The following is a 143927-nucleotide window of genomic DNA, read 5'->3' as shown; positions in this document are numbered from 1 at the left end:
GAGCCTGCTCTCCAAGACATCAGTGTCTGACTTTACAAATGCTGTTCTGGATGAATGGGCAAAAATTCCCACAGATACTACCAAAATCTTGTGGAAAGCCCCATAAGAATGGAAGCTTTCATAACTGCAAAGAGAGAACCAATTCCATAATATTGGCTATGAAATTTAAATGGTATGTCGTAAAAGCTTCTGTAGGCAGACCCAGACTGGCCCACTGGCCAATCCCCAAATGGACCCCTGAGCCGAGGCGTACTGATGACAGCTGCAAATGGTTACTACTTTGAAATTCATCCTTGGATGCACATCCAATTGAAAAGTATTGTGGAGCAGAGCAGAGAGCCACTGGCTCCCTGCCCCACCCTATCTATACATTTCACCACCCTATCCAATGGCCAACAGCAGCAGATGATGTCACAGATAACATGATGGTTTTGCATTGTGTCTCTTGCTGCATGTGATAAAGAGTCACCTTTCCTTTTACAGTTTCAGTATTTACAGTGTTGACTCTTATTTTTCAAGACTTCTGGCGTTTTGCCTATTTAGATGGATATCCGCTTATGTGCCATATCCTAACTGATGATCCATTCCTGTATTGTAGTCAGTGTTTGGTGCTTATCACAATTTGTGTTTTTGTTTATCCACCCTTTTTTTTTGAGGAGTGACTATAGGTTCTCAGTGGGATTTAGATCTGGGGAGTTTCCTGACCATGGATCCAAAATTTCAATGTGTTGTTCACTGAGCCACTTACATATCAGTGTTCCCTTGTAACTTGGTCTCCGTCATGTTATAAAAAAAAAATCATTGTTCATCACCAGATTGCTTTTGGATGGTCGGGAGAAGTTGCTCTTGGAAGATGTTTTAGATTTCATTCATTGTTTATGGCCTTGTTCTTAGGCAAAATTCTGAATAGGCCCACTCCGTAGATAAGAATGGTCTCCGGAGACTTTACTCTTGGCAAATACAGGACTCGTGGTAGTGTCCACCTTTTTCTTCTCTGGACAATTATTCTTCCAGATGTCCCAAAAAGTCTGAAGGGGGCTTCATCTGAGAAAATAACCTTGCAAGAAGTAACACGATAGCACTAAAGAGGACTGGGGTACAGTGGTTTTCTCTAATGAAGCCCCCTTCAGACTGTTTGGGGCAACTGGAAGAATAATTGTCCGGAGAAGAAAAGTTAAGCGCTACCATGAGTCCTGTGTGTAAAGGAGTAAACAGTAAAGGCTCCTGAGTTCATTCACGTGTGGGGTCTTCTAATCTTCGGAGGGAGCTTACTCACTAGTTTCCTAAGAACACTGCCATGAATGTAGAATGAGATCTTAACCTCCTCCAAGACCAACTTCTGCCGACATTCCAGAAGAAATTTGGTGATGAAGACTGCTTATTCCAGCATGAAGGAGACAGTCACAAGGCAAAAGTAATAACTACGGTAAGTCGATTGGTCATCAAAGCTTTGAGATTTTGGGTCTATGTCCTGGAAACTCTTCAAATCTCAAACCCTTTGAGAACCTGAGGTCAATTCTCAAAAACCAAATGGACAAACACACAAAAATTGTGATTAAATACAAAGATTTATACTGCTCTTGTCGGTTTAAGAAGTATTTGAAGAAGTGGTCAGAATGTTATGCAAATAAGTTTAAAGTAGTCGCAATTCATAAATCTGGTTTAGAATTGCACAAAAAGTACTCAATCCAGTATAGGAAAGGCAGCTCAAAAAGAGGGGTCTTCAATCTAAAGATGCTCCAAATTTAGGATAACTTCCCAACCTATGCAGTGTAAGGCTATGTGCGCACGTTGCGTACTAGCCCTGCAGATATTTCTGCAGCGATCTGAAGAGCACATGTGCGCTTTAGATCGCTGCAGAAATGTCCGTAGTGAGCGCCGATTCCATGCGCTCTGCCTGCAGCTCCTCCCATAGACAGAGCAGGAGCTGCCGGCAAAGCGCAGGAAAGAAGTGACATGTCACTTCTTTTTGCGCAGCGCTTCGGCAGTAGCCGAAGCGCTGCGCTCTTAGACGCCACGTGCGCACGGCCCCTGCACAATCTCCATAGATTATGCAGGGGACGCTGGACGCATGCAGTTACGCTGCGCTACAAAGCGCAGCGTAACTGCATGTTTTTACGCAACGTGCGCACATAGCCTAAAGATGCCGTGTCATGGCATTACTATGGGCTCAGAAGATTCACCCAAACACCGTAGAAAAATCATTCAGATCTTGATAGTAATGGATCTTTTAAGGACAAGGATTCATGTGGCTTCTCTCGTTCTTTTGTGCCTAAAGCCTCACGGGCTAAAGATGTGGGGAATTTGGCAGAATTATAATGTGACAGATGGAGCAAGAAAGCAACTGGAGTGATGGGCAGCAGCATATGCCTGCATATATATTTCAGTGTGGCCATTGCTCAGATGATCGGGGAGGAGCAGGACACCATCTGACTGATAGGGCTCCACTACTGGAGGCTCAATACAACAGAATGGTATTGTGTGAAGCAGCTGCACCGTAGCTGTTGTAACACGCCAATTATAACCTTATCGATGGATGCTTATATCTGGAAATTATGTAGATATCCACTTAGTAGGGGAGGGTGCTGTAAAATGTTGTGCAATCTGGTTATTCACTAAGCTAATCTCTTTCCGTCTGAATGAGGAGGTTGCGGTCATCATTTGGCACTCCCTACCGGATGTTGATACCTGCTGTGTGGTGGGGGATACAGTTGCGAAAATGGAGGAACAGCACCTCTCATAGAGGAGAATAAAGGTGTTTGGGTTTTTGTTTTTTTTATTAATACAGCCCCTGAGCCAAATGAGTGTTTATTAAAATCTAGTGGAAATCCCCTTTTAATGAATAAGAGAGGAGAAGAATGCTTCATGGCCATAAACCACATCTTCCTAGCGTTGCTCTGTAGGCAGATGACTGGTATTCGGGATCAAAGAACTATGTCTCCATAGGCAAAATTTCCTGTAAAAATGGAACGTACACAGGTAATGTGAGATCAACGATAGATCTGATATAGGAGCAAGGGCAGGAGATTTGCTAGCATTGCCAGGAGGCCACTCATCTTCAAAAATCATAAAGGAGCTTTTGGTTTTCTGTAACTAAATGTTAGAATATTAGAAAGTTGCAGAACAGGGCGGCACGGTGGCTCAGTGGTTAGCACTACAGCCTTGCAGCGCTGGGGTCCTGGGTTCAATCCCACCAAGGACACTATCTGCAAGGAGTTTGTATGTTCTCCCCGTGTTTGCGTGGGTTTCCTCCGGGTACTCCGGTTTCCTCCCACACTCCAAAGACATACTGATAGGGACTCTAGATTGTGAGCCCCAATGGGGACAGTGTTACCAATGTATGTAAAGCACTGTGGAATTAACAGCGCTATATAAATGAATAAAATTATTATTATAATTATTATTATTATAACTTTTTAGCGTAATGTTCGTTATTTCATTTCTTAAGTGTTCAAAATTTCCGTTACTACAACTGTTTCCAGTCCTGTCAATGATTTCTGAGATAATAATAACAAATAATCTTTATTTCTATAGCGCCAACATATGCCGCAGCGCTTTACAATTCAGGAGGTTCATATGCAAACAAATAACAGTTATAGAAAATACAATAATTGGAGTATGGAAAAAAGACAACCCTGCTCGTGAGAGCTTGCAATCTACAATGCGATGGGTGGGGGGGGACAAGGTACAAGTGCTTATTTACAATGACAATCCAGCTATCTCAAGGAAATAGGGGCTTCCTGGACCAGTTAGCCAGAACCTTGAGATGCATTTGGGTGCCATGGAGTTTGACGTGGGATTATGTTCTGACAAGTTGTGGAGTGACTATGTGAATTTAATTCGGCTAGGGAGTGTGATAGACCGCCCTAAAAAGATGCGTTTGTTTTTAGGAAGCGTCTGAAGCTGAGTAATTTGTGATTCATCCTAGCTTCTTGGGGTAGAGCGTTCCAGAGGATTGGTGCAGCTCGTTAGAAGTCTTGGATCCGGGAGTGGGAGGTTCAGATTAGTGAGGACGTTAGTCGAAAGTCTTTTGCAGAGCGTAGAGAACGGGTGGGGTGATAGACAGAAAGGAGGGTGGAGATGTAGGGGGGTGCCGCACTGTGGAGAGCTTTGTGGGTGAGAACAAGCAATTCGAATTGGATCCTGTGATATATGGGCAGCCAGTGCAATGACTGGCACAGAGCAGAGGCATTCGAGTAGCGGTTAGCCAGGTAGGTGACCCTGGCTGCTGCATTAAGGATGGACTGTAGAGGAGAGAGTCTAATTAGGTGGAGACCAATTAATAGAGAGTTACAGTAGTCAAGGCGAGGGTAGATCAGGGCCACAGTGAGGGTTTTTGTCGTTTCCATTGTGAGAAAGGGGCGGATTCTAGAGCTACAATACAGCCGCACAAAGCTCTCTCCTGTTCTGATAGTTTGTTACAATTAGTGATGGGCAAATAGTAACTATTCATGCGGATTATTCGTAACGAATCCCAAAGTACTATTCCGGTAGTTGTCATGAATAATGAACCTAATGCAAGTCAGTGGGGAATGCCGAACATTTTTCTTGTCTTGATGAATACTGGAATAGTACTCGGTATTCGGTAAGCATTATCTGAACACTTATAGATACTATTTGCCCATCACGTGTTACAATGTATCAGTTTGCAGACCTCACAGTTTAGCGCACTACTGCAATTACAGGTTTTATACACACTATGGAGGTGATTTAGACCTCTTTCAGAAGTACGATTTTTGCGTACAAGTGCTGTCTGTGTTTTTTTTTCATGGTCTGTGCGGTACGCAGATAATTACGTCCAATTTTGATCCAAGAGTTTAGATCAAAATCAGAAAAGCAAGTCCATGGGTTCATGAAAAAAATCAGACCGCACTTGGATGACATCTAAGTGCAATCCCATTTTCACGGACTGTCGGAATGGAGAAACTTTTTTTCTTTTTTCTGTCTTTATCCGAGAAAAACTGCTGACATTCTGAGCACACTGTGATCAAAGTCTGATCCAAAAAATTGGTTCATTTTCCTTATATGTGGGAAAAATCAGATACTGAATGAGACTTTACATTTGTGAAGAAAAGTTTACTGGTTTAAAGGGGTTATCCGGTCTAAAATGACAAGTCTGCAGTCCCCCTATGTGTCACTCTGTGACTACAGACTTGTGAGTCCTCACATTACACACTGCAAGGATTCTTGGGTGTCAGAGTCGGGAACGGCGGTCCTGTTGCCATTTCTGACCACCGATCTAGAATGACTGCAGACTTGCTATTTTAGTCCGGACATCCCCTTTTAACATTCATCAAAATGATTAAATTGCTGAAAGTCAGCAGGTTTTTGCTAAGTAAGCTGAAGCCAGCATGCTGCAAGGGTTAACACAGAAAGTTCAGGTAAGCCTGTTTTGTCACAGTCCAATCTTTTGTTTATTTGCTATGTTTGTTTAAGCAGCAGGACTCTTATCATTATAGAACTAGAAAATCAGGTGCAGACAAGTCTGACACGCCGCCTCCTGTGATTGAAACCTCACCGTCAATGTACAATCTGTATACAGAAATTGGTGTGGGTGGGGGCAGCGCTCTGCACTCTACTACATGACTAAAATGAAAAATTCAGATTGTGTTAGAACGGCTGCAACCAGTAATCTAAGTTATACATTGTTGGATTCAGAATCTCCTTGCCTACATGCTACTGCTCTCAGATGAGGTAGCAAAAACCTGCTGACAGATTCTCTTTAATGCTATATTCGTTCAAAACAAGTATTGGTTGCTTTTTTTTCTTTTTTATAATGCAGATTGTTCTGTATTTATTCAGCACCTATTATGTAAATTAATTAACTTACATTTTTTAACTGTATTTTTATTGTGTTTTTGACTTATGTTTTTTGTCTTTTTTTAGTATGTCATGTTTTAACTAAAGCTGCTTTGTTTTGTTTTAGATACTTCCTGGTATTTGGCTTTGACAAATCTTTATTGATTCATTCACGCCTCTTAAAGGGGTTGTTCACTACTTGGACAACCCCCTTCTCATTCTTTATGTTCACCCTGTAAAAATAAAGCCTATACTCACCTCCAGTGCAGCCGTGGTTCCAGCAATGTCTCAAGTCGCGTTCCCAGGGCACTTGTGACATTGGTCGAGTGGCCCCCGTGTCACAACAATCAGTGTTTCCTTCTCCCAGCCTTCTGACATTTCAGCAGGAAGTCAGCGCTGCGCTCACATCCTGCTCATATGTCTGAAGGCGTGGAGACTGACCCTGAGTGCTGATTGGTTGTGGGGCTCGCAAGTCGTAATGTCATATAGGCCCCGGGAACGTGACTTCAGACATCGCTGGAACCGCGGCCGCAGCGGAGTTGAGTATAGGCCTATTTATTTTTATGGGCACGAACAAGGGGAATGAGTGAGTGGTGGACAACCCCTTTAATGAATAAGACGAGATGTGAAGTGGCATGTGTCTTGCCACCAATTTTACATCAGTGCCTGCTGGAGTTAAATTGTGGTGTGGAATGCCTCTGCCAATCGTCATGAATTTGACAAGAGGCGGTCACCACACTCCTATCTCTGCTCCAACCACCTTGTCGGAGCTGAGCACAAATGGCGTGAGAATGCTAAATGTTGGAAAGGTTCCAAAATTTCACAACCTTTCAAACTTTTTGTAAAAGCTGCGATGAATCAGCAGGCCCTAAGTATACCATATAAGGAAGAATTTTCCCTCATACTTTGATTTATAATATATATATATATATGTATATATGTATGTATGTATATATATATGTATATAGTATATATATATATATATGTGTGTGTATATATATATATATATATATATATATATATATATATATATATATATATATATATCTATATATATATATATATAGATATATATATATATATATATATATATATATATACACTGCTCAAAAAAATAAAGGGTACACTAAAAACTAAAATACCATTTTGTTTTGGTGTGTGTGTGTATATGTATATGTGTGTGTGTGTGTATATATATATATATATATATATATATATATATATATATATATATATATATATATATATATATATATATTTACATTTACACACACACAGTAGGGACACACCTTCTCATTCAAAGAGTTTTCTTTATTTTAATGACTAAAAATTGTAGATTCACATTGAAGGCATCAAAACTATGAATGAAAACATGTGGAATGAAATACTTAGTGTGAAACTGAAAATATGTCTTATATTCTAGGTTCTTCAAAGTAGCCACCTTTTGCTTTGATTACTTTGATTACTGCTTTGCGCCATCTTGGCATTCTCTTGATGAGCTTCAAGAGGGAGACACCGGAAATGGTTTTCCAACAGTCTTGAAGGAGTTCCCAGAGATGCTTAGCACTTGTTGGCCCTTTTGCCTTCACTCTGCTCACCCCAAACCATCTCGATTGGGTTCAGGTCTGGTGACTGTGGAGGCCAGGTCATCTGGTGTAGCCCCCCATCACTCTCCTTCTTAGTCAAATAGCCCTTACACAGCCTGGAGGTGTGTCTCGGGTCATTGTCCTGTTGAAAAATAAATGATGGTCCAACTAAACGCAAACCGGATGTTATAGCACGCCGCTACAAGATGCTGTGGTAGCCATGCTGGTTCTGTATGCCTTCAATTTTGAATAAATCCCCAACAGTGTCACCAGCAAAGCACCCCCACACCATCACACCTCCTCCTCCATGCTTCACAGTGGGAACCCGCCATGTAGAGTCCATCCGTTCACCTTTTCTACAAAGACACGGTGGTTGGATCCAAAGATCTCAAATTTGGAATCATCAGACCAAAGCACAGATTTCCACTGGTCCATTCCTTGTGTTCTTTAGCCCAAACAAGTCTCTTCTGCTTGTTGCCTGTCCTTAGCAGTGGTTTCCTAGCAGCTATTTTACCATGAAGGCTGCTGCACTAAGTCTCCTCTTAACAGTTGTTCTAGAGATGAGGTGTGTCCAAACTTTTGGTCTTTACTGTGTATATGTGTGTGTATATAATATATATATATATATATATATATATATATATATTTATTTATTTATTTATTTATTTTTTTACAAAAGTGAAAGTTGCAGAGTGGATTGGAACAAATGTAAAAATTTCAGATTTAACAATTGCAAATGTCGCGGTATTGATTTTATTTATTTATTTTTTTACAGAAAAATTCCAAACCACAAAGCACCTATGAGTTACCAGCGCTGTACAGGACAGAGGATTACTTCTCTGCAAGCAACAAATATAAGAGGAACATGGAGTGACTCCTACCAGATGCAGTCAGTCCCTGGTGGAGCGCACCCAGGACTGTAAGGTCGACGCTGCTGCTCCGCCCCGGCCGTGGTCACACATGGAGCGGATGCAGTCGTGCACTGAGTGCTCAGATATTTATTTTGCCTGCAATGTGTTCATTAAAGTGATTTATAGAAATAAAATTTAAAGGGCTTTCTTTTTCATCTGCCTAATTCACATTTGGCTCACTAAGTGCAATTCTCACCATTCAGGTCAAAGCAGCATGTAGGACGCTGCAGTTTTCTAGTCCTCAGAGAAGTGCATTGTGGGAGCTCCTTTTGCAATAACTCAAAGCTAAGCTCTAAGGTGACCTCTCTGACAACAGGGTGAAGGAAACCCTTGTCTGTTTCCAAGAGCAATCTTTAAAGAAAATATAACTGCTTAGCAGTAATGTTAAAGGGAATCTGTCAGCAAGTTTTTGGTTTTATTTATTTATTATATATATATATATATATATATATATATATATATATATATATATATATATATATATATATATAAAATACAGCAGCATAATATAGGGGCAGAGATTCTGATTCCAGTGATGCATCACTTATTTTACTGGGTGCAGCAGTTATGGTAGAATCACAGTTTTCTCTGCTGCAGATCTAGCAGAGCTCAGTTTTTTTAGCTGTTTATAACCCCGCCCACACCACAGCTTTCTTTGTACATTGTATAGTAAGAGAGAGCTGCAATTCAGTTTTGGGGATGGGGGAAGGACTAGGATGCATGAGGAAAGGGACCCCAAAGTAGAGAAATACTTTGGCATAGTGTTGGGGCTCTGTTGCATTGATCAATTCAATAGCTAAATTTCTCTTGATTCATATATTCATGGCAGTAATGCAGATTCCATTTTTCATATATTCACTCTTACATATAGCTATTGGATTTTTCATGTCAGTATTCACACAGCAGTTTCTGCTTTTCATATATTCCCCTTACATAGTCACTGGTGTGCATACCTTCTTTCCATATAGGATGCATGAGGAAACTTATAGTGATAATCTACAACTGATAAAACACTGATTGTATTGAAATAGTAAAAACACAGGCCAGTAATTGACACATCGCTGGAATTGGGGTCTCTGTCCCTACTTCTTGCTGCTTTCAGATTACATAGTAAAAAGCTGCTGACAGATTCCTTTTAATGGCAACAGGTGCAGAGTTTATAGGTCCAGAACAAAAAAAGATGCATTCTCCATCGCTAGATAATAACCCACAATACCATTTCAGAAATGCGTCCAATTTTTTTTTGTTTTACCATTCCAAAACCTTACAATTTTTCATTTTCTCCCTCGCCTTCTTTCAAGAACCATAACTTTCCTTTTCTCTGTGTATTACATTTTTATGGAGGGGATGATTGTAAAAACAGTAAAATGGCAATATTGGTTTTTTTTCCCCTATGTTTACCAGATGGTTTAAATTTAATATTTTGAAAGATCAGAATAGTATAGATACAGTGGTAGCAAATAGAGGTACATTTTTGTAATTTTTTTATTTGCCTACTACCTCTTGCAGTAACTGTAAAGAACCCTTTCCTACTTGGACCGGTTTCACATTACATCGGGGCTTCCATCTGAAACCCTGTAAAATAGGATTTGGAGGAAACTACCAACTTTGCAATGTTCAACATTTTGATTGCCCACACTTTTGTGGTGCCTCAAAAGGGCAGAGACTGCCAAAACCGAGGCCAAAAAGAAAAAGTGACTCTGTCTGCCTCACAAGTGAGTAACTCAGTCTGAAGCCCATGTCAGAGAAAAGCACCAACAGTGCCACAAAGGAGTAACCCCAACCCCAAACTTGATAGGAACCTGGCTTTAGATGATGGAGTCTCCTTTCCTCCAAAACGAAAATCATGTGCTGTCCTGTGTGTTTATACGCAGATCATTTGAGGCTTTATTTTATCTTCCTAAGCTAAACAAGCCCAAATATCCTAATCTTCCATTCAACATGACATAATGCCACATTAAAATGGCCATATCCCAGCATCTGCACTGGTGACACGAGTCCGGCCTGACTGCAGGTGTAATCACCCAAATCAACAATATCATCGATACCTATTTGGCTGCTCCTGTAGAGGATAGGAGAGGTGATACATTATGCTGACTGAACTCAATGACCAGCGTTTTCTCGGGTGTGAAGATGATGGAGGGGAAGGGGGGGGAGACCTTTCTCCATTTTCAAAATCTGATTGCATTCCGATGTCATCAGAGTGAGGTTGATTCTTTTTTTTCTTTTTTCTTCATAAACCCATTGACTCGAATGGCCTTTTGGCAACACAATTTACGGACGCAAATCTTGTATACCGCCATTTTGTTCCACGGACAAACTCTGTCCACGGAAAAAAATATCAGACCTGCACAGCCCCAAGGAATAACATTAGTCCGAGTGCAATCTGGTGTTTTGTCGGCTCACACTCGGGCCGAAAATACGGTTGTCTGCACAAGGCCTTGGACTGTGGGTCCAAAAGTCCCATGTGTGACAGTAGTAGTGTGTATGCTCGAGCACCACATTTACTCATATGGGATGGAGTTCTGTGACTCCCATGGAAGTTTATGAAGCAGAAGTGCGCATGCTCGACCCTTGCGCCATTCACGCTTACCCGGCTCATACAGCTGTGAATGGAGCAGGGGTTACTTACCGTATTTGCTTTAGCACTTTAGAGCCATTTCCCATCTACGGATCAGTGGCAATCCCAGGTTTGTGAATGTGATAAATATATTTGGTGGAACATCACTTTTTAAGTCTATTTATAAAAAAAGGGGTAAATTATTCATCCACACTTTTACACCAGAAAATTGTTGTAAAATCATTTGCAGTCACGACAATTTTGCACCTTTTGGTGTTTTCACGCTTGTTTTAGTTCTGCTGAAATGGGGGGAGCTGAGGGAGAAGCCCCTCATTAAATTCAATGTGCCAGTGTTTTGTACCCCAGAAATGCTACTTCAGTCCCCCTGAAGAGTAGCAATCCTGGTGCGGCGGACGCAACTCAGAATAGGGGTTGAATTCATTAATTGGCCATGTACTCCAGCAAGACTGATGTAGTGTGAGTGTGCGTTATGCCAGCCTTGATCAATTGGCTCCAGTGTATTTAGTATGTATGTGTTTTAGCTATTTTTTTTTATCTTTTTCTCCCCCAAAAGAACCTTTTATATTGGAGAGACTAACATGATTCCGGTAAAGAAGGGGCAGCCGGGGTGGGTGTGTGTGTGTGTGTGTGTGTGTGTGTGTGTGTGTGCACACACACACACGCTTGTTCTAGCTGGCTGGGTGTGTGTGCGTTATAGCCGGGGGTGTGTGTGCGCGCATACGCTCATTCTAGCTGGGTGGGTGTATGCGCACACACGCTCGTTCCAGCTGGGTACATGCGTGTGTGTGCGCTCATTACAGCTGGGTGTGTGTGTGCGCAATGGGGGAAATGACAGACTGAGGGATCGTTCACATTAGACAATCTGTCACCCCAATGCCTACATGTTAGCCAATATTAAGCGTGTTTATACAGCCCATCGCACTCACACTGCCACTCTGTAATAAGATCAGGCCATGCACATAAGCCGCCATTGCTTTTTCTGCGTTGTCTACACGAGACTGCATAATGAAGGTCATGCATGTCACCGATATGCAACAATTAATCTGTTAAGTTTTTCCGTTTTGTATGCCGAAATTGAGGCAGATCCACTGAAATATACATATCATAATCTGCTTTTCCTATGATTTTTCAGGACATTAACATTATGGTTTATACACTGTTCCCCCCCCTCCCCCGTCAAAGTTTTGGAAAATGTGCTTTCATATGGACTCCAAACAAAAAAAAAAGCTTGCAATGAATTCTCCTGCAGTAATTACATCAACTATTTTCTATTAAATCAGTATCCAGACCTGTTCACTCCTTCACATGCAAGAAACCTAGCCCTCTAATTGGTCGCATACGAGTCACGTGACCAGTCTGCTTCCCATTACCCCATTGTAAGGTTGCCATATGAAAATTCTGTTGCCATGGAAACCTTCCACTTGCTGGTGCGGCCAGTGCAAATCATAACTACTTCAAGAACTATGAAAAATAATATATATACACACATGTAAAGAACTATGGAATTGAGAAATAAATATTATATTCTGTAAGGACAAAAGATTATGATACATCTTAAAAGGCAACCTGACAGGTCCCTCGTCCACCAGCAGTTGTATCTTCCGATCTAAATTCCCTGCCTAACAGTCCCTTTATTACATTGGATCAGATCTTTAGACAAAGTATTTCTAAAGTCCCTTTATTATATGCAAATGACCCCTTTGACTAGTCAGGGTGTTAGTTTCCCCAGACTAGTCAGCCCACTTAGTTTGTTATCATGAAGGGCGTGATAACATGATTTATAGAAGCCGGCCTCAACAAATATTGTGCATGCGCACTCCGCACAATGGAAAGTCCAGAAGAGGGCTGTTCTTTGGCTCTTCTGTGTATGTGAGCCGTCTTCTGCGCTCCGCTCCGCTCATGCACAGTGCGCCTCTCTAGAGCTCAATGGTGTGAAGGAACAAAGCCGCGCGCATACACATAATCTGTAGAGTACTAGCGGTGACGCTGGTTCTTATAAATTAAGTTATCATGATAGCATGCTAACTAGTCTGGGGAAACTAACCCCATCGACTTGTCAAAGGGGTCATTTGCATATCATAAAGGAACTTTAGAAATACTTTTTTTTATAAAAATCTGGTTTGTGTCCAATGTAATAAAATGTCTGTTGGGGGGAGGGAATTTAGACAGGAAGATACAACTGCTGGTGATTCTGGAGACCTGTCAAGTTCTTTTTAATTATTTAAGTTTTTCATTCAGTCCCGTTATCCCTCAGTATATAACGCTGGGCCTCTCACCATGCCGTCTGCCTTTACTAACGTGACACAATGGCTGGAGTTGAAGAGCTCCTTGATACCAGTGCGGCCTGTAATAGGAGCCACTGGTATAACAAGTCCATTCATGACATTTCTTTCTCCCAAATATTCACTATCACCCGTGAGTGATATTACTGAGAAGAGGAAGGCACCGCAGCAGATCAGCCATGAAGGATAGACCGCATGTTATAGAGTGGGGGGCCGAGTGCTGAGAAGTCACCAACGCTCTGCTGACTCCATAACTCGAGTCCAGACCTCCTATGGTATTAATCAGCCTACACACTGCGCCTGCCAGGAGCTTCAGATTATACAGACCAGGGTGCACTCTGCCATTACTTTCAGGTGTTAGTGGATGGGAGTGGAGTCCCTAAGAATGAGATTTCCAGTGCATTGTTTTACATGTAAGAGTGTAGACTTCACTTAGGCTGGTGTCATACTTGCGAAAGACTTGCGTAAGAATTGAGTCACATCACCCGGAAGGGCCTGCCGCTCTCCAGAGAGCAGTGTGTAGCTGCATGTGTTTCTATGTTGCTGCACGCTCGTGTCCAGAGAGTGGCAGGCCATGCTGGTGATGCGACTCGATTCTCACGAGAGTCACTTCCACGTGTGACACCGGCCTTATAGTTACAAACAAGACGCACTGTTTGAAACTCTATTAAAACAATCAGTACATTTATAAAGTCTACACAATTGCATGAAAAACACAGTGTAGTGGAAATCCTCGTAGAGCTGTAGCTCGGGAGCCACATGTGGCTTGCACGCCCATAATGTATGGCTCGTGGCTGTCTGCCAGATTGGTGCCCTAACACCACCTCTAGCAAATAACTGTGAAGAGCAGGTCTTCAGGTAGAGACTTTTGTGAGTAGCAGAGGTGGATGGGGGTAAGGCAGGAACCCCTGGATCTCTGTATACCACCTCATGATTTATATGGAAAAGCTGTGGCTGATATACCGGTAAATCGGGGCTCTGGGTGTCATGACTGTGAAGGGAACAGGAGTAGGATGTGGTTTTCGACTCTCTCAGAGCTGAATGTGGTACTCAAGGGTTGAAAGGTTAGGGACCTCTGCCCTATAGCTTCACGGCCGGACCGCTGCACGCAGCCTTACGTCACCAAGCACAATGATGAGCACCAGATAGATGTAACCAGAGTGATGCAAGGCCAAGACCACCAGATTCTGTAGTGGAAACCTGTTCTGTGCAGTGATGGATCATGCTTCTCTAATTGGGGTCCAATCAATGATTCTGGGTTTGGTGAATGACAGGAGAACGTTATCAACCTGACTGCATTGTGCTCACTGTATATTGTGGTGGAGGAGGGATAATGGTATGGGCTTGTTTTGCAACTTTATGGGAACAGTTTGATTAAGACCCTTTACTGTTCCCCATGACTGTGCCCAGTGGACAAGATCCATGAAGACATGGTTGGAGGACGTTTGGTGATGGAGAACATAACCGGCCACACAGAGCCCCAACCTCAACCCCATCCAACACCTTTCATAATTATAACAGAGATTAAAATCCCAGCCTCTCGTAAACCAGTATTTGACCTTATATATCTCTTCTGTATGAAAGGGCAAATATTCCCACAGAGACCTCTTTGTAGAAACCCTTCCCAGGAGAGTGGAAGCTGTTAGAGCTGCAGAGGACAACTCCATATAGAGGTTTTAAAATCTCTCACTGGATGTATCTGTAGGTGTCAATACTTTTGTCCATATAGAGTATATCCATCCCATGGAACCTGGACCACATTTAGTGTGGAGGAGATTGTAAGCATCTTGGGTAGCATTTTGCCTCAGTAAGTAACCTGGATTGATGTATTATAACAGGATCGTTTTATAAGTACAGACGCGCCAAAAGGGGAGTGAATTTCAATACCTTATTTTTTTTGTTTCTGCACAAGATAAAGTGCTGCTCAAGGATGCAGAATACATGCACACTCAGCAGAACTGAGCACGCATGTATGATGGTTGTTGTCACTGACATATTGAAGCAGCATGGTCTCCTGCAGAGTAGTACGAATACATCAGGAGATTGTACATAATGTAATTCACCAAGAGGTGGCACTTCTCCCTCATTACCAGGCTGAGAAGGGAAAAACATGATCGCAAATGTCGCAGAGAAAAAAAACAAAATCCAAAGGTTCCCATGAACAACTGATTGGCATTTATAGACAAGGCCCACCAGAGAAATAACCAGCTATATCGATCTCCACCTGCAGCTCTTAACAGTCGTATATAAAGGGAGTCTGTCCGGACAGAATGACTGTTCAACCCAACAGAAGCCCGGTGCATCATGACGGGGCAAAATATTTAACTACACGTTCCCATCTTCTTGTTTTTCCTCCACCCCATCCCCCTCTTTGACTGACAGCTCTGGATTCATAGAGCCAGAGAAGGGCAGAGCTAGAGGGGAAAACCAGCAGGTGGGAAGGTGCACAAGCGCCTGAACATGGTGTGAACAGTCATTCTGCAGTGACAGATTCCCTTCAAGAGAATTTTTTAAAACCCCATTGTGTTCATGAAATTTCAGGTTTTGCGGCTATTGTAAAAATCAGCTTTTAAAACTAGAAGTCCCAGGAATTTCGAGCTCCATAGGGTTTCAATGGTAGAAATGTTATATGACCCCTCTCTGGGACTTCTAGTGTTAACTTGCATAAAACACACGTGAACACAACCTTACTGTGCTCTACTGGCACTTGAATGACGGACCCCGCATACACCTTATCCCACCTGCAGAAGAGATTAGGAATAACCAGTAACGGCATGTAGGATAATCTCTTCTGCAATAGCAGCTCATAAAGGCCACGTGCACATGTTGGGTACTTGGAAGGTTTTTTTTATGTCAGCCATAACCAGGAGTGGAACAAGCAGAGGAAAAGTAAAATAGAAACATGGGCACCACTTCTGTATTTGTTAGCCCAAAAAAAGAAATGGGTAAAAAAAAAAACCTCATCCAATACTCAATGTGTGCACAAGGCCTAATATATCTCAGATCCTGCACGTTTCTTTTTAAAAAAAACAAACAAAAAAACCCAATGTGCATTAATGGTAGATCAGAAATCTCAGATCTAGCATTCACCATACAGGGAGGTCTAGATTAGCTCCCAATGAGTTGGGGTCAGGAGACCGATGGCTGCTCTGCTTACACTAGAAAGCATTTCTGCAGCACCTATGTTGTATACTATGTGCCTCCTCCGATAGGATGCCGCCTGCGAGCTCCAGTCCTATAGTCCCATTATGTATACACCTTTAATGACTGTGCTGACTCGTGCAGCTAAATGACTTAATATTCTTCTATACAGAAGAATGCAGCAGATAACACTGACCTCTGCTGAGCATCCTCACTAATACAAGCTGATGACTTCTTTCTCCAGTTTTTATGTAGTGCAAAGGCCTATTATAAGCTGCAGGCGTCAGAGACCACACTCCACCATCATTGCAGATACTAAACTGGCAGGACGTGTTCGATACAGATAAGGGAAAGGGGAAAAACAAAAATATCCCAGCAGTAGACACAGTAAGGCCATATTCACACATTAGATTATTTTTGCAAAAATACAGCATTTCACTGTCCCAATATAATGAAGTTTCTGAAGTTACAGGCTGTTTATTTTTTTGTGTACTTGATTTGTATTTTCAGATCTGCAGCATGGCAAGTCAGGATTATTCATTTTAATGAATAAGGAAAAAAAAATGCAATATGTATTTTAAAGAGGTTTCTTCACTACTCACGATTAGTGGCCACATCACTGTAAAGCTTATAGGGAAGGCTTTTATCAAATACCTTGTGTAGTACATTCTGCCTCTGAGCGGTGCTATTAAAATACACTCATCCCTAGCAAGTGATCCCCGGGCTCCGTGACCGCTGAGATCCGGTGATGTCACGTCAACGTGCAGTTGACCTGACATCACCGCAGCCAGCCCCAGTCTCCATGAGTGACTGGGCTGTGCGTGGCGTTTCACCACACATTACAGCCCAGCATCTTGCGCTCTCGTTCACTACAGAGCGATGCTGGGCTTTGATGGGCAGTGAAACTGCGCCCACATCACCGAGTCTCAGAGGTCACAGAGCCCAGTGGTCACTTGACAGGGATGAGCAGCCCGCAATAGTGCCGCCGCTCAGAGGCAGAATGTACTACAAGGTATTTGACAACAGCCTTCCCTATGAGGTTTACAGTGATGTGGCCAGTAATGGTAAGTAGTGAGCCATCCTTTAATGCAGTAAATTCTCAATGTGCACATACCCTTCTAGGCTCCAGCGCAGAATAAAACTTTGAATGATTCCCGCAAAACTCAGCATCGCTGTTCTAATGCCAACCAAAATGTTCTAGCCACAGCCAATTCTGGGCCTTACATAGCTTATCCCCTACTCTAACAGCCCCTTCTCAGCTCCCAGTTTGCTTCCATTAAAATAAAAAGCTCATACTACTCATCTGTGTCGGCACTTGTGTTTCCACAGCTCACGTGAGGTTACATCACACAAGCTACACGCCCAGTCACCACCGGCTTCTCGCTCTCCGCCTTCACACAATTAATAATTCAACAGGAATGGAGTGGCTGGTGCTTGAGCGCAACAACCTACGAGGCCCAGGAATGTGAGTGCCAACACCACTGGACCCGCACCATCAGAGGAGGCAAGTAGAGATGAGCGGATTGGAAGTTCAGTACAAACACAGACTTTCCAAGAAAACAGCGATTGAGTGCTTTATGTAGGCAAAACCACTCGCTCAAGCAGCGCTGTGCTCGGCCGAGTGTGATCCATGTGCAGCGTTTGAATGTCTTGCACTGGGGTAACAAGTGCGTGATCAGATGTAGTGTAATAATAATTTTATTCATTTATATAGCGCTATTAATTCCACAGCGCTTTACATACATTGGCAACACTGTCCCCATTGGGGCTCACAATCTATAGTCCCTATCTGTATGTGTGCAACACACACACACTTAATAATATGGAGGAGAAAAAAAAATCCTGCTCCCGCTCCCCGGAAGTGTTCTGTTTATGGCTGGCTGAATGTGGGCGGAGACCGGAACTGCCAATCAGTGACTAAATAAAGTCTGGGTCCAAAACTAAACTTTAAAAAAGTTCAGCCGAACCCAAACCTCCACTCGCCTCTAGATGCAAGTATAAGCTATTTGTTTTATTATTATATTTTAAGGGGCGCAAACATGGGGAATGATAGGATTATCCTAATAGTGGGGAAAACCCCTTTAAAAAGTTGAGGAGAAATTAACTCCCCAATGAGATCTGCTGCATGAAATCTCAAATCCAGGCCAATGCTTAGTAGCAAGAGTGAACGTGAAATGTCATGTTTTTTTTACCCCAGTAAAAGTACAAGCTAACAGTGTCTGTAATCCATTACTAAAGAGCATGAGAATTTAGATACCTCAAAAGAAAAGGTTTTGCTGTAACGTAGTCTTTAACGTCTGTAACTATAGAAACAAGATGGACTAGTTTCTATGGTTACAGATGCTAGCGAGACAAGACTAGGGGTATGTTCACACAGTTGATTCCAAAATTTGCACCGTAAAACCACACACAACCGCTCTTTCCACCCTTTGCAGGGCTCAGTGCACTTTCCATCCATACTTGTTTACCAGAGCAATAGAGAGGATGGAGATGGGAAAGTCAGAGGTGTTAAAGAGGAAGGGAGGTATATGCAAAACTAAGTAGGCAAAGCCACTGGACTGTTTGGCCAAGTGAGCGACTGTGCTTTGTTTGCAAAGTCATTCTGTGGTAAGACTGCCTTTTAAAAGAAATCCAAATTACATGGTTCATTGACATGGGGGCAGAGATATTATATTATATTATATATATATATATATATATATATCTGCTGAGGGATTGGAATGCGCACCGTGGAGAGAAGAGGACAAGTCTCATGTTATTTATTAAAACCGTGGTGCATCAAACTGTAGATTCAATATGGAAATCTGACAAGTTGGCCTCAGGTAGATGGCAAGAACAGTGTAATTATAGGGAATTATCAAGTTTCAAGAACAGAAGATGACTTTTGGCAAGTTCAAGTAACCAAGAATATTTGTATTTGATTTGGGGTGATTCTGCCCAAAACATGAACCACTTGACCCCGGAACCTATAGAAAAGTAAGTGTGTGTGTGATAGATAGCTCTTTTTTTTTTTTTTTTTTTTTTGGAGGTAGTGAACACAATACAAACTTTATCCAATGGAAACATTTCAGTGTTCCCTCCAAATACATCAAGCCAAGGGAATATTACTTGCTGAAACTTCCCTGTACATCTACTGCTCCAGAAATCATTTTCCAGGTAGTATAAGAATGTATATATGTAAGAGGTGTACCAATTCCATCACAACAGTAGATCGGGCATCCAAACATGCAGCAAACATATGTAAAGCACCCTCCCTGCAGCCAGTCCTACAAGAGCAGTCTGATAGATACCAAGTTTAAGGCTATGCGTCAAAAGGACAATGTACGGCAGATATATCCGCAGGTTTCCTGCAGCTGCTCCCCGGAATCCGCAGCTATCCATTGCTGCGATATATGTGCGGAGTTGTTGCGGTAAACCTGAGGGACAAGTGCGGAAATACCTGTGGAATTCCCGTCCTGTATCTTCATAGTGGAGGGCCAGGAATTCTGCATGAATAATTGACATGCAGTTACGTGCGGCTGCGGGACATCCACAGCCGCACATGCCACACCATTGATACAACACTCCCCAAATCCCATAGGATAACATGGGGAGTGTCTGTACTTGCTTAAACCTGCGGATTTATCTTGAAAATCCAGATAAATCCGCAGGTTTTCCATGGCAAAATCCACAGGTACATAGTCCTGTGGGCACACAGCCTAAGGCAGAAGCTTGTAAATTACAAAGGTGGTGAACGCTGGTTTCATAATAATCTTGCAGTGGAAATAGGATGCTGATAAACCGATGATCGAAAACACTTGTTTTTTTTGGAAAATCTTTTTTTGCAGCACAAAAGAAATTTGTTCTCGACAGCACATGGCAGACTATACAATCTATTACAGACCATTCATTGAGCAACAGGAGTGCAAAGAAATTGCTAATCAGAGATCATTTAACGCCACTGGTTACATTTAAACACCTTTAGGGTATGTTCACACATTGGGGTTTTTTTGTGAGTTTTACATATGATTTGTCTACAGTAAAAGAAAACCTGTCATGATAAAACATGTTAAACTCATGGCCATAATAGTGCTGTTCTCCAGATTCAATAGATGCCTTCAAGGTAGAAATCCGCATCCTGGTTCTTTAATCAGCATTTCAAGTCTGTGTGTAATAAGCTGCCGGTTCTGTAGGGTGGGAGTAGGGTTTCTGGCTCTGCCCTGGGCTCTCTGCTGTCTATGTGCCTCCTTTATCAAAAGATCACACCCTCACTACATGCAGCACTTGACCAGATTCATAGCCAAGTGGTCTTCAGTAGTGGTCAGCAGTGATGAGTGAGCATTACAATGCACAGGTGCTTGGTACTCCTGACGAGAAGCTGGGACGCTTGGTTGGGCTCGACTCGTGTAAAGAATATCCAATATAGAGAGAATGAAACAACCGCACAATCCAGCTCAGATCCAGTAAAAAACATCTTTATTTTAGGGTGGAACTGTGGAAGCGCGATTATACGCGAAACGGCTATCGTCCTGGTAGGACCTGCACCCAGTCTTCAACCTGCTTTTAATATGCACCTATTCGGAAAATAAAGAAGTTTTTTACCGGATCTGAGCTGGATTGTGCTGTTTCATTCTCCCTACATTGGCTACTGAGGCTCCTTATCTTTTCAAGACGCACCCAGGATCGGTGAGTGAAATGGGATTTCCGTGAGATGTCTATTTTCCCCAGGACTATTGTCAGGCTGGTTGCGGCGGTGCAGAACAGTCTTTTTTTCTTTTCTAACTCGTGTAAAGAATATATTGAAAGCCAAAGGGCAATGCTCAAGGTCCCCATTGACTTCCATTATACTCGGTACATAAATCAAGCCCATCTGAGTGTCAGACTGCTCGTTACGAGAACGCAATCATGGTAGTGCTGGCTCTTCACTAGTCTTACCTAGAGCACGCACAGATTCAGATCTCTGGTCAATCTGCGAATGCGCAATCACCAATGTCATTTTACTGAAGAATGCAAGGAGATAAATCTGCGCAAACACCACCCACAGTGAGGATATCACAAACCTTAAGGGTATGTGCATGTGATCAGGACCCGCTGCATCCTGGACGTAACGGGTACTGTCCTGCAGGGCCGCAAATCTCCTCAGCTGCTCTTGCCCAAGATCCGGCCTTGGGCAGTTACTGTCTCTTGCTGTGTTCTCCCTGTGGAGAACACGCGTGTCTGCGCAGCAAAGAATTGACATGCTGCGGCTCAGGAAGCCACACCGCAGGTCAGTTTTAACTGCTGGAAAAACAAGCACAGTGGGCATAGGATTTCTAGAAATCCCATCCACTGTGCTTGTACTGTACAACGCAGCGAAAAACACGTGTCCAAAACGCTGTGGGCAAACAACCTTGAAAAGGAGGCACATACAGACATCAGAGGCAGGTGGAGGGCCCAGGACAGAGCCCCTGCCCACAGTCCCGCCAAATGTACTGAAAACTTATTACGCCCAGCACTGTGAAACCTTTGCAGAGTGTCAAGGCTCGTAACGACCGCCCCCCAATACAACCTTCAGATCGGCAGGCATAAATGCAATACTGTAAAGATTAAGCTCACGATGTAATTTACATATCTCTATCTGTGGAGGTATAGAGTGCTAATCTAACACATTCCTCACATATCCATAGAACCGAGCCAAAGATTGACATTAAGCACAATACAGCTTTTTATTTAGATGCTTAAATGAATACAAAGGGAAAGAAAGATCACAAAATACTACTACAACAGTGTGCCAAATATTAGATGGAATAAATGAACATCACTAGGTGGGCAACTAAATATACTAATAACGAAAATACGGCATTGTGTTTTCTGGTTTGATACTTTAAACACAATACATATTATACAGACCTATACCTTAGAAAGGTATCAGAATATGTCGACTAGCAAACGTGTGTTTTATTTATTTTTTTTTCCTCTTTGCAATGGAGCTCCCTAGTTTAAAGCGTGCCGGCCACTTACAGACAGGGGAAGTGTGATCCACCACCCAGCCGATATCATTAGGGTTCATTTATCATCACCCTCACCATCACGCTTGGGCTTCAATCCTTCCCAAATGTTCACTCCGCCGAATGGTCACCGCGGCAGGAGGCTAGCACCGCGCACGCTTTATTATACTGTTACCTCTCTTCCAGGATACTAGGTTTTCCATCAGCTCAATTTTTTCAGGGTTTGGGGCAGCAAACTAAGTTATCGATTACAATAGTCCAGATATATTTATATGACCGTCTCCGTCTTCAGATTGTACAGATTATGTGCAAAAACCCAAGTTCTTCAAAAATTCATAAGTGTGTTTTTTTTCATATTTTTCTTTTTTTTTTGTTTAACTATAGCATTTTCAAGCCTTTCGCTAAGTAAACTAGATACAGCGTTAATTACACAGCAGGCCATCACTAAATTAAAAAAAAAAAAAGAAAAAAATCTATAGTGGGTACACAAGAACAGTTTGATAAGTCACTTTGAAGAAGTCTAAAATACTGTACAAATATACATTTTACCTATTCAGAATGAATTCATGACGAGGGTAGCAAGAGGGGAAAAAAAAAAAAAATAATGGAGTATCCCAAAAATCTGTACAGTGAGCCAGAAAATTCTGAATAACCTGCAGAGGGGAGTCTTGTAGTTCAGAGGGTGGAAACCTGGCGCTCTGTGAGGTTTGCTGGGGTTTCTCTGCATGAAGTCTTTTGCTTTTTTATTTTATTTTTATTTTTTTGTTTTAATTTTTTTGTAAGAGAAAAAAATAGAAAAATAACATGATTAACTAATAATGATGAACATCATGGGAAAAAACTCAAAAGGGAAGGAAAAAAAAAAAAAAAAAAGATAAAAACACATCTGTGCATTTTGTATCATCCAATGTTACGCATCACATCGGTATGTGCCAAATGCAGGAGGACAGAAAGCCATCGAAACCGAATGGTGGATATCCAAGCGTCCGACGTAGTCACCGTGCAGGAGGCCCACCACAAGGAACAGTTCGCTGGGGTATATAGCTCATCAGTCCTGTTGTAATGAAAACATCAGCTACGAGGCTGTACACACAAGTGGTATCTAAAAAGTTTCACCTATACGTGTTGGCTACTGAGTCCTACTCCTTGTAGACTGTTGTGCATTTTGTCTGTAACAGTCACGTTAAAGTGATCGTCGTCTTCTCGGTCGTTTGTGCTAGTCTGCCATTCCATTGGTTTCTCCGGCAAGTTTTCCTCTTTCACGGACATGTTGGGTAATGAGAGAGACTTCTCTTTGGACCAGAATTCATCGGCTTTGTCGTGAGAGTTTGTTTTGCATTTGACTTCCTCCTCGTTGCTCTCTACCAACTGATCTTTTTCGATTTCTTGGCCGTTTTCAGTATCTTTACTGTGGTTGGAATCGTTGATCTGAATTCCCTGCTTCACTTCCGGATTGCTGTCCTCCAAGTCCAACTCGGGCTTGGACTTTAGAGGCTCCCTCTCCGAGATCTTGTTCTTCGGCACAGGGGAATCTTCCACCTCTCCGTCATTGTCAGAGCTGTCCAAAACAATTGCATTAGAATGGTCGTTTACCTTTGACGGAGTTTCAGCATTTGGGTTTCCTAGCGCTTCCACGGCTTGCTCTGAAAGACTTGTGTTGGGTTCCGAAGTTGTGGATTTAACTTCCTTCTCCGTGGTTTGCTGAATGACACCTTCACCCGAATCTTCTGCTGCAATTTCAGAGATATCGGATGAGCTCGACTCGTTTAATTTCTTCTTGTCCATTGTTTTACTCGCATTGGGTGCAGATTGACTTTCATCGATGTTCTCAAACTTCCATTCGTCTGCAAAGTCCATCTCGTGTTTGACTTTATTTAGCTCCCTCATGTTGAAGCCCAGCAGAACATTGAGCTTGTATCTCTCACAATCTCTAGTGCACTTTTTCCTTTTGTTACTGAAATGGGAAGCTATGTCGTTCTTCCATAACCACAAACTGGCTGCCAACTTCTCAATTTCTCGCCTGCCTGCATAGGGCTGCATGTTGAAGTATTTTGTAAGGAATGTCTTTCTGGATTCATAGGAGTCATCTTCATGGCCCCTGGGGTCCAGAGCCAAGACCACTGGATCTTCAGGTTTATCATCTAAAATAATTGGGGCATCAGGGTCATCGTCTGGCCTTCTCCTTTTGGCAAGCGATAAATCGATAAAGTCATTGGAACGTTTCATTGAAGGTATTGGTTGACCAGGATTTATTTTAATGGTACCACCCATCTTCTCTTGCCCATTCTGGGTCTTGCCTACCCCTCTGCAATGTACGAGGTGCAGCGTAATAGTCGAAGCAGTCATGTTACTCGTGTACACGCCTAGACAATGGATGCATTTGTAGGTGAGCTTTTTCTCAACAGGATGGACGGTCTGGATGACTTGATGTCTTTCCCTCAAATGATGTGCAAGGGCATCAGAAATGGGACCCTTCAAGATAGAAAAGCAAAGAGGACAAAGGGTTTTGCCTACATCTTTCTTGTACGGCACAGCAGTTTGTGGGATGTTTTTGGCAGGTGGTTCTACCTTCTCTACAGTCTTTGCTTGAGTTTTTGGAGGAGGAGGCGGAGCAGCAGGTTGGTTTTGCGCGTGGTAAGCTACAGATTCGGCCGGGGCGTCCCGCAGGTTGTACGTTGTGACCAATAAATGGATATTGGTGTGGCTTCCTTGCTGTAATGTAAGATCGAATGTCAAAGTGGAATCCGTTTTTGGAGCCATTTCTTCATCTGCATGAACCATTCTCATATGGGCTGCCATTTTCTCGACGTCGTTGAAAGTTGATCGACAGTAAGGACAGGAGAGGCCATGGATCAGCATGTGGTTTAGCAATGTGTCAGTTGGCAAGTATCTGTTACAGTATAAGCATTTGCTTGTGAAGTTATGTATTTTCATTATGTAGTTAGCCACTGCTGGAACCTTTTCCGCCTTGTGCTCCTTTTCAAAGTGAATGCTGTACACATTTTCTGGAAATAACTCGTTGCAAATTGTACATATCTTCCACTTTTGGGTGGAGGAAGATGAATTGGCGGCTGCCGCTGCGGCAGCAGCTGCTGCGGCAGCAGCCGTGCTGGGTTTTGCACCAGCTTGAATCAGGCCACGAGACGCCACATGGGTTGGAGTCATGGAGGCCGGTTTAAGATGACCACCTGAAAGGCCAGAGTTGCCAGACTGAAGAGAGTACCTTAAAGGAGCTTGCGATCTTTGCTCATTACTAAGAGAGTAAGATCTCATGTTTCCACCAGGGAGCATCTGCTTCATTGACTGGGATTGCTGGGGCATAGACACAGTGGCATTGCCACCCATTCCTAATCTCATCTGTTGCCCGACAGGGTACCCTGAAGACATGCCTTTCACCCCATAACTATTCTGCTGCATGTGTACATTGGACATCATGTTAGAATTCATTGAAGGCTTTGGTATTGAAAGTCTGTTCACCATTTGTTGAGAAGGAAGAGTTCTGACATTTCCTGGGGACATTGGACCCATTCTTTGTGGAATGCCCATGGGTTTTTTATCTTGTGGCTTTGGAGCTATCAGCATCAATGGCTTGGATCTAGGAACGACCACATTTGTATGTCCTATCATTGCCGTCACTTGGTAGCCAATTCGCTCGTGGTCTTCAATTACATGCTGAACTAAGGTTTCATATGTGTTCGGCATAAACAGGCATCGCTTGCAATGAATGCCGCAGTCATTTGGGTTTGCCCCTTTCGGCACGGCACCATTCAGCGATTTGTCACCACCCTTTGCAACGTATGGTGCTGCGACATGCTGGAAGTGCTCCCTGTAGATGTGTTTTCTCACCACTTCATAGAGAGGATCTCTGTAAGTGCACTTTTTACAATAGTAAACCGCTTGCTCCACACTGTCGGCAGTCTGCTTAGGTTTAAGGCTGTCGAGCTTGTTTTTATCTTTGAAAGAGCTGAGGACTGGGCTGGGCTGAGGGTTGGGTGCGTGGAACACCTTAATGTGCATTTCCAAAGTCTTTCTATCTCCATTGTAGGTACAGTACGGACAGTTCAGTAGTATCCGGTTCTCAAAGTCTTCATTGTGGACGTTTCGAAAGTGACTTTTGTAAGCAGAAAAGAACTTTGATGAGAAAGGACACTGGCTGCAGCAGAACTGTTTGTTTCTGTAGTCCTATAACAAAAAGGGAAAAGAAAAAAAATAAAATTTAGCAACAGCACACTCACATCCGGCTCTATATACAGTACATACACATAGGCAACATCAACTGCTGAAAATACCAGAGCACTGTCAAAATTTAAGAGATTATCCACTACTCAGACAATCCCTTTTCAATGAATGTTTCCTCCGCCCCCCCACAAACACTTATACTCACCTACGGTGCTGTTCCAGCAGTGTGGTCATCACCTCATTTGGATGTCTGATTTGTCCGTAGGACGGGACAATGAAGTGGCCACTGATTAGCCACAGGGATCACATGAAGTAACAGTGTTACATGAGCCCTGGGAGAGGCAGTGTTGACACTGCTGGAACATTGGAGAGTATAAGTTATTTTACTGGTGACGTGACATGGATTAAGAAGGGTCTGTGAGTTTTGGTCAACCCCTTAAAGTCAAGGAAAGTGTGTTTGGGGTCATTTGCCTATTCACATCCTTACAGCCAATTCCCTCTGCCCTGTGTTTGAAAATACAGATGTCAAATCATATCCCATTGGTTTTAAAAGGGAATGTGTCAGCAGGTTTTTGCTATGTAATCTGAAGACAACATGCTGGAAGGGTAAATACAGGGATTTCACCCATGTGTCTTATCACCAAGTGTGTTTTTGTTTACCTACGATATTAGTTTAAGCTTCAGTAGCTTTCTCATTAGTTGGACTGAGGAGCTCAAGTCAGACTCTGCCGCCCTCTGTGATTAGCAGCTTCTGTCTATAGAAATATGCACTTAAATATGGGTGCGGGCAGCTCTCCGCTGTGCTGCTTTGCTAAAACGGAAATCTGTGTGTCAGAACGGCTGCACCCAGTAATTAAGTAATACATCATTGGATTCAGGGTCTCTTTCACTACATCTTGCTGCTTAGATGAGGTAGCAAACACCTGCTGACAGATTCCCTTTAATAAAAACAGTAATAAAAAATACTTCTATACCTCAAGATCTAAAGCAGAGAATTAAATTATATATACACATTACAACACTAACGTTTTTTCAGTTCTCGGGATATTTATGACCTAGCCACAAATATTGCGTAAGTGAAGGTCAAACTCTCCCACCAAGCAGATGTTTGGTGTTTGGTTTTTTTTGCCCCAACTGAATGGAGGAGGAAGCACAGCTCCTTTCACTGTGTGGTGACTGTTGTAGAGAACTGCAGCTCAGTTAGATCCCTGGCTAGTTGGCCCACTTAGCATGTTATCACACCTATGGGAGCGTGTGAACATGCTTTACAACAGCCAGCATCAAAGCAGCGCAATACAAAACCACGCATGTGCATGGCTTTGTACCAATGGGCTTGTAGCACTTCTGGTCATGCGCACTACTCAGTAGCCAGGTGTATGTGTCCCGGCTTCAGAGAGGAGTAGTGCACATGACCGGAGGTGCGGGCAACTTCCGATCATTGGCAAGTGAGCTTCTTTGAAACTGGAACGCATACACCCGGAATCAAAGCAGCTCAAAGTTGACATGTACAAAGCCGCGGGCATGCACGGCTTTGTATTACACTGCCATGACACTGGCTGTTGTAAAGCATAAAAAACAAAAAAGCTAGCAATGAATGTGCACTACAGCACTGAAAATTCCAACTGTACTTATTATAAATTTGAGATTTTTGGCAAAAAATTGCAATTTCTTGAGCCACCCTGCCACTCCACGGCAAATCTCATTTGGGGCAGTCCTACACTAAAATATTTTTATAAAGTGTGCCAAACGGCCTCACATATGAATAGTAGAACTGCTCTTAGCAGCACTCACCTGGTCTATTTCAATCCCGTACCCATGACTGAGTCATGGCTGTGGGCGGGACAGGTCCAAGCAAATGCTGCATGAAGTAAATAGCCTGTGGACAGGGCCTGATGACTGAATGTGAACAGTCACCAACCGCCAAAATCTAGACAGGTGGAACACATCCCAAATTGGGGTGCATAGCAAGGTGGGTGTCAGCCACCGACCAGTTCAATTTTATAAAAATATTTTAGTGTAGGACTGACCCAAATGAGATTTGCCGTGACGTGGCGGCTCAAGAAATTGCAATTTTTTTGCCAAAAATCTCAAAATTTTTATAATTACAGTTTGGAATTTTTAGTGCTGGCTTTTTTGTTTTTTCTTCATTGAATTGGTTGGTGGCTGACCACCTTGCTATGCACCCCAATTTGGGATGTGTTCCACCTGTCTAGATTTTGGCGGTTGGCAACTGTTCACATTCAGTCATCAGGCCCTGTCCACAGGCTATTTACTTCATGCAGCATTTGCTTGGACATGTCCCGCCCACAGCCATGACTCAGTCATGGATACGGGATTGAAACAGACCAGGTGAGTGCTGCTAAGAGCAGTTCTACTATTCATATGTGAGGCCGTATGGCACATTTTATAAAAATATTTTAGTGTAGGACTGCCTCAAATGAGATTTGCCGTGACGTGGCGGCTCAAGAAATTGCAATTTTTTGCCAAAAATCTCAACATTTTTATAATAAGAACAGTTTGGAATTTTTAGTGCTTAAGTGCACATTTAGTGCTGGCTTTTTGTTTTTTTTCTGTTGTAAAGCATGTTATCACGCCCACTGGGGAATGATAACATTCTAAGTGGCCGACTAGCCAAGGAACTAACGTCCCTGCGACTAGTCACAGCACTTATTAGCATCTCATAAACGATCTTTAGAAACACTTTTTTTAAAGATCGGTTTATGTATGTTACTAGATGCGGTGACTGTTAGGCAGGGATTCTAGATATGAACCAGAACCTGCCCATGGATCTGGGTGCACAGGGGCCCCGACAGGTCCCCTTTAATATGTAACCAGCTTCAAGGGAATCCGTCTCCTCCAAAAACACCAGTTACCTGCAGACATAATGGTAATCTACAGAAAGTGTTTTACATCATGTGGGAGAGTCATTTTTCCTTGCATCCGGTCATTTCTAGTCACTGGGGTGGGGCAGGAAGCTGCTACAGTCACTGCTCAGTACACAGTGTAAAACCAGTGCACTGCACATTCACCGCTTGATATGCGGCCTGTGTGTGCAGTGCAGGCTGTAAATGTGCTGGGAGTGGTAACAGCCACGCTCATTCTGTAATAAGTGGGGACTGAAGCCACGCCCTGCACCGCCCTGATCACTGGAAGAGAGTGGCTACAGGGAGAATAAAAACTCACTTTTCCCCTCCAGACGCTGCTCCAGTAAGGCAGCCAGACATGATATAAATGCTATTACCAGCAGATATCCCCTATATCTGCATGGAAATAGCATTTCTGGAGTTTACAGGTTTTCTTTAAGCACAAACTCAAGGAACAGATTGTGAATGTAGTAATTCAGCATGTGTGTACATTGGGGAAAAGCAGACCAATTAAAACAAGTACAATGCAGCGCCACCATTATGCATTGGAGCAGACTGAAAGATATTTTTGCATTTCTGTAGTAAAAACAAAAAAATATGGACTTATTCCTATAAATATTCGTCTTGCATCCCCATCATAGGTGTTTGAGAAGTTTGGCTGAGACACAGCTGGTAAGGCAAATTTTCATAGACGTGATCATGTGCTGTACAGTGCTTTCTAGGACTACAGCAATACTTAATTTAGCAAAATACTTACTGTATTTTTCAGACTATAAGACGCACTTTTTTCCCACAAATGCAGTGAATAAGTACGGTATACTCACCGGTCACCGTTCATTGCAGCATCGCAATGTCCTCCTGTCTGCTGATCTGTGAGGAGAGCGATGCACACAGAGATGACATCACTGTGTGCATGGCTCCACACACACACACATCAGCGGGCCGGCAGACAGGAGGACATCGCGATGCTGCAGGGAACGGTGACCGGCTCCACACAGAGAGGAAGACTAGCGATGCTGCTGGAGTGAGGAAAGGGGAGTATAAAACGTATATATATATCTATATCTAAGGATGGGGATCATATACAAGGCAGGAGGATCATTGCCAGGATGGGGTACCTTAGTAGAGAATTTGGGGACATTACCCCCATAACAGTGTCAGCAGCAGATCCTCACCCCATAATAGTGTGTCATGACCACATTTTTTGCTTAAAATCTTATTTTCCTATTTTCATCATCTAAAACCAGGGTGCATCTTATAGTCCGAAAAATACGGTATTTGTTTACGCATTTTATTTTGGGTTTAGGAAACATCAAAATAAAAAAAAAACAAAAAAAAAAAACACAGGCTCCACTTCATTAAGATGTGTTTTTCCTGCCAGTCTTATTGAATTTGGATCACCGCTCATTAAGCGGCACATGTGTCTTCTAACTGGGACATGCCACCAGAAAGATTACAGGGGCCAGAGTGTAATATTTTTTATTTTAGCATGGAACTTTTACTACAAATGTGTCTGATGATGCCCATGTATTTATCTGACCGCTGACACCAGTAGAAAACAATTGAATCCTGATACACAGATTATTCAAGGTTTCGATAACTGAAAATTATTCACTTTTCCCAAGATCTCTAGCTAAGACACAAACCTAACCTGATCCCGTACAACTGACCCAGAGTATATTAAATGGGAACCACTAAACCAGCAATACGTCAGCTGGACAGCCAGGATATAAAGACTACTCCCTTCTCACTGACAGCAAGCTGAAAGATCAATTAAGACACTTTTTAAAGAACTTCATCATTTATTAAAAATCTATTTAAGCAGAGAGGTGCCATTTTTCCCCACAAGTACCTGATTTTTAGTGAGTGAGGGGTCCCACAGTCCTACATCATCCCATGATGTGTTCTTCAGGTAGAAGTCATTGGGTTCAAATTGTTTAAATTCCTGCAAACAAAAAACAGTGTATAAGATGTGTATTTTTAAGAAAGAAGAAAACTTTCAAGAACTGCAGTTGCACTAAAGCCCTTCATTGTGTGTGTGTTTTGGTGCAACAGGTGCCAAAAGTACAGTTTTAACACTGATTTTTTTTCTATTACAATCATACTTTTTTCTGGAGCATTTAATAAATTCTGATGATCCAGTGTCTTGATACATCTACTTTCTTCCTCTAACAGGCTTTGAATCTGAAAGAACCACCACTTTTCAATGGACCATACATTGGGGCTAAGTAAATTTCCCTGAAGTCACACACAGCATTGTGATATAGATTACACACATAAAAAATATATATATATATATATGTGTGTATGTGTGTATGTATGTGTGTGTGTGTGTGTGTGTGTGTGTGTGTGTGTGTGTGTGTGTATGTATGTATGTATGTATGTATGTATGTATGTATGTGTGTGTGTGTGTGTGTGTGTAAACTTTTTTTTTTTTAATTAAAAGAGAATTAAATCATTATTTCTACAATACTACTATATTACTAATTCACAAATAATTTTCTATCAGACTTTGTAAATGAAAACCAGTAATGGAGCAAACAAGGGTAGTATAATGGAAACCCACTTTGTTTTGCCTCACAAACCCTGAATATACTGCGAGTGATCGTGGCCTTTCTGCAGGCGATGGCCCATACAGTGGGGCTATATACACCAAGAGGTTCATTATCTGAGAAAGCCAACACATTAACACTCACGTCGACATGGTCTTTACAGTACTCCAGGCCAATATCACCCAAGATCTTCTTCACCATCTTCCTGGCTTTTCGCAAACTGCTCAGATTATTTACCGGAAGTTGGAACATTGTTGCTACCTGGAGGAATAGAGCGAAGAGCTACATTTAATAAAAAATGGATAAAATACAGAAGGCATACGCTGGTGTAGGATGGACAACATGCCCCGTATTAACATCTATTGGAATATGCCTCCAATAATATACACATTTTGAGTAAGGATCTCAATTGAAGCCAAACATTGGGGGTGGGAGACGCAATTTTCTGAGAAAACATATCAATTCTGCATTGCATAACGAAGACAATCAATACATTAAATGTAATTTTTAAAGGGGGTCTTTTAGTACTGGAAATCCTGGCCAATGGATGCGGATTGTTGGGGGGGGGGGGGGGGGGAACAAAAAACAAAACCCCAACAAAATCTGTATTAAAAAGGGAACCTTTCCCCAGGTCCGTGCCATGTAATCTGAGAGCAGCTTAATGCTTAATGTAAGGGCCAAGACAGATTCCTGACATGTGTCACTTACTGGTCTGCTTGCCGATATTTTTGAAACAATTGCAGTTTTCTCTGCTGCAGATATAGCAGAGCTCAGAATGGTAAGCTGTGTATAACCCAGTCCACGCCACTAATATACAGTGTAGACAGAGCTGCTAATCAGTGGTGGGGGAGGGGTTGGAACAGGAGGAACTTTTATAGTCCTGTAGTGATAAAACGCAGATTTTATTAAAACAGCAAAGCACAGCCAAGTAAGTGACATCTCTGGAATAAGGCTCTCAGCCCCTACATCGTTCATGATGCTTATAAATTACGTGCCAGACAGCTGCTGACAAAAAAAAAAAAAAAAAAAAAAAAGTGACTCATTTTCAGATGTATTGTTGATTCATGAAAAATGAACAACATTGTAATTAATGATGAGTGAGCACGCTCGACACTCGGCCAACCATTGGGGTGCTCAGCTGAGTATCGCAGTGTTCTCATATGTCGTTCTAGAAACATCCCAACACAAAGAGCCGGCGTCTCTCTTCAGTGAGTGAAGGGAGCCGGCATCCCAGCGAGAGCCGCATGCAGTCTCTCAATAGCTCTCACTGGGGGTAAAATCAATGTTTTTTGGATGGTGAGTGGAAATGCTCTGGTTATGGCTGGCTGTATGTGGGCGGAAAGAAACTGCGCAATCATTGACTTCCATTATACTTGTTACTGGAGTCCAGCGCGTTCCAGTGTTCAACCTGCTTGACTCCAGTAAAGAGCACTTTAGCGCCATAGTGTTCGCTCATCATTAATTGTAATATATCTTCGTAAACAAATCTGCTTCTGCTTTCTGGACTGATCATTCATTGTCAATTCACAGGTACAATGTGTCTTCAGATGTTCTCATTGCTGGGATAGGAGAGAACAGTTGGTGCTTATAAAGTTCTATGGAGAACCGTAACTGGAGAACTTGCAGCAGAATGTCTCAGCCTCTAGCTCCTCCATAGAATTTTAAAAGAACCAACTGTCTTATCTAAGTAATAAAGCCTTTCGGCTCAGATAACCACACATTTGCAAAATAACGTGCTATGAATTTAAACAAAAAAAAAACAAAAAAAAAAACCCTCTTACAAATGACACTTTCTAAAATCTAAAAAATGTGGGTAGTTCAGACAACACTGGAAGAATTACTATCGACAACATTAGGTCTTTATTAGCAGCTGTCCAGGGGCATGGGCTGCAGATGCACAGAGGTTTTAGTGTATAAAGGGGCACCAAGGTCTTACATGTAAGAGCACAGCAGTGCTGTAAATGGCAGGTGATAGTACAGAGACTGATTGCAGAATTGGGATTGGGGCTCTGAAGCTTCAAGCTGTGCCTTTGTTTCAAAGCATAACCATATACACTACAGCACTGCCGAAGCATGTAACCGTATCAACATGCCAACAGCATCTGCTCACAGGAGCCAAAACGGCACGCAGCCGTCAGATTGTGCATATCTGTCACTATACCATAGGTCAGTGGTGTTACATCAACTACTGGATACTGTTACAGTCTGTAAAAATCCCAGAGTATCCTGAGGGGTGAGGGATATAGGAAGGCAAAAAATAACTAAGTATTCAGGTAGATTAACCAGCCTAGCAATAGTTAATTGAAATTGATCTAATGATTCTTTGGGCACCATTTCTGTAGGCTACATGATGCACATTCTTGACATTAGCAAATATAGTAGGACCCAAACGATTGAGAAATACAGCGGCACCAAAGTCCACCTGTGCATTCGTTCAGTCCAAACACATGGAAGAACTAGCAGCCTAAGCAGAGACAGGTCTGAAAAGCTTAAAACACAAGCCATAATTATCACATAAATGGGTTCTCCGCTCTGAAAAGGCAGCCAGTCTGCATCAGCTCAGACACAGTATATGGTGGTGTTATACATCTCTACATGAACCATTTCCAATCAGCAAATAAAACAATCCTCCACCATAAGACGTCCAAGTGAAATGGGCAAATGTGTTGGGCTGAAAACTAGTTACATAGCAAAAAACAAAAAAAAAAAACAAAAACTTCTGAGCCCCATTGACTACAAACCAAGTGTGAAGAATAAAACAAATCCAACGCTGACTAGAACAGTCACCTTCTTACTAGAGATGGAAAACGACAAGTCAAGTGGTTGATGTACCTAGAAATTTGATGCTTTTTTTAGGCTGTTTTCTATAAGATTAGGAAGGAAATGTTAATTACGCACCACACTTGGGTCTGATCCGCCTTTATTTATGGAAGCTGGTCTGGCACTGAAGGTCAGTTCTGGCATAGTCCTGGCGTGTGTGGTGTCTGCTGCGCACGCTGGGACCTGGGCTGCCTTTATTCGCAGTTGCCTCTTTTTGCGACATGGAAGCGGATATATACAGGTTACAGGTATGTGTGCTGCAATATGGTTCCGCTTTTAATTTATCTAGGAGGCCGCATGGCACATGAAATACATAATATAGAGTAGGACCCCCCCCCCTATTGTGATTTGCTGTGAAGTGACAGGGGTGGCTCAAAGAATTGATCAATCTCACTTCGTATTATAGTACAGCTGGAATAAATCTGTGAATTTGCACTTTTTATATGATGCATGCCACTTCTCAGATCGTGCGGTTGATGTACCTAGAAATTTGCTCATTTTTAGGTTTTCTATAAGATTAGGAAGGATCATTTATCAAGCTAAATATGGCAAAATTCTCGTGAAATTAGCATCTAAAGAACATAAAAGATATTACGACTTCCACCCCATTTACTATGTAAGCCATGTCTGACAAGGGTGAGTGACCTGAGTGAGGGGAAGTGTGTTTTTTGGAACAAAGTAAAAAAAAAAAAAAAAAAAATTAATGGACAGTAACCTTACAGTAGACAATCTGGCAAAAACAGTTAAGAGAGAGGAGCCAGCACAATCTGAAATTGGCGTGCATCATATAAAAAGTGCAAATGCACAGATTTATTCCAACTGTACTATAATACAAAATGATATTTTTAGCAAACAACTGATCAATTCTTTGAGCCACCCCTGCCACGTCACAGCAAATCTCAATAGGAGGGGGTCTTACTCTATATTATGTATTTCATGTGCAATGCGGCCTCCTAGATAATGTTAAAAGCAGAACCATAATGGAGCACACATACCTGTAACCTGTATATAGCCGCTTCCATGTTGCAAAAGAGGCAATTGTGGATAAGGAGCAGCCCAGGTCCCAGCATGTGGAGCAAGCTTCTACACATACCAGGACTATCTCAGAACTGACCCTAAAGTTAAAAAATAATCCTTTATTTCATAACCATGCCAAGATAAAGAACTTGGTGTCCGAAACGCGTAGGTAAATCTCCTGGGATTGTTTTCCAGGTTAACGGGGGGGGGGGGGTCTATATAATTTTTTTTCACGTTATATGTGCGGCAGGACAAAAAGATTTTTGGAGATCCCCTGTTCTGTAAACATGGAGATATTCCCCATGCACCATCTAAAACGTGAAGTCTGGGGTGGTTCACATTGACGCAGAGATAAAAATGCTCTTTTTTTTTATATTCTTACGCTATATTAAAACAAAAAAAAAAAAAAAGTGAAAACTAGGATAAAAGTGTCTCTTAAGTCGAATTTTACATGGTCAAGGAACCAGACCGCACTGATAAAGATGCCCCAAGAAGTCTACATTTACAGAATAACTACTTATACTAGACTTGCTGTCATACAGAAGTGGATAGTTTTAGTAAATGGTGGAGGTCTCAGCTCTTGGACCCCTACAGATCACAGGCGAAGAACTAACACTAAAGGACACTATAGACGTCTGTGCAGTCCCCTTCAGTGACAGAAGTAAGCAGCTTGGCTTTTGGACCTCCACCGATCAAATACTACCATAGTGACACATTTCAAAGACAAGTCAAGCTTTTCTCATCTGCGCACTCAGCTTTTACATACCAGTCATTTGGCTGGTCAAGGTTACATGGTTGATTCAAACATGTCTTCATCCATAGGAATGGAGTCACACAATGCGTGCAACTCCCTTTGACAGCTACAACTGGTCAGTACTGACCTAAAAGACTGCAGCAAATCAGTGGTCACAACCAGGACTAAAGGCTAAACTGCGACATGGATAGCGCAACTCAAGTCCGGTGCCTACGGCCACCATGTTATCACAGAGCCATATAATCCTGGACTATGTTTTAGCTGTTTTCCTGTAAGCATTGTGTACATCAGTGTAATGAAGGACTAAAAATTAGGCTGGCCTAAGACATTAAAAGCCAGGAAGAGAGCAATGATACTGGCCAAAGTGACAAAAAAAACCAAAACAAACACATCCTATTGTGAGAACCCAAATGGCTAATCTGGCAATTACACAGTGGTGGATAAAGTCCTCCTTTTAGAAGCAAAAAAGACAAGAGAGACAGGACTGACTGCTGAAGTGTGATTATGTATGATCTGCTGCTACATGTGAAAAGGGAATGAGCAACAGGAACAAATGTTCATCACTGGGGCGCAGAGCAATAAAGAGAAGGAACAGAAGTGGAGAATCCTCAGGAATCTGACGTCCTGAATGACATTCAAGATCTTGGCTTTATGGTCAAGCCCCATGAACAACAAACACCCCAAATTTAGAGATCTCAGGTGTCTTCAAAATTAACTCATGTGTATGTACGAGAAAAAGTGCCATTACAAGGCCTATAACCTGCATTTCTTTTTTAAATCACTCAATTTCTAATTTTCAGCTGTCTGAGCTACTGGGCAGAGATTAGCTGCAATGTCCTGTCCTATACACAGCCATGAGGGATTGTTCTCTCCCGTCTCCGTGCAGCCCATGTTCAAAAGCAGCAGCAGCATGGAGGACCTTAACCAGCAGTCTGAATTTTTCAGGATCATGCAGGAAATACTGTAAACCAACAGAGGGGTTAATATCCTGTTGACCAGTTTAGCTCTCCGTCCACCGAAGAGGAAAGTCAGAGCCGATGGGCAAGACTAAGCAATTCTTTGTCGTACTGAACAGGACAAAGGGGAGAAGCTTCTGCTGCAGCCAGTTGTATTAGGCTATGTGCGCACATTGCATCATTGTGGTGACCACAAAGATTCACGTTTTTGGTCCAAAAAACGCTCCCTCGGAATGCATTTCTTACCGCGTTCTACTGGGTATTTACAGCGTTTTTGCCCAGTGCGTTTTTTAAGTCAAATCTAATGAATGGAAGGGCTCAAAAACATAGAAAGAATTGACATGCTGCCTCTTAGTGGTCACCACAAAGACGCAGCCAAAGAGAAGCTGCACTGTGCGGACAGTAAAAATGAAATCTCAGACTTTTCTGAGGAAGGAAATGCATGCAATTTTGGGACCAAAACTGCACAAAAATAAAACAAAACACAAAAACGCAGCATATAATGCAGCGTGTGCACAAGGCCTTACAGTCACACACCACAGGGCAGGGATACATGGCCAGTATGGTCACAAACTGTTTTGTGTAAACGCCGCTATATTTCCGTCGGTCTATATGAAACCTTCAATATAAAGCCTTGTTCTCTAACAGCCAATGTGTAGCAGAGACCGGGGCTGGCTAAGATATTGTAAAGAACCAAACAGACAGCACCCTACATATCTATGATGACGAACTGACACAGGAGAAGATTTACTAGTGTCAATCACAGGGCAAAGACATGGCCAAAACCAGAATGTAATACAGAATCGGTTTACACTGCTGGGTGCATTAGAGGGAATTCACCAGCACAAACAAAGCACAGGCATTCAGAGCACCCAGGGCCAAATAGTTCAATGCATCTTTCCACCTACTTGTTTTCCATCTATTTCTGACCTGCTTTGTCTCCCGTAGGGCAAGGACTCAATCAAGGAGAGTAGGGCAGGCACAGGAAGAAAACAAGTAGGTGAGAAGGTGCACTGAAATGCCCGGCCATGCCAGCTCTATTGCTTGGTTTCAACAGATATATTTTGTGTTGACAAATTACCTTGAAGAAAATTGCAAAATTCAGAATCTCTAAGATACAATAACGCACCATCCATCAAAAAAAACCAAACAGAACTGCCTCCATCTCTGCCGACTACTACATACAATGCTACAACTGAGCAACAATGCAGTGATACAGAACTTCACATTCAGATCAGTGGCATACTGTAACCATGGTAACCACCTCACTTTCTGGCGTCAAAAATTAGGCAGAATCCTGCACACGTCCATAACTAGAGTCAGGCAGGTGCTGTACACCTGGAAAAACCAATAATGTGTTAGTGTTTCATCTAATGGCATAAACAGTCAAAGTGGCCTCAAGTTATGCCAAATTCATCACAGCCAACAAAACGTGCAATAGATTTGGGGCCTTTGGAAAGGAGTCCCTTTTACCCTTACAAATCTTGTAACTTATTTATAGGGCAGCACGGTGGCCCAGTGGTTAGCTCTGCCTGGAGTTTTATGTGTCTCCCTCCTCTGGTTTCTTCCTACACTCCACAGACCATACTGATAGGGAACGTAAGCCCCAATGGGGATAGTGATAATGTCTGTTAAGCACTGCAGAATATGTTGGCACTATAAAAGCAAATATGTTAATCTGCTCTAAACATCTGGCATAAACCAATATTAATTTTGGAGCCATTATTCTCCCAGACTGCGAGGAAAAGATTGCGCATTTTTTTCATATGAAAAGTTAATCTAAAACAATACTTTGAGCCAGAAGTATGAGAGGAAACCGTTGTGCCAGCCTTTAAATGTAAGTCATTGCATGCAGCATGAGAGGTGTCTTTGAAGACGCATTCTTAAGGCCACATTACACGCAACGACATCGCTAACGAGATGTCGTTGGGGTCACGGAATTCGTGACGCACATCCATCCTCGTTAGCGACGTCACTGCGTGTGAAACATAGGAACGACCACTATCAAAAATACCATATCGTTGATACGTCGTTTTAATCTCAAATATCGTTGCTGCTGCAGGTACAATGATGTTCGTTGTTCCTGCGGCAGCACACATCGCTATGTTTGACACCGCAGGAACGACGAACAACATCGTACCTGCGGCCGCCGCCAATGAGGAAGGAAGGAGGTGGGCGGGATGTTACGACCGCTCATCCCCGCCCCTCCGCTTCTATTGGGTGGCCACTTAGTGACGCCACACGAACCGCACCCTTAGGCTATGTGCCCACGCTGCGGAAAATTAGCAGAATTTGCCGCGATTTTTTGCGGAAATTCCGAGGATTTTTCAAAAATCCGCAGTACAGCGAGTCCCCAGCCATTTCTATGGCATTTGGGGAGTGCTGTGCCCATGCTGCGTTTTTTTCCGCAGCGGAAATAATGCGAATTTCCCTGCGGAAAAATCTGCAGCATGTCAATTATTCCTGCGGATTTCTCCGCAGCGTCCTATACTTACCTGCCTTGATAGAAGACACCGGAGTCACTTCTTCCGGTGCAGACTGGAGCGCAGTGAAGCCAAGAGCAGCAAGCAGGAGGTGGGCGGGGCCTGCACGATCTCCGGTCATGTGACAGCCGGTTAGTTCAGGCCCGCCCACCTTCTCCTGCAACGTGCAAATGCCGACAGACACAGCCAGAGAGGGAAGTGCTGCGTGGTGGAGGTAAGTATGAACTCACTGATCACTGCAGCACTTGTTCTGCATTGAGGATGCAGTGCCCAAGCCATGGTACTGTATCCTCAATGCAGAATGACCGCAGCTTATCCGCAGCACATTCTGCAATACAACCGCAGCATTGAAACAGACAAAGTTGTGCTACGGTTTTCTGCAAACTCCTGCGGATATAACCGCAGGACACTCTCCCCGTGGGCACATAGCCTTAGAAAGGAGACAGTTCGCCGGCCACAGCGATGTCACAGGGAAGGCAAGCCCGTGTGACGGGTGTTAGGGTATGTGCGCACGTGTGCGTAATTCATGCAGTTACACTGCGCTTTGTAGCGCAGCGTAACTGCATGCGTCCTGCGTCCCCTGCACAATCTATGGAGATTGTGCAGGGGACGTGCGCACGTAGCGTCTTAGAGCGCAGCGCTTCGGCTGCTGCCCGAAGTTCGTGTTCTAAGAAGTGACATGTCACTTCTTCCGTGCGCTTTGCCGGCAGCTCCTGCTCTGTCTATGGCAGGAGCTGCATGCAGAGCGCACGTTCTCTGCCGGCACCATGCGCTTCAGAACGGAGCTTTTCAGCTGCGCTCTGAAGCGCACCTTTTAGGTGCAGTGCAGAGCGAACACGTGCGCACATAGCCTTAGCGATGTTGTGCGCCACAGGCAGCGATTTGCCCGTGACGCACAACCGACGGGGGCAGGTGCTTTCACCAGCGACATCGCTAGCGATGTTGCTGTGTGTAAAGTGCCCTTTATTTAGGAAAATTATATTGCAATATTAGGCCGTTTAATGCACGAGACCCTGATAAGACAGTAAACGTGACCAAAACAAGTCCAAGACAAACTTTGGCCACTCAGTAGAATTTTTTTTTATTACCAACTCCAACATTTAATCATCCCTTCTAGTCCAGTAGCTTAAGCAGCATTTCCACTGCAAGACAATCATGAACGAGCCTTGTTAAAAAAATTTGTTTCACGATTGTGTAAACAAGCTTACGATCTTCAGATCAACAAGCAAAATACTTGTTCATTAAGTGAAATGATCTTGTGTAGCACCAAAATTAAAAAAATATCTCTCTCGGCACTGCCTCGTTCAGTGTAATCCAGATTTGCACTGCAGAGAACTATGGCCGCCTATGTGCACCGAGCCGTGTTACATAGATCGTTTACTTTGGTCCGCCTGTGTAATAGGCATTTAAACGACCGCCAATCAGTAAGTTTACAGATTAGTGATGGAATTGTGCCACCGGTCAGTCCGTGTAAACAGACCTTTACACGCTCGTTATCTCACTGTATCTGAACAATGGCACAATGCCGTATAATAATAGTAATCAAATTATAGAAGATTCAGACCCACCAACTCCTTCCCAAAAAAGAACACTTTCCACCAGAGTTTTCCATTGTAATTATTCTACAGGGAGGTCTTCAGACTCCCTGCTGTATAATCCTGTGATGCTTGTTGCTAAGCAGAACCCAACACAAGGGCTGCTGCCTGGCAAACAATGCGGCCTGTAGGTGCCACCGCCAGATAATCCTAGGCCAACAGGTGGTCTCCGCACATCGGTAGCTCGGCTTCTGTAACCAGATGGTACCAGGTGTCAGTGGTGAATCATGCAAATACCACAAAGTAGACGCTATACCTAATGAGTCTTACCACTATATATGTCAGGATGATGGCCGTGCCTGGAAAGCACCTAGATACTGATCAGCAAGCGGCCAACAGTCAAAAAGAATCGGTAACAGCCCAGGCTAAGTGATCGGCCACCCAAAAAACGAAAAATCAGTATACAGTCTCCATAACACTTCCCAAAACTCTACTGATCTCTGGTGGCAGGAAGGGACAACTATGGCGGCATAGCGGCTGCATGCAGAATAGAGACCGTCTGTCACCTATGACAATGAAAAGTCCAGCCAAACTTATAGATTTATCATACATAAATCTGAATAGGATCAGCAAGGACCAATAAACCCCAGTGATTCAGAGACAAGAATCTGGTAAGATGGCTGTGCAAGCTGGGCATGTCCCACTGAAATATGGAAGATATGTGGCTGCACGTGTAAGTTTAGGAACTAGTGCTATGGTCGACTATTGGAGAGTTCACCAATAAAAAGGATACATTCTAGATTCAAGGAGCCAATCATGATAAATCCAGTATAGAAGCCATATGCAAATCAGGCTGGATGTGCACTGGGGGTGTCAGTGCACATAGAAGCTGCTGCCCGATATACACATGGCTTCCACCCTGGATTGATCATGACTGGCACATTTGGTCGTAACAAATTATAAACAAAAAAGAAAAAAAAAGAAAAAAATATAAATATATACAAATATTTATTACACTTACACACACACTCTTTACTGACGGGCAAATGCCAAAACACAACAATATCACTACTTCCATATGGATTAAGTGTGGACAGGCTAACAGGTTAATGTTAAACATGACAAGGCTAAAAAAATAACAAAAAAAAGACAAAGAAAACTGTCAATAGCATTATCCTGCTCCAATTCCAGAACTGCCCCACTTGTTTTTGCCATTTGGGTTTTGCACTGCAAAGCTGAGTTTTTGACCAAAGTTCTGCAACAAAAAGGCTGCAGTTTGAACTGCATAGTGCGGACAAGAAACCCAAATTCCCATAGACTATGCTTGAAAAGCAGAACACAACCATTTTGGCATTAAACGCTGCAGTTGAAAAAGCAGCAAAAAAGCAGGTAAAAAGCAGGTAAAAAGCAACGTGCGGACATAGCCTAACTGCTCGGATCCCTGCTGCTCCAGTCTGAAAGGCGTGGGACGTCGAGCACCTGTAAGGCTCAGTTAACATGTCCAGTAATCATTCATTAGAAGGGATCCTGCAGAGATCTGTTGGCAAAAAAAGTTCTGACCATTGGAGTCTATGGAGAACAGATCAGTTAACAGATTGCCATTTATCTTCCACTTTAAATGGATCCTTTACAAATAAAGAAAAACAGATGACTGAATAGCAATTTGTTTACCCCTTCAGCCCCCGGGCACTTTCCGTTTTTGCGTTTTTTGCTCCCCTTCTTCCGAGAGACGTAACATTTTTATTTTTCCATCAATCTTGCCATATAAGGGCTTGTTTTTTGCGGGACGAGTTGTACTTTTAAATTAAACCATAAGTTTTACCATATAGTGTACTGGAAAAAGGCAAAAAAAATTCCAAGTGCGGAAAAATTGCAAAACAAGTGTGATCATACAATAGTTTTTGGGATATTTTATTCACTGTGTTCACTATATGGTAAAACTGATGTATGTGTGTGATGCCTGAGGTCAGTGCGAGTTTGTAGATACCAAACATGTATAGGTTTACTTGCATCTAAGGCTAAGTTCACATTTCCGTTGTTTTGTATCAGTCACATGCGTCGCTTGACGCATGTGACTGATGCGCTGTACAACGCTGTACAACGGATGACAAAGAACAGAATTCTTTGTCGGATTCAGTTGTGTGCGGGGAGCGGAGTTCGGGGGGGGGGGGGCGGCGAGCGGGGCCGTGGCACTGAGGACGTCAGTGCCGCAGGGACTGCAGGACAGGTGAGTGTGTGTACATGCGGAGTGCGGGAGGGGGCGGAGCCGAGCGGGGGCGGGGCCAGGCGCTGAGGATATCAGTGGCAGTGCTGCGGTCTGCATGGCTGGGGACAGGTGAGTATGTGTGAGTGAGTGTGTGTGTGTGTACATGCGGAGTGCGGAAGGGGGCGGAGCAGAGCGGGGGGCAGGGCCAGACGAGGGTGTCAGTGGCAGTGCTTGTCTGCATGGCTGGGGACAGGTGTGTGTGTGTGTACATACATGTGCGGAGTGCGGGAGGGGACGGGGCCGAGCGGGGAAGTGTCGGCCTCCCTGCACACGTAACCAGACTAAATATCGGGTAACAGCAAAGCACCCGATGTTTACCTTGGTTACCCGATATTTACCTTGGTTACAGGCCTATACCACTTAGCGCTGGGTCCTTGCACCGTAACCAGGGTAAATATCGGGTAACCAACCAAAGCTGGTGACGTGTGCAGGGAGCCAGAGAGCATGCGCAGCGAAATCCGACGGATCGCGCTGCTCAAAAAACGTTACATGCTGCGTTCCTCCCGCCCGGCGGTCAGTCGTTCCACGACTGATCAGTCGGGCGGAGGGTGCAACGCAGCATCATCAGTCACAATCCGCTGCTCATACAAGTCTATGGGAGCAACGGAATCCGCTAAACGGTTTCCGTTGTTTACAAGAGCAGCATATTGTGACTGATACATTTTAGCGGAAATGTGAACTTAGCCGAAGGGGTTAAAAAAAATTCACAAGCTTGTCCAAAAAAAGTGGCGCACGGTTTGCGCCATTTTCCAAAACCCGTAGCGTTCTCATTTTTCGGGATCTGAGACTCAGTGACTGCTTATTTTTTGTGTCTCGACCTGACGTTTTTAACGGTACCATTTTTGCGCAGAGGCTACGTTTTGATCGCCTGTTATTGTATTTTGCGCAAAATTTGCGGTGACCAAAAAACGTAATTTTGGCGTTTGGAATTTTTTTTGCCGCTACACCATTTCATTTACTGATCAGATTGATTTTATATTTTGATAGATCGGGCATTTCTGAACGCGGCGATACCAAATATGTGTATATTTTTTAGTTATTTAACCCTTTAATTTTCAATGGGGTGAAGGGGGGGCGATTTGAACTTTTAGATTTTTTTTTAAACTTTTTTTATTTTACTAGTCCCCCTATGGGGCTATAGCGATCAGCAATCCGATCGCTCTTATCTATCTGCTGATCACAGCTATACAGCTGTAAACAGCAGATTCAGTCACTTTCTGTTTCACCCTGCTCCGAGCCGGGTGAAAATGAAAGTGAAACTTCGTAGCTGCAGGCGTCATCACAAGACCCTGTGCTACGATGGCAACCACCGAAAGTCACGTGATCATGTCACGTGACTTCCGGTGGGGGCGGGGTAAGTAGCTGTCATGGCGGCGCCCATATACATATCGCTGCCAGATTTTGGCAGCGAAATGTAAGGGGTTAATGGCCGCGGGTGGAAGCGAATCCACCCGCGGCTAGCAGGCACACGTCAGCTGTTGAAAACAGCTGATATGTGCGCGGATCGCCGCCTGCCCACGGCAGGGGGCGGGGATTAACGGCACACGATCCATGACGTACCCAGTACGTCATGGGTCGTTAAGGGGTTAACAGATCCATTCTCCATAAACTTCAATGTTAAAATCAAGGAGAAATCAGTTATTTACCAATGGACAAAAAAAAAAAAAAAATGGTTGTGTTTCTACAACGTTTTTGCCAATGGATCTGTGCAGGATCCGCTCTAACAGATATTACCGCACATGTGAACTCAGTCTATTCCAATCACTATTCTCATCCTTCTGCTGCTTTGAATGGATTGGAGGAGCTCTGTGTCCCAGTCCTGGATCCGGAGCAGTCAGACCCGCAGCCTTGCTAAACTGCTGACGTTTTTCTTATTCTAAAGAATAACTTCTACAATTGGTATAAACCCTTTAAAACACAAAAAAAAGCACAAAATACACCAAAACTCTGTCACCAAAAGTGGAAAGGTTTTTGCTATTTTATTCCCACTGCTTCAGATAAAAAAAAAAAACAAACAAAAACAAAACAAACAAACAATCTGCCATGTGGTCCCAGAAATGAGGCTTTATTTAGTACTAATTTTTATGGTCTTTGCCAAGGAGGCGGAGCTCATATGACTCTCGGGGTGGGTCTTTAGACTGCCCTATATTATTACCCTGTGAGCACCAACCCCTTGGTAAAAGACCATAAAAAGTAGTATTAAATTAGAAGAATATTTTGGGAACCATGTGGCAGGATAACAAAACAAAAAAAAAAAAAAAAAGCCACTAACCAGGTGCCTGGTACTAAAGGAAACTTTCACCAGGTTTCTGCATACTAATTTAATAGCAGCATGATGACCAGAGAGAGACCCCGATTCCAGCAATGTGTCACTTACTGGGCTCTTTCTGTACTTTTGATAAAATCACTCAGCAGATTATCACTAGAGGAAAACCTGCAGCCATATAGTCTTCCAAGTTCATGCTCTCTTTATAACTGGGCCACAACCACTGATTAGCCTCTGTCTATGCACAGAACACTTCCAATCAGAGGTGTGGGTGGAGTTTTACAGAGCTCCACATTCAGAGAACTGCCAGATCTGCAGCAGATAGCCTAATGATTTATCATAACTGCAGCAAGCAGCCAATTAAATTACATCGCTGGAATCAGGATCTCTGCCCCCTTGTCATGCTGCAGTCAGATAGGATAGCAAAAAAAAACTAAAAAAAAAACTGGAGATAGATTCCCTTTAAACATTTATTGAAAATGCAAACTAAAAAGACTCAAGGCCTAAAATGAACAATTTCTCCTGGTTGTGCTGCACAGAAGCCTACTATATCACATAAGAGGAGCAGTGGTAGATGTGAAAGTTTCTTACGATATCCTAGAAAGCTGTGCTCCTGGAGGAGCTTCCTGCTGCGATGGCTGATAATAGGGGGCTCACCTTTCCACCCAAATTGGGCAATTTAACTATAGCACTCCCAGACATGATTTTAAGGGAGGGGGGGGGGGGGGGGGGGGGTTTGGACAATGCTCATTTGATGTACAAGTGGGTCTTCCCCGTCAACCTCAGACAGGCGTTGCTCACAGTATCATTGTAGGGTGTGTAATGGAAGCCACAATGCTCTGTCAGAGCAGATCAATCTTGCAAAAGGTAATGTTGGTGCTCATATTGAGGTCAAGCCAGTTTACGTCATTGTTTTAGTGAAAATGATCTTTGACGGCAATGTTAAAGTTTTATTCACAAAACTTCCATATTGGCAAATGTATAGACATGATGTCATCCGTATCACTTATCTCCAAAGTGGCACCGAATATGTCACGTAACCTATGTATCTGGGTACCATCGCCACAAGCTGTTATTCTCTTTTGACCTAACCATTGAAGTAGAAACATAAGCAGCTTATGGACCACTCAAGGACACTGATCAATGCTTCCCCTGGCAGAAGCCCCTCTACTTAGAAACAACAGTAACCCAATGGCTATGGGTAACTCTCGATTGCTGATCCCCTTTCTTGAGAGCCCAACTATAGTAGTAAATGCGCTAAAGTTAAAACCACTTTGGAATTTCCACAACAAAAAACGGTTACGGCAGCGGCAACAAAAGCTGAACATTTCACTGTCGAAAAGAACTGCCGCACTAAGCACTGGAAAGAAACCCTACAATCCATACATAAATTAACCAGTCACTGTGTATAGAGGGCTTGGCCAAGAAAAATGAACGAGAGTATTGGGGGTTATGAAATAGTGTATGGGAACACCAAGGCTCAGGGAAGTGGCTCCCGAAATACAGCCACAGAATCAGCTTGATGCCATCACAATGTGGTTTGAGACAAAGCAAAACCCCAGCAGCTCAGGAGACCACGACCATCATCATCATCCCGGAAGAACAGACAATATAAGGAAAGAAACCAAAAAGCATCCAGCCACAACAATTGTGAGATCCCCACATACCACCGAGATCTGCTCACACGTGAAGCCCCATCTGGGACATCTGACCATTACAACATACCCAGGGCAGACTGAAGGCAGGAATCTATGCCACAAGTCTATGGTGCTCTCAGATATCTATGTGATTCCAGCCAAAACCTGACCATTAGATACTCAGCCATACACATGTCTTGTGTGTGAATAGACCCCTGTGGCACGACTCCAGAATTCTCCAAATGGAAATCTGACAATATTACCAGTAAACGGCCATTGATGTGAATGATCCTATGCTTAAAATGTTTCCAGTAAGAATAGTCTTCGGGTAGTGCCAAAAAAGTTTAACCACTTGAGAGCCTTGGCATTCTTGAAATCAGCCGTGACCCGACTCCACAAATGCCATCTCGCATGCGTCTGAGCTCTCCAATGAATTTAAGCTTTACGTCTGAATGGAAACACGGCACCCAAAACCATGTCCATCATACTGAGCACCTACTTCACCCGCAGATATGCCATATTTGTTATACATTCATCTTGAAGGGTCATTTCCTTCTTCATAGATTGGTATTGTTGGATAGTGTTGGTAAAAAGAAGCACATTTGCAATTTTATGTTTATGAAAATTTTATCTGTACGAGATTTTTTTTTTATTAAAGCTGGTTGCCTAGGAGACTGACCACTAACACCAGCAGTGGCAGAAGAACATGCACATTTACAGGCCTTCTAGTGAGCCAATAAGCAATGCTTTTACACTGATGGGTCACCATCGAAGTTCGCCATTACCTCCTGATCACTTACAAGACATCAGTTGTGGTTGGTCTCCTAGGCAGCGAGCTGTAAACAAAAGTTAATATCCAAAAACAACTACTGCAAACTTTAACCCCTTAACGACCGCGGGCGGTAATATAACGTCCTAGCGGTCAGTGTTAATCCTTGCGGGCTACTGCACGCAGCCTGCGGCGATCAGCGCATGTCAGCTGATTTGTACAGCTGACATGTGTGCCTGCCAGGCAAAAGTGGAATCGCGTTCCCCACCATGCCTTTTAATCCCTTAAATGGCGAATGTTAACAATGATCGCGGTAAATCTGTAATCACAGGCAGATACCGGAAATCACGTGGATCCGGTGGTTGTCACGGTAGCAAAGGGTCATGTGACGACTCCTGTAGCTCACATTACTCAGGTCCTGTAGGAGACAGCTGAGTACTGGCTGTTACATGAGAGGATCATTTCTGGCAGTCTGAGCGGTGCTGCTCTGATCGGGAGAAATGAATGAGCGATCAGACAGCTGATCCTTATAGCACCCTGGGGGGGGACTAGTATGAAACATAAAAAAAAAAAAAAAAAAAAAAAAGTTCAAAATCACCCCCTTTTCACCCAATTGAAAATTAAAAAGGTTTAAAAAAAAAAAAACCCAAACAATACAAACATTTGGTATCGCCACATCAAAATATAAAATCAATGAATCTGACCGGTAAATGGCGTAGCGGCAAAAAATTCCAACTGCAAAAATTACATTTTTTGGTCGCCACAAATTTTGCGCAAAATGCAATAACAGGCGATCAAAATGTAGCATCTGTGCGGAAATTGTACAGTTAAAAATGTCAGATCAAGACAAAAAAAAAAAAAGCTGAGCCCCAGATCCCGAAAAATGACCGCTACAGGTTCATGGAAAATGGTGCAAAACGTACGCCACTTTTTTTCGGACAAACTTGTGATATTTTTTTTTTTTAACTCCTTAGATAAAAGTAAACCTATACATGTTTGTTATCAACAAACTCGCACCGACCTGAGGCATCACAGTGACACATCAGTTTTACCACATAGGGATCACAGTGAATAAAATATCTCAAAAACGATTATTTTTTTTTTGCAATTTTTCCGCATCTGGAATTTTCAGACGAACTATATTACATTGGAGGGATTTGCTAATATTATTACTACACCTACTACATATTGGTTTAGGATCTTGGAGATTGGAATACCCCTTTAATGTGACCTCCTCTAATCTTTTGGGTGCTCATGTTCAATGCTTCAGTATTTTTCTTTTTACACAACTTGCTGTTATCTAACAAGGAGCTTAAATGGTAAAATTCACAACAGGTGTTTGAGTCCCGAATCCCCAAATAATTTTTGGGCTTCAATTAGACTTGGTATTAAATAGTCCTCCTCATCATGTTGTTCACATTTTGACATGAGACCAAGACAACAACTAACAACTGATTAACAGTACCTCGCCATTGTGAGGCGTCAAGCAGGATGTTCTCAGATGGAAGTGGCCACAGAGCTTAGAGTCACAGTGTCATCAGAAGGTTGCAACAACGATACAGAGAGACTGGAAGAGTCAAAGAAAGGCAAAGTAGTGGACGTCCTATGGACATATCACACACTGATGGTCGCTTCATTGTGAACAATGCCCTCCGGAACCGAATGATGAATGCCCCACAACTCCAGGCACATTTAAAGGAGGCGAGAGGCACCCAAGTGTCATGTTACACCTGAAAAAGGTACCAGATCACACTACCAGGCACAAGTGTCATCTACACTGGATGAGAAACCTGTGAGCCTCAATGCTGTTCACTGATGAAAGTCAATTCACGGTAAGCAGAATGGCCGTCAAGGGGGGAGCTGTGCATCAGCCACTGTGGTCACCAAATGAGCCTTTGGAGGTGGTGTTACAGTGTGGGCAGTTGTGTGTAGTATACTGTGTGAATGGTGCAGTGACAAGCCCCTACTACTGGAATAACATTAATCCAGTCATTGTGCCGCTGTATGAACAACACAGGCCTAATTTCATCTTCATGGATGACAATGCTCTAGCTCATTGAGGTTACATCATTAGGGTGCAGCTGCTGGAGACTTCAAGTGGCACAGCCTGCACTTTCTCCAGACATAAATTCCACAGAAAACCTATGGGATCAGCTGCGTCATGTAGAGGATCATAACTCTATACCCCAGAACCTCAGTGACCTGAGGGCAGCCCTTCAGGAAGAGTGGGATGCCATGTCTCAACAGACAAATAACTCCACTTGTGACCAGCAGGAGACGTCATCAGCTGTAATTGATGCTCAAGGTCACATGACAAGTGATTGAGACTTTTTTTTTTGGGTGGGGTGTATACCCACCACTGCTGTTTGCTTTTGTTTCTGTACACTGTTTGCGATGAGAAAAATCACCATTGCACTCTTCTACTTACATACCCTACTTTCATGATAAAATATCACTGTAGCGTGAACTTTTGGTTTTACATAAATTTCACCGGGAAGTCAATTATCCAAAAAATTTGTAAGTAGTTTATATAGTATAATGAGGCAGCTATTCAGATGAATAGACAGTCATATAAATACAGAGGCGCAAGCCTGTGATTCCCTTTATGTCATTCATATAAGGTGGGCTAAGGTAAAAAAAAAACAACAAAAAACAAAATCTAAGTTTACTTTCCCTCACAGGGTTCAATGCTGAGTCTCCGCCACCGTCCCTGATGTCACGTCAGTGCTGCAACCAGTGAGATAACACTGAACAGCTCATGCTGTCAAGCCGGACCCAGCTGCTGAGCTCAGCTATTGGCATCAGTGTCTTACTGTCGGCAGCACTTGAGACTCTGTGAAGGACCCAGGGAGGGCAAGTAAGGGACAGGGTGGGTTTTGGTTTTTTTCTTTAACCTCTTGAGACCACCAATACATCTTTTTACTGAGCAGCATTCCCCCCCCCCTTACGGGTGAAAATGCAGCCATCAGCTGTACACTGTAGCCCACACCCTGCTGCATCAGTGTTGACACCAACCATGGCCATTTTAACCCCCTTAGATGCTGCAGTGACAATGGCACCTAGATGGTTAGCAGTGTGGGGTCTCCCGTTTTATCCCAGTCATCCTGATTGTGTGGCCCTGATGGCTGCCATGGCAATTCATAGCCAAACAACAGCTTTAGAGTCTACCAGATATAATAACCTGTTCGGAAGTTAGCAACATTTAGGTGGTAAAAATAACTTTTCTTTCTGGTCATGCCACTTTGCATTAATTCCAGAAAGACCGCTGAAGGTTTAATAAACCACATGACAACAGTTCTGAATATGTTGGGGGGCGCTGTCTTGAAATGACATCACTTTAGTTTTTTTTCATCAATATATAGGTCCCCCAAGGTCACCTAACTGAACAGGTCCAGAAAAAGGTAAGTTTTATCAATTATCATGGGAAAAAAAAAATTTTTACTTCTATAATTTTAAACCCAACAACATAAAAACATTTTCCAAACGGTACAAATATAAAGCAGACTTGAGCTAAAAAAATATTAAAGGGGTTGCCCACTGCTTGGATAGCCTCTTTTCATTTGCCATGTTCAACCCCATAAAGTTAAAAGCCCATGCTCCCGCTCCTCTACTGGCGCAGTTCCAGTGGTGTCGGCACTTGTGTTCCTGGGGCTTAGGTGACATTGTTATGACACACGAGCCTCGCGCCCAGTCACCAACAGATTCTTTCTGCCCGTCTTCGGACATGTAAGTAACAGGAAGTGTGCGGAAGATCTCACTTCCTGTTACTTAACCGTCTGAAGGCCGGGACAGAGAAGGTGGGACTGAGGCTCTCTGGAGAACATGGGGGGATGAGAAGGGGCTGTCCAAGTAGTGGACAACCCCTTTAATTTGTGTGGTGTAGCTATATGGATTAAAAGGGATAATTAAAGTTTTAAAATTGCTAAATGACATTTTCTTTGTAAGTATTTAGAAAAAATATCAGAAATGTATCAACCTAAATTTACCATAAGCATAAAAGGATAATGTATCATTTAAAAAAAAAAAAAGCAAAAAAAAAAAAAAACCCACCACCACAATCAAAATCACTGGGATATGTTGCAGCATTCCAGAATTATTGTCATATAAAGTGACACGTCACATTTGAAAAGTTTGACCTGGCCACTACAGGTTTAAAGAAAAATCTCCATTACATCGGGAAGACCAGAGTTTACTAAAAACGGAAAACTCTTAATAGGATAGGGTAACCTCTAATGTAGACATGACACCCTTAAAACACCCGGCTGCAACATTACCAGCAAAGCATTACACTGGATTAACAAATCATGAGCCAACATGTCAGATCGGCAAAAGAAAACAGATGCTCCACAAAACGAGTACAAACCTAGCAACACCCTCACAAATGTAATCGGCATACAGACAAAAGCGGTAGATGTCAGGAAGCGCTGCCCGATCTCTGATCTGCAAAGGGGCTTTCTGCATGGACAGTCACGGCAAATCTGCTCGGTCATAAATCAGGACCACTTACATACGCAGCATCACACGGGCATCTCTGGACACTAATCAGTCTTGCTAGTCTAAGAACAATGGCATCTGAACTAGGGGGGAATTTATTAAGGGTTGCAAGCCAGTTATTTAGCAAGGTCCTAAATTATGGCACACATCACATTTGGCAATTAGCTGTCTCTGCCATTCTTACAATTTTGTTTTTTGCAAAAGTAGTCCATGTATAGTATTGTCTAATTATTTAAGACAGAAACTGGTGTAAATGATGATCTAGACAAGCCGTGGCATACACACGACTAGAGATGAGAGTCTTAACATTTTCAGTGCTAACTCATATTCTGCTATATCGGTGATAGTAGGCGCTATAAAACAGGAAGAGCTCTAACAAAGGGAAGAAAAACTTCACTAAACCGAGTTTTTAAGAACACACAAATATGTATCCATGTTCAAAAATGCTTTATTCTCTAAACTGAAGAAGAGACGTAGATTGAAGCAACCTCCAGACATTGAGGGTGTTTGCCTGCGATTACATGACCGAAGCTGCTTTGTTCTGGATATCAGTGAAGACTCCAGCGTACACTACCACATGAAAGTACTTCCTGCCTTGTAACTAAAGGTGGAAATCCCCTGTAAATCCTTTTGACCAAGGTGTGGACAGTATCCAGTATGTGCCATTCAAAGAAATGTTTGTGTGCAATTTGCACTGGTGCATAGAGAAGGCCTCCATACCACTGCCCTCGGCAATACGCAACCTATATACAGCCGTGGACAAAAGTTTTGAGCCAAAACTTGGTATTCAAAGTTTGCCTCTTTTTTAGCCAGACGTTTCTATGGTTACCGAAGTGCAATTATTAGCATTTCATAAATTTTAATTGTCTGGCAGATACATCAAATTTATGTTAAGTCTTGGTATTTCTAGCGTTGTCCCTTACTTTTCAAGACTTCTGCTCTTCACCTGGATATCAGTGTCTGGACCAAGTCCTGAGATTCTTGTCTCATCAGTGCTTTGAGTTCACCACAATTTCTTTGTTTTTGTTAGTCTGCTTTTTGGGGATTTAGATCTGGGATGTTTACTGGCCGTGGACCCAAAATTGTGATGCTTTTGCATTGAGACTTGGTTTACATCATGCTGGAACAACACTGTAAGGCTATGTGCCCACGCCGCGGAAAAGCCGCGGATTTTCCAGAAATCTGCAGCACAGCTACTCCCCAGCCATTTCTATGGCATTTGGGAAAAGCTGTGCCCACGCTGCGGATTTTTCCGCAGCGGAAATCGTGCTGATTTTCGTGCAGAAAAATCTGCAGCATGTCAATTATTGTTGCGGATTTGTCCGCAGGGTCAGATATACTTACCTGCCTTTATAGAGACCCGAGTCACTTTCTCCGTCCGGTGTAGCGGCAGCAGCGCGGTAGATCCAGCCAGGTACAAAAAGGAAGAGGTGGGCGGGGCCTGCACGAGCTCCGGTCATGTGACAGCCGGAGCTAGTTCAGGCCCGCCCACCTCCAGCACAGTGAACCAGACGCTGCCTGACAGTGACCCGGCCGCCGGAAAGCGAGGTGCTGCATGATGGAGGCAAGTATGAGCACCCCGATCACTGCAGCACTTGTTCTGCATTGAGGATGCAGTGCTGAAGCCATGGTACTGTATCCTCAATGCAGAATGCCCGCACCATATCCGCACGACATTCCGCTGTATATCCGCAGCATTGAAACAGAGAACGTTCTGTTGTGGATTTCTGGGAGCACCTGCGGAATGTCTTGCGGATATATCCGCAGGACAATGTCCCCGTGGGCACATAGCCTTAGTCACCAAATTACTCCTGGATGGTCGAGAGAAGTTACCCTTGGAGGCTTTTTAGACCCCATTCTTCATGCATGGCCATGTTCTTAGATGAAACTGAGTTAGCCCCCTCCGTGGATGAGAAGCCACCACGCATGAATAATCTCAGGATCCTGTACTATTAGCAGACACAGGACTCTCAATAGCGCTCACCTTTTCTTGCCCGACAATCATTCTTCTAAAATCGGCTTCATCAGAGAAAATCAAAAACCTCAAAGAGAAACTTCTCACCATCAAGAAGAAATCTGGAGATTAGCAATGCTTATTCCAGTATGATGGAGACCATGTCACAAAAATGTGACAAGTGGCTCTAAACAAATTAAGATTTTGGGTTTAGGGCCAGGAAATTCCCCAGATCAGATATCCACTGAGAACCTGTGGTCAATCCTCTAAATTATGATAACCCATTCTTGTCTAATCAGTGCTTGGAGCTTATCAGTCAGGATTTGGCCAAAAAGTGGATATGCAGCTGCCAGGGGTGAAGTCTTGATAAGATCACAAGGGTCAGCACTGGAAATACTCAGTCTTTATATAAACTTCATGTATTGATGAATAAAAGTGTAAAAACTTATGAAACTTAATAATTGTACTTTAACCATACAAGATCTGAAAATAGTGAAGTAAACTATGTGAAAACCAAAATGTGTGTCCCTCAAAACTTTACACCTCATACATAGGCATGCTCAGCTTGGCTGAGGGTGCATGGCTGTGCGGTAAAGGAAATAGGGCTAAGCCACACGGCGAGAAAAACAGTGCGTGCGAGTGGAGTGCGATAAAACATCGCATTCCCCTCGGACCAATTCTAGCCTGTGTGTCAGCACACATGGGCGATTATTTTCTCAGCCCTAATCGGACTGAGAAAACAATCGCTGCATGCTGCGATTGTAAGCTGAGTCTCTTTCTCTCGCACCCATTCAAGTGAATGGGGCGAGAGAAAAATCGCACTGCACTCGCGGTACACCGGTGTACTGCTAGTGCAGTGCGAGAATGGCAATAGCCGACTACGCAGTAGAGAGGGAGAGAAATCCCTCCCTCCCCTCCTGAGTGCCGGCCCGCCCCCCACAGCTGAGGTCTGCTCGCACGAACGGACCTCAGTTGCAAGGACACAAGCATGAGACTCGGCTCTGCTGTACTGCCAGCACGAGCCGAGTGTCATGCAAGTGGATCGCAGTAGTGCCCGTGTGGCCCCAGCCATAAGGTTCTGCCACTGGCTTATCTCTAGAAGGATCAAAAGGATAAAGTCTGGTGAAATCCAATATGCTCAATTCTCTACAGAGAATTGATCTACGGTAATGTGACTTTCCCCCCCTGAACTAGAACTTTTGTATAATCCTCTTACCTGGTATTGAGCTCAGATTTGATTGGTGGATTGCGATCATATGATCGCTGCATGTATGGTATTTAAGGACCTGCGGTGAGGGGAATAGGTTAACCCCTTGAGGAAGAAACATAATTTATACGTGAAACGCGTGCTGGGGATCATTTAAATGTAATCATAGTAATGGAGAAATGGTTATTCCAGTGATAACTTAGATCAGTGGAGGTGCGACCACTAAGATCTACAAAACGTGGCTTTGCTATATTAACTTCCTATGAGACTAAGAGAAAGCCAAATACAGTGCTCCGGTAGAGGTCAGTCATTGATCCAGGGATTTATTCTGATTTCCATATTTGTAGTTAGGATCCTCATAATTCACGCGCCTCGTGTTTTTGCTCAACTGTGCAGGAGAATAAACCAGATAAACTTCTGGCCTTAATTCATCAAAACGTTTCCACCAGGATTATGTAAAACTCCTTGAAATGTAGCAAAAAAAAAATAAATTATAATTCAAAACGTAACCCAAACATTATGCAATTTTTGCAGTAGTCCCAGCCAGTTGAGGGGAGAGCCGGGGCAGGACGGGATGTGGCAAAGCCATGACTGACCATTTCATCATTAACTTCTCACTTGTGGCATAAATGCCAGATTGGTAAGCTGGACACCTGGCCAGACATTTCTGATGGAGGTATGTGACAGGTGTTAGATGCACCAAATTCAATGAGGCGCTCCCTTCGTAGCGTTCATTTTTTTGGGATTTGAGACTCAGTGATGGCTTATTTTTTGGGTCTCAAGCTGACGTTTTTAACCCCTTAACGACCGCGGGCCGTAAAATTACGTCCTAAATGACATAATCTTACTGCCCGCGGTCCTCCGGCGGCAGCATGCCGCGATCGGCACACATCTCAGCTGATTTTCACAGCTGAGATGTGTGCCTGCTAGGCACGAGCAGAATCGTTATCTGCTCGTGCCAATTAACCCCTTATATGGCGCTGTCAATACATGACAGCGCCATTATAAGCGCGATCGCGGTAAAGTTTTTACTTACCGCCGAAACCGGAAGTCACGTGACGCGATCACGTGACTCCCGATAGTTGTCATGGTAGCACAGGGTCATGTGATGACTCCTGTACTACACCTGACTTAGTTTCACTTTCGCTGTGCCCGGGGCACAGCAAAAGAGAGCGTATCTGCTGTTTACAGCCTTGCAGCTGTGATCAGCAGATACTGCAGAGCGATCGGAATGCTGATCGCAATAGCCCCCTAGGGGGACTAGTAAAATAAAAAAAAAAAGTTAAAAAATAAGTTTTAAAAAATTAAAAAAAAACAAAAAAACCTAAAAGTTCAAATCACCCCCCATTCGCCCCATTGAAAATTAAAGGGTTAAAAAAATAAAAAATATACACACATTTGGTATCGCCGCGTTCAGAAACGCCCAATCTATCAAAATATAAAATCAATTAATCTGATCAGTAAACGGCGTAGCGGCAAAAAAATTCCAAACGCCAAAACGACGTTTTTTTGTCGCCACAACTTTTGCGCAAAATGCAATAAGAGGCGATCAAAACGTAGCATCTGCGCAAAAATGGTACCGTTAAAAACGTCAGCTCGAGACGCAAAAAATAAGCCGTCATTGAGCCTAAGATCCCGAAAAATGAGAACGCTACGGGTCACGGAATATGGCGTAAAACGTGCGCCACTTTTTTCGGACAAACTTCCGATTTTTTTTTAACCCCTTATATAAAACTAAACCTATACATGTTTGGTGTCTACGAACTCGCACTGACCTGAGGCATCACACCCACACATCAGTTTTACCATATAGTGAACACAGTGAATAAAATATCTCAAAAACCATAGTGCTATCGCACTTTTTTTGCAATTTTTCAGCATTTGGAATTTTTTTGCCATTTTCTAGTACACTATATGGGAAAACTGATGGTTTTATTTAAAAGTACAGCTCGTTCCGCAAAAAATGAGCCCTCACATGACCATATTGACTGAAAAATAAAAAAGTTACGTCTCTCAGAAAAAGAATGGCGAAAAAAAAAAACGGAAAGCGAAAAATCGGCCGGTCGTGAAGGGGTTAATGATACAATTTTTGTGCAGATGCTACATTTTGATCGCCTGTTACATTTTAAAAACATTTACGGCGACCAAAAAAAAAAAAAAAAAAACTTTTGGTGTTTGGAATTTTTTTTCTCGCCACGCCGTGTACTGATCAGATTAGTTGATTTTTTTATTTTGATAGATCAGGCATTTCTGACCGCAGCGATACCAAATATGTGTATATATATTTTTTTTACTTTTATTTTCAATCTGGCGATGAGAACTTTTTTTTTACATTTTACTAATCCCCTTAGGAGACTATGTATCAGCAGTCTGATCGCCTGTGCATTTCTGTCGCGTCTCACAGGAAATATGTCATGATAGCGACATTGGTCATCAGTTGACCTGTCGCTACCATGGCAACTATCGGCTCACGTGATCCTGTCACAGGGCCTCCAATGGCGGCAGGGAACAGTGCGATCTCCGCTGCGGCCATTTAAATTGTGCTATCACATTTTGACACCGCAATCTAAGTGGCAAGTAGGCGTTGGTTGATCCACCCCTATTAGCCCCACATGTCTACTGTTCAAATTAGCAGAAATATGCAGGGATTACCACCAGATCACCGCAGCAGCCAGCAGTGATTACCACGACATGAGCAATGACGAAACAGTACGTCATTGGTCGTGAAGTGGTTAAAAGGGGTTATAAACTTCTAGGACGATCCCTTATTCCTCATGTTTTACCCCATTAAAATTAAAAAGTCTATACTCCCCTCCGCTGCTGGTGCCGTTCCAGCGGTGCTGATGCTCACGTTCCCAGGACTCACATGAGATTACTGCATCATGCGAGCCCCTGTGCCCAATCACCACTGGCTTCCCTCTCCCTGCCTTCTGACGTATAAGTAATACGAAGTGAGAGACCAGCCGCAGCTCTAACTTCCTGTTGATTATGTATTCGTAGTCAGCGTCTCCAATTTTCTAAGCAGATAGGATTTCTAACCTTTCTATTGACCTGAATTTCTCCCCAGATGTCAGTAACAACAAATCCAACCCAAACACGCAAAGAAATCAAACCATAGATGTTGTTAAGTTATGTGTAATAATGAGAAATGACACGGAAAAAAGTATTGAACAAATGAAGAGATTCAAAAAGCCATGGAAAGTCGTGACACCAGCTTATTGATCAGTAATTAGAAAGAAATCCTGTCACTTAGTGAAAAATAATTACTTACCGGTAATGTGTTTTTTCTGAACTCATGACAGCACCACGATGTAAGGGTGCTGTCATGGGTGCTGGAAAAATATCAGCTGGTTCTACTGATGGCCTATAAAAAGTGTTTCATTACTAAGGCGTCACACAAGAAACGTCTCATGATGGGCCAAAACAGTGAGCCTTCAAGACCTTCGCAACCTTATTGCTGCAAAACATACTGATGGCATTGGTTACAGAAGAATTTCTAAACTACTGAAGGTTCCAGTGAGCACGGTTGGAGACAATCCAGAAGGGGAAAGATCATTTCACCATAAACCAAGCCTTGACCACGTGCTCTATACAAGATTTCAGACAGGCGTGAAAACTATCAGAAGAGTTGTCCAAGAGCCAAGAACCACCTGAAGGAGAGCTACAGAAAAAACTGGAATCTGGAAACAATTGTTTAAAAAAAACAATAAAGTAATGAACTCATCTTCCTTGGCCTGTATGTATGCTCACCACGCAAAACTCCATGGTTGAACAAAAATCATGTCCAAACACGTTTAAGATTTGCTCAACAAGATTTAGAGACTACTGTGAAATACTGGGAGAATATAGTCTGATCAGATGAGACCAAAAGGCAATGTATATCACCCCAAAAACTCCACAGAAAAAAAAAGTGATCAAAACAGCTAATGGGAGACAAAAAAATTGTATAAATGAAAACATTAGCTCACCACTCAAAAACAAGCATTTACACCTGTATTAATGGGAAAACTGAAAATATCACTCTTGAAAAATGTCAACACATTTTTATTAATGTTTAAAACTTTTTCACTACTTAAATTATACAAAAAAATTGTATATTTACATTTGGTAATGCTGTAATAATAATGACCTGAAGAATCAGGTTTCCAGTTCATTTTTTTTTACCATACAATTGAACAAAAAAATAAAAATAAAAAAGCTAAATAAACCCTCCCCCCCAACAAAAAAAACAACAAAGGTGGTATAGCATATTTTTCACCATTTGACCCCACTTGCAATTTTTTTCCCACATTTTTCAGTACATTATATAGAAAAACAAACAGTAAGCCAAAGCTATAACTTGTCCTCCGTAAAAACCAACTCCAACAACTATATTGACAGAAAGATAAAGTTATCGCTTTTATAAAAATAAATACTGTATTTTTTGGATCATACTGTAAGACACTTTTCCATCCAAAACTTTGGGAGGACAATGAGAGGTGCGTCTTATAATCCGAATGTTGCTCACCAGGGATGATGGAGAGGGGGTCGCATGAGCAATGCTATGGGCGCTGTGCTGGAACTGCGGACGCTTTTCTGTGCTGGGGCTGCAGGCGCTGTGCTGGAACTGCACTGTGGGCGCTTTTCTGTGCTGGGGCTGCAGGCGCTGTTCTGGAACTGCGCTGTGGGTGCTTTTCTGTGCTGGGGCTGCAGGCGCTGTTCTGGAACTGCGCTGTGGGCGCTTTTCTGTGCTGGGGCTGCAGGCGCTGTTCTGGAACTGCGCTGTGGGCGCTTTTCTGTGCTGGGGCTGCAGGCGCTATTCTGGAACTGCGCTGTGGGCGCTCTTTTCTGTGCTGGGGCTGCAGGCGCTGTTCTGGAACTGCACTGTGGACGCTTTTCTGTGCTGGGGCTACAGGCGCTGTGCTGGCACTGCGCTGTGGGCGCTTTTCTGTGCTGGGGCTGCAGGCGCTGTTCTGGAACTGCGCTGTGGGCGCTTTTCTGTGCTGGGGCTGCAGGCGCCATCCAGAAAATGTCGGCGGCCGGAGTCTGCGTGTTGCCAGATGGAGCTCTCTGCTCAAGATCTCTTCTGCGCACACACCACCTCCAGGCGCCATTTTCCTTAAGTCCGTTGCTGGAAGATCAATGGGCTGGAAGCGGCGCTTGCGCAGATGAAATCTTGAGCCAAGAGCTTCATCTGCACCTGCAGCCCCAGAACAGCTTGGCGCCGGCAGCATCACCCTATTTCCCCACCACCCCTGCCTCCTGTGACCCCGCTCCACCACCGCTGCCGCCCGCACCCGGTAAGACACCACTGGATTATAAGATCAGGGCTGTGGAGTCGGTAAACCAAACCTTCGACTCAAGACTCCTCAATTTCTCTTGCACCGACTCCCGACTCCTACATATATTGCTTCTAGTCAGGTGAAAAATTTATTTTAGTGCATGAACATGTGTATGTGAAGATCAGACATTTAATAATTTTTATGACAATAATCAAGATATATTTGGATAGAACATAAAATATATTTCTTGGAATACAAACTGTAATAAATTGTAAATATGTAATACACTATGTAATATACAATAGATTACATATATATCTTGTGAGATATATATATATATATATATATATATATATATATATTACATCTTTACAATTTTAGTTTTTTGTGTTCTAAAGTTGTATTCTAATAAATATATTTTATGTTCTAAATATCTTGATTATTGTATCATAAAGATAATTAAATGTCTAATGTTCACATTGTACTACAATACATTTTTCCCTTAAATATAAGCATTATACTAAATATTTAGTAAAATATTCAGCACATTCTGCATTGAACTACTGTCTCCAATTTATTATATATTTTAGGAGTCCGAGTCGGTGCATTTTATACCGACTCCGACTACCAAAATGAGCTCCGACTCCACAGCCCTGTATAAGATGGACCCCCTTTTTTTTTATTACTTTTACTTATTTTTTTCAACTAAATCTGGTGTTTTATAAACTGAAAAATACGGTAATTAAAGAAAAAATGAAAAGCTCAAAAGAAAAAAAAAAAAAAAAAAGATTGCTTCAATAAGTGTTGGAGTAAAAAAAAAAAAAAATGATTGGCAGCGACTGGTTGTCGTGATGACATGTATTTTTGCTGTTACGCCATCATGGGGGGTGGAAGTCAGGAGGAGAATTTAAAGGGAACCAATCAGCAGGATTTTCGTGTATAACCTAAAGCCAGTGCTATACCGGCACTATCATGCTGATTCTCCACATACCTGTAGTGGTCAGCTCAGATGTATAGGTTTTCAAATCCAAGAAAGTGAAGTTTGTAAAATGAGCATAGGTATTATACAAACGATTCACTTTGTCTGTGGAAGGACCTGTGAGGTCATACCCATGTGACCAGAAGGGGCGGGGCCTCAGCCACCAAAGCTGGTTTCCAGGTCACATGGGTATGACCTCACCACAGGTCCTTCCACAGACACAGTGAGTCGTTTGTATAATACTAATTCTAACAGGGGGAGGGGATAACTATAAATATATGATCTGCTCCAGTGCAGCTGTCACTCAAGAAGCTGCTCATTTTCTAAACGTCACTTTCTTGGATTTCAAAATCTAAACATCTGATCTGACCACTACAGGTATGTATAGAATCAGCCTGATCGTGCCAGTATAGCACTTGCTGTAGCTTCTATACGAAAATTCTGGTGATTGGTTCTCTTTAAAGGAATAAATTTACAAAGATGTGGTCTTATTAATGAAGCATTCCTGCCAAATTCACTTCATTCTCACCAGGAATAATTTGGTGAATCTCAGAGGTTTTTGACCCTTTACTCACAGCTGTGATCAGATTCATGGGAGTTATCAATCTGGATCCTTAACCTTAAAATACAGATGTTAGAAAAAGTAGGCAACTCAAGAAATGTAAAGCTTATATCTACAGGCCTCCATACATATTAGATGGAAGTCAGCCAAGCCCGACAGTAATAAATATGGGGTCCCCCGACTCATGTCAGGAGACAGAAGGATCCAGCCAGTAAGATTTTCAATGGCCGGTCCTTTTGTTGTCCCCAGGGATTACGAGCCGCCAAAGAAGTCTGCCGGCGGTGCTCTCAGAGAACACGTGGCCAAGTGGTCCTCTATAAGGAGGAGCCTTCAGAGACCACACAACCAGCCGCTAACATGTATTGGGACTGGGGTTGGGGCAAATCGAGTGGCTTGACAGTGATCTGCAGCCATAGGATAGGAGCCTTGAGATGCACCTCTTACCTCCCGCAATCCGTGGCTCCTCTTTTGAGTAGCCAGTCTGGAGTGACAATGTATGCATCATGCCGAAAGGTTGAGGCTGCACAAAACTGGCTGATCAAAAGGAGACGCGGAAGTCGTCAGGTAGGAGGCGATTCTCAGGGCTCCCATCTAGCGGCCACAGATCACTGATTTTGAGAAGAGTCCGGATCTTGCGAATCAATTCACACAAGCTCTTATAGGGGCCTTTAGAGCCTGGGACTACCGGGCCCTGAAATAGGCCAGTGCTGACCTAAACAAAGGACAGACGTGTTCATTTTCAGGACTTGGTCTTTCTCACATCTGTCGTAAGCCTCCAAATCTGCCATATTTGACAAAAACATTTTTGTCATCACATCTACAATCTCGCTGGTGGGGTGGATCAAGCAACATTGGTGCATATGGTGTAGTGGACACAAGGGGCTGTGCTTCTATAGGTGGTTTGTTCTGCACAATCATTTGTCTGACAAGCACTGAGCGGGGCCGGTAGAGTGGGATTTACATATTTACTTTCACAAGAATTCATTAAAGTTTAGAAATATTAATCCTAAATAGAAGTTGTTAACTGATCAATCTCAGGCCCCAATATATTATAGCAACAGTGTATTCTTCATGAGCCTTTTGTGCTACAAACCTAATGAAAGCACTTACTGAAAAAGGGGAAAAATATATATTGGTGGTTTTATCAAAATGTCAAAACTGAACATCCGTCAGATCACTGGGAAATATCAGACATCAGCTAAGAGTGGACCTGACTAATAAATGGGAATAGCCCTGCTCCATACACAGCGTGAGGATATTAGGACACATCCGAGACCTCAAGGCCGACACATCAGACACTGATGACCATGACACCCAACATCCAGAGCAGTACGGAGACCAGTAGCCCACCACACACCTTGAAGCCCCCACAATCCAGCCTCTGCGAGGGGGAAATGCTGCCAAACTACCACTGATGGAAAAGCCGAGAACGACAAGTCTCAGCCCCCGATACCCCGAGGTCAGGGGCAGTTGTGGCAGATTCACTGCACTACGGTATATGGTGCTGCAATTACATGACAGTGTAGTTGGATGCAAGGAACCACAACAAACCTTTTGCTTCTCACACAATTAGATCAAGAAGGTAAAGTGAGACTGGAGCCAGCGCCACAGATGTAGGGGGTCTTCACACAGCACAAGGGGGGGCAGGTCACATCCATGCACCCAGCGAGGCCTCCTGGAAGAGAAGCACAGAGGGTCAGTGACAGGCCGGCGGCGGAGCACGAGGGAGGGGAGGCCTGCACACACCGGGGAGGCCCGCACACCGGGGAGGCCGCGGACTCCTCCTCTCCGCAGTCTCTGCTGCCTTGTAGGAGGCGCTGTGCTGCAGTTCCTGCTTCAGCCTCCCCTCCCCCACACTCCGGAGCCTCACACAGAAGAACGCGCCCCCTACAGGCCATGCGCGCCTCTGCTGCGGTGCATGCCGGGGAAGGCGCAGACTGCCCGATATTTTCCCTATCCGACTGTAAGAGCGGGAGACACAATGCCGGGCGGCGGGGAGAGCGGACACGGGGCCCCGCACCGAGCGCTGAGGTGACACGGGCCCCGCACCGAGCGCGCCTTTTTCCAGCCAACTGGGCCCGCCCCCAATATTAACCCCTTCCCGTCCCGCCTCAACCCCTTACCGGGCCGCAGACGCATTGCTTCTAAGTGCAACTAGTTCAGCGCCAGTTACGAATCACACGTGTGCGACAATTTACATGACAACAATGTGACATGATGACAGCCACCAAGTCCCATCACCCGGCTGGCCTGGATGTACACAGCATACAGGAGCACAGACCGGAGGGGTGGGATGTAGTGCCCCCCCTACAGAGGAAGGGTGGGTTGTAGTGCCCCCCCCCCCCCTACAGAGGAGGGGTGGGATGTAGTGCTTCCCCCCCTACAGAGGAGGGGTGGGATGTAGTGCTTCCCCCCCTACAGAGGAGGGGTGGGATGTAGTGCTTCCCCCCCTACAGAGGAGGGGTGGGATGTAGTGCTTCCCCCCCTACAGAGGAGGGGTGGGATGTAGTGCTTCCCCCCCTACAGAGGAGGGGTGGGATGTAGTGCTTCCCCCCCTACAGAGGAGGGGTGGGATGTAGTGCTTCCCCCCCTACAGAGGAGGGGTGGGATGTAGTGCTTCCCCCCCTACAGAGGAGGGGTGGGATGTAGTGCTTCCCCCCCTACAGAGGAGGGGTGGGATGTAGTGCTTCCCCCCCTACAGAGGAGGGGTGGGATGTAGTGCTTCCCCCCCTACAGAGGAGGGGTGGGATGTAGTGCTTCCCCCCCTACAGAGGAGGGGTGGGATGTAGTGCTTCCCCCCCTACAGAGGAGGGGTGGGATGTAGTGCTTCCCCCCCTACAGAGGAGGGGTGGGATGTAGTGCCCCCCCCCTACAGAGGAGGGGTGGGATGTAGTGCCCCCCCCCTACAGAGGAGGGGTGGGATGTAGTGCCCCCCCCTACAGAGGAGGGGTGGGATGTAGTGCCCCCCCCCTACAGAGGAGGGGTGGGATGTAGTGCCCCCCCTACACAGGAGGGGTGGGATGTAGTGCCCCCCCCCTACACAGGAAGGGTGGGATGTAGTGCCCCCCCCCCCCCTACAGAGGAAGGGTGGGATGTAGTGCCCCCCCCCACAGAGGAGGGATGCGGTGTAGTGTCCCCCCCCCACAGAGGAGGGATGCGGTGTAGTGTCCCCCCCCCCCACAGAGGAGGGATGCGGTGTAGTGTCCCCCCCCTACAGAGGAGGGATGCGGTGTAGTGTCCCCCCCTACAGAGGAGGGATGCGGTGTAGTGCCCCCCCCCTACAGAGGAGGGATGCGGTGTAGTGTCCCCTCCTACAGAGGAGGGATGCGGTGTATTGTCCCCCCCTACAGAGGAGGGATGCGGTGTAGTGTCCCCCCATACAGAGGAGGGATGCGGTGTAGTGTCCCCCTATACAGAGGAGGGATGCGGTGTAGTGTCCCCTATACAGAGGAGGGATGCGGTGTAGTGTCCCCTATACAGAGGAGGGATGCGGTGTAGTGTCCCCTATACAGAGGAGGGATGCGGTGTAGTGTCCCCTATACAGAGGAGGGATGCGGTGTAGTGTCCCCTATACAGAGGAGGGATGCGGTGTAGTGTCCCCTATACAGAGGAGGGATGCGGTGTAGTGTGCCCTATACAGAGGAGGGATGCGGTGTAGTGTGCCCTATACAGAGGAGGGATGCGGTGTAGTGTCCCCTATACAGAGGAGGGATGCGGTGTAGTGTCCCCTATACAGAGGAGGGATGCGGTGTAGTGTCCCCTATACAGAGGAGGGATGCGGTGTAGTGTCCCCTATACAGAGGAGGGATGCGGTGTAGTGTCCCCTATACAGAGGAGGGATGCGATGTAGTGTCCCCTATACAGAGGAGGGATGCGATGTAGTGTCCCCTATACAGAGGAGGGATGCGATGTAGTGTCCCCTATACAGAGGAGGGATGCGATGTAGTGTCCACTATACAGAGGAGGGATGCGATGTAGTGTCCCCTATACAGAGGAGGGATGCGATGTAGTGTCCCCTATACAGAGGAGGGATGCGGTGTAGTGTCCCCTATACAGAGGAGGGATGCGGTGTAGTGTCCCCTATACAGAGGAGGGATGCGGTGTAGTGTCCCCTATACAGAGGAGGGATGCGGTGTAGTGTCCCCTATACAGAGGAGGGATGCGGTGTAGTGTCCCCTATACAGAGGAGGGATGCGGTGTAGTGTCCCCTATACAGAGGAGGGATGCGATGTAGTGTCCCCTATACAGAGGAGGGATGCGATGTAGTGTCCCTTATACAGAGGAGGGATGCGATGTAGTGTCCCTTATACAGAGGAGGGATGCGATGTAGTGTCCCATATACAGGAGGGATGCGATGTAGTGTCCCATATACAGGAGGGATGCGATGTAGTGTCCCATATACAGAGGAGGGATGCGGTGTAGTGTCCCATATACAGAGGAGGGATGCGATGTAGTGTCCCCTATACAGAGGAGGGATGCGATGTAGTGTCCCCTATACAGAGGAGGGATGCGATGTAGTGTCCCCTATACAGAGGAGGGATGCGATGTAGTGTCCCTTATACAGAGGAGGGATGCGATGTAGTGTCCCTTATACAGAGGAGGGATGCGATGTAGTGTCCCATATACAGGAGGGATGCGGTGTAGTGTCCCATATACAGAGGAGGGATGCGATGTAGTGTCCCCTATACAGAGGAGGGATGCGATGTAGTGTCCCCCCATACAGAGGAGGGATGCGGTGTAGTGTCCCCTATACAGAGGAGGGATGCGATGTAGTGTCCCTTATACAGAGGAGGGATGCGATGTAGTGTCCCTTATACAGAGGAGGGATGCGATGTAGTGTCCCATATACAGGAGGGATGCGATGTAGTGTCCCCTATACAGAGGAGGGATGCGATGTAGTGTCCCCTATACAGAGGAGGGATGCGATGTAGTGTCCCTTATACAGAGGAGGGATGCGATGTAGTGTCCCTTATACAGAGGAGGGATGCGATGTAGTGTCCCATATACAGGAGGGATGCGGTGTAGTGTCCCATATACAGAGGAGGGATGCGATGTAGTGTCCCATATACAGGAGGGATGTGATGTGCCCAGATGTGACATGAGGGGACCAGGCTGATACCTCCCACCGCACATGATGCGCTTCTCTTACTGGAGGTGACATGTACCCACTGTATAGATATATTCCCCTGTATGTGAGGCCCCATGTATATGCGGGCTCTCTGTACATACACACTGTATATTCCTGCCATGTGAGGCCCCATATATACGCGCGCACTCTGCACAAGTATATATACCTCTGTGTATATGTGTGTGTGTACCCGTGTATGCCTCCCAGGACGCGGGCTCCGTACACGCCGGTTCCGGGGCTCCCGCGGCGCCGCTCCCCTCCTCCCGGGCCCTCACGTACCTCAGCTGTCGGGCTCCCCTCACCGGCCGGCAGGGAGGGGGCGGCAGGCCCGGCGGGAGCGGATGATGAGGATGAGGCGGGAGCCGGCGGCCGGGGTCCTCCTCCAGACAATACACCGCGGCTCCGATCCTGCCCTGGCCAAAATGGCGTCCGAGAAAGATCGGATGTGGCGTCAGCGGCTCATTAGCATGTGGGGGGACTCATTGTCCGGGCGGAGGGCGAGGAGAGCCCGGGAAAAAACAAACCTTTCCGGCCTGACGGGAGTTCCCGGGGAGGTGGCACCGTCTGTGCCGCTGAGGAGTGCGCGGAGCTCTTTGTCCTGGAGCCGAGAGCGGGAGCACGGAGCCGGCAGCTGCACACAGCCTCCAGTAGGGGGCGCCTCACTCTGACGGAAGGATACGAGGAGACGGTGTGAAATCACGGCGGGGATGTACAGTGTGTGCTGTGTTTTTTCCCTCTTCTCTGTAGCATATCCTTCCGCGGCCGGGGCTACATGTTGGAGTTGGTCACATGGTGCTGGTTGCTCAGTGCTGCGGCCATGCGGTCAGGGCGGGGATGGCAGGCTCAGGGCCCCCACTTCCTGCTCTGTGCCGCATGCAGCTCACACAATGGTCAGCAGCAGGACTGCCTGGGGCCCTGACTCCTTCTCCTGGGCTGCCAAGGGGCCCCCATATTGGCCAGGGGCCACTGAAAGTCCATATCCACCACCACCACCACTCATATAGTTGGGTTTCTTTCAACCAGATACATTTTGGCCAATGGATAGGCCTAGAGACCCAATATGACAAAGTTAGGCTTGGAGAACCATTGGTTCTATGACGTCGTTTGGTTAGCTGCTGCAGCTCTTCTTAGGATTTAAGAGTGCAGACATCATCCTGGTTATGAGCAAGAAGCTATTGGGCAACTGGAGATCTGCAAGGTCAAATATGTCAGATCCTAAATCTTACAAGCTTGGACTTCCTTCAGTCTATACACCACCCATGTTGTGTTGGCCACCACTATGTCTTCTGAGAAACTGTTTGTTCATGACATTATGTCTTCTCCTAGCTTTGCCCAAAAACCATGATGAGAATAATGTAGCTGCTCTCCACCAGAAATAGCCGAGTCACTGTCCCATCAGGTCAGCTGTAATACCGGACATGAGTGGCGCTGGTCCTAGGGTAGCAGCCATTATTGATAGGCAGACGCTGGCCACCAAACTTGTTGGTTGCATGGTGGGCTTGTAATTAGTACAAGGTCATATAATGAGCCATTGACTATTATTGTGCAACCGGGGTCATCCTCTACCAGCGCTGATCACATCTCACCCGAACTAAGAGATTCTGTTCATTCAGCTTCTCTCACATTAATTTAACATTATAAATTACTACGAACTTCAATGAAAAGTTTCCATGAGGAATGTGAACGTCCCATGTGTGGTAATGAATGGGCTTCATACTTGGGACCCTTTATAAGACCGCTGAGATGAAGGAGCGGTAATGGGTGCTTTATAAGACTTAATTTGAGCAGTGTATATGTAATAATTAATTTGGACACTGAGTGGCGTTATGTACATGACCACTGGCATCATATCTATGGCTACTGTTTGGCACTAGTTCAATTAGCTTTGTATGGCTCGCTAGGAGTGAGGAGTGGCAATGAGGATTACGGGGCCTAGTCACACTGTATGCAATCATTCCTTGGTAATACTATTGTCTATCCCTATGGGTACTGTCAGGAATCTTTTATTTAGGCAGTGTATGACACTTGCTATGAGCAGTGTATGGTACTATTCATGTGTGCACTATCCGAGGGGCTGCTGAAAAGTCTTTGGCTTTACCCAGAAAGAAACGAGATAGGATGATGAAACTTTACATTTATTCCACATACTCTCCACTGATGTCAACACACTTCTGTAAGCCTAGCTAAAAGAAGGATTTCGGTTGTGCCTCAAACCAGTCATCCATAGCAGCATGGCATCAGAAATGGTGTGAAATTTGGTACCCTTGAGGTATTTCTTCAGGTTTGGAATCAGATGATAAGGAAGAGGATAGAGGAAGCTAGATCTGGTGAATAAGGTGTGTGATCAATCAGCTGGAAGCCCAGCTCCTCCAGTTTTGCCGTGGTTGCTTGTGTAGTGTGAGTGGAGGAGTTGTCTTGCAGGAACAAGATTCCTTTGGACAGCTTGCCGTGGCTTTTGGCTGCCTTCAATTGGTCCGAAAGTTCAATGTAATACCTTGCATTGATGATGGAACCCTTTTGAAGGTAGTCCACTAGCAGCACGTCCTTCTTATCCCATAACACAGACGCCATCACCTTAGTGGCTGATTTTTGCACCCTGAACTTCTTTGGATGAGGAGAACCACTGTACATCCACTCTTTTGACTGCTCCTTGTTTTCATGGACATACAAATAAATCCAGGTCTCATCCATAGTGACCCGTCGATCCAGGAAGTTCTTATCAGTTCGGAAATGCTGACAAATGGAGCGGGAAGTTTTCACTGGCATGTTTCGCTGATCTGTTGTCATACATTTGGGGACCCACTTTGCAGATAGCTTTCTCATGTCCAAATGTTCATGGATAATGACACAAACACGTTCATGGGAAATCCCCATGATGTCTGCTATTGCTTTAGCTGAAGTTCGTCGATTCTCCAGTATGAGGTTGTGCACAGCATCGACGATCTCCGGAACAACAACCACTCTCGGTCGTCCAGGATGTTCCTCATCATTGGTGCTGAAGTGGCTCATTTTAAATTTGGCAACCCAGTTCTTAACTGTGGAATATGATGGGCATTGATCCCCCAATGTCTGCGACATATCACCATGAATATCCTTCGCTGACGTTCCTTGCAGAAACAAGAATTTTATCACTCCTCTGCTCTCAGTTGCTGTGAATATCGCATAAGACTCCGTCATTTTGTTTTCCCGCGTGCGTAGAAAACTATTGCCATAAGCAACAAACACAAAATTTTGAAAACATATATTGAAGATATAAGGCTTTCATGTGATGTAACATTCATTACCATAGAAACAGAAAAAATCGCAAAGCCAAAGACTTATCAGCAGCCCCTCGTATGACCCTCATATGAGCAGTGCATATGCCATACAAAAAGCCAAAACATGGTAGGAATCAGTTAAATGCAACCACCCTCCAGATCACTAGTAAAAGGAGAGAGGTCAAGACTAAGGGTAGATTGAGTGAGGCGAGGTGACTGAATGCCAACTTCCAAAGAGGAAAGGTCTACAACAAGAGCCAAATGAGGGTATTATTTGATATGTTGAAATAAGTGAAGAAGCATTTTTTTTTTTTTAACAACAGACAATCATTGAGACCATGATGGGAATTAAATTACTGACCAGCAGTGAGGTAAAGAACACACAGAAGAACTATAGGCCCTTGCTGACCATCATGAGGCGCATGGGAGTAAGGGGAACCACAACTATTGGAACTTGAAGTGGATTGGGCACTGAAGCAGTTTCCAAATAACAAAGCACGTGGTACCTTGATGGTATCACTGTTCAAACGAGACATAGTAAGTCACAAGATCTGGAGGAACTGCACATGGCCAAAGGGCTTGAAAATATCAATTTTCATCCTACTGATGAAAAAAGGCAATACCAGGGACTGTGCCAACTATAGAACAATCCGCTTCATCCTCCATGGCATGAAGGAGTTCCTAAAATTCATGTAGAAGTGCTTGGCCAACATCCTTGACAGAGAAATTCTTAACACCAAAGGGCAGCGGACAAGTGATCACATCACAAACCTTAGGTGGATCATAGAAAAGACGGCAGAGTACCAGAAGAAGCTCTAGCTTTGCCTCAATGATTATACCAAGGCTTTTGACTGTGTTAAGCATTATAAGCTTTGAGAAGCACTGAGAGAGATAGTAGTGCCGGCACACCCGGTTGGGTTAACAAGATCACTCTACAATGATCCAGAAGCTACAGTGAGAGCCAGGTATAGAGATACAGAATGGTTCAAGATCAAAAGAGCACAAGACACGGTTGTGTCCTCTCTTCTTTTCAACCTTTATGCAGACATAATCATGAGGAAGATGGACTTAAGGCTGCTTTACACGCTTGATTTATTTGACGATATGTCATCGGGGTCACGGTTTTCGTAACGCACTTCCGTCATCGTTAGCGACTTCGTTGCGTGTGGCACCTATGTGCAACTCCGAACGATCGCAAATAGGGTGAAAATCGTTGATCGTTGACACGTCTTTCAGTTTCAAAATATTGTTCGTCGTTTGGAACGCAGCAGACATATTGCTACGTTTGACACCCTGCCAACAACGAACAACATCCACACGATCGCCTTGGTCAAACAATATATCGCTGAACGATGTAGCGTCGTTTGTGAGATGTGTACGTGTGACCGCTACAAAACGATCTCGGCAAATCGTAACAACGATCTGGGCGTGTCACATCGCTAACGATATTGTTGTGTGTAAAGCAGCCTTTAGATGACTCGATTATTGGGGTGAAAATAGTTGGAAGAACCATCAACAATCCAAGATATGCAGATGATATAATCCTGCTGACCGAAAGTGAGAATGACTTGAAGAAGTTGATCCTGAAGTTGAAAAAAGAAAGCAAGAAGATGGGACTTTAACTGAGCAACAAGAAAACCAAAATCATGTCTCCCACCAAAGAGGAAACTCATATAAAGATTAACATTGAAGAATTAGAAGTGGTCGACATCTTCATTTTTCTTGTGTCCCACATTAATCACTATGGTGGTATGATAGCAGAGATCCAGCATCGATTAGCACTGGGACATGAAGTCCTGGTGAGCATGGACCAAATATAAAAGAGCAAGGCTGTCTCAATCACCGTCAAACAAAGTAGGATCATGTCAATTGTTTTCCCAATTGCAACACTTGGCTCTGAGAAATGGACACTCATGAAAGCAGACAAAAGAAAACCTGTTGCCTTTGAGTTGTGATGCTGGAGGAGACATCCAAGAATCTCGTAGACAGCTAAGATCACCAACAAAGATTTTCTTAATCATATAGTATATCACAAAAGTTAGTTCACCTCTCACTCACATTTTTCTTAATTTTTTTATATCTTTTCATGGGGCAACACTGAAGATCTGACACTTTGATACAATGTATAGTAGTCAGTGTATAGCTTGTATAGCAATGTAAATTTGAGGTGTCTTCTAAATAACTCAACACACACCCATTAATGTCTAAACTGCTGGTAACAAAAGTGAGTACACACCTGAGCAAAAATAGCCAAATTGGGCCTAAATAGCTATTTTCTCTCCTTGGTGTCATGTGACTAATTAGTGTTACAAGGTCTCAGGTGTGAATGGGGAGCAGGTGTGTTGCATTTGGTATTCTCACTCACACACTCTCTCATACTGGTCACTTGAAGTTCAACATGGCACCTCATGGCAAAGAATTCTCTGCGGATCTGAAAAAAATTGTTGTTGTATATAAAGATGGCCTAGGCTATAAGAAGATTGCCAACACCCTGACACTGAGCTGCAGCACTGTGGCCAAGACCATACAGGGGTTTAAAAAGACAGATTCCACTCAAAAAAGGCCTCGCCAAGGTCGACCAAAGAAGTTGAGTTCACGTGCTGAGCATCATATCTGTAATACCTCAGGTGAAGGCAAGTGGGAGTGGACCCACTGGACCACAGGGGAACCCAGGCTTACCCATTAGTGGGAGGGGCTTAACTAGGCTCCCACCACAAGGCGGAATGTCAGGTACCACTCCTAGGGCAGTAACCGAGACTGTGGCAGCTGAGCGAAGCAGAGGGACAGCAGAACCGGGGTCAAGCAATGGACAGGGCACAAGCAGGACAAACAGGACAGAATCAGGAAGCACAGTCTGGATGGGAAACAGGCAGGATGGGTACAGGCAGGTACAGAACTTTGGCACAGGTTATCAGCCTCAGGTCACCAGGCAAGAGACATCAGGCAGAGATCATCGGACACAGGTGCAGCTGGGATGACTGAGACAGACAGGATGATAGGTGCAGGCAGGCACAGACACAGATCCAGGATACAGGCAGGTACGGACACAGGTGCAGGATACAAGCTTGTACGGTTTCTGGTGCAGAATAGTTTCTGGTACCAGCGAGCAGACAGGACAGGTCCAGGGAAACAGATGGGACAGACACAGCAGAGCAGAACTGGTTGCAAGCAGGACTAGAGGCTAGAAGACCAGAGCAGACAGACAGGACCAACACACAGTTAGGATCATTAAAAACCTAATGCATTACTCTGACCCCTCTCATCAGGGGGGAAGGAGCCTTAAATACCTGCTGCCTTCCAGCGATAGGCCGGGGACCACACCACACGTGGGCGGCAATGAAGGGACATAGAGAATTACGCGACAGGTGGGTGGCCACCTTGGCAAGCTGAAGACCATGCATCATGAGGATGGCCACGCAGGAGTTCGAGAGACTGCGCAGCAGAAGGATGGCCATGCAAGAAAGATGAGGGAGCAGGGACATGGCGCTAGGACACTGCAGAGCATCGGCGGCATACTAAGGAAGCCAGCGCTACAATATCGAGAGGTTGTTCAAAATAGACATATGCATAGTGGTGGGAGTGTCATGGTTTGGGGCTGCATGAGTGCTTCCAACTGTGGGGAGCTACAGTTCATGGAAGAAACCATGAATGCCAACATGTAGTCTGACATACTGAAGCAGAGCATGATCCCAACCTTTTGGAAACTGGGCCGCAGGGCAGTATTCCAACATGATAACAACTCAAAACAAACCTCCAATATGACCACTGCCTTGCTAAAGAAACTGAGAGGAAAAGCGCTGGACTGGCCAAGCGTGTCTTCAGACCTAAAGCCTAATGAGCCACTGTGGGTCATCCTCAAACGGAAGGTTCAAGAATGACACGTGAATGAACATCAAGCAATTGAAAGAAGCTCGTCGAGAAGCAGCCAATAGAGTATTCAAGAGTCTAACACAACTGTATGGATGCAATCAAATTCTAAAAATTAAAAACATGGGGCTAAAATAACCTTTTAGTGGTAACATTTTGATTATTCTTGTTCACCAGTTTAAAATTCTATGAGGCACATGTGGTGTCACCATGGTCACTGCACCCCTAGATGAATTCATCATTGAGAGGTGTAGTCTTTAAATTGGGGTTGTTTATGGGGCGGGGTTTGATTTTCTAGTACCTCTGATGCTCTGCCAATGTGATATGGCACCTTCAAACCATTTCAGCCAAATTTGCACTGCAATATAGTGTTCCTTCCCTTCTAAGCTATTGGTGAACTTTAGGAGAAATTGTGGAACACATTTTTTCCAATTACCAATTTTAAAATTAAAAACTTGGGGCCAAACCAATATTATATAGTAAAAACTGAGAATTTTTCATTTACTAAGCCCAATGTTATTATAGAATTATGTGAATCGCCTGAGGGTGAAAACTGCTCACTACACCTTTAAATAAATTGCTTGTGATTTGTAGTTTCCAAAATTGGGTCACTTGCGGGGGTTTTGGAATGTCAGGGGCTCTTCAAAAGTGACATGGCAACTGCAATCTATTCCAGCCAAAATGGCACTCCAAAATTTAAATAGCTCTCTTTCCCTTCTGTACCCTGCTGTGCACCCAAAAAGTAGTTTTCCACCACTTATGGGTTACCGGTGTATGCAGGGGAAATTGTACAACAGATTGTATCTCCCATTTTCCCGTTACCGTTATGAAATTTAAAAACTTGGGGGTAAAAGTAATACCGTATTTTGTGGGAAAAATGTATTTTTTCATTTGCAAAGCTAAAACAATCTGTGAAGCACCTGTAGATTCAAGGTGCTCACCAAACATCTAGATACATTCCTTGAGGGGTGTAGTTTTCCACATGGGGTCACTTGTGGAGGGGGGTTTCACTGTTTCGGCACATTAGGGGCTCTCCAAAACCGACATGTCGCCACTATCTATTTCAGCCAATTTTGCACTCTAAACTTCAAATGGTGCTCCTTCCCTTCTGAGCACCCAAACAGTAGTTTTCCTCCACATGGAGTATTTCTGTACTCAGTGGACATTGCACAACAAACTGCATGGTACATTTTCTCCTGCTACCCTTATAAAAATCCAAAATTTGAGGCTAAGACAATATTTTGTTTGTGAGGAAAAAGTACAATATTTTCCTTCCAAATTGCTTTAATTCTGTGAAGCACCTAAAGGGTTAATAAACTTATTGATTGCGATTTTGAGCACTTTGAAGGGTGCAGTTTTTAAAATGGTGTCACTTTTGGGTATTTAAAGTCAATGCAAATGTGATATGGTCCCTAAAAAAAAATTAGTTGGAAAAATGAAAATGCTGATAAACTTTTAACCCTTCGAACAAAACAAAAACTGTACTTATGTAAAGCAGACATGTGGGAAATGTTATTTATTAATTCATTTGTGTGACATGACTCTCTGGTTTAAGGGCATAAAAATTCAAAAGTTTGAAGATTGTGAAATTTTAATTAATAATTTTAATTTTTTTTTCCAAAATTGTGATCTTTTCATAAATAAACGCAACAAAATTCAATCTAAATTTACCGCTTACATAGAGTACAATGTGTCACGAAAAAAGCATTCTCAGAATCTCTGGGATCTGTTGAAGCGTTCCAGAGTTATTACCGCATAAAGTGACACTGGTCAGATTATTAAAATTTGGCCTGGTCATGAAGGTGAAAACAGGCGGGGTGGTAAGGGGTTAATAATATAAAGTACAGGGGGGCGAACATATTTACTGCACATCCCATAAAAGTGTGGCGGCGACTACAAAAGTCTCCTGGCTGGTAGGAGTGATATTTAACGTCTGCCATGACTCAAATGTTAACTGTATGGAAAATTATACAGGTTTTAACCTATTACAGAAAGTCTGAGACTACAGAGATAGGAAAATATGATATTATCTGTGTCATTTGCAGCTGAGATCTCTGTGAACGTCATTTAAAGCAACTCTACGTCTACTAATATTTCTGTTTGATCATGAATTTTCATGTTCTTTACAGTCAGAGCAGTTTTTTCATTTCTTTCTTTTAGCTGGGACCATTTTGGAGTTAAGAACATGGTATCTGATCTGCAGGCTAAGCGTTAAAGAGCAGGAGAAGCTGAGCAGAGATCTATAGTTTTTATGTTTTTTTATGTTATTGATTTATATCCCTTTTATTTCAGTGCTTAGCAGTCAAGTGGGAGGGGTTACATAAGCTGATATGAATAACTAAGTACCGCCCACTGGACTCGTAAGCAGAAAAAGAGAAGGGACACTGCTGAATCGTTCCCACAAAACTATAAATCCGTCTGCTCAATTCTTCCTGCTTGATAACGTATCAGATTTGAAATTAAAATCATATAGGTGCATGGTGGTATTCTTTTTTTTCTGTGTCCCCCCACCCCCTCAGTAGTTATAAACCAAAATCTAATAAAATATTCGGGAGAGAGGGACAGACAGAGAGATGAATAGAGAGAGAGATAGACAGATAAACAGAGACAGATGGCTAGAGAGAGAGAGACAGACGGAGAGAGAGACAGAGAAACAGAGAGAGATGGATAGAGACAGAGAGAGACAGACGGATAGAGAGAGATGAATTGCGAGAGAGATGGATAGAGAGAGAGAGATAAACACACAGAGATGGATATAGTCAGAGAGAGACAGACTGATATAGAGAGACAGAAAGAGACGGATAGAAAGAGACAGACGGAGAGAGAGAGACAGGGTAAGAGAGAGAGAGACGGATAGAGAGGGAGGGAGAGACAGACGGAGAGACAGTGAAAGAGACAGAAACAGAGAGACAGACAGAGAGAGGGAGACAGAGAGAAAAACAGAGAGAGAGACCGGAAGACACACAGAGAGACGGATAGAGATAGTCAGAGAGAGACAGGAAGACACACCGAGAGGGACAGAGAGAGAAAGACAGCTACTATCCTGGGCAACACCGGGTACTACAGCTAGTATTAAAATAATACCAGCTAAGCTCTGCTTGAAAAAATAATAAAATCTTACTTTCCTAATTTACGCACTGTATATAAACTTTGTCATCTTTTGTAACTTCATTTAATCAATAAATCGCTGTAAGAAGACAAGCCAAAATGATAATTTAGTCATGAAATTAACAGAGAAATTGTTTAATGTACTTAATGCACAGAAAAAAATCAGTATGTGCATTTTCACGTGGTGCAGGCCCTTGGCCCCCCTACCCCGGGGATGATGTCTATGGAGTCTGGAATGGGGGCCTCTGTAGACAAGGATGGTTCCTAGAATGTCCCCGGCCATGGCAGAAAAGGCCTTGTCCCCACAGATTAGCCCCCTGGCAGTGCTCAGTGACTTAGGGGTACTTTACACGCTGCGACATCGCTAACGATTTATTGTCGGGGTCACGGTGTTTGTGACGCACATCCGGCGTAGTTAGCGACATCGCAGTGTGTGACACGTACGAGCGACCTTCAATGACCGCAAAAGTGGTAAAAATCGTTGGTGTTGGAGAGGTCGTCCAAACACCAAATATCGTTGTCTGGTGAGTAGCGATGTTGTTCATCGTTCCCGCGGCAGCACACATCGCTGTGTGTGACACCGCAGGAGCGCCGAACATCTCCTTACCTCCGACCACCGGCAATGAGGACGTAAGGAGGTGGGCAGCATGTTTCGGCCGCTCATCTCTGCCCCTCCTCTGCTATTGGACGGCTGCTGTGTGACGTCGCTGTGACGACGCACAAACCGCCCCCTTAGAAAGGAGGCAGTTCACAGGCAACAGCGATGTCGCTAGGCAGGTAAGTCCGTGTGATGGGTGTTAGAGATGTTGTGCGCCACGGGCAGCGATTTGCCCGTGACGCAGAACCGACGGGGGTGGGTACGCTCGCTAGCGATATCGGAGCATGTAAAGTACCCCTTAGTCTTCCTTGACTGTGCTTGCAGAGATAGCTGTCAGTCATTAGTAGGACTGCCCACTGGACTCGTGTAGGACCGCCCACTGGACTGTACAACACCAGGGATTTCCGTGAATAAAATACAAATTTTACTGACACTTCTTCAACAATCCGATACATCATTCTGCTCAGTTTCTCCTTCTCTATACCATGCTGTTCACAGATCGGACTGGTTCTCCTTAAGGAGTTGAATCTTCTGGTCACTCAGTAACCCATCTGCATACAAGTAATTCCAGATATTTCCCCTGTTTATGTTTTTTCTTCTCTTTATTCCTGTCTTACATAGACCACTGCAATATTTTGCCACAATCAGGAGTTGATCCACAATATGGAAAAGGTGTAGGCTCCGCTGCTGATTTTGGCTTACAGATACTGATGCAAAATACTGCCCAAAACATACAAGGGTGAAAGTGGTCTTACTCTTATGTTTCTCCACTGTGGAGTAGTGTACAAAGGGATGGTACTAAGGTAGTAATACCCACAAGTGCAGTCTAGAGCTATAGTCACACAATAGGTATTGTGCGTCTCCATTATTATTATTTTTTGGTGGGAAACTGAGATGATGGTAGACGGAACTGTAGTGGGGGCCATCAAAGATACGAGTGGTGGGCACTTAAAGAGTGTGTTGTGACTAGTGATGAGCAACCCACTACCATGCTCGGGAGATCAGAACTCAACTCAAGCACCCATGTATAATGGAAGTCAATGGGTAACTGAAGCATTTTTCCGGAAGATCTTCCCATGCTCGAGTTCCTCATTGACTTCCATTATACTCCATAAACAGATCGAACCTGTCCAAGAGTCCAACTACTCGTTTCAAATACCTGAGCATGCTAGTGTGGCACACCTGAGGCTTCAGTCGCCACAGGGTACTGCATCTCCTTTAAGATATAGTACTCATCCCGGATAAGGAGAGGCTAATCGTTGGTGATTCTCACATTCACAACCACACAGTCAGGTGCCTTCCCACGGAGGGATGGCCTGGGGTACTTAGAGGGGTGGCCATCACGAAGCATGGGACTTTCCCGGTCACTGGGACAGTCACCTGGGGAGTGGGCACCACTTGGTGAAAAGGGAAAGAGGATCTTCACACATAGTCAGTTAGCCCCGGGGACAGCTTGAGGTGAGGAACTCGGTCCAATCTTCTACTCACACTTTTAGGAGCGCCATAGGACCCGTGGCTTGGAGCATCCAGCTCAGCCTGGGTTCTCTACAGCTACACGAGATTCCAGGGTCTGCGGTGAGTGGAGGAAACACCCGCGACCCGTTCCATATTCCACATATACCGGGATTGGAGGGACCCCGACCAGAAAGGACTCACAATGGGAACAGTGGAGTAAAACACCTGGAACCCGCAGAGGCTGTGTCCGCCTATCATTCCCGGCGCCGCCGTCTCGTGCTTCGGCGCCCGCCATTACTAGTCCCCTCATCATCCTCCCCGGGGCCCACTCCACCTGTGGGCAGCATGAACACCTCAGCTGCTACTACCATCCACCCCTGGAGGACAGCGACAGCAGCGGTGGCTATTCCCTGGCCGCATACCACAGGTGGCGTCACAAAATCAACCTCCACCATCATCCATCACCACCTCCTCCTTTATTGTACACCTCAGGGCCACGAAACCGGGAAGAAAGGGCCACCCCGTGACATCCCCCAGACCCGACATCACCAGGGACGAGTAATTTAACCCCTTGCTCCGTGGGAGCTACAGTAGTGCTTGCTCATCACTAATGGCAAATACTGATCACTTCTCCATCACCCTCCTAAAACAAGGCATCATCAGGGGAAGGTGGTGATAGAAGATATGGTAAAATTACTGCATTTCTGTCATCCTGATGTTTGGGGTCGGGAGGGGATAGAGACTGTGTGGTAGTGTCCACAACGCCATCCTCCTGTGATGTCCCAGGAAGTAAAGAAATAAATTACAGATATAAGGAATAGTTGTATAGGGAGAATGGTATGGAATTACCGTATAATAAAGCAAATTACAAAATAGGTTAGGGATAAAAGATTGATATTTATAAAGGGCATTATAGGTATCAGACCACCCCATTAAATACCTTGGTGTGGCTTGCAGGTCTTAAAAGGGGTTGTCCACTACTAGGACAACCCCCTTCTGATCCCACATGCTTGCCCCAGATAAAATAAAGAATATATTCCCCTCCAATACCAGTGCTTTTCCATTGATGTCCAGGATTGTGATGCCCGGGCTCATGTGGGTTTGTGGTATAACGCAAGCCCCACGTCCAATCAGCACCGGCTTCCTCTCTCCGCTCTTGGACCAAACAAGTTGATCAACAAAAAGTGAGTACCGCGGCTGCACTGACTTCCTGTTGATTGTTCGTTTGGTCCCAAGGCGGGGAGAAGAAAGCCGGTGCTGATTGGACGTGGGGCTTGCGTTATGCCACAACCCCAAATGAGCCCCGGCATCACAATCCTGGACACCACTGGAAGGGCGCTGGCACAGGAGGTGAGTATAGTCTTTATTTTATCATGGGCAAACGTGGAATCAGAACAGGTTGTCCTAGTAGTGGAGAATTCCTTTAAACATACATTAAGGGACTATTCACTCCTAAGTAAATAAGGTCCTTAATGTTTCATTTTCTGCCAGGCAAAAGGCTCCCCCCAAAAAAATAAATAAAAAAATAATGCCCCACAGACAGTGATGTGAGGACCATTTCTTTTTGTGCTATAGAATCTGTGCTCCTCTAGAAAAGGGACTGAAATCGTGTTTGCTCATCGCAACATGACTGTAAATGGATTATTTTGCCACTGTGCAAAGGGACCGAATGAGCAATTAAGCTTTGCTCCCTTTATTTGACATTTGTGACACTCCGCATTGTGATTGGTGGAGCCACGTGTCATTATAATCCTGCCTTTAATAATAATATGGACACTTGCTGAACAATCTTCCTGAAAGAATGGGAAGTAGAAGTCTAAACTAGCCCTAGTGTCCAGTGTGAAAATTGCAAGGTCAATTTTTTTTGTTTAATACAGATTATAAAAACCACACCCCCCAAAAAAAATTGGTAAGAAATCTTCAAAAATATATGTAACACTGCATTTTCCCCTGAATCTCTATATCTACCCTTGTGTTGATTAATTCGGGTGACTGTTCATGTGGCTGTTTCGCTTTGGGATCCCCTGAAGACCTAGGTGCAGGACGACTGCTAACCTCTGCCCTCTCTATAGCCTTGCTTATGTACGTCTATTGATGAAAAATTTGCACCATTTGCCACTGAGATGAATGAAAGTGGTATTGTGGCTGCATCAATGCAACAGTGAATTGCATATAGAAGCATACCCAAATTCCACACTTTACTTAGGGCCCATGTACGTTTTATGGATGGATGGTGGGGCCCCGACCATTTGTTCTGTTTGATTACCCAGGGTGGCGTTCCCCTTCAACCTATGGCTTGTGTTCTGGCAGACTTGGTATCCATGTATTAGGTGTCCCTATTACATGATCATTGCCTGATCCGACTATGGAGAAGGCCACATTCTGACACAGCACCACGCCTGTTTATGGATTGTGTCTGTAACTGCATGGTGAGGTTGGGGATGAACCATATAGGCCAAAGAAACATTGAGTACAGTGGAACCTCGGTTTACGAGTAACTTGGTGTGCGAGTATTTTGCTATACGAGCAAAGCTTGCTGTAAGTTTGTAACTCAGTTTACGAGCATGCTTTGCCGTACGAGCAAATACTCACCACACACACTTCCGGTTCTGTACTTTCACCGCGCTTTGACTCGCTCTTGCAGTCCGCACAAACACACACAAACACGCACACACACATATTATGCTCACCTTACCTTCCGTTCCCTCGCCAGCCTCCTGCTTCTTGTAGTTCACTGGTACAGGATGTGTATCGGGTAACCATCGCAACGATGGAGGAACTTCCGCTGTCAGCTGCTTCTCAAAGGCAGCGCGCTGACCAATCAGAGGCAAGCGGCTAATGCCTTTGATGTCAACGCTCTGGCAGCGGAAGCTCTGGCATCGGTCGCGATGGTTACCCGATACACATCCTGTACCAGCGAACTACAAGAACCGGGAGGCCGGCAAGGGAATGGAAGGTAAGGTGAGCATAATATACGCTTGTTTGTGTGTGTTTGTGCATGTGTGGAATGGCACAATAGGGGACCAGGATGTGCCATTGAACAAGTTGTGGAACGAATTGTCTGAGCTTGCATTATTTCCTATGGGAAATTTTGCTTTGCTAGACGAGTAACGTGGTTTACAAGCACACTCCCAGAACGGATTGTTCTCGTAAACCACTGTATTTGGATAGTAATACAGTACCTGGCTCGACCGTCAAGTCTCCTGCCTTATGGCGATATATATTAGGAGGCCGGGCTAGGTATTGCGATCTAAGGTTGTATGAAATTGGTGTTACATGCAGTTTCCAAAATAGGACTACTTCTTCTATGCGTTAATCTGCTCAATGGGGTGCAATGTTCTGCAGCACACCCTCTTTGTGCACCGTACAGATTACAAGTCTCCTTAAAACCCCCAAAACTTTGCCATTAATGTCTGTCACACGCACTGGCTTCTATCTGGATTCACTTTTGTCTGCAAATCTCTGAACATAGTGAAGGCAAAACTTACCCAGGGACTGAGAAAAGTAGAACATGTCCCACTTTCAGCTTCACTGCCTGTCATCTATTATGTTAAATGCCCCAGTGTGCGGAGAAGGCGCTGCTGGCTAGATATGTCTTTGCTTTATTATACATAGGGGATGGAGGACGCCGTAGGTCTTCTGTCTCTTCTGAGCACCAATGTGCTTTGCTCCCCATTTAATTTTCATACTTCACCCCAAGGAAAAGATGTATAATTTCAGAGTGGAGAATCAGCAGGCTGTATCTATAAGAGCCAATATCTTATCAATTGCCATCTTCATAAGCACCCAGTTTTCACAATCAGTGGGTGTTTAAAGTTTAGATGAGCATATAATTACTTCATATACACACAGAGCCATTATAACCAGTGTACATTACCCATTTCCCATGCATACAGAAACTGGAATTCTATTTTATTTTTTCCTTTAAAAATATAAATGTATATCTCTCTTTATTATATATACATATGTATGTGTATATCTATATAGATCTATCTCAAACTGCATCTTATGCATTATATTTCTCCATTTTAAGGGTCAAAATAATGCATTCAATGTAAGGCTATATGCACATGGAGCAGATTTTTTCTGCACAAAAATAGCATTTTATACTTCTTTTCATACTATTTTTTATCTATTGAGATAGGAAAAACGCAGGAAAAAAACAAAACAAATGTCCGAACATGAACATCTCAGCTTTAAAGGTACCCTCACACAAGCGTATAACTCGCATGAGTATCGGAACGCATCACTCGGTGCGGCCACACACTCTCCAGACAGGAGCACGTCAGCTGCATAAAAATACATGCAGCTGACCCGCTCCTGTAAGCAGAGAAGCCAGCTGCATCGAGTGATGCGTTCCGATACTCATGCGAGTTATACGCTCTTGTGAGGGCACCCGTATAGAAATACATGCAGCCAACCCGCTCCCGTCACGAGACTGTGCGGCCGTGCTGGGTGATGCGATGCGAGACTTGGGGAGTCACTCGCAAGTGTGACTCCCACCTAAATCAAACAAGACTCACTTATCCAAGTCTATGGGTGTGAGAGGGCAAAAGAAAAAATAAATAAATAATTGCACGTCATACAGACAATCCTAGTGGCATCCATTTGTTATGGATACATTACCGATCTGTAGCATAGAACACTGTAATTGATTATAAATGAATAGTTTCTGAGGAATGCAAAAAAAAAAAAAAAAAAGGGATTTTTTATACAGACAGCACAGATAAAAAGTGAGAAAAAAGTTGTCCTATTTCTCTGGATGAAACTTGGACTGTTTTGTTGTTTTTTTTTTTATATATGCTAGCCTGAGCTTACCCTAACGGGAATTTTTCATAATTCTGTCCACATATAAAGGTCACTTTATTCATTGAAAAATTAAAAAAAAAAAGATTTAAAAAACATCACAGCTTTCACTTTCTATTGTTTGCAGAAAATACATCCCTCTATTCCTGTGCTGTTATAATGCATCCGCTTCTGTTGGTGCCATGAGCCCGGAGTCCTGTACAAACTGAGATTTGTACTGCGGCCAAGGTATATATTTAGTTATTCTTTTACATTGCTCCATGTCCAATAGTTGTAGGAACAGGAGTAAAGGGTGCTACATGGTTTCAAAAGTTGTCACAGCTATTCCTCCCAACACCCCCTTACAATTACACATGTGTATGTGTTTTCACAGGGGAAACGGAAGTACGCCATTGTCGGACATCTATCATTTACTTATGTTTTTTAAGACTAATTTCAAAATGCCCAATCCCATTTCTCTTCCATCTCTGCCTAATGAACATCGGACGAACGCCTAATACATATTATATGCCAGGATCAGATTGTCTGGATGACGTTAGTCTTAAGCGGGCTTTACACGCTACGAGATCGCTACAGTGATCTCATTGGGGTCACAGATTTTGTGACGCACATCCGGCCGCTGTAGCGATCTCGTAGTGTGTGACTCCTAGGAGCGATTTTGGATCGTTGCAAAAACGACCAAAATCGCTCCTCATTGACATGGGGGTCCATTCTCAAATATCGCTGCTGTCGTGTGGGCAAAGTTGTTCTTCGTCCCTGCGGCAGCACACATCGCTACATGTAACGCCGCAGGAACGAGGAACATCTCCTTACCTGCCACACGCCAGCAATGAGGAAGGAAGAAGGTGGGTGGGATGTTCGTCCCGCTCATCTCCGCCCCTCCGCTTTGATTGGCCGGCCGCTTAGTGATGTCGCTGTGATGCCGAACGTGCCTCCCCCCTTGAGGGAGGGATTGTTCGGCAGTCACAGCGACGCCGCCGACCAGGTAAGTAGTGTGACGCTGCCATAGCGATAATGTTCGCTGCGGCAGCGATCACAAAATATTGGCATAACGATAGGGGCGGGTGCTATCACGCTCGCCATCGCTAGCATCGGCTAGCGATGTCGCAGCGTGTAAAGCACCCTTAACACATACATTCGCATTGTAGGATTTGTCTGGCACCTATGACTTCTGCATAGGGAGGCAAGTGGCATAAATGATGTCGCATCTATTGGTAACTGCCGGGGTAATGGTGAGGAACTCAAACATCAGGTTTATAAGAACATTTCATTATACTTTACATGAATGCAGAAAAGCTCCCCTAAAAGTAGGGTTGGTGGGGATTTTCATGTCAAAGTTGGGTCATACATGGTAATCCAAGAACAAGAGTATCAGAGAAAGGGGAAAAAAAAAAAAGCCATATATGTACAAAATATTACTTTTATTCCCCCCCTCCCCTCTCCAGTTACTCTTTTCTGCAATGATAAACCTTCAATCTGGCAAGAATAAAAATCTTGGGTAAACATGAACTCTGCTAAACGTGGTGGACGATGTCTTCCGACCGGACTCATGTGGTGGCAAATAACGTTAACAGTCCCTTTACAAATGAGACAATTTCATTGCCCCCAAGCTTGGACTCTCCATAGACACGATCCACAAATGAGATTGGCACCTGAGAAAAAACAAAACAAGGAAAACAATCAGGGATTTTTCAGGTCAAGTAATAAAGTTCACAGTAACAATTGACCTGCAACTATAAGCATAGGGCCCATTTACATGGTCAATTTTCATATTCTAGCCTTTTTTTTTTTTTTTTTTTTTTTAACATAGCACCCATTATAGTCAGTGCCCCCTTTTTTATGTGGGAAGTAGTATACAAGTTTCAATTTGCAGGCCAAACTACAGGTCCATGAATAAGTTCCGGATATAAAAAAAACCAAACAAATCCATAAGGATGACTGATGCCGTCTGTATGTGGTCTGTTAAAAATGTGTGACTTCGGCCTTACCTAGAGGTGGTCACCAAGTATTAGACAATCCCAACTGGCACAAATGTATACTTTAACCCCTTTACGACCGGTCGTTTTTTTAGCTTTCCATTTTTTTTCGCCATTCTTCTTCCGCAAGACGTAACTTTTTTATTTTTCAGTCAATATGGTCATGTGTGGGCTCATTTTTTGCGAAACGAGCTGTACTTTTAAATTAAACCATACGTTTTACCATAGAATGTACTAGAAAACAGCAAAAAAATTCCAAATGCGGAAAAATTGCAAAAAAAGTGTGATAGCACTATTGTTTTTGAGATATTTTATTCACTGTGTTCACTATATGGTAAAACTGATGTGTTGCTGTGATGCCTCAGGTCAGTGCAAGTTCGTAGACACCAAACATGAATAGGTTTACTGTTATACAAGGGGGTAAAAAAAAAAAAAAAATATCAGAAGTTTGTCCGAAAAAAGTGGTGCACGTTTTTTTACGCAATATTCCGTGACCTGTAGCGTTCTCATTTTTTCGTGATCTATGGCTCAGTGACAGCTTATTTTTTGTGTCTCAGGCTACCGTTTGTAACTGTACCATTTTTGCGCAGATCCTATGTTTTGATCGCCTGATATTGCATTTTGCGCAAAATTTGTGGCGACCAAAAAAAAACGTAACTTTGGCGTTTGGAATTTTTTTACCGCTACGCTGTTTACTGATCAGATTAATTGATTTTATATTTTGATAGATCGGGCGTTTCTGAACGCAGCGATACCAAATGTGTGTGTATTTTTTAACCCTTTAATTTTCAATGGCGCAAAAGGGGGGTGATTTGAACTTTTAGGGTTTTTTTTTTTTAAATTTTTTAAAACTTTTTTTTTTTTTATTTTACTAGTCCCCCTAGGGGGCTATATGGATCAACAATCTGATCGCTCTGCCATATCTGCTTATCTGCTGATCACAGCTATACAGCTGTAAACAGCAGATATGCTAATTTTTCAGCTCCGGGCCGAGTGAAACCGAAAGTAATTCATGTGAGCTACAGGAGTCATCACATGACCCTGTGCTACCATGACAAGAACCGGAAGTCATGTGATCACGTCACGTGACTTCTGGTATCGGCCGGTAAATGTTTACCACCGATGCCGTTGTAATGGTGCTGTCACATATTGACAGCGCCATTTAAGGGGTTAAACAGCACGAGCAGATAACGATTCTGCCCGTGCCTGGCAGGCACACATCTCAGCTGTGAAAATTAGCCGAGATGTGCGCCGATCGCTGCCGACGGCAGACTGCGGGCAGTAACACTATGACCGCTAGGACGTAATATTACTGCCCGCGGTCTTTAAGGGGTTATAGGGAACCTGTCACCAGATTTTGGCCTTCTAAACTAAAACTAGCACCTTAAGCAGTGCCACTGCTGCATTCTATAGAGGTGCACGTTACCTCCGGAACCCCTCATGTAGACCACAAAATACCTTTATAAAAACTCCTGCCCTGTATTTAAATTGTCCGGTCTGATAGGCGTCCTAATCTGTGCCTGCTGTCCCTCCTTTCACCCTCCTCCTGTGCTGATTGACATGGATGACTCCTCGGACGCCATACACATAGGCGGGCAAAATCTCCACATTATCGGCTTGCGCAGGCACCCTTCACTCTGTCCTATTGCCAGCAGAGCTGAAAATATAGATGTGCCTGTGCGAACCGGCAAATTCTCTGTGCAGGAGCGAGATTTTGCACGGCAATGAGGATGAAACGGGTGACGTCATCCACGTCAATCAGGACAGGAGGAGGGCGAGAGGAGGGACAGGAGACGCAGATTAGGACACTCATCTTACCGGACCAGACAATTTACATACAGGGCGGGAGATTTTATAAAAAGGTACTTCTGGGGTCTACAGGGGAGCTCAGGGGGCAACGTGCACCTTTATAGTATGTACTACAGGTGCTGCTTAAGGTGCTAGTTTTAAGGGTGCTTTACACGCTGCGACATCGCTAGCGATCTCTTTAGCGATGTGACATGCCAGATCGCAGATAAGATTTGCCGAGATCGCACATAGGTCATTTTTGTAGCGCCGGTCACAAGTGCGATCTCGGCAAATCATATGTGCGATCTGGAGTGTTACATCGCTAACGAGATCACTAGCGATGCGCAGCGTGTAAAGCACCCTTAGTTTAGAAGGTCAAAATCTGGTGACAGGTTAACTTTAAACATTTTGAGCTCGATTTACTAAGACTTGCGTGTTACACGATTGCCTTTCTTTAAAGCAACAATGTAGTAAGGTGCGGCCATTATGAGGTGTGCGAATCTGCCACAGGTTTTACTCCCGCCAGGGGACGGTGTTCATCTCTGGCATGGTTTTTGACTCTTTTTTGGAGGAAATTATGATGAATTTGGCCAATACTGGTGTAAAAACACCACAATTTGCTACTTTTGGGGAAAATGCCTTGATAAGTCGGGGTCCTAGTTTCCTGATCTCATCACTGGAGCTCTGGAAATTCTATTGGTGAGCTAGAAACAGGAGATAAAGATCTCACATGGATAAGATAAACGGCAGAGCATGGAACTGCCATACATAATAATTTGTAATGGTTCACATGGCTCGCTGCAAAATCCAACAAGATTTCACCTATGAACAGTCTGTGCCATCGTTCTTTCATCCAAGGCTATGGCAGTGGGAGAAGGGGGGGGGACACAGGTTATATGCAGAAGTCTATTCCACCTCCCATCCTGCTACTCAATACAAACCCACATGATATTTTCTGACACTCTACCTCTCCAATCGTGTATTTAAACTGACGTGCTCGTACGATCATCTCCATCTGGAATACATAACCCTTGGAGACGCAGTGTTCCACCAGCTTCTGCAGAACCTCTTTCTTATAAAGCCTATAAAACAGAGTACACAAAACATTTACAATATGGAAACAAAATGTGCACAAAAAACTGAAACAAATCTCAATAAGATGTGAGCAAGCTGGATACAGTGAAGACAGGCAAGAAAGGATGTCGTAAAAAAAGCCTAGAAGAATCTTACAATAATCAAATGGTCACCATTTTAGTGGTTAACTACATATGCAAATATATTTTCAGAATATGCTGTGTGCGCACGATTGTATGAGCTGTATCTTGCATTTTCATCAGTTTCCTAGCCTGTAGGTTCTATATTTTACAGGGTTGTTTCCACCTATTTCATAAATGTATTTTGTAGGATAGTGCTTGTATATACGAGCAATTTTGCTTATCAAAATTTGCAGCCATTCTTAGTTTACGTTTTAGCTTGTAGCCTTGGAGATCGACCACCTCTCTCATTCGCTCCTCACGCAACCGACTCCAAGACTTCTCTCCAGCATCCCCAGTCTCCTGGAACTCGCTGCCTCAACACGTCAGACTATCTACTACACTTGCAAACTTCAAACGGAACCTAAAAACTCATCTGTTCAGAAATGCCTATAACCTTCAATGACCTCACTGCCCCACCACCGTGCAGAGCTGCCGCCCCACCACCGTGCAGAGCTGCCGCCCCACCACCGTGCAGAGCTGCCGCCCCACCACCGTGCAGAGCTGGCGCCCCACCACCGTGCAGAGCTGGCGCCCCACCACCGTGCAGAGCTGGCGCCCCACCACCGTGCAGAGCTGGCGCCCCACCACCGTGCGGAGCTGCCGCCCAACCTACACCCCACCTACTGTCTCCTCCCCAAAATCCTATAGAATGTAAGCCCGCAAGAGCAGGGCTCTCTTCCCTCTGTACTAGTTTGTCTATTGTAACCTGTATATGTGTTCTGTATGTAACCCCCTTCTCATGTACAGCACCATGGAGTCAATGGTGCTCTATAAATAAATAATAATAATAATAATAATAGATAGCAGAACAGTCAGAGTGCTTACAAGCTCTTTTTTATTCAGCTTGTTAGAACTGTTTTGAAGCTAGCCAAGATTGCTAGAGCGCGCTGTTACCTACTAATCCTGGCCAGAGTCAGTACAGCTTGCAAACTAGACAGCAGTGGTGGTCTATCTTCTAGGCAACGAGTTATTAAACCTTTTTGTTTACAAGGGTGGTCCGCAACGCTGACTTCGGTACTAGGTTTGCCATACATGTTTAGAGATAATACCCCTATTTTAGCACATATGTCTTCTCTGCCAGCGTCATGTTTTATGCCTTTCAGCTATACTTCCTATGTCCAGGAATCAGCTCTGTTTTCACAGCCATCACTTTCTCTTCAGAATCCTTTGCTCCCTTCTGACTACATTTCCCATCATTCTTTGTCCTGGGGGGCAAGCCAGCAGTGAGCACAGACCTGTAACGCTGCCTACATCGCTGCCAATCCACCCCCAGCATAAGCATGATCTCCTGTACTGGGCACTGTTACAGGGAATAGAAGTCACCAGAACAGCAGCCCTAGAAATAAAGATTATCCCCTGGGCTGCACGGTGGCTCAGTGGTTAGCAATGCAGCCTTGCAGTGTTGGGGTCCTGGGCTCAAATCCCACCAAGGACAACATCTGTAAGGAGATTATATGATCCTCCAGTGTTTGAGTGGGTTTCCTCCAGGTTGTCCGGTTTCCTCCCACACTACAAAGACCGTACTGAGAGGGAATGTAGATTGTGAGCCCCAGTGTTGACAAATGACAATGTATGTAAAGTACTATGGAATTAGTGGCACTATATACCATAAGTGAATAAATATTAATTATTATTACTCCCCTAGTCAGAATGGGGAAAAATAAAATTATTGTATTCATATAATAGAGTATACAGCAAGGTGTACATATATATTACCCAGCAGTGTGTGTACATGTATATACACCATACAAAAGAGGCTGGGTCTGCCGGGAGAGCTGTGTCTGCAGCAGCATGCACAGGTACAGCCTGAGCTCTGCTTAATACAGCTCCGCCCACACACATGGGAAGCCCCGCCCACCCATCAGTTTACAAAGCCCGGAAGTGAGGCAGAATCTGAGGTTACATCACAGGAAGTCTGGGGATTCTCAGCCATCAGATCATGTGACCAGAAGAGCAGCTCAGGCTACAGCAGGACTTGCAAAAGCAAAGTATTTACTAAAGGGCTCATCTATGGCAGTTTACATGAAAGGAACATGTAAGTTACTGACCAACACCTTTAAAATGTTCAGTATTCTGGCGTTATTAGTAAGCGATAAATTGCAAAAGTGATAGTGCTTGTAAAAACTGACAGACAATATCCATTCATGAAAATGGGAATAACCCTTTAAATTTGCAATTGGCTCTGTGCTAGTGGAGGAGGCTAGCTGTTGTGATTTCTCCCCAAGGCTACTTTCACATTTGCGTTCAGCGGAGTCTGTCACTATGGAGAATAGCGCAGTACGTTAACGCACTGCGCTATTCTCCATAGACTTGTATGGATGAAGCACTGTAACGCAAGTGTCAGCGTTGCATCCGCTGGACGACGCAGCGTCGTTATTTTGACGCTGCGTCGGGCGGAAGGAACGCAGTATGCAACGTCTTTTTGAGCAGCGGAATCCTTTGGATTTCACTGTGCATGCTCTCTCTGGCTCCCTCCACCCGTAACCAGGGTACACATCGGGTAACCAAGGAACCCTGGTTACGTGTGCCGGGAGCCCGACACTTCCCCGCTCGGCTCCGCCCCCTCCCACACTCCGTATGTATGTACACACACACACACACACACACACACACACACACACACACACACACACACACACACACACACACACACACACACGTCCCCCAGCGATGCAGTCCCCGCGGCACTGACGTCCTCAGCCATGGCCCCGCTCGGCTCCACCCACCGCACTCCGCCCCCCGCACAAATTGTCGGCGACCGAACGATTAGCTGATCACCCGGCGGCCGGCTACTGTGAGCGATCGGCTGATCACCGGGCGGCCGGCTACTGTGAGCGATCGGCTGATCACCCGGAGGCCGGCTACTGTGAGTGATCAGCTGATCACCCGGCGGCCGGCTACTGTGAGTGATCAGCTGATCGTTCACAATAGTCTGCCGACGGAAAAACTGTAAAAAAAAACCAAACGGATTGCGTTGTTTTGCAGCATCCGTTGTGCCACTATATGCAACACATCCGTTGCATCCGTCACACAACGCAATGCAACGGATACCGTTCAACGCAAATGTGAAAGTAGCCTTAGCAGCACATAGCGACGGATTCCTGCTCTTCGATCATTAAAGGAAGTTTTCCTATAACCAAAGTACATTTTAATCAATAGATCTTAGAATACAAATAATTTCCACTATTGGCTGAGTTAAAAAGAAATCAAATCTTATATATGTGCCCCTGCCATATACTGTGTAATTAAGCAAGCATTGTTGACCTTAGGGAGATCAACATACATACTGTGTAATGGCCGTGTCTGACCGTACAGGGACATGGTCTGATCATACCACAGCTCCTGGGCAGGGGAGGAGACAAAAGAGTGTACAAATAGTATAGTATGAGATCACATTTGCTGGTTTCTGGGAGGTAAAACATTGGTTCAAAATAGTCAGGGGAATGTATTACCTCACAGAAATCAGCAGCTGTGGTATGATCAGACCATGTACCTGTACGGTCAGACACAGCCATTACACAGCACATAGCAGGAACACATATATAAGATTATTTCAGCACAGGAACAATTTTTTTAAACACATCCAATTGTGGAAATTATTACTATTCCAAGGTCTATTAATTAAAATCAACTTTGTTTGTGGGAAAACCCATTTAACAAAGAAAAGCAGCAGAGGCATTGAGGAATTAAACAGCGTGCTGAGTGGTATGGATGTGAGCCCAGGTCTGCAACATCGCTAGCCGATGCTAGCGATGCCGAGCGCGATAGTCCCGCCCCTGTCGCACATGCAATATCTTGTGATAGCTGCTGTAGCGAACATTATCGCTACGGCAGCTTCACATGCACTTACCTGCCCTGCGACGTCGCTCTGGCCGGCGACCCGCCTCCTTCCTAAGGGGGCGAGTCATGCGGCGTCACACGGTAGGCGGCCAATAGAAGAGGTGGGGCGGAGATGAGCAGGACAAACATCCCGCCCACCTCCTTCCTTCCGCATAGCTGGTGGAGGCAGGTAAGGAGATGTTCCTCGCTCCTGCGGCTTCATACACAGCGATGTGTGCTGCCGCAGGAACGAGGAACAACATCGTATCTCTATTGGTGTGACATTATGAAAATGACTGACGCTACACAGATCACCGATTTACGACGCTTTTGCGATCGTTTATCGGCGCATCTAGGCTTTACACGTTGCGACGTCGTTACGGGCGCCGGATGTACGTCACTTTCGATTTGACCCTGACTATATCGCAGTAGCGATGTCGCAACGTGCAAAGTACCCCAAAGACTTCTGAAAAAAAAAAAAAAAGGAGTATAATCTTTGTGTCTCCCCCTGCCAGTTTCCTCACTTCTCCTCCCTTTCCTTAGAGAATAATAATTAGGACTAGTAAACTGACACTACAATTAACAAGCCAAAATTGTGCTGTTTCCCTGCACCCTCTTCCCTCCCAGAGGTAAACGTGTTCAGAAGACAGGGGAGGAGACAAAGTGGCTCATCAGTGCAGAAAGAAGCAGATTTTTGTAAAAAGATACATTACAAAGTTGCTTGTATTGTTGATACATAGTTTTTAGTATAGTTCCCACTTAAGGGTACGTGCCCACAATCCGGACATGCTGCGTTCTGGACGCATGTCCTCTCCAGCAGGGCAGCGAGTGCTGTCCGCAGGAGACTGCAGCTGCCTGTGCCCACAATCAAGGTTTGGACCACTGCAGTCTCCCTCTCTGTGAAGAACACTCACGTCTCCGCAGCAATAAAATGACATGCTGCGGCTCAGGAAGCCACACCGCACGTCATTTTACAATGCAGGAAAAACGAGCACAGTGGGTATGTGATTTCGAGCAATCCCCTCCACTGTTCTTGTACTGTAGAACGCAGCGTTTTGGATGCAGCGAAAAACACACTATATCCATAACACTGTGAACCATGATGATTGGCACGCAGCTTAAAGGTTCTCTGCTTCAGTCAATAAAAAAAAAAAAAAGGACAACCAAATTCTTCTCACAGGTAAGAGTTTACCACAATTGTACGAGTCTAGACAACCCTCTACCTCAAGAAGTTGTCATACCGGACTGAGTATATACAACTGTATAAGCCATCAGGCATGGGAAGGAATAAGGCTATGTGCCCACGTTGCGTTCTGTCCCTGCAGAAATTTCTGCAGCGATTTGAACAGCACACGTGCGCTTCAAATCGCTGCAGAAACACTGCGTAATGAAAAGCCGATTTCATGCGCTCTGGATGCAGCCTCTCCCATAGACAGAGCTAGGGCTGCATCCAAAGTGCACGAAAGAAGTGACATGTTGCTTTTTAGAACGCAGCGCTTTGGCAGCAGCTGAAGCGCTGCGTTCTAATACGCAACGTGGGAATGGATTAGGCACAATCTTCATAGATTGTGCAGGGGACGCAGGATGCATGCAGTTACGCTGCGGTGCAGGCAACTGCGTGTGACAGGGGTTTAACGACTTTGTGTGCCACGGGCAACTAATTGCAGGTGTTGCCGACCTGCTCCACACTTGCGCTTCTTACCATTTCCCTTGTAACCTGTTGACTGAGGTTATCACACACTGTTCACCATTTTCGGACCTTTTGGATATCCAATAGCTTTTTTTTTTTTTTTTGCAGAAAGCACTAAGATTTTTCCCTGAGAGTCCTCCACAATAGCTCTTTCTTTTTGTTTCCATGTTGTCCGGGGGTCTATATACTGGAACGGTATGCTTCTTTCTCATCTGTTTGCATACATACAGTATATACACCCCTAAAAGAATCGCGCTCAAAAGACCCAAAGCAATAAGAGTTGAGTGAGAACCTGGCACTTGCCAACCCTTATTGCTTTAGTCTTTTGAGTGCGATTCTTTTGGTGGTGTCTGCTTTGCTTTATTACCGGGTGTATCTGTTCTGCTGCACTCTATTACTAGTTGATTTTACTTGTATAGCTGTCTGGACACTTTCTATTAACTTTTTTTATGCATTATAACTAGGGTTTATTTTTTTGAATAGGGCTTATAATTTAAGTACTGCATTTTTGGTTTTATAAGACGCACCTCAAATTTACAGGAGGAAAATAGGAAAAAATAATTTTTAATGTTGAAATGCAGGTCCATCTTATAATCCTAGTGTGTCTTATAATATCTCACCAGGGGGGGGCGGCGGTGGTGGAGCAGCTCAGGAAGATCAAAGGAGGCAGGGTTGGCGATTCTGGGGGCTCAGGGGTGTTGCAGCGGCAGGCACCATTGATTTGTGATCTCCTTTGAAGTGCCTATGGTTGATGACATTGACTTCAAGAAAACGACTGCGGAGGCAGCATGAGATAGGACTTCGCAGCCATTTTCTTGAAGTCCATTGGGTCAATCTTCGCACGCGCCACCTCGACGGCCATTTTCTTGAAGTCCATTGGGTCAATCTTCGCACGCGCCACCTCGACGGCCATTTTCTTGAAGTCCATTGGATCAATCTTCACACACGCCGCCTCGACGGCCATTTTCTTGAAGTCCATTGAGTCAATCTATGCACGCGCCGCCTCGACGGCCATTTTCTTGAAGTCCATCGTGTCAACAGCAGGCAAGTCAATCGAGCCCACTGTCAGATCAATGGCGCCCGCCGCATTGCCAAACCTCCATTCTGAGACCCTCCTGAGACTCTCTACTACAGGGACACCCCCTCTTTTGAGCCCTCAGTACCGCCAACGCAGCATCCTGTGACCCCACTCCACCACAGCCGCTCAGATAAGCCTTATCTGGATTATAATAGGCACCCCCATTTTACTTCCTTTTTTGGGGGGAAAGAAGTGCGTCTTAGAATCTGGAAAATATGGTATTCATAAAAGTCATGTTAGCGTAGGTCTTATTTTTGGGGAAACAGGGTAACAGTGGCATAGTGCGATTTTTGAATTAAGTGTGTCAAGGCCGAAGTCTGGCCCCAGTTTTAGGGTACAAATATTGGTAGCACACTGGATGATATAGCTGCAGATAAACCCCAAACATCCCTTGAAAACAGCATGTCCAGATTATGGTTCTGTATTTAGGAGGAGCACAATTGCCACCATCAAAACACGATTATATACACAAAGATTTAGTAATGATAATAAAAGGCAGGTTTCACTTACCTAAAGCTTCCCGTCAAGTCTGAGGCTCCTGGACGCAGCAAAACCTGGGATAGGAAGTTTGCTCCTCGACTGTTGGGGTTAATGAAGAAGATCCCATGAGATCATTACTCATCAACATGTTAATGATTGAAGCATTGGAGGCGCACAGTAACTTCTACTGACCTGATGAGTTTCCTCTTTAAGTCCCAGCCATAAACGCCTCCATTTCCAATGTACCGAGTCCCAGACACAATGTCAAAGTTGCCTTCCTTCTGTTTACTACAAAAATACAGTGACGTTAGCCGTGTGCAGATATTAGTCACATCCTAAGCTACTGTAATGGCAGGTTACTGCTCCTGAAATACTCTGTGCTGCTAGAGCTTGCTAAACATCTCAGCTGCCGACCAACAACTTTCCTGAAATACTCTGTGCTGCGACACATAAAACTGAATATTGTACTCACTTGATGAATTCTGGGATAAATTTAGGCTGTAAAAAAAACAAACATACATATAATTAAAAACACACAAAAAAAAAAATTTGTCATGACAGATCACAAATGTATATAAGCATCTGTTTGTGCCTTCAATTGCATGCAATCAGTGTACGGTTCCATCTTGTAAGAGAGCCCTAGTCTTTTCTATTGAATCCATACTAAGGCAGGAACCACACACTTCTCAGGGGGGGTTTGAGCGATCGGTGTGGGTCTCAGGTCCCAGACCTGCATGCATTTAAAAAGCACAAACAAAAAGAATTTTAGTGCAAATGTTTATTAGTTATTCTTTAACATGCGCTAGGACTCCTCTGGTCATGTAGTCTCTCATGGTCCTTCGCTACTGCCCTGTTATTGTGAGGCGTGGGGGCATTCAGCGTCAACTTTATAGGCTAATTGTATACTTTCACATATGGTATTACCACATACAATCTATGTTTATTTTTTATTGTCTTTATTCCAGTCCCTCTTTTTGATTATACTGCAGAATATAGTGAAAACCTTGGTCTCCTGTGGAGCTCATTCTGATTTTGGTGGGGTTACAGGTACCAAAGCCCCAACGATCACTAAAAGAAGAGTTACCGTGTTTTTCCAAAAATAAGACCTCCCCCAAAAATAAGCCTTAGCAGGGATTTTCAGCATTTTTGGAGCAAGGCTTAAATATAAGCCCTCCCCCGAAAATAAGCACTAAACATGGTTCAATAATGAAGTGTTTGTGCAGCTAAAAAAAGTTACAGATCCTGCAGGACACTTCATTATAGACAGCGGGCACCCCGTAATCACACTCACCTGATGCTGAGAGGCAGGACCTGCAGTGATCACACACCCACACACATCAGCTCTCAGACACACACACACAATCAGATCTCACACACACACACACACACACACACATCCGATCTCACACACAAACATCGGATCGCACACACACATAAATCAGATTGCACACACATCGGATCGCACACACACTCACCACATCCAGCGACACCGATCTCTTCTCGACGGCAGAATCCCGAGAGGCTGTGCAGTGGAGCGCAAGGACCTGCAGCAACAGGACCTGCGGACACACGTGACCTCCTCCCATTATTCTCTGCGGCCGGAAGCGCTGGATGTGATATGTGTGTGTGTGTGTGTGTGTGTGTGTAGAAACACTCAAGACTTTTTATGGATCCAGACTGTCAGAGAAATTTAAAATCCATAAGACATCTTTTGAGAGGGGGCATATCTGTCCCCCACAGTGAACTGTGTGGAATTAATTATAACTGGGGGAAGAGAGGAAACAATTAGAATTGGAGGAACAAAGAGAGAGATAATACTACATCTGGCCCCTGATCAGCCAAGACCCCCTGGTGAGGACAGGTAATTCAACTGGTGCATCTGCTGTGAAGCAGACAAAAAGGCTTAGGAGTTGGATAATTGACATTTCTGTCGCCGTAATAAATAACTTGTCCAAGCTTCAAAAGACAACAGTAGACTGGAGCCATAGCAAGGTTATGAATATTGGGGATTGCATTGATGAGATAAATATGCTGCACACATTTTCTGCATTGCGATTACGAGGGGAAGAAAATGCATATTTTTTCATAATGGTGAGGCCTGCCAATGAGCTCTAAATTAATCTCACTCAGATGGATGATGCTATCCATACCATGTTTAGTCTCTATAGTAACATAAATAAAGAAAACTCAGCCATGTCATGCTGTGGGGTGATGTTGCTGAGGATCACCTAATAGGAGCAAGCGTCAGTGCTAAAGGCGATGGGGACAGGCACGGGGATCATGAAGCAGGTGGTCCCGCACAGCTAAAACGGTGACAGCTATTGCAAACTACTGCCGATCCTGTAACACGTGTCAAGGAGTGGGGAAATCAGGGCCTGCACCCAAAGCTCCCCTGATCTCCTTGCTGGGGATAGAGGAGACTTTTCAGAGGATTGCTGTGGACACTCTTGGGCCTCTGGCCATCTCCAGCAGCTCTCAAAAACGTTTCATCCTTCCTATGGTAAACTACACTAACCGGAAGCAGTAACTCCTCAATTAGGGCCGATAAAGTGGCAGATACCATTTTGCCCATATTTGCCGCAAGTAGGATTTCCCACATAGATGCTTACTGACCAGGGGACTAAGTTAATGTCTCGTTTAATGGAAGCTCTCTGTAAGAAAATGCAGGTGGAGGACCTGGTATCAAGTTCGTATAATCCACAAACCAATGGTTTGTGTGAAAGATTCAATGGTACACTTAAGCAGATGCTTAAGATGCTGGTTGAGTACCATGGGCGCGACTGCAAGTAGTACCTCCACACCTGCTCCTTGCTTATCAAGAGGCACCAAAAGCGTCAATGGGGTTCTCCCCCTTTGACCTCCTGTACCACAGAGTGGTTCAGGGGCCCCTTGGTCTGGTAAGGGAATCATGGGAAGAGGTACTGGACACCCAGGAAGTGTTTGCCATCGAGTATGTCATGTAGCTCTGTGACAAAATGCAGTGGAATATGCAGATGATGCATGAGCATATGGTGCAGGCCCAGGGCAAGCAAGAAGCTGTGGTACAACCAAAACACCTGGAGAGGGTGCACAAAGTATGTCGGAAGGTGTGTCCTAGTCCCAAATACCCAGAATAAGCTTCAGAAGGCCTGGGAAGGACCATACCTAGTACATCAGCGCCTCAACGACGTTAATTACGTGGTCACCATTGACCAATTCAAGAAGCGGCAGAAGGTCTTCCATGTCAACATAATGAATGCTCATCATGACAGTGAAACCTGTGCCCTTCCTGTGTGTAGTCTTCCCGACAAAGACAAGAGTGAAGTCCTGGTGTATTTGCTAGCACCTGCCCAGGACAGAGTGTCTATTAAGGATGTGGAATTCAACCCACAGCTCTCCATGGACCAGAAGTCCCAAGTGCAGGAGGTATTCCTGCCCTACATGAACATCTTCACTGGTGTACCAGGGAAGATGCAGCTAGTCATCCACCAGGTGGACACAAGGAGTCACCGCCCCAGTCCAACAACCTGCATACCATGTCTCCCTAGAGGTGCAAAAGGACATAAAAAGGGAGATAGATGAAAGGTTATGTCTGGGGGTGATCCAATGGTCCAAAAATGTGTGGGCCTCACCTGTAGCCCTGGTCCTGATTAAGGCCGGACAACCTGGTTCTGCTTGGGACTACGGGAACATACCAAATGCCATGCATCGATGAGCTGCTAGATCGCTTAGCCTTCGCCCAGTATTTGTCAATCATGGGCCCGAGTTGAGATAAAGGGCAGGTTCCTATGTCCAAGGAGGCAGAGAAGAGATCCACCTTCATTACCCCATTCGGACTGTATGAATCCCTCGTCATGCCCTTTGCCATGAGAAATGCTCCTGCCACTTTTCAGCGGTCAACCAGCTGCTCGATGGACTACATGGGTTTCCTGTGGCATACCTGAAAGACATTACACTCTTCAGTCCCACCTGGGAGGAACACTTGGAGCAAGTGCTCAGGCGAATCCAGGGCGGTGATTTGACTATAAAGTCAGGAAAGTGTCAAATAGGCATGACAGAGGTTCAGTACCTTGGTCTACGAGTGGGTGGCGGAACTCTAAAAACAAAGCCTGGGAAGGTTGATGCTGTCACCTCCTGCACAACACAACACCAAGAAGCAGGTGACGCCCCTCTTAGGTACGGCAGGATACTATAGAAAGTTCGTTCCCATCTATAGTACCCTTGCTAAGATTCTGTCGAACTTCACAAAAAAAAAAAAAAAATCTACCGAAAAATAGTAAACTGATGGCTGACGGTGAGCAGTCCTTCACAGCACTGAAAGCTGCCCTTGCCAATAACACAGTTCTACAAGCCCCAGACTTCACCCAGCGACTTGTAGTTCAAACAGATGACAGACAGTTAATTTGGCCAAGGTGCTGTGCTCAGCCAGGTAAATGGGGAGGTGGAAAAGAGCATCCAATCATGTTCCACAGCCGCAAGCTCTTACCCCGAGAAATGGCATACGCCGCTGTGGAGTGCCTTACCATAGTGTGGGCCCAGCGAAAGCTGTAGTCCCACCTATATGGGCACAACTTCACCATAGTGAAATACCACAACTCTCTCATCTGACTACACTTGGTGGCAAGCGACAATTGTAAAGTACTGTGGTGGAGCTTGGCTCTACAGCAGTACGTTTTTACCATTCAGCCCAAAAAGGGAAGTGAGCATGGCAACGCTGACTGGCTGTCCCGCCAGAGAGATGCCAGTAAGATGGGCTTAAGAGACAATTGGCAAATCAGTCTCCCATGCCACCTGTAAAAGGGGGAGTTGTCAGAGAAATTAAAATCCATAAGACATCTCTGGAGAGGGGGCATATCCATCCCCCACGCTGAACATATGAGATTAATTATAAGTGGGGAAGAGAAGATCTAATTATAACTGGAGGAAGAAAGAGAGCGGCAACACTACATCTGATTCTGATCAGGTAGGACCCACTGGTGTGGACAGGTACTTCAACTGGTGCATTTGCTGTGAAGCAGACAAAGGGCCTGGGATTTGTATATACAGAGTTGGAGAAGTAGCATTTCTGTGGCTGTAATGAATAACTCATCCTAGCTTCAAAGAACAACAACAAAGACTGAAACCATAGCAAAATTATGAATATTGGGGTTTTTATCAATCCGATAATTATGGTAGACACATTTTCTGCATCATAATTAGGAGAAGAACATGCATATTTTTTCATAATTGTGAGGTCAGCTAATGAACTATAAATTAATAATGCTCATATGGATGATGCTATCCATGCCATGTTTGGTCTCGATAGAAAGATAAAAATGTGATAAGAAACATGACCACGATATCTTCCGCCTGGGACCTTGAGGGGCAAAGATATCCTGTAAGTTGGGGGATCTCATAAAATTCTAAAGGGCTGAGCACATCCTACAAACAGCCCCCACTTGAACTCATCATCCTTGGAAAGTATAGCTGGCTGTGGATTCTGTCCTTGTTTCCTAAGGAGCATCGCCTTCCTATAAGCCATTTCAGTGTCATCAGGTTTAGTAATTTTATTTTGTGTATTTTAAATTTATATAATTGTATACGCAGTATTGTATTGTTCCCCATTGTAACATCTTTTGTATATTTATATAAACACTGCCTACTTTTGGATTAAATCTATTAAATTTGATAGCTTCATTCCGATTGCTCTATAAACCGCATCTGCAAATCCCTACGTTATCTGTAACAGTTGTCCAATCGGCCTGTAAAACGATTGGTGGTGGCAGATAGTAGCAGTTCCTTTTGTTATTGTGGAGTTGGCAATGACTGTACCGAGGCATATATATTCCATGATCTGGAAACAGTTGTATATACAGTATATACTCTCACTGTCAGTTCGTCAATAATCGGCATAGTAGTGGACACAGCCACAGCTTCATCCATCGATCGTCGGCCAATTGTGTAATTGTCCTGATGACTGGGACAGCAGACTGTTGTCGGTGACAAATTGGTGGCAGCGGTGGGATATTTGTGTGATTGCCCAAGCGGTTTCCCAGACAGGGATATTTCACACTCTGCACTTAAACCATTTGTTTTATAGATCAATGGGGTATTGGCAATTAAACATCCACCAAAACTTAGGACATCATTATGACTTATTAGATTTATATTTAAGTTAATATTTGTCTCCAATAACAGCCAAAAGTATACGATAGTCACAATGGCCCCATAGTTTTAGTGACTGGTTTGGTCCCTATAGATACTGATAAAATAATCATACATCCCAGCAATATGCCAAGAATGTATAGTGGTAAAACCATTGCCCCCAAATTGAACCCTGTGAATAATACATACATGGTGTGAAAGGTCGGCATCCATGATGATGATGAAATTTCCTGAGGCGTGCTGCATCCCATGAATGTATGCCGTTCCTAGGTTAGGAAATCAGAGGATCAATGTATAATACAAACTGTATAATCCAAACATAATGCAGATTCCATCTGTCCGATGTCCATGAATGTCACTTAACCTCTGCTTCCAGAAGTGGTTTCACAGCATCTCCAGCTTGAACTGATAGCTCATGGTCCTTGCCTGGCGTCTGTTTTGCACAGACATTGTGCTAAATAGTTTGACCCCTCCAATCTATCCTAAACTCTGCGGCCCGCCTAATCCACCTCTCCCCTCGCTATTCCCCAGCCTCGCCACTCTGCCAATCCCTTCACTGGCTTCCCATCGCCCAACGACTCCAGTTCAAAACATTAACAATGACATACAAAGCCATCTACAACCTGTCTCCTCCTTACATCTGTGACCTAGTCTCCCGGTACCTACCTGCACGCAACCTTAGATCCTCACAAGATCTCCTTCTCTGCTCCTCTCTTATTTCCTCTTTCCACAATCGCGTACAAGATTTCTCCCGTGCCTCCCCCATACTCTGGAATGCTCTACCTCAGCATATCAGACTCTCCCCTACCGTGGAAAGCTTCAAGAGGAACCTCAAGACCCACCTCTTCCAACAAGCCTACAACCTACAATAACCCTCAGTCCAGTACACCACTGCGCAACCAGCTCTGTCCTCACCTATTGTACCATCACCCATTCCCTGTAGACTGTGAGCCCTCGCGGGCAGGGTCCTCTCTCCTCCTATACCCGTTTGTTTTGTACCGTTAATGATTGTTGTACGTATACCCTCTTTCACTTGTAAAGCGCCATGGAATAAATGGCGCTATAATAAATAATAATAATAATAATGCTCTTTAGACTATGTTGAAATTCCTCACCATATGCAAGGTTCCTGTTTGCTGTCAGTGAATTGCAACATTTCCACTTACATTGAGAGGGTGAAAACCTGTACAGATCTGTAATCACTACTAGATCAGGAAAAGTAATCCAATCTCTGAAAAGCCTCATTTCTCAGGGATGGCAAGTCGGAGATTACTACAAGGCCGAATGATTTTTTTTGTTGGGTTAGGACATACCCAGCATGCCTCTACTTTGAGTAGAAGAATAATTCTGGCATACTCCCAATAAGAACAATTTTGTAAAATCCCCTCAAAGGGAACCTGTCACCAGGTTTTTGCTCCCCATCTAAGAGCAGCATAATACAGAGACAGAGACCCTGATTCCAGCGTTGTGTCACTTACTGAGCTGTTTGCTGTCATTTTGATAAAATCAATGTTTTCTCTGCTGCAGATCTAGCAGTTATACACAGCTCATGAATATGCTGGACTACCTGGTAGCACGCCAAGTAGTCCTCTAATGATAATCTACTGCAGATTAAACAGTGATGTTATCAAAACTACACTAAGCAGCCAAGTAAGTGACACATCGCTGGATTCAGGATCTCTGCCCCTACATAATGCTGCTCTCAGCTTAGGTGGCAAAGAAGGGAATTTTGTTTACTTACCGTAAATTCCTTTTCTTCTAGCTCCTGTTGGGAGACCCAGACAATTGGGTGTATAGCTTCTGCCTCCGGAGGCCACACAAAGTATTACACTTTAAAAAGTGTAACCCCTCCCCTCTGCCTATACACCCTCCCGTGCATCACGGGCTCCTCAGTTTTGGTGCAAAAGCAGGAAGGAGGAAACTTATAAATTGGTCTAAGGTAAATTCAATCCGAAGGATGTTCGGAGAACTGAAAACCATGAACCAAAAGAACAATTCAACATCAACAACATGTGTACACAAAAGAACAAACAGCCCGAAGGGAACAGGGGCGGGTGCTGGGTCTCCCAATAGGAGCTAGAAGAAAAGGAATTTACGGTAAGTTAGCAAAATTCCCTTCTTCTTTGTCGCTCCATTGGGAGACCCAGACAATTGGGACGTCCAAAAGCAGTCCCTGGGTGGGTAAAAGAATACCTCGATAAAAAAGAGCCGAAAACGACCCCCTCTTACAGGTGGGCAACCGCCGCCTGAAGGACTCGCCTACCTAGACTGGCGTCTGCCGAAGCATAGGTATGCACCTGATAGTGTTTCGTGAAAGTGTGCAGACTAGACCAGGTAGCTGCCTGACACACCTGTTGAGCCGTAGCCCGGTGCCGCAATGCCCAGGACGCACCCACGGCTCTGGTAGAATGGGCTTTCAGCCCCAAAGGAAGCGGAAGCCCAGAAGAACGGTAAGCTTAAAGAATCGGTTCCTTGATCCACCGAGCCAAGGTTGACTTGGAAGCCTGCGAACCCTTACGCTGGCCAGCGACAAGGACAAAGAGCGCATCTGAACGACGCAGGGGCGCCGTGCGAGACACGTAGAGCCGGAGTGCTCTCACCAGATCTAATGAGTGCAAATCCTTTTCACATTGGTGAATTGGATTAGGGCAAAATGAAGGTAAGGAGATATCCTAATTGAGATGAAAAGGAGATACCACCTTAGGGAGAAATTCCGGAACAGGACGCAGAACCACCTTATCCTGGTGAAAAACCAGGAAGGGGGCTTTGCATGACAGCGCTGCCAGCTCAGACACTCTATGGAGCGATGTAACTGCCACTAGAAATGCCACCTTCTGCGAAAGACGTGATAAAGAGACATCCCGCAGCGGCTCGAAAGGTGGTTTCTGAAGAGCCGTTAGCACCCTGTTAAGATCCCAGGGTTCCAGCGGACGCTTATAAAGGTGGGACTATGTGGCAAACTCACTGCAGGAACGTGCGGACCTGCGGAAGCCTGGCTAGACGCTTTTGAAAAAAATACGGATAGCGCCGATACTTGTCCCTTGAGAGAGCCGAGAGACAAACCCTTGTCCATTCCGGATTGGAGGAATGAAAGAAAAGTGGGTAAGGCAAAGGGCCAGGGAGTAAAACCATTATCAGAGCACCAGGATAAGAAGATCCTCCAAGACCTGTGATAGATCTTGGCGGATGTTGGTTTCCTGGCCTGTCTCATGGTGGCAATGACATCTTGAGATAACCCTGAGGACGCTAGGAGCCAGGACTCAATGGCCACACAGTCAGGTTGAGGGCCACAGAATTCAGATGGAAAAACGGCCCTTGTGACAGCAAGTCTGGGCGGTCTGGGAGCGCCCACAGTTGACCCACCGTGAGATGCCACAGATCCGGGTACCACGACCGCCTCAGCCAATCTGGGGCGACGAGAATGGCGCGACGACAGTCGGACCTGATTTTGCGCAGCACTCTGGGCAGCATCGCCAGAGGAGGAAATACATAAGGCAGTCGAAACTGCGACCAATCCTGAACTAAAGCGTCCGCCGCCAGAGCTCTGTGATCTTGAGACCGGGCCATGAATGCCGGGACTTTGTTGTTGTGCCGTGACGCCATAAGATCGACGTCCGGCGTTCCCCAGCGGCGACAGATCTCTCGAAACACGTCTGGGTGAAGAGACCATTCCCCCGCGTCCATGCCCTGACGACTGAGAAAATCTGCTTCCCAGTTTTCTACGCCCGGGATGTGAACTGCGGAGATGGTGGAGGCTGTGGCTTCCACCCACTGCAGAATCCGTCGGACTTCCTGGAAGGCTTGACGACTGCGAGTGCCTCCTTGGTGGTTGATGTATGCGACGGCAGTGGCGTTGTCCGACTGGATACGGATCTGCCTGCCCTCCAGCCACCGATGAAAAGCCAATAGGGCTAGATACACTGCCCTTATCTCCAGAATATTGATCTGAAGGGAAGACTCTATCGGAGTCCAGGTTCCCTGAGCCCTGTGGTGGAGAAAAACCGCCCCCCACCCTGACAGGTTCGCGTCCGTGGTGACCACAGCTCAGGTTGGGGGTAGGAAGGATTTTCCCTGCGACAAGAGAGTTGGGAAGGAGCCACCACTGAAGTGACGTCTTGGTTGCAAGGGAAAGCGAGACGTTCCTGTCGAGGGAAGTCGACCTCCTGTCCCATTTGCGGAGAATGTCCCACTGGAGTGGCCGCAGATGGAATTGCGCGAAGGGCACTGCCTCAATCGCTGCCACCATCTTCCCCAGGAAGTGCATGAGACGCCTCAAGGGGTGTGACTGACCCCGAAGAAGAGATTGCACCCCTGCCTGCAGAGAAAGCTGTTTGTCCAGCGGTAGCATGACCACCGCTGACTGAGTATGAAACTCCATCCCGAGGTAAGTCAGTGATTGGGTCGGTGTCAACTTGGATTTTGGGAAGTTGATGATCCACCCGAACTGCTGGAGAGTCGCCAGAGCGACGGTAAGGCTGTTTTGACACGCCATCTAAGAGGGTGCCCTGACCAGAAGATCGTCTAAGTAGGGAATCACCGAGTGGCCCTGAGAGTGTAGGACCGCCACAACAGATGCCATGACCTTGGTGAACACCCGTGGGGCTGTCGCCAGGCCGAAAGGCAATGCCACGAATTTTAGGTGTTCGTCCCCGATGGCAAAACGCAAAAAGCGTTGATGTTCGGGTGCGATCGGCACATGGAGATAAGCATCCTTGATGTCGATCGATGCTAGGAAGTCTCCTTGTGACATCGACGCGATGACCGAGCGGAGAGATTCCATCCGAAACCGTCTGATGCTCACATGTCTGTTGAGTAGTTTGAGGTCCAGAACGGGACGGAACGAACCGTCCTTCTTTGGCACCACGAACAAGTTGGAGTAAAAGCCACGACCATGTTCCTGGGGGGGGGGGGGAACAGGGATCACAACTCCTTCTGTCTTCAAAGCGTCCACCGCCTGAAAAAGTGCATCGGCCCGCGCGGGGGGCGGAGAGGTTATGAAGAAACGAGTCGGGAGACGAGCGCTGAACTCTATCCTGTAACCGTGAGACAGAATGTCTCTCACCCATCGGTCTTGAACATGTGGCCACCAGGCGTCGCAAAAGCGGGAGAGCCTGCCACCGACCGAGGATGCGGTTCGGGGATGCCGAGAGTCATGAAGAGGCCGCCTTGGAGGCATTGCCTCCGGCGGGCTTTTGGGGGCGTGGCTTAGCCCGCCACGAATAGGAGTTCCTCTGGCCTTTCTCCGGCCTGTTGGACGAAGAGGATTGGGGCTTGGCGGAGGGACGAAAGGACCGAAACCTCGATTGTATTTTCCGCTGCTGAGGTCTCTTTGGTTTGGACTGGGGTAAGGAGGAGTCCTTTCCCTTGGATTCCTTAATAATCTCATCCAATCGTTCGCCAAACAATCGGTCGTCAGAAAACGGCAAACCGGTTAAGAACCTCTTGGAAGCAGAGTCTGCCTTCCATTCGCGCAGCCACATGGCCCTGCGGACTGCCACAGAGTTAGCGGATGCCACCGCTGTACGGCTAGCAGAGTCTAGAACTGCGTTCATGGCGTAGGAAGAAAAAGCTGACGCCTGAGAAGTCAAAGACGCAACCTGCGGAGCAGAATTACGTGTGACCGCATTAATCTCAGCCAGACAAGCTGAGATAGCTTGGAGTGCCCACACGGCTGCAAAAGCCGGGGCAAAAGACGCGCCCGTGGCTTCATAGATGGATTTCACCAGGAGCTCTATCTGCCTGTCAGTGGCATCTTTTAGCGATGAGCCATCTGCAACCGATACCACAGATCTAGCCGCCAATCTAGAGACTGGAGGATCCACCTTGGGACATTGAGCCCAACCCTTAACAACGTCAGAGGGGAAGGGGTAACGTGTGTCAGTAAGGCGCTTAGTAAAGCGCTTGTCCGGAACCGCTCTGGGCTTCTGGACAGCATCTCTGAAGTTAGAGTGATCGAAAAACGCACTCCGTGTACGTTTAGGGAACCGAAACTGGTGTTTCTCCTGCTGAGAAGTCGACTCCTCTACAGGTGGCGGCGGGGGAGATATATCTAACACCTGGTTGATGGACGAGATAAGGTCATTTACTATGGCGTCCCCTTCAGGTGTATCAAGATTGAGAGCAACGTCAGGGTCAGAGCCCTGAGCTGCGACGTCCGCCTCGTCCTCCAGAGAGTCCTCAAGCTGGGAACCCGAGCAGCGTGAAGAAGTCGGGGAAGATTCCCAGCGAGCCCGCTTAGCCGGTCTGGGACTGTGGTCCGGGCAGGAGTCCTCCACGTGAGACCTAGGGCCCCCCCTGGGAGCGCGCTGCGGCGCGGACAGAGAGGGGCCTGGAGGGGACGATCCAACAGGGCCCGGGGCCTGTGTAAGGACCGGTCTGGACTGCAAAGCTTCAAGCAGCTTGGCAGACCATTTGTCCATAGACTGAGCCATGGATTGTGAAAGTGACTCAGAGAGTTTCTCAGCAAAAATGGCAAACTCTGTCCCTGCCGCCTGGACAGGGGGAGCAGGGGGGGTCTACCTGAGCCGGGGGGCCCACTAGTGAACGAGGCTCCGGCTGAGCAAGCAAAACAGGGGTCGAGCATTGCTCACAGTGAGGGTAGGTGGAACCCGCAGGTAACATAGCCGCACAAGAGGTACAGGTCGCAAAATAACCCTGTGCCTTGGCACCCTTGTTCCTTGTGGACGACATGCTGTTGTCTCCTAGGAGAGTGATCACTGAGGGTATATGGGAAAAGGTATATAGCCCGACCGAACAGAAATATATATATATATATATATATTATCTATTCCAGCACCCTAAGGGGACCAGCACCGGGTGACCGGTGTGGCTTACCGACCGCTAAAAAGCGGAGCGTGTGTCCTCCAGATTCCCTGCCTTAGGTCTCCCAGAGTTGCAGAGCTCTTTCCTGGAAATCCTCCACCGGCAGAATGTCAAAAAAAAATGGCTGCCGGAGCTCTCTGGGGAGGAGTGGAGCCGTGGGCGGCGCTAGAAAAGTGCGGGAATCTGGGGTCCCCACAGTGATCAGTGAGGGGGGAGGAAACATACAGGATGCTCCGGCCCTCACATCCGATGTCAGGTCGGCAGTCCCGCCCTTACTCCTGACAGACAGGCCCGGGGGCGGGAGTTTTGCTACTAGGCCGCAATGAAGCCGGGGACTAAATTTAAGACCGCGGCCGACAAGCAGGCGCGGTCGGCGCGGAAGTCCGCCGGTCTTCACAAATCAGCAGCTGCTGCAGCGTTCGGGATGAAGGCGCTCCATGCACAGCCCCCATGGGGACACAGAGTACCTTAGAGATGCAGGGCCCGGTCCCTGAGGATAAATAGACTCCTGTCCGGCAGATTCCCACAGGGGCTGCGGAGGGAGCACGGTCCCAGTAACTGGATGACCGGTCAGGATCCCACTTCTCCCAGAGCCGCTAAGGGATGGTGAAGGAAAACGGCATGAGGCTCCGGCCTTTGTACCCGCAATGGGTACCTCAACCTTAACAGCATCGCCGACGTAGTGGGGTGAGAAGGGAACATGCCGGGGGCCCCGTGGGGGCCCACTTTTCTTCCAACCGATATAACTAATATGAGAATGCATGAGTGGATGTGTGCCTCCTTCCACACAAAGCATAAAACTGAGGAGCCCGTGATGCACGGGAGGGTGTATAGGCAGAGGGGAGGGGTTACACTTTTTAAAGTGTAATACTTTGTGTGGCCTCCGGAGGCAGAAGCTATACACCCAATTGTCTGGGTCTCCCAATGGAGCGACAAAGAAAACCTGGTGGCAGATTCCCTTTAAGCTCTAAATAAAACAAGACCATTTGTCAAACGCACCACTCCTGGCAATTTAACCCCCTGAATGCTTTGATCAGTGTGACTGCAGCAGTCAGAAAGCAAGAAGAGGGATCTCTTACCTCTCCCCGGCAGATCGGGTCACAGGGGCCCGATCGCTGCCATAGTGACCCTGGGTCATCACCATGACGATTCAGGCTTACTGAACTACGAATCGCCTTAAAGAACGGACTTCTTTCCAGCAAAGTCCCGTGGTAAAGACCACAAGGCCTAGGTGCCGGGAACCCCAGTGACGTTCATGCTGGTGGATCTGCAGGAAACCCCCGTGATCCGCTAGCATGAACAGGTTTCTCCTTGTGACGTCACTTGGGTTACCTGCGGGTATACGTGAATGTCCAGCTGTGACTGTCACTAACCTGAGTGACCTCACCGCGGCTCACTCTCTGCCTGCAGTTACAGCGTGTGGTCATGTTCCATGATCGCACGCTGTAATTTCAGATACAGCAGGGCTTCGTTGTGGCACCTCGTGTGTATTATGTCGGACCTTCAGGGGTGTTGGGGGTGTCATAGACGCCTGCCATCAAAATCTAGAGCTTAGTGATAGCTGTGGGCTGTTATTAACCTCTTGTATTACCCCGATTGCCACCGCACCAGGGCAACTGGGAAGAGCCGGGTAAAGCACTGGGCTTGTCACATCTAGTGGATGCGACAGTCCCGGGCAGCTGCAGGTTGCTGTTCTTCGCCTGCGGGGCGGCCTAATAACCATAGGACTCCCCAGGCTGAGAACACCAGCCCCCAGCTGTTGGGCTTTATCATGGCTGGGTATCAAAATTAGGGGGACCGAACGCGTTTTTTTTTTATTATTTATTTAAATAACAATCAAAAAAAAAGCCACATGCGGTTCCTCTTATTTTGATACACAGCCAAGATAAGCGCACTGTAGCTGGCTTTATCTGTGCTGGTATCAGTATGGGGGGGGTCCTACTGCAATTGTTTTATTTATTTAATACCACGACATAGACCCTGAGCAGTGCCTGTGGTTCCAACCAATCAACAGACGCTGTCTGGGGGCAGGCAGGGTCTGACTGCAGCCAATCAGTTACGACGGTGGGTGGGGAAAGCAGTGAATATTCATTAGAAATAATTGTCAAGCCAGGAAGTAATGCTGCAGCTGCAGGGGTCGCTGTAAGTATGTACTGCTTTCACCCTTATGCTCTTTTTTTTTTTTTATTTTTAGTGGCCAATCACAGCCATGCCAATACTTGACATGACTGATGGGCAGGGAGCGGATGGTTTTTGCCATCCGATCATTTACTGATTCTTGGCAAGATATGTTGCGGTAAAAGATCAGATGTCCGATCCCGATCCCGGCTGCAGAAAACCTCAGTGATGTCAAAAAGCACATAAAAAAGCAACGTGGGCATTACACATGCATTTTTTTCCTGCATTTTTCACTGACTTTATTGAAGTTAATTGGTAAAAAAAAAGAGCAGGAAAAAATGCTAAACAATTGACATGATGCTTTTTTTTTTTCAGCAACAAAAAAAACAACCGAAAAAAAAGCAACATGAGCACAGCAAGGCATGATTCTCGTAGACTTTGCTGGGATGATTTTTCCTTGCTTTTATTGATGAAAAAAGCAAGCAAAAATGCTAGAAAAAAAAAATGCTCTGTGTTCACAAGCCTAAAGGCCGCTTTACACGCTGCGACATTGCTAGCGATGTCGCTAGTGATCGCACCCGCCCCCGTCGTTTGTGAGTCACGGGAAAATCGCTGCCCGTGGTGGACAAAAATCGGCAGTGCGCGTCACACGTACTTACCTGCCAAACGAAGTCACTGTGGCCGGCGAACAACCTCTTTTCTAAGGGGGCGGTTCGTGCGTCGTCACAGCGACATCACACGGCAGGCGTCCAATAGAAGTGGAGGGGCAGAGAGCAGCTGCATTAACGTCACTCCCACCTCGTTGCTGGAGGACGCAGGAATGCTGTTCGTCATTCCTGGGGTGTCACACATAGCGATGTGTGCTGCCTCAGGAATGACGAACAACCTGCATCCAAAAGCAGCAATGACATTTGGGAAATGAACGACGTGTCAACGATCAGGTGAGTATTTTTGATCGTTAGCGGTCACTCGTAGGTGTCACACGCAACGACATTACTAACGTGGCCGGATGTGCATCACAAATTCCGATATCTCGTTAGCGATGTCGTTGCGTGTGAAGCGGCCTTTAGGCTTTCGATAAAAAGCAAGAAAAAAAATCATCCCAGCAAAGTCTATGACAATCGTGACTTGCTGTGCTCATGATGCTTCTTTTTTCCTTGCTGAAAAAAGAAGCAGCATGTCAATGGTTTCTCTGATTTTCCCCCTATCTAAACAGAGAAGAAGAAGCATGAAAATGTTTTTTGAGCAAATGACAGGTGCTATTTAAAGACATATGTATATTGCTCTGGTGAGTGCCATTACAACTCTTCTTGTAAAATTCACCATCATACCAAATACACATAAGGACTTAAGGCCGCTTTACACACTGCGATATCAGTACCGATATCTCCAGCGTGCGTACCCGCCCTCATCGATTGTGCAACACGGGCAAATCGCTGCCCGTGCCGCACAACATCGCCCGGACCCGTCACACTATTTACCTTCCCTGCGACGTCGCTGTGACCGGCGAACCGCCTCCTTTCTAAGGGGGCTGTTCGTTCAGCGTCACAGCGACGTCACAGCAGCGTCACTGAAACGCCGCCCAATAGAAGCGGAGGGGCGGAGATGAGCGGGACGAACATCCTGCCCACCTTCTTCCTTCCGCATTGTGGCCGGGATGCAGGTAAGGTGAGGTTCCTCATTCCTGCGGTGTCACACGGAGCGATGCGTGCTGCCGCAGGAACGAGGAACAACTTCGTTACTGCTGCAGCAGCGATATTTGAGAATGGACCCCCATGTCACCGATGAGCGATTTTGCGACGATGCAAAATCGCTCATAGGTGTCACATGCAACGGCATCGCTACAGCGGCCGGATGTGCGTCACAAAATCCGTGACCCCAACGAGATCGTTGTAGCGATCTCGTAGCATGTAAAGCCCGCTTTAGAGGGAATATATTTTCTTTTTTTGAAGCTGTGACAATGACTTGTATAAAATGCACCTCTATAAAGAAAAAGCAACATGTAGTGTATTGTAATTACCTAACCCCAGCTTCTTTTCTCTTGGCCGGAGCAGCTGAAATAGGAAAAAAAGAAGGGAATTTTGTTTACTTACCGTAAATTCCTTTTCTTCTAGCTCCAATTGGGAGACCCAGACAATTGGGTGTATAGCTATGCCTCCGGAGGCCACACAAAGTATTACACTAAAAGTGTAACGCCCCTCCCCTTCAGCCTATACACCCCCCGTGCTGCCACGGGCTCATCAGTTTTGGTGCAAAAGCCCGAAGGAGGAAAAAATTATAAACTGGTTTAAAGTAAATTCAATCCGAAGGAATATCGGAGAACTGAAACCATTTAACATGAACAACATGTGTTATACAAAAACAGGGGCGGGTGCTGAGTCTCCCAATTGGAGCTAGAAGAAAAGGAATTTACGGTAAGTAAACAAAATTCCCTTCTTCTTTGTCGCTCCTTATTGGGAGACCCAGACAATTGGGACGTCCAAAAGCAGTCCCTGGGTGGGTAAATAATACCTCATAATAGAGCCGTAACGGCTCCGTCCCACAGGTGGGCAACTGCCGCCTGAAGGACTCGCCTACCTAGGCTGGCATCTGCCGAAGCATAGGTATGCACCTGATAGTGTTTCGTGAAAGTGTGCAGGCTCGACCAGGTAGCTGCCTGACACACCTGCTGAGCCGTAGCCTGGTGTCGCAAGGCCCAGGACGCTCCCACGGCCCTGGTAGAATGGGCCTTCAGTCCTGAGGGAACCGGAAGCCCCGAGGAACGGTAAGCTTCGAGAATTGGTTCCTTGATCCACCGAGCCAGGGTTGACTTGGAAGCTTGTGTCCCTTTACGCTGGCCAGCGACAAGGACAAAAAGTGCATCCGAGCGGCGCAGGGGCGCCGTACGAGAAATGTAGAGTCTGAGTGCTCTCACCAGATCTAACAAGTGCAAATCCTTTTCACATTGGTGAACTGGATGAGGACAAAACGAGGGTAAGGAGATGTCCTGATTGAGATGAAAAGGGGATACCACCTTAGGGAGGAATTCCGGAACCGGACGCAGAACCACCTTGTCCTGGTGAAACACCAGGAAAGGAGCTTTGCATGATAACGCTGCCAACTCAGACACTCTCCGAAGTGAGGTGACTGCTACTAGAAAAACCACTTTCTGCGAAAGGCGTGCGAGCGAAATATCCCTCATTGGCTCGAACGGTGGTTTCTGAAGAACCATCAGCACCCTGTTCAGATCCCAGGGTTCTAACGGACGCTTGTAAGGAGGGACGATGTGACAAACCCCTTGCAGGAACGTGCGTACCTGTGGGAGTCTGGCCAGGCGCTTCTGAAAAAACACAGAGAGCGCAGAGACTTGTCCCTTAAGGGAGCCTAGCGACAAACCCTTTTCCAATCCGGATTGAAGAAAGGACAGAAAAGTGGGCAAGGCAAATGGCCAGGGAGAAAACCCCTGAGCAGAGCACCACGACAGGAATATTTTCCACGTCCTGTGGTAGATCTTGGCGGACGTTGGTTTCCTAGCCTGTCTCATAGTGGCAATGACCTCTTGAGATAATCCTGAAGACGCTATGATCCAGGACTCAATGGACACACAGTCAGGTTGAGGGCCGCAGAATTCAGATGGAAAAACGGCCCTTGAGACAGCAAATCTGGTCGGTCTGGCAGTGCCCACGGTTCGCCGACCGTGAGATGCCACAGATCCGGGTACCACGACCTCCTCGGCCAGTCTGGAGCGACGAGGATGACGCGGCGGCAGTCGGCCCTGATCTTGCGTAACACTCTGGGCAACAGTGCCAGAGGAGGAAACACATAAGGAAGCCGAAACTGCGACCAATCCTGAACTAAGGCGTCTGCCGCCAGAGCTCTGTGATCTTGAGATCGAGCCATGAATGTTGGGACCTTGTTGTTGTGCCGTGACGCCATTAGGTCGACGTCCGGCATCCCCCAGCGGCAACAGATCTCCTGAAACACGTCCGGGTGAAGGGACCATTCCCCTGCGTCCATGCCCTGGCGACTGAGAAAGTCTGCTTCCCAGTTTTCTACGCCCGGGATGTGAACTGCGGATATGGTGGATGCTGTGGCTTCCACCCACAGCAGAATCCGCCGGACTTCCTGGAAGGCTTGCCGACTGCGTGTCCCACCTTGGTGGTTGATGTAAGCCACCGCTGTGGAGTTGTCCGACTGAATTCGGATCTGCTTGCCTTCCAGCCACTGCTGGAACGCTTTTAGGGCAAGATACACTGCCCTGATCTCCAGAACATTGATCTGAAGTGAGGACTCTTGCTGAGTCCACGTACCCTGAGCCCTGTGGTGGAGAAAAACTGCTCCCCACCCTGACAGACTCGCGTCCGTCGTGACCACCGCCCAGTATAAGCGCGGTCGGCGCGGAAGTCCCCGGCGCACTAACAGTCCCAGCCGCGCCGCAGTGATAACCATGGCAGCGGCGGTCAGCGCGGCAGTCCCCCTACACGAACACACTCAGCGATGCTGAAGTGTGTAATGGCACAAACGCAGCCAGCGCTGCTGTCCCCGGTGCACTAGCACACCCAGCAATGCTGGAGTGTTGCTGTGCGCGGTCCCCACGGGGACACAGAGTACCTCAAAGTAGCAGGGCTCCTTCGCACAAAGCATAAAAACTGATGAGCCCGTGGCAGCACGGGGGGTGTATAGGCTGAAGGGGAGGGGCGTTACACTTTTAGTGTAATACTTTGTGTGGCCTCCGGAGGCATAGCTATACACCCAATTGTCTGGGTCTCCCAATAAGGAGCGACAAAGAAATAAATCATATCAATTTAGACCATTAATATGTAAGTCCCCGAGAACCCATTTAAACAGCTTGGTCCACCTCTCCATCACATGTCTTTCACTAACCACAAATCTACTTACAATCTTGTCTGAGCCGTAGATTTTCTGCAGTTGCTGAGCCACCTGTAATGTCCCATCTGGGCTTCCGTCATCGATTATGATGATTTCATAATTATATCCACTGATGAGAAAAAGAATAAATTAATGGAGACTCTTCATCTGACCAACACTGCGCTACAAAACTAGTAGTCTAGGGCTGCGCAGAGAATTTGGTTGCATGAGTTGACTATTCATGCAATGTAGGGCAGCTCCCAGATGGCAGAAATGAGGAGGTATGAATAATTGGCCATGTCACGTGATCCCCAGCTCTAAGGGCGCCGACACGTGAGGCGAGTATAGTTGTTCCTATTTTACCTAGGGGGAATCAGTGATTGAAAAGGGGATATCCGAGTAGAGGACAACCCCTTTAAGGCTGGAGTAAAGAGCGCTGGACTTAAAGGGTTTGTCCAGTGAAGACAAGTTATTATCTAGCCTCATGACAGGTGATAACTTAGTGATGTGGGGGGGGGTCTGACCACTGTGACTTAAGGTACCGTCACATATAACGAGATCGCTAGCGAGATCGCAGCTGGGTCACGGTTTCCGTGACGCAGTAGCGATCCCGTTAGCGATCTTGTTATGTGTGACACCTACCAGCGATCAGGCCTCTGTGAGATCGCTAGTCGTTGCAGAATGGTCCAGGCCATTTTCTTCAAAGGCGATGTCCTGCTGGGCAGGACACATCGCTGTGTTTGACACTGTGTGACAGGGTCACAGTGACTGCTGAGATCGTTATACAGGTCGCTACTGCTATTGTTCCTGCATCGCTGGTAAGATCTGACTGTGTGACATCTCACCAGCGACCTCCCAGCGACTTACCTGCAATCCCTTTCAGGTCGCATCGTTTTCGGGATCGCTGGTAAGTCGTTGTGTGTGACTGGGCCTTTACACCTATTGCCAGAAATGGGAATTTGTATTCCTGTTACAAAGTGAAACACCAGGTCGTTCACTCAACCACCGCTCCATTCATTCTCTCTGGGGCTGCCGGAAGAAGCAAAATGCAGCGCTCAGCAGCCCCATAGAGAATGAACACTGTTGTTCCAATCTAAGGCCTGTTTCATACGTCAGTGAAAAACATAGACGTTTTTCACTGACGTGTTAAAAACGCATGTGTCTCTCCGTGTTCCGTGATTCACACGTGGGTTGTCCATGTGCAATCCGTGCTCCGTGATTGTATATGGAGATAAACTCACCTGTCCCCGCTCCTGCTCTCTGTGGTGCTGAAGAGTCACACGATGCAGCATCCGGCCGCCACTGTGTCACCTCTGCAGCTGCTTCCGGGTCGGCTCTGGCTGCATACATGAATATGCATGCCAGTAATTGGCCGGGCAAGAAGCTGCAGAGAGCAGAGGCCGAACACAGCCTCGCTGGAGTGGGGTGAGTTTAAAATGCTTTTTATTTTCAATGTCCGTGTTTTTCTGGTACGTGTTTCCACCATAGTGTGGTCCGTGGGACATCAGTGAAACGAAAATGATGAAAATGAAAAAAACGGACATGTCTCCGTGCGGAGCACACGGACACAAATGTATGCCGCACGGAGACACGGGTCAGTGAACAATCACTGATGTGTGAGCAGACTCATTGATTTTAATGGGTGTGTGTATGTCCATGATTCTGGTACGTATAAAAACTAGCACATATGTACCAGAATCACTGACGTGTGAAACAGGCCTAACAGGGATAAAAGTTCCCTCATCTGCAAATTGTTGCAAATCCCAGTGCTCCGTTATTCACCCATCAAGACGTTATCTATCCTGTGGAGAGAAAAGGGTTCTCTGGTGAAAACAAATTACCGTAACAATATTACCCTTAGTAGCCCCCATTATTCAAAAAATTGTGTAGTTTAACCCCTTCAACCCTGAGCAATTTTCCATTTTAGTTTTTTCCTTCCCTTCTTCTAAGAGCCATAAGTTTTTTATTTTCCCGACAATATTGCCATATGAGGGCTTGTTTTTTGCGGGACGAGTTGTACTTTTGAATAACACCATTCATTCTGCCCCATATTTACTGAAAAACGGGAAAAAAAATTGAAAGTGCGGTGACATTGCAAAAAAAAAAAAATAAATTGCTGGTATTCACAGCAAGTTAGTGATGACAGAGACAGGGGTCATCATCTGACCCCGCGCTGTCATGGCAAAACATTGGCGCCCCGTGATCGCATCGGGGAACAGTGCGATCTCTGCCGGAGCAGAAAAGATTGCGCGGCGAGAGTTTGATAAAAGGTTAAAAGGCACGGGTGGATCGGAGATGCCCCAGCGCTGTTAGCCGCACATGTCTTCTGATCAGATCAGCAGACATGTGCGGAGATGACAGAGGGCTTGCCGCGGGAGCGGTAACCAGAAGGAGGCGACCTAGGATGCATATATAAGTCTTAGGTTGTGAAAGGGTTAATGGGAACCATGTGTCTCGGATGACTAGTAAAGTGGCTTCTCCCCTCCCGATCAGCTTTACTGACAGGTCTCTATTCACACCCGCTCTCCAGGTCACTGACATATGTCAGTGCTGGAGAGCGGGACAGGCCGAAATCAGCGAGCACTGGGGTCCTTTACTTGTGATCTGCAATACAGTCCCCAGGTGATTCCCTATATTGTATAACTTAGTGCAGATATTGCCCCTGCACCTTTTTAGCATGGCAGTACAGTGCCCGATGTTCTATAACCGATGCAAAGTGCGCCATCTTATGCATAGTGAAAATGGTTACAACAAATAATTTATTCTGCCACTATGACCTTTCTAGAATATGTAACTTTTTTTTGCAGCATTTCGATAGAAAGGCCATAATAATTATGCCCAAAAAAGGATAACACCCCCTTTTCTTCTGCTTTTTAAGTTTTTGCGTAAGTATCATACAATAAAAAGTGTAATACATGCCATTATGGGTTAATGCATTTGTCTTGGGTGTTTATGACAAAGAAATTGTGCAAATTAAGCAAAGGTTTTGGGACAAACACAATGATAAATGCCCTTCACTGCCTAAAACTACATTTCCCAGCATGCTTTGCTACATTAAAGGCATCCTGTACGGCGCTCCATAAGGGACAAATCACTGCAAAACGTAAATAATAGCTGGAATAGAGCAACGTATACAACTAGCTCTAATCCCTCTGAGGAATGAAGGGTTAATATCACGGGGCACTGCGGACAGTACCTCTCTCCAAAGTACTTGACCAGCAACCACACGATAAGCGGCAGATTCTCCCTCTCGTTATATGTCGGCAGCAGCACCGAATACTTATCCCGTCCACCGTCATCTCTCCGGGTTTTACCCCGCTGAGCACCACCAGCCATGGCGACCGGCAACCAGGATATGACAAGCCAACTAACCCCTCCCCCGGTGATAAGCCAGCAACCAATCAAGACGCACATTTGGTAGGCGTGAAATGTTACAGTAGCCAATCAAGATAGATATGTAAATAAAATTACTTTTCAACGATTGGCTCTGATTACGGTAGGCGTGGCTTACAGGATTGAGCAGTCTGCGCTTCCCAAATGTTGTTACATCTCCTCAGCAGTTCAGGAGGAGCACATATCTGAGAGAAACTTCGTAGCTGCACACATTTCTCACTGACCATTACTGGAGCTCCCTTTTTCACCTTCGATCCCAGAGGTCATTCCTCTTGTCATTGCAGAGGTGTTTATTTTTTGTGTTCATTTCAGTGTTTTTCTACGAAAACACGAATAAATCTTAATTGCTGTAATTCCCATAGGCTCGAGATAGGAAATATATTCTGTAATATGGAGATTTCTAGAAAATTCCATCACCTTTATCTGGAATAAACCCCCAAAAATGAAATGGCGGTTTCTTATACAGTGGCCCACATTTATTTTTCCAAACTGGGTTGAAGAAAACTTTATGGATCTTTACTATGCATAGGACTATAAGTACCAGAAGGACATCACTGAATGTGCAGGCTGGGCTGCTTAATGACGACATTGTGACATATATATATGGGGGGGGGGGGGGTATGGAGGCCTAATCAGCCATTACAATAGGGACACAAATACATGGTGGCGACTTTATGTACATTTGGATTTTCAGGGATGGTGCAGAGTACAACCTCATCAGTAGTTCTGATATCTGCAGTGGGACACTGCAGTCCTAATATGGCCAAAACAAAGTCACTGTGTAGCCTTGGCCTGATGCACACAGCCAGATTTCTGGAGTAGAGACAGAGAACGAAGGGGTGAAGAGGAGCAGAAGTGGGATAGTGAGGTGACCAGGAACAGAAATGGAGGGGCAAGGAGGAGCAGAAACAGGATGGAAGGGTGAGGAGGAGCAGAATCGGAGGGCGACAAGGAGGAAAAACAGGATGGAAAGATGAGGAAAAGCAGAAAGGGAGAACAAGGACAAGCGTAAATGGAGGGTAAAGAGCAAAAACGGAGGGCAAAGAGGAGCAGAAACCGTAAGGAAGGACGAGGAGGAGCAGAAACAGGATGGAGGGGCGAGGAGGAGCAGGAAGAGGATGGAGAGGTGAGGAGTAGCAGAAATGGAGGGTGAGAAGGAGCAGAAACTGGATGGATTGGTATTCTGGAGCAGAAACAGACGGCAAGGAGAAGCAAAAATATAGGGTGAGGTGTAGAAGAAACAGGATGGAGGGTGGAGGAGGAGCAGAAACATGATGGAGGGGAGAGGAGGAGCAGAATATGAGGGCGAGGAGGAGCAGAAACTTGATGGAGGGGTGAGGAGGAGCATAAATAGGATGGAAGGCCGAGCAGGAGGAGAATTGGAGGACGAGGAGGAGCAAAAATGGAGGGCGAGGAAGAGCAGACACAGGATGGAGGGGTGGGAAAGAGCAGAAACGGATTGCAAGATGGAGCAGAAACATGATGGAGGGGCGGAGAGGAGCAGGAATGAAGGGCGAGAAGAGCAGACACAGGATACAGGGGTGAGGAGACGCAGAAACAAGATGAAGGGGTGAGACAGAGCAAGCCAAAAAAAGCTTTCTTCTCCAGTAAATGTCCTCAGGATTGATGGAAGAAGAGACAGCTTGTGTAAGGGATAGGTTGGCTGGTCTTTGTTTGGGAGATTTCCTCTTAGACAAGGAAGCGGTGACTTGAACAGACATCACAGAGGGTTTCGGGGCACTCAGAAATTCCTCTCTCCCCTTCACGAAGTCACTGGTTGCTAGTAGACAGGCAGAAGACGGGAGCGAATGGCAGGATGGTACCTCGGCAGGCCTGGATGGATGGGTTTTCACCAAACACTTCTTGTGACATCTCTGCCCCCAAAGATTTCCAGCCCAGAACGGACTCATGAGCATGGAGCCAAGGCAGGCCTAGAAGAAAAGGAAAAGACAAATGGAGAAGAACAAGGAAGGAAATGTTGTCCGAATGCGCCTCTGCCACACGCAGTTCCACATAAACAAAGATGAAACGTATGGGTTCAGACAGGAGCATTCCACCCACGCATGACACCTGCAAAGGACGCCAAAGGCATCAGATACGAATCAAGAAACGCTCCACCACAGCTTGTTGAATGAAACTTCCCACAGAACCAGAGTCCAGATGAGCTGTTTCAGAGAACTGTATTCCTCCATATGATATGGACACGGACGATTCCAATGAAGAAGAGGAACTGCTTTCACTGAAGGAGACCCCTCCTACTGAGCCAAGGTAAGAGGGTTCGGGCCTTAGGGGACAGGCCTGGATGAAATGCCACAGTAGAAGCCCAACCCCAAAGCTCGATGAAGGACTCGTCGCTGTTCCCCCATTTTGATATCATCCACTTGCATGGGCTTAGGAACTGGGCGGAAGCTGAAGCTCTAGGGCCTAACGGTTTTTGGGAGGCTGGAACCAAATGCACAGATATTATTTCATGTGCGACTTCCTTGGATCGTTCCTGGAACCTGCGTTCGACCCATGTGGCTAAGGAGATAAGATCATCAAGAGAAACGGGAATGTCACGACTGGCCAGTTCGTCCTTGATCCTCCCAGATAAACCTTCCCAAAAGGTGGACACCAGAGCCTGACTATTCCATTCAAGTTCAGAAAAGTGGGTATGGAAGTGAACCGCATATTGACCCACAGACTGAATTCCTTGTCGCAGCTGTAGAAAAGAAGACACAGCAGACACAACACAGCCTGGCTCATCAAAGACTCTTCGGAAGGCCTGCAAGAATTCCAGAATATCAGCGGTAACTGGGTCGTTTCTTTCCCATAGAGGATTGACTCATGTGAGAACTTCCCCACCAAGGTGTGATATTAGGAACGCCACCTTGGACCGGTCTGAGGAAAACTGGTGGGCCAACAGTTCAAAATGCAGGGTGCACTGGTTGATGAAACGGACATTGTTTTGGATCACTATCAAAACGAAGTGGCGCAGCCAGACGAGGTACGGATACAAGCTGGGTGGGGCCTGGGCATTGAGGCGGACGTTCACAGACCTTAGATGGGCTAGACTCTTATTTTGCTGTTCCCGCTTCTGCAACATCTTTGTGTTTGTGCATGATTCATGCATTGTTCTGCCATTCCTGAGGCGGTGCATGTATCTTGCCTCTGGGGTTTTGGTCTCTTGAGAGGGCTCTGTTTGTTCTGGCCTAGTTCCGCGGGTCACGCAGCCATATCTTGGTGCCGTTGCCTCCGGGACGCCGCCAGTAATATTTCTGCTGTGTGCTCCGTTCCTGTGAGAAGTTCTGTTTCTTATCTGGCTACCCGGTACTGTTTGTCCTGACATCCATTTCCCTTGCCTGACCTGATTTCCGTCCGTCTTGCCTGACCTGACCACCGTCCCCCTGACCTGACCTCCAATTCCCCGACCTGTCCTGATCTCTGTTTCTCCTACCCGTCTGTACCTCCTTCAAGGGACTTGACTAAGCGCCCACCGCTAGGCGGACGCCAGGTGCTACTCCCAGGGCAGAGAACGGTACTGTGGCAGCTGACCAGTCTCTGGTGTAGCAAGGAGTATCGGGGTAGCTGAGGCTGGAGGCACGGCCGGTTTGGTCAGGCACAGTCTGTGGTGTAGCAAAGACTACTGGGGTAGCTGAGGCTTGAGGCATGGCTGGGTTGGACAGGCACAGTTTCTGATATAGCAAGGACTACTGGGGTAGCTGAGGCTGGAGGCACGGCTCAGACGGACAGGCAGGGACATAGTACATAGTAACAAAAGCACAGCGGACAAGGGGACCTGACAACTAGCTGGCTATGCCACAGAAACACTAGCTAACTAAATACGTTGATCAGGCACCTCCCCCAGTGGGAGATTGCCTTATCTACCCAATACCTCTTAGCGATAGGCTGAGAGTCACTTCCTGGGAGTGGCGCACTAGCCCTTTAAGAAAAGGGAAGTGGCGTGCGCGCCCCAGGAGCACTTCCAGAGTACCTGTGCCTCTTGCATAGGCCCCAGGAGGAGGACGCAAGGCATGGAGGAGTGAGGAGACGCCAGGACACGTGTGAGAGCCGGCCGTAGCGGTGAGTAGCGCGCGTCTTTGCGGGAGGGGGAAAGCGGGGACCACAAGGATGCCAGTGTTACACATTGTTACCTATTTTTCTTTGTGAAAATGTAAAATCTGGGGCTGAAATATTTTATCGGATAGGGGTATAATATTCTGTGACAAACCTGTGGTGTCAATATGATCACTGTACCCCTAGATTAATTGATTGACGGGTGTAGTTTGTAAAATGGAGTCAGTGATGGGGTTTGATTTTCTAGCACCTCAGCTACTCTGCCAATGTGACGACATGGCACCCCAAAACTATTCCAGCAAAATCTGTACTGCAATATGGTGCTCCTTCCCTTCTGACCTTTGCACTGTGCCTCAAAAGCAGTTTCTCAGGAGAAAATGTGTAACAAATTGTACCGTTTGTTTTCTTCTATTACCCGTTTGAAAATTAAAAACTCCAAAGCAACACTGTACTGGAAAAAATGGGAAATTTTCACTTACTCATACCAAATGTTATACAATACTGTGAATCACCTGAGGTTGATAAATTCTCAAAATACCCCTAGATAAATTCCTTGAGAGGTGTAGTTTCCAAAATGGGTTGAATTATGAGGGGTTTCCACAATCTTGGCATGTCAGGGGTTCTTCAAATGTGACATGCAATCTATTCCAGCCAAAATGGCGCTCCAGAACTTAAACAGTGCTCTTTTTATCTTCCGAGCCCTCCTGTGCCCCCAAACAGTAGTTTTCCACTACATATGGGATATGTAGGCGAAATTACACAACAAATTGTATGGTCCATTTTTATTGATACCCTTGTGAAAATTAGAAATTCGGGGCAAAAGCAACATGCTTTTCTGACAAATGTATTGTTTCATTTTCAAATTTCTTGGTAAGTTGTGTCACCTTGCCTCTCAAAGTCACTTCAAATGTGATGTTGTGACGCCCCTGGACTATCAGGTCATCACAGGGTACTGCACAAACTGCCCTTCCGCGCAGTATACCGCCTCCCTCTTGGTTCTGGGTCCCTAACTAAATGGTGTTGCCTCCAACAGCAAATCAAATCCTAGATACACCCTGCACCACACCCACCAGACCCACCAGTGGACGGCTTGAGTGGAATAGAGTCGCCGACCTGAGGGGTCAGGGAGGGGAGGTGAGTGTAGTCAGTCTGAAGAGTCAGTCTGTGAGTGGAGAGAGAGTTGGAAGGTAGCCCTTGAGCTCAGAGGAGGTCAGGAGTGGTGGCTCCTGGAAGAGCTGTCTAGGTTGCAGACGGTGATCTGGGCCTAGAGGAGTCGGTCGTAGGGGATTGTGGCAAGGTGTCTGGACTTGTCGAGGAGGACAGCCGGCAGCATAGCACTGTTACTGATCCGGGAATGAAGGCACGATGGGGTACATGGACCTTAGGTCGGGGTGTAGCTTCAGGCAACTCGACAATTCACCTGAGGAGAACGGAGCCTTTATGATCTGTTCCCACCCGCTCCAGAATCGGGGCACTTGCTCAACGAGGGTGATAGGACTTTCCAATCCAAAGCAGTCCAGAAAATCCCAAGCGTGAGTCCTGAGAGCAAGCTCCCACACTTAGCCATAGTGGGGAGCGAGGCCCGGCTAGTTCCATACTACTGGGCCACCAAGTTGAAGTCAAACTTAGTGCCAGGAGGCAGGTCACGGATCACCAGGCAACACTATTGGGGACAGGGCCCGGACGAGCTCCCCTCAGCGGCAGCGGTACCCAGAGACTTGGTTTACCCGGTTGTCAGCGTCTGCCTATGTACTACGGTAAGTGAGTACGAGAGTGACCCCTGCATCCCACGGCACCCCTACACAGAGTTCCGGGGCATCCCCTGACCCATGGAGGGTTACAACACCTTGCTGCCCCACTTTATCACCCCGGGTACTCCCCACGGCAGCGGCGGTACTCCCCAAATTACTGTACACCACAGGTGGCGTCACGAACTATATATCAACTCCCCTGTAAATATCCCCCTTACATTTGAGTGGCCGTACGACCCCCGGGTCCGGAGACCCTCGAGCCACAGCGAACCCGGATCCGAACAGCTCGGCTGCTTCCACGGGGGCGGCACACCTCGATCCCTAAAAAATTGTTTTTGTAAATTATTTTGTTGGAAAAATGCAAAATTGGTGATAATCTTTTAACACTTCTAAAAAATATATTTTTCAAAAATGGTGCTGATGTAAAGTAGCATACAAAGAAAAGCCAGCACACTGTAGCTATTGTGCTCGAGGAAAGGACTAAGGGATACTTTACACACTGCGACATCGCTAGCATTTGCTGGCGATGTCGAGCGTGATAGCACCGGCCCCCGTCGTACGACCGATATGTGGTGATCGCTGCCGTAGCGAACATTATTGCTACGGCAGCGTCACACGAACATACCTGCTCTGCGACGTCGCTCTGGCCGGCGGTCCGCCTCCTTTCTAAGGGGGCGGTTTGTTCAGCGTCACAGAGACGTCACAGCAGTGTCACTGAACCGCCGCCCAATAGAAAAGGAGGGGAGGAGATGAGCGGCCGGAACATGCCGCCCACTTCCTTCCTTCCTCCTTTTCCAGTGGAGGCAGGTAAGGAGATGGTTGTCGTTCCAGCGGCGTCACACATAGCGATGTGTACTGCCGCAGGAACGACAAACAACATCGTACCTGCAGCAGCAACGATATTATGGAAATGAACGACGTGCCAACGAGCAATGATTGTGCATGTTTTTGCGCTCGTTGATCGTCGCTCATTTGTGTCACACGCTGCGATGTCGCTACCGGCGCCGGATGTGCGTCAATAACGACGTGACCCAGACGATATATCGACAGCAATGTCGCAGAGTGTAAAGCACCCCTTAGTCCTCAATGTCATCAAATATAACCTCAGCACCAAATGAGACAAATAAAGTTCGTGAATGCTACAAAAAGTGAATAATTTTATTCCAAATCTGCACCACAGAGAATATCCAAAGTTGGCATTTCGACCTGTTCAAGGTTTTTGTCAAGGATATCTTTTGTATATAAAGGATGGGTATCAGAATATGTGCAATATATACAATATGTACATAAATCTCAGAGACATACATAAAATATGTACAAAATATGTACAATAAATATACAAAAATATACACAAAAAATAAAATAAAACAAATAAAATATATATATACACACACGCGGTGATCCAAAAGTTGGTGGACAGTATGTGTAATAGGGTTATGAAGGGGGAGATTTATCAAACATGGTGTAAAGTGAAACTGACTCAGTTGCCCTTAGCAACCAATCAGATTCCACCTTTCATTTTTCAGAGTCTGTGAAGAATGAAAAGTGGAATCTGATTGGTTGCTAAGGGCAACTGAGTCAGTTTTACTTTACTCCATGTTTGATAAATCACCCTACCCCCTTCATAACCCTATTATGTTTCGTGTTTCGGACATGCACCGCCCCAGCAGCGGTCGAACCGCTCGGATCCAGGTGTCACTACTAGTGGCTCGAGGGTCTCTGGACCCGGGGGCTCAGGGTCACTCCAAAACGTGATGGGGGGTTATTTACAGGGGAATTACATAGTTTGTGACGCCACCCATGGTGTGCGGTAATAGGAAGTACTGCCGCTGCCGATGGGAGTACCCAGAGTGATGGAGTGGGGTAGCCAGATGATGTTACCCTCCACGGGTAGGGAAAGGCCCCGGGACCCTGGATGGTGGGATGGATTGCAGGGGGAGTGCAGACTCACTGGTAACAGGGGTTAATTAGGTACTCATTCCGAAGGAAAGCAGACGCTGACAACGTGGTAAGCCAAGTCTCTGGGTGCCGCAGCCCTCTTGGTTCCGTCCCCTGCAGTACTGCCTGATGGTCCGGAGCCTGCCTCCATGCACAGAATTTTAGAAGTGTCCAAGTAGCCCGTAAGCTTTGAGCTGTTCGGGCCCCGCTCCCTACTATGGGTAGTAGAGGAGCTTGCTCTCAGGAGCTCACATTTGGGATTTCAATGGGCTGCTTTGTTTGGAAAGCCCTATCACCATCATTGCGCTAGTACCCCCGATCTCTGAGCTTCATGGGAACAGTCCATAAAGGCCCTGTCCTCTGCAGGTTAATTGCCGGGTTACTTGAAGCCTCTCCCCGACCTAGGGTCCAGTACCCTGACGTGCTTTAGGCCCCAGACCGGCTATTGGACTGCAGCTGCCGACTGTCCTCCTCGACTAAGCCAGGCACCCAGTCACAATATCACGCAACCCGGTCTCCGACTCCTCCGGGTCCAGACCACCGTCTGCATCCCAATCTGCTTCTCCCCTGGGAGCTCCAACTCCCAGCTTCCTCGAGCTCCTCACTGCTTGAGGGCTACCACTCAACTCACTTGTCACCTCCCTGCCTGACTCCTAGGTGGGTGGCTCTATTCCAGATTAGCAACCGACTGGTGTGCCTGACAGGGTGTGTTGCGAGGTGTGATTGGGGTTTTAGATGCTGATGGAGGCAGTGCTGCAAGTTGGGAACCCAGAACCAAGAGGGGTTGAGTCCTGAACTGGAAGATAAAGAGCGTGCAGTACCTGACTAGTCCAGGGGTGTCACAATTACACATACTGTCCACCTACTTTTGGACCACCCTGTATATTATATATATATATATATATATATATATATATATATATATATATATATATATATATCAGTGGAACCTCGGTTTACGAGTAACTTGGTGTGCGAGTATTTCGCTATACGAGCAAAGCTTTCTGTAAATTTGTAACTCAGTTTACGAGCAAGCTTTGCTGTACGAGCAAAATACTCACCGCACACACTTCCGGTTCCGTACATCCACCGCACTCTAACATGCTCTTGTAGTCCACACAAACACACAAAGGCACACAAACGCACGCACACACGTATTATACTCACCTTACCTTCTGTTCCATCGCTGGCCTCCTGATTCTTGTAGTTCGCCAGTACAGGATGTGTATCAGGTAAACATCGCGACGATGGAGGAACTTCCGTTGTCAGCTGCTAATCAAAGACAGCGTGCTGACCAATCAGAGGCAAGCGGCTTCTGCCTTTGACTTCAGCGCTCTGGCAGCGGAAGTTCCTCCCTTGTCGTGATGGTTACCTGATACACATCCTGTACCGGCGGACTACAAGAACCGTGAGGACGGCGATGAAATGGAAGGTAATGTAAGCATAATATGTGTGTGCACGTGTGTGTTTGTGCATGTGTGGAATGACATAATAGGGGACCAGGATGGGACATTTAACAAGTTGGGGAACGAATTGTCTGCATTGCAATGATTTCGTATGAGAAATCTTGCTTTGCTGAACGAGTAACTTGGTTAACAAGCACAGTCCCAGAACGGATTGTTCTCGTTAACCAAGGTTCCACTGTATATATATATATATATATATATATATATATATATATATATATATATATATATATATATATATATATATATATATATATACAAAAAGAAAAAAATGTACACAAATGCTGTATATACACAAGTAGAGAGTGCATTATATTGTAATGTAGCCTTACAGTAGTGGACTAGATAAATGCAAAGATATGATCTCATATTAAGACGTTGCTAAGGACTACTTGTCCTACTACTTTTAACCCTTCTAACTTCCTAACAAAATAAAATTATGTTTCAAAAACTGCGCTGATGTAAAGTAGACATGTGGGAAATGTTATTTCTTAATTATTTTATGTGACATAACTCTCTGGTTTAAGGGTATAAAAAATTCAAGGTTTGAAAATTGGCAAATTTTCAAAGTTATTGCTAAATTTCTCATATTTTCACAAATAAATCCAAAAAAAATCCTAAATTTACCAGTAACATGAAGTACAATATGTCACAAAAAAAACGATGACAGAATCACTGGGATTTGTTGAAACGTTCCAGAGTTATAACTAGAGTTGAGCGCGGTTCGAGGTTCGCCAATTTCATGTTCGAATGATTTTGGGGGGTGTTCTAGATCGAACTAGAACTTGAGCTTTTTGCTAAAAGTTCGGCAGCTCGAGTTACGTTCGAGAACGGTTCTATCAGCAAAAAGCCAAGCTAATTACTAGCTGGCTTTTCGCTGTAATAGTGTGAGCCACTCTGTGATTCACACTATTATCTAATTTCAGCGTATAGTGTGCGGGGGGGACGGGGTTTATTTAGATCTGTGTTGCTGAGAGAATGCCGATCGCCATTTTTTTTTTTTTCTTCCCTAAGCGCGCGTGTAGTGGGGCGGGCCAGCATGTCAGCCAATCCCAGACACACACACAGGTAAGTGGACGTTTTGCCAGACAAGCAAGGGCATGGATCATAGGTTGTGAATGTCACATGTCCTTGCATTATAAATACGGCCATTTTCCCTCACGGCGCCATTATCTGCCTTCTGCGTCTAGGTGACAGTCACCGCTCACGCAGCTCCTGTCACCGGTTCTGCTGTGTACGCTATACACACAGCGATTTACAGAATAGGGACAGAAGTTTATTTCAGCCCTTTTCAGGGCTCATTTTCTTGGGCTAAGAGCCATAGGTGACAGTCAGGTCCATGGAAACGCTGTATACAGCTTCAGATAACAGCGTCTGTGTACCTAAGCTCAGGGAATTCCTTGCTGCATTTCACCATTAGGAGGGATAAAAAGTGAGGCTTCCTTTCCTCTACACTGACCCACAACCCGGCCACTGTACCCTCCTGCCCATTTTTGAAAAGCTATTTTTATGGCAAAGAGTGCTGCCAGTTAGTGCCATCCAAAAAGTGGCTGCTGTACTGCATTAGTGTCCCACTTGTGCCAAGCAAGTCCCACCACCTCTGCATTGTACCCTGCTGCCCTTTTTTGCAAAGCTATTTTAATAGCAAAGAGTGCTGCCAGTTAGTGTCATCCAAGAAGTGGCTGCTGTACTCCATTAGTGTCCCACTTGTGCCAAGCAAGTCCCACCACCTCTGCATTGTATCCTGCTGCCCTTTTTTTGCAAAGCTATTTTAATAGCAAAGAGCATACCTCCCAACTTTTCAAGAAAGGAAAGAGGGACAAAGTATGCGGCGCGCGGCAAATTTTGACCACGCCCCTAGCCACACCCCTAGCCACACCCATTTAGCAGTAAGGGTCATTCAGCAGATGCCGTGGACTGTTCATTCATATTCATAGCAGTCAGAATTTTTTTATATTTCTGTGTCACTATATGACATGTTGCTTATTTGTGCCTATCAATCTGTGTTCACACGTTGCATAAATTCTGTTTCTTTTTGTTTCTGTCTGCACCAAACTACACAATAACAATCTTCTCTGTTTTTTCCATTTTTGCTGAATTTTTTCTGCCTTTTCTCCATTATTTAATGCGTTTTTGGTTCAGATGTGAATCTGCGTATTTAAGTGTTTCTATTGTACAGAGAAGCTTTTTCCTGCATTTTTTAAGCTCCACATAGAAACCTCCAGAGAACCTCCCCCCCCCCCCGAAAACCGCAGAATTCAGGAGCGTCTTTTCATGGAACCACATACACTTTACTTGGACAATTAAACACAGCAGAATAAATGTGCAAAAAAACAGCAGAAAAAAAATGCAGCATTTACACTACATGTGAATATGGACTAATTGTCCAAGCAAAGTGGATGAGACGTCCTGAAATCTCCGCTCCTGGTGCGTGAAAAGACGCCGCTGAACTGTGCGGATTTGGTGTTTCTTTCTTTATAAGCTTCAGGATTCACATCAGCAACAAACATGTATCAAATAAGGGGGACAATGTATAAAAAATACCGCAAACACGCAATAATCAGAGAACATTGTTATTGCACTCGTGGCGCGGACACCTGCAGAAAAAATGCAGCATTTACGCTATGTGTGAACACGGCCTCAGTGATCAATTTTTATTACATTTTTTATGGGTTTTAATAAAGAAAAATAATAAATTGCGCCTTTTTTTTCCGCCATTTACCGATCCCCATAAATAATCTGATCGCTGTGTTGGTCAGGTCATTACGATTACAGGGACACCAAATATGTCCATGTTATTTGCTGATTTGTGATGTTTATTATTTAAAAAAAAAGTGCAATAAAATTACATTATTCTATTTTTTTTATTATTTTTAGTAACTTTATTAGAAGAAAAAAATCCTCTTTTCCTCTCCCTCTAGAATACAGGACATAGAGATGCTGCTCTGTACAATGTAGCTGTGTCCTGTGTAATCTGCTGTGTAAGAGGCTGCATTGTAGGTTCATTTATGTGAAATCCTCCCTCTGACATCATCAATCCTAGTGGCTAAACAGCTAGAGCAGCTAGGAAAACTAGGAGGCTGCTGGACACAAGTTTTGAACGTTGCTGGTTTGAATCCAAGGTGGTGAAGATAAAAAAAAAAAATTGTATTTGTATTTTTTTCCTCATTTCTTTATAGTATTTTTATGGGAACAAATGAATCTGACTCTTTCACCAACATTAAGATACAGTATTTATCTATCTATCTCTATCCCTCTATCTATCTATCTATCTATGATTCTATCTATCTATGATTCTATCTATCTATCTATGATTCTATCTCTATCTATCTATTATCTGTCGTGTATCTATATATCCCTCTATCATCCATCCCTCTATCATCCATCCATCCCACTATCATCCATCCCTCCCTCTATCCCTCCCTCTATCTCTCCATTCATCTCTCCATTCATCCCTCCATTCATCCCTCTATCCCTCCCTCTATCCCTCCATTCATCCCTCCATTCATCCACCCATCCCTCCCTCTATCCCTCCATTCATCCCTCCATTCATCCCTCTATCATCCATCCATCCATCCCTCATTCTATCCCTCCTTTCATCCCTCTATCATCCATCCATCCCTCCATCCATCTTTGCAGCTGAATTCCCTGCTTCTGTTGTCTGCAGTATAGAGGTCAAGATAACAAAATCTTCCTATTGCTTTCATTACAGGCAGTAGCTCAGTGGTTAGAGCTGCTGCCTTTGCAACAATGAACTCACAGTTCCACGAGTTCGAGTCCCGGCCGCCGCGAAAATCCAGAGCCGATGATAATTTAATTTAATTTATTCACTCCACTGAGGGGAGGAGCCGGGACATCAGCTGTGAGCCGCGGGAGTGCGGGACAGCCCTGATAAATCGTGCAAGTCCCGCATAATCCGGGACGGTTGGGAGGTATGGCAAAGAGTGCTGCCAGTTAGTGCCATCCAAAAAGTGGCTGCTGTACTCCATTAGTGTCCCACTTGTGCCAAGCAAGTCCCACCACCTCTGCATTGTACCCTGCTGCCCTTTTTTGCAAAGCTATTTTAATAGCAAAGAGTGCTGCCAGTTGTAGGGCCATAGTTGCATTGTCAGGGATAGTCAGTGTTGTTTCTTCAGCTGTCAATAAAGCTAGACCACATCTGCAATCTACACCACCTCTCAATTTTTGCTACCACATTTTTAAGTGGCCAATTTTGTCGCTAACAAAATGAGTGGCAAAAGGACAGATGCTGGTGGAAAGGGGAACAGGCGTGTTGTAAAAGGAAACAAAGTTTGTGTCCGTGGGGAAGGTGGGAAAGCTACATTAACATCTGCTGAAGATAGGCCATCTTCCAGCAAAAGTAAGATGTCTACTACTTTCCGTGGACAATCCGATGTGCTCCCTTTTTTACGGAACAAAACAACTGGAACAAAGGTAGATGATGCACAAAAAAAGCACATGGATGAATGGATCTCAAGTGCTCCAACATGTGGCCTCTCCTCCACCTCAACTTCTAAATCCAAAAAACAACAGTCCTCTGGGTTGTCATCACAATTGCACTTGCTATCTCCCAGCTCTCAAGTCTCCACCAGCCCTGCAGAGTATGGTGTAACAGAGATGGCTGAGTCTGCAGAGCTGTTCAGTCACACTATAGGCTGGGAATCTGAGGTCTGCTCCCAAGCTACAGTGAGTACAAACCAGGAAATGGTCTACAGTGATGCCCAGAAGCTTTGTGACTCAGATTCAGGCCCTGATGACCAAGTTTCTGAGCATAATGTAGACCCTCATTCACAAACTTTAACACCTGTTGGTGGAGACAATGAGGAGCATACTGATGACGATGAGACACAGATACCAGATTGTGATGACAACTTAAATATTTGGTCAGGGCAGGAAGAGGCTAGGTCTGAGGGCGAGGGGAGTGCAAAGACAACGCTTGATGATGAAGTTCTAGATCCCACCTACTGTCGACCCACAGTCAGGCACTCGAGCTCAACAGAGGCGGTGGAGGAGGACGCAAGTGACGACGAAGTTACCTTACGCCTTCCTGGACAGAGGAGGAGTACTGGTAGCACGTCTACAACTGCATCCTCAGCCACCACTCTGCCTCTGAGCACCAGTCGGGGTGGCTCAGCAGGTCACATGCCCTCTAAGCCTTGCCTAGCCTGGTCCTTTTTTGACCTTGCAAAGGATCGCCCAAATCATGTGATCTGTAAAATATGTCGGGAATCTGTAAGTAGAGGCAAAAACCTCAGCAGTTTTGAAAACTTCTTCCATGAATCGTCACATGAATAGCTATCATAAGTCCCAGTGGGAAGCTCACTGTGCTGCAATGCGGCCTAGCGTAGCGGGCCAACCATCGCCTGGCCCTTCCAGTGCATCCGCGCGCTCTTCATCTTCTATGACTGTGGGGACAGCTGGCACATTTGTTCTTCCATGCAGACCTTCCACAACAGGCAGTTTGCTTGGCAGGTCGTCAGTTGGTTTGGAAAGGGAAACAAGTGCGGGTGTACAGCTTTCTCAGACATCGATAGCTGTTATGATCCGGAACCATGGAAGACCACCATAACTCATTGGTAAAAGGTGACAAGAGCATTGGCAACTAATCTGGCCGCCATCCCCTTACTAACCATCAACACTAGAAGTAGCCGAGGGGTGAACTAACATCCTGTGCACCGCGAACCCAGCCGGAGAACTAGCTATCCTAAAGGAAGGAAAGATGAATAACTCTCTGCCTCGGAAAATAGACAAAGAATAGCAAGCCCCCCACATTCAAAGACTGTGGTGATATAGGAAAACACAATACACAGATAGATGATAGGATTAGCAAAAGGTGAGGCCCCCACGGACTAAAATAGGAAAGGACAGGAAAGGGGCTGATGGTGGCCAGAGAAAAACCCTGCAAAATTCCTGATAGTACAAAAAGGCCCTCAGATCGCACGATCTGCACTCCGTCCTATACCAGGCGCTCTTGTCATACCAATGAACAGAAAACAAGAATCATTACAAATTCAAAAAGCCACAAACACATGGACATATAGGAGCTATACACCAAACAAAACTGCAGGGAGTTTCTCAGCTAAGCCACTGTGAGGGAAAATCCCTGCATGCAAATAAACTGAAAACAACCACAGCAAATGACAACCTCAGATAAGTGTAAATGAACCAAACAACAAATAAAGAGCAAAGAACTTATCTGGGGTACATGTGGTATGGAGCAGAATGTAGCAGGCTGGTGAATAAAGAACAACTGACATCCGGCATAGCCTGCTATCAGACCAGGATTTAAATAAGCAGAGAGTTAGCAATGGAAACGCCCATTGCACAACACACCTGGTCTATGTCCAAACCATTACTGGCCAAAAGAGGGAGCCTCCCAATAGCCAAAGCATAACTGACATTCACAACAGATAGCACCAACTTTGGATGAAGGCAACATCATGTCTCCGCCTGCACTTTCACAAACCTGCATTTTTCCAGGGACACAATACTCACCACCGTCTCCACACAGCAGCCAGATCTCTGTCCCTCAGATGTGGACAAATAAAAAGTAATTTCCTCCGACCCACGACAAAGCTAAGAGGTTGACTTTATCCCTCTGTAAGCTCTTGGCTACCGAAATGCTGCCTTTCCGCCTGGTGGACACAGCGGATTTTCGAGACCTTATGTCCGTCGCTGTGCCCCAGGACCAGATGCCCAGTCGCCACTACTTCTCTAAGAAAGGTGTGCCTGCGCTATACCTGCATGTCGCATACAACATCACCGCTTCCTTGAGAAACTCTGTGTGTGAACGGGTGCATTTCACCACCGATACTTGGGTAACTATGGTGATAGATGGAGAAGGGTCTGCTGAACAAGTCTTGCCGTCCCCACGACTTGTGCGTCAATCCTCTTTCTGTCTTAGTTCCTCCAACGCTTCTGCCTCCTCAACCTCGTATGGCTCCTCCACCGCCGCCCCAAACCTGCCTGGTCAGGCCACCAGTGTTGTAACTGCGCACAAGGAATCACGCACACCTCATTACTATGCTGGCAGCAGAGCGCAACGGCATCAGGCGGTCTTTAGCTTGAAATGTCTTGGAAATAAGAGTCACACAGCGGCTGAGTTGTGGGCAGCTCTGGAGACCGAGTTTGGTAAATGGTTGTCTCCACTCAACCTGCAGCCAGGTAAGGCCGTGTGCGACAATGCTGCAAACCTGGGTGCGGCCCTTCGCCTGGGCAAGGTGACACACGTGCCTTGTATGGCTCACGTGTTGAACCTTGTGGTCCAGCAATTTTTAACACACTATCCCGGCCTAGATGGCCTTCTGCACAGGGCACGAAAACTGTCTGCTCACTTCCGCCGTTCAAGCGCCGCTGCTGAGCGACTTGCATCACTCCAGAAGTCTTTCGGTCTGCCGGTTCATTGCCTGAAATGCGATGTGCCGACACGCTGGAATTCGACTCTCCACATGTTACAGCGACTGTGGCAGCACCGCCGAGCACTGGTGCAATACGTCATGACGTATAGCCTGGGCCAACGAGATGCAGAGGTGGGGCAGATCACCCTGATGGAGTGGTCTCAGATCAATGACCTATGCACCCTTCTGCAAAGTTTCGACATGGCGACGAATATGTTTAGCGCTGACAATGCCATTATCAGCATGACAATTCCAGTCATTTACATGCTGGAGCACACACTAAACACTATTCGGAGTCAGGGGGTGGGACAACAGGAAGGGGAGGAAGTACAGGAGGATTCATATGCGCGAGGGATACCAACATCTACAAATCTACAAGGTCCAGACGTTCATCATCACCAAGACGGCAGGCATGGGACGATGGGGGAGAGGGATCAACAAGGGCGCATGGTAGCAGGCAAAATGTGGAGGAAGGTGCAGGAGAACATGAAGAAATGGAGGACAAGCTGTCCATGGACATAGAAGACTCAGCAGATGAGGGAGACCTTGGTCAAATTTCAGTTGAAAGAGGTTGGGGGGGGGATGTCAGAGGAAGAAAGCACGGTTAGCACCTCTATGCCACAAACACAGCGCGACTTGGTCCGCATGAATGCGCAAGATACATGAGCGCCTTCTTGCTGCACTACCTACAACATGACCCTTGGATTGTCAAAATTAGAAGTAATGATGACTACTGGGTTGCCACACTATTAGATCCCCGGTACAAGTCCAAATTTTGTGAAATAATTCCAGCCATAGAAAGGGACGCACGTATGCAGGAGTATCAGCAGAAGCTGTTACTTGATCTTAGCTCGGCTTTGCCACCAAACCCCCGTGGTGCACGGAGTGAATCTCCCAGCTGTAACTTGACAAACATGGGACTGTCTTGTCATCAACAGTCTAACCGTACCAGCAGCACCGTATCTGGTGCTGGTAACAGCAATTTTATTGAATTGTTTCATAATTTTATTAGACTGACACATAGTCAACGGCTGGAAGGGATGATACAGGAGTATCTCCAAATGAACATCGATGCAATGACTTTGCAACTGGAGCCTTGCTCATTTTGGGCTTCAAATCTTGAAAAATGGCCTGAGCTCTCCACTTATGCCTTGGAGATATTGTCGTGTCCAGCTGCCAGCGTTGTCTCAGAACGTGTCTTCAGTGCTGCTGGGTGTGTGCTGACAGATAAGCGCACGCGTCTGTCCAGTGACAATGTGGACAGACTAACGTTCATCAAAATGAACAAGTCATGGATCCACAAGGACTTTACTACCCCTGTGTCATCCTGTGGAGAGTAAAGGCTTGTGGATTTAGAATGTGCTTGATGCAAATGTACCTGTCAAGTTCACAACTGGGGCACAAGTGCTGCCACTGAAGGGGTGTCTCTGTGGCCCAATTTTTGGAAAAAAGGGAGACTCCGCTTGGAGTAACCCTTGCTTGCAGTGTTTCTAAAAATGATCCAAGATGAGCAGATCTGGGATCAGCAAAGACTTTACTACCTACCCCGGTGCCATCCTGGGGACAGTTAAGGATGGCGTATTTTTGAATGTGCTTGATGCAAATCTACCTGTGAAGTGTACAACTGGGGCACAAGTGCTGCCACTGAAGGGGTGTCTGTGTGGCCCAATTTTTGGAAAAAAGGGAGACTCCGCTTGGAGTAACCCTTGCTTGCAGTGTTTCTAAAAATGATCCAAGATGAACAGATCTGGGATCAGCAAAGACTTTGCTACCTACCCTGGTGCCATCCTGGGGACAGTTAAGGATGGCGTATTTTTGAATGTGCTTGATGCAAATCTACCTGTGAAGTGTACAACTGGGGCACAAGTGCTGCCACTGAAGGGGTGTCTGTGTGGCCCAATTTTTGGAAAAAAGGGAGACTCCGCTTGTAGTAACCCTTGCTTGCAGTGTTTCTAAAAATGATCCAAGATGAACAGATCTGGGATCAGCAAAGACTTTGCTACCTACCCCGGTGCCATCCTGGGGGCAATTAAGGATGGCGTATTTTTGAATGTGCTTGATGCAAATCTACCTGTGAAGTGTACAACTGGGGCACAAGTGTGCCACTGAAGGGGTGTCTGTGTGGCCCAATTTTTGGAAAAAAGGGAGACTCCGCTTGGAGTCCCCTTGCGGTGTTTTGCATGATTTTAGAAGGGCATGCCATGTCTATATCTGTGTCTCGTCCTCTTTTTCCTCGTCAAGCTGTTTTGTTTTCGCATGAGAATTTGTTCTTGTCACTTTCCCATGTGTTTGTGTTGTCTTGTGAGTTGTTTGTCACTTTTTGGACACCTTTGAGGGTGTTTTCTAGGTGTCTTTATGTGTTTGTGATTGCCTCCCATTGTTTCCTATGGGTTTCGAGTGTTTCGTCGAACGGTTCGCTGAACCGAACTCAAACGCGGCCTCCGTTCGGCAAACCGAACTCGAGCCGAACTGCTACCGGTTCGCTCATCTCTAGTTATAACTTCATAAAGGTATACTGGTCAGAATTTAAAAAATAGCCTGGTCATGAAGTTGAAAACAAGGCTCGTGGGTGATTGATCATTTTTTGTATGAAAGTTTTTGTTGAAAAAAGAAACGTAGATGTAACCTCTAACTGACCTAGGACGTATATATACACACACACGTCCTAGGTCGCCTTTCCCTGGTTACCGAAGGGAAAGCCCCTGTCATCCTCGCTCATCTGATCAGCAGACAAGTGCAGCTAACAGGTACGGGTTGATCTGTTAACCCCTGTTAAATTCCTTTTCCTCGCCGCCATCGGCGGCCCCGTGATGTGATCACAGGGCACAGAGTGCCAATGGGTTGGCTTGGCAGCGCAGGGTCAGCTGATGACCCGTTGCTGCCTTGAAGTGTTTCTAGTGAATGCCGACAGACCATCGGCACTCACAGTAGCACAGCAGTGCCCCTGATCAGAAGGATGCTGATGCATTGCTCTGATCAGAAGTAACTGTCGGAATGTAAGGTAAAGTTCCCTAGTGAGACTAGTAAAATCAGTGTAGAAAGTAAAAAAAAAAAGTTTTAAAAAATATAAAAAAAATATTGCCCCATTGAGAATAAAACAAAAAAAAAATGCACATATTTGGTATTGTTGCATTCAGAAATTTCCTCTCTATGAAAATATAAAATCAATTAATCTGATCGGTAAATAGCGTAGCGAGGAAAAAATTCCAAACGCCAAGATTACATATTTTTGGTTGCTGCAACATTGCATTAAAATGCAATAATAGGCGATCAAAACATCACATCTACCTTAAAATAGTGTAATGTCAGCTCAAACTTCAGAATTTTTTTTCACCCCTTAGATAATAGTAAAACTACACGTTTGGTATCTATGAACATGTACTGACCGAAGGGATCATAATTCGAGGTCAGTTTTATCATATAGTGAACATGGTGAATTAAAAACCCCAAAAAACAATGTGCAATTGTACTTTTTTGCAATTTCACCGCACTTAGAATTTTCGTCCTTTTTAGTACATATGATAAAACTAGTGGTTTAATTCAAAAGTACAACTCATCCCGCAAAAAAACAAGTACTCAAGCGGCTTTATTAATTGAAAAATAAATAAGTTATGGCTCTTGGAAGAAGAAGAAGAAAACCGAAAATTGCCACAGGTGAAGGGGTTAAACTAAAATTACTATGTATTTAGCAGTTTGGAGTATCACATTGCAACAATTACAGAAAATTTTGTAGCATAGAGAAATTAAAGTTTACAACATACAATAGAGAATAGATATGAATAAATATATTATCTATAATATATACAGAATAATCAATTTCACATTTATTTCACAATAAGTATTTGCTTGGAAAACACTGAATACCACTGCAGAATCTATGTAGTCACAGAGTTAAAGGGGCTGTCCTATCTAAAATGACAAGTCTGCAGTCCCTCAATGTGTCACTGTATGTGACTGCAGACTTGTGTTTCATTACATTGCACACACTGTGTGCTGTGAAGATTCTCTGGTGTCAGCGCAGCGGTCACATATGACTGCAAGTATGTGATATGCTGACTCACGGCCAAAATCCGACTGGATGGGCGTGGCCTTCCTCAATGCCCAGCACCCTCTAATTAGTTAACCCAATGGGGCTCCTTTGGCCAGTCGTACTTACTAGATAGCTGTTGGCTAAATTATCACCAGCCGACATCTATCTCTGTCATAGTCCCCATACACAGGAGCACGTGGCTTGGCCAAGACTCCTTTCTCAGCAGCTTATAACCAGGGGGAGTACCAGCCATTCAAATTCAACAGGCCGCATCCATTTAACTCCTGCCATCATCTTTGGGAGAAGAGTTGCGATAGCAATACCCATTAGATGGTTGGCTGAAAACGGCAGGACAATATTTTGGGGGGACCTGTATTCATCCCTATTAGGCCCCCTTCACTCATCCATTTAAAAAATGCAGTTGAATCACGGTCTGTTTTGTCCATCCGTGTGTCATCCATGTGACACCAGATAAAAACGCATGGCAGTGAAATTAATGGTTTGGATGTATAAAAGGTGTGCAATGATAGATAAATGATAGATATAAAATAGCTACATAACTTGTATAGCTATTAGTGCAAAAAAAATAAATAATTGAATTAAAAAAATGGTATGGGGGGGGGTCCTCCATTTTTAATAACTAGCAAAGGTAAAGCAGACAGTTGCAGGCTGGTATTATCAGGGTGGGAAGATCCATGGTTGTTTGACTCTTCCCAGCCTAAAAATGCCAGCCTGCAGTTGCCAGATAAGTGGCACATCCATTAGATGTGCCAATTCTGGTGCTTTGCCTGGCTTTTTCTGATTGCCCTGGTGCTATGGCAATCAGAGTAATGATGTTTGGGGTTGATGTCAGCTGTGTAATGTCAGCTGGTATCATGCCTAGGGGTTAGTAATGCAGAGGCATCTATCAGACACCCCCATTACTAACCCAAATAGTATAAAAATTAAACAACAAACAAAAAAATAATTTATTTTTAAAAATCAATCCCTGACTCTCTCCTTGCTTCACCAATATATTAAAAAAAACAACAAACAGAAAAATGCAGGTCCGAAGTAGTCCATGGAATCTGATTTAGTCCACAATGGAAACCTGAAAGCCATAAAAAGAGACAGGTAAAGAAATAAAAACAAGACAGTTCATCAATTTATTAGAAAGTAAAGTTCCAACATCCGTCGTAGTCCAGCGGTTCCCATGTCATTCCTCTATTACCTGGATCAAAGTCTATGGAGACTCAGAATGAGGCTCAGAACGAGGCTCCTATAGCTTTGAGCCATAGCCAGTCATGGCATATGCTGCACAAACGGACTGTAATAAGCGGTCATGTCAGAAATGTCACCACTAATCACTGTGATGATGCATATTTGTGGTGACAGGTTCTCTTTAAAATAACAAAATAATACGTCCAGAATTTTCTGCCATATCAATACCTTTTAACCATTACCCTGATATGAGGCCAGTGCCTAGACGGAGAGTTAGAATAGACCAAAATAAGAGTTATTTTGATAACGGAAAATCAACTGCGAAAATTGAAACCATTGGTTTGAAAACGTTGGAAACTGATATGTGCTTTACTTTACCTCTAGGAGTTTCTCTGCAGTACTTTTTATACATGTGGCAGTTTTTAGATGATAACCTTTCAGATACATGAAAGTCTAAATGACAATCCAGTACAAATACACTGTGAATCTGCCTCAAAATACTCAACTGTAATTTTTGCCCTTTTTTGCTGTTTATTTTTGCCTTTTTGACAATCGAGCAGAGAAGCTGCACCCTCTGATAAAAGGGAAAAAAAACAAAACACTTATTTTCATCTTTATGTCAATGGAAAACAAGTTTACACTTCTGGTAATTTTCATTACCAGAAGTGTAAAAAAAAAAAGAAATGTTTTTCCTTTAAGAGACACTTCAGATAATGTAATGAAAAATGCATCAGTCTGTCTTATTCGTGTAAATGTTCAGGTTAAACTGTGAGACAATCTCATTAGTTGCTTAATAAGTGAAGACTTCATCAATATTCAGATCATTTACTGCAGTTTCCCATAACTAAAAGCTCCATAAAGGATCATTCCTCAGTGCCGGTCTGTCTCCTTGTCTGGCCGTGTCCACACATTGTCTGTCCACTGCTTATTAGAAACATTTCCCCGTGTACAATAAAGCCATGTCCGGACTCAGCCTTGACCTGAGGAGAGAGATATTTCCTATAATATATGCAAACTCTGCAAGTAAAATTATAAAGTTTTGATCCTGGGATTTAAAAAGATAAAACTTTTCTATCTTTTAGGGCTCAATCACACGTCAGTGATTTTCTCTTACAAGTACCACATTATTCGTTTTATAAGACGCACCCCAAATTTAGAGGAGGCAAATAGGAAAAAAATGTGTTTAATGTTAAAATGAATGTCTATCTTCCAATCCTAGTGCGTCTTGTAATATCTCACTGGGGGGGTGCCGGTGGTGGAGTGGACCAGGAGGGTCACAGGAGGCAGGGTGGGCAATGCTGGGGGCTCAGAGGAGGGGGGTGTCGCGGGTCAATAGGATCAGTTGACGGAGGGTCGGTGATACTGCGGGCTGGGGGGTGTCACGGCGGCAGGTGCCATTGATCTGTCGACAGACTGCGGGCTCCATTGAATTGCCCATGGTTGACGAGATTGACTTAATGAAAATGGCGGTGTGTACGTAGATAGGACTCCGCGGCCATTTTCTTGACGTCCATCGTGTCAACCGTTGGCGATTCAATGCCGCCCACCGCATCACCGATCCTCCGTCCTGTGACCCTCCTGAGCTGCTCCACTGCAGTGACACCCCCTCATTCGAGCCCTTAGTATCTTCGACCCTGCCTCCTGTGACCCCGCTCCAC

General features: G+C 45.3%; 3 protein-coding genes across 5 annotated transcripts in view; 1 reads left to right on the top strand and 2 right to left on the bottom strand.

The window, feature by feature from the left end:
* The window catches only part of BCAS4 (breast carcinoma amplified sequence 4), a 38376-nt gene extending 29946 nt beyond the window's left edge, over positions 1 to 8430 (top strand). The window contains exon 5 of the mRNA XM_075347847.1: positions 8161 to 8430. Within this exon, the coding sequence (XP_075203962.1) occupies positions 8161 to 8259 (99 nt within the window). The 3' untranslated portion in view covers positions 8260 to 8430. The remainder of the gene's footprint in view (positions 1 to 8160) is intronic.
* A 14575-nt stretch (positions 8431 to 23005) lies between these two features.
* ADNP (activity dependent neuroprotector homeobox) lies at positions 23006 to 68698 on the bottom strand. 3 transcript variants are annotated; one of them, XM_075350600.1, is made up of 5 exons: positions 68474 to 68698; positions 64373 to 64496; positions 32006 to 32122; positions 31162 to 31254; positions 23006 to 26448 (listed from the first exon to the last, which is right to left on the bottom strand). In XM_075350600.1, exons 3-5 carry the CDS (start codon positions 32111 to 32113, stop codon positions 23383 to 23385), a joined length of 3267 nt encoding a protein of 1088 aa, XP_075206715.1. In that variant the 5' UTR covers positions 32114 to 32122; positions 64373 to 64496; positions 68474 to 68698; the 3' UTR covers positions 23006 to 23382. The 3 variants fall into 3 exon arrangements, with proteins under 3 accessions (XP_075206715.1, XP_075206714.1, XP_075206716.1); XM_075350599.1 differs by lacking the exon at positions 68474 to 68698 and adding an exon at positions 68229 to 68436; XM_075350601.1 differs by lacking the exon at positions 68474 to 68698 and adding an exon at positions 64568 to 64698.
* Positions 68699 to 86020: 17322 nt separating this feature from the next.
* On the bottom strand, positions 86021 to 120406 carry DPM1 (dolichyl-phosphate mannosyltransferase subunit 1, catalytic). The gene is made up of 9 exons (XM_075347846.1): positions 120235 to 120406; positions 117069 to 117168; positions 114211 to 114244; positions 103440 to 103516; positions 97600 to 97625; positions 97320 to 97415; positions 97158 to 97226; positions 89772 to 89886; positions 86021 to 86692 (listed from the first exon to the last, which is right to left on the bottom strand). The coding sequence occupies exons 1-9, from the start codon at positions 120372 to 120374 to the stop codon at positions 86588 to 86590; spliced, it is 762 nt and encodes a 253-aa protein (XP_075203961.1). The 5' UTR covers positions 120375 to 120406; the 3' UTR covers positions 86021 to 86587.
* Between the last annotated feature and the right edge of the window lie 23521 nt (positions 120407 to 143927).

This window comes from Anomaloglossus baeobatrachus, chromosome 5 (genome assembly GCF_048569485.1).
Source record: "Anomaloglossus baeobatrachus isolate aAnoBae1 chromosome 5, aAnoBae1.hap1, whole genome shotgun sequence".
NCBI lineage: Eukaryota > Metazoa > Chordata > Amphibia > Anura > Aromobatidae > Anomaloglossus > Anomaloglossus baeobatrachus.
Note: the sequence above shows the minus strand (reverse complement) of the source record. Positions and strands in the feature narration are given on the sequence as shown.

Excerpts from the sequence above, each read along its gene's own strand:
- ADNP (XM_075350600.1), bottom strand. The coding sequence starts at position 32,113 with ATGTTCCAACTTCCGGTAAATAATCTGAGCAGTTTGCGAAAAGCCAGG. Across the intron at positions 31,255-32,005 it reads ACTGTAAAGACCATGTCGAC|GAATTTAAACAATTTGAACC; the intron begins GTGAGTGTTAAT and ends TTTTGTTTGCAG. Across the intron at positions 26,449-31,161 it reads CCTCACTCACTAAAAATCAG|GACTACAGAAACAAACAGTT; the intron begins GTACTTGTGGGG and ends TTTTTGTTATAG.
- DPM1 (XM_075347846.1), bottom strand. The coding sequence starts at position 120,374 with ATGGCTGGTGGTGCTCAGCGGGGTAAAACCCGGAGAGATGACGGTGGA. Across the intron at positions 117,169-120,234 it reads GTCAAGTACTTTGGAGAGAG|TGGATATAATTATGAAATCA; the intron begins GTACTGTCCGCA and ends TTTTCTCATCAG. Across the intron at positions 97,416-97,599 it reads TTTATCCCAGAATTCATCAA|TAAACAGAAGGAAGGCAACT; the intron begins GTGAGTACAATA and ends GTATTTTTGTAG.